Below are 144,179 nucleotides of genomic sequence, written 5' to 3'. Positions count from 1 at the left end.
AGATGGTGCCTTATTCAAGATGTACAGAAAGTTGCTCCCCAGGTTACACCAAGATTGTGAGAGTGGGAGCCCCAGTTTGCTGCTACGACTGTTCTCTGTGTATGGAAGGAACTTACTCTGGGCAAGAAGGTACAATAGATGGCTCCAAAAATATCAAAAATAAAATCAGGATTCAATCAAAATTCTCTATTGCTTTTTGGGAGTATTTGATCAAGAATCCAGATAAACATTACATTTCTTGAAGGAATCCACAAACTTTTCAAACATTGGGCACTATCAGCAAATTTGAATGATGATGTCAGCATTAAAATAAATAATGAAAGATTGCTGGTATCTTTTGACTTGCTTGCTTGGTTTTAGGAAAAAAGTTTGGAGAGCTGATAATAACATTCATCTTCAGCCTTTCAAAAGAGTGATGATTCTTTTAGCTAATGTTATATCATATGAATATCCCTGGGTTGAATATTATGTTATTTCTTGAAAATGAAGTAATTAATTTCTGATGTAGTTTTCATGCTCCTACAGTTGCAGAAACAGATACATGCTAACCAATTTTTTCCAGATGCAGCCCATTGTGAAAAGTGTCCAAATGACCAGTATTCCAATAAGAAGAGAGATCAGTGTGTCCCCAAAACTATAAGCTTCTTATCCTACAACGAATTGTTGGGATTCATCCTGGCTTTCTTTGCTATTGCTTTGTCCCTAACCACCGCCTTTATTCTGGGAATCTTCATTAAATACCGAGAAACTCCCATAGTCAAAGCTAATAACCGGGAACTCACCTACATTCTTCTGATCTACCTCTTGCTTGCTTTCTTGACCCCCCTTCTGTTTATTGGTCATCCCAAGAAAGTGACTTGCCTTCTTCGGCAAGTCACATTCAGTTTCGTTTTCTCAGTTGCCGTCTCTTCCTTGCTGGCAAAGACAATTATGGTGGTAGTTGCATTTTTGGCCACGAAGCCAGGCAGTGTCATGAGGAAATGGCTGGGGAAGAGTCTGGCCAACTCTATTGTTTTATCCTGCTCTGGTATTCAAGTATGCATCTGTATCATGTGGCTGGCAATCTTTGCCCCATTCCCAGATTCTGACTTTCATTCCCAACAAGGACAGATCCTGCTGCAATGCAATGAAGGCTCTGTCACCATGTTCTACTCTGCTCTTGGCTACATGGGTTTCCTGGCTGCCATTTGCTTCTTTGTGGCATTTCTGGCTCGAAAACTGCCTGGTTCCTTCAATGAAGCCAAACTGATCACCTTCAGCATGTTGGTTTTTTGCAGTGTTTGGATCTCCTTTGTCCCCACCTACCTGAGCACCAAGGGGAAATATATGGTGGCTGTGCAGATCTTCTCCATCCTGGCCTCCAGCTTGGGTTTACTAGGCTGCACCTTTATCCCCAAATGCTACATTATTATCCTGAGACCTGACCTGAACACCAAAGAACATCTGATGATGAAAACTCACTAAGGCTCCTTATATTGGGCTTTATTTTTGTTCAGTTTACATTCAGGATTTAATCACATAGTTTGAAGTAATGTTTTATGTGTTGTTGCTTATCTTTCTTCATTCCATATGAATTTTGAATTATAATAATTGAGTAAAAAGTTGTTAAAACAACTCAAACTATTTGAAATAACCATATCCTTCAATTGTCATAATCTGAAAAACATGACAATCATCAATGACATTAATAAAAATTTCTGAAACCAGGCCAGATAAACAGTTACCAAAGATGTTATGATAAGGTTTTATATTAAATCAAAGACTATGGCTAATGATTGTCTGTGTTTTTGTTACTATATTGATTGGTGTGCTGGTATTATATATTATTTTCTGGGTGATGTTCTGACTTTGTTTTTAAAAAGAGTTAATGTCAAATGCTGTATGTATTTGATTGGTCTCTTCTGGCTGGATAATGTAAGATCACTCATAATTAGATAAATGAGAGAGACCAAGAAAGAGAAAAGCAGACAAATAGATAACATTCCATATACTAAGAATAGAAATAAAATATGAAACATGAACATTAGAGCAGCTTTATTTCTGGAGGAGATAGCGAAGGTAGAGGGGATGCCCCAAACACTGCATGGATTAAGATAATCTGCTAGAACATCGGGAAGCCCCTTGGAGCCAACTGGAGAGAAGATGGTCATCATGGCTGATCAGAAGCTGTGACAGCTTGGTAAGAGACAGGAAGATAAAAATCAAAGAGCAACATGGCTGCACTAAGTGAGAACTTTCTAATCTTCTGCAAATGAATTTACCCTGATATAGCACTAGAAAACTGTGAAAGTGCGACTCAAAAAAGGGGTGGAGCAGGATTTTCACTCAACGAGAGTAGCGGCAACTAAGCTTTCAGAGCTACTGACATATCCAAAAAATTTAACACAGCGACTGGAAAAAAAAACAGAGACTGAACTAGAAGAAAGCCTAGACTAATTATTTTCAAAGAACTTTTAAAAAAATCAAAGACTACTAGGAATATGCTTACTATTAATATTTATTAATATTGCTTACTGATGCAATATTTATAAATAATCCATAAAGACTCTTGTGATATTCAGAGAGGACATAAACCAATTTGAATGTGGAAACGTGAAAAAAGAAGAGAAATATTCTTGGTGAACTTAAAACTATACATCCATCTAGATATTATTTTGGGGGAAAGCTTGGACAGTTGATGGGTTTTGTGGCTTCGATGGATTATGAACTTTAATTTGCAAAAAAACTCCCAAAGGACTACAATAGTAACAGTGTGGATAAATTTAATGTGGACTATAAATTTGACTGCTGAAGTAAGAAGAAATGGAGGAAGCTCTAACTACCAGTCCGGTAGTAATGGTGGTTTGGCCACGCCCCCGAACCTCTGTCAGAAGCTTTTTTAAGCCCTTTTTCCCTGCCCAGTTCAGGCAAGGGAAAAGAGCTTTTAAAATTAAAGAGGAGGGGAAAGGGAGGAAGGAAGGGAAGGGAGAAATAAAAAGAAATAAAAAGAAAGAGGGAATCTCACTTTTTAACCGGGATTCAGCAAGGTAGAAAAAAATGCTGTTGCTTTAAATTAGAACCGAGCATGCCTGGCTGTAGAATTCTGAGAGTTGAAGTCCACAAGTATTAAAGTTGCCAAGGTTGCTTTGCTGGCTGTGGAATTCTGGGAGTTGAAATCCAAAAGTCTTAATGCTGCAAACTTTAAATTGAAACCTGCTTTAAATTGAAAAGCTCAAAAGGAAGTTTGCAAAGTGAAATTCAGCACTTTGTTTCTGGGTCAACTGAACAACAAACTGGATAAAAACTAGGATTCTTATATGGTTCTATGTTTTTGAAGTTTAGGGGTTTGTGCAATATGCGCTTTGCATTACTAAAAGGGTTTGGATGATTTCCGGCTTGTGAATCGAACCAAACTTTATATAGACTCATTATCTATCTGGCAGGCATGTGGAATGAGCCTTTCTGAGAGTAATATTTTATGGGGGGGGGGGGGTTGTTGGTTCCTTCCCACAGAGGGAAGGGTAAAAAAAGAAAAGAAAAACAGCACAGAAATTTAAGTCTAGAAGTCTACTCAGAGGTCATCTAGTCCAACCCCCTGCTGCAGCAAGAAACCTTACATTGTCTGCATTATTTTGGTGCCTCTAACAGACAGGAAAATTGCCAGAAAGAAAAAGGAGTTTACTAGCACAAGGCTGCCATGCAGAGGAAGACGGAGATAGTCCTTGACTTATGACTACAATTGAGCCCAAAATTTTGGTTGCTAAGCAAGAGCGTTGTTAAGTGGGCTTCACCAATTTTACCCAATCCATGGCATCTCCTGGTGAATAACATCAAGTTGGCCATGCCCACCCAGTCACATGACCCCTGAGCCATGGCCACAAAATAGGCCACGCCCACAGAACAGGTGGTAAAAAAAATTGAAATCCACCCCTGCATCGAACATATGAAAGATAGGACAGAAAACCTCATCTACATCCTCATCAGCAACATCATCGGAGGCATCAATCCCATCTAATTAACAATTGAGGCCTGTTAGTTAGGCCTGAAGAAGTCAGGCTCCATTCAGAGTATAGAAACGATGTTACTATCGATCCAAGAAGCCATCACCAAAAGTCAGGAAGTTATGTCAAAATACCCTGATGAGATCAAAAATGAAATGGGGGACATGAAGAGGGATATACATAAGATGGATGAAAAGATAGGGAATTTCCAACAAATGATAATGAAGAATGAACAGAGGATACAGAAAATAGAAATAAGGGCTGAGCAAACAGGAGAAAAAATGGACGAAATGGACGAAAAGCTACCACAAACTAATAGAAAATTAGAAGAGACAGTTATCTTTGTTGAGATGGAAAAGGCGGCTTATTCTCTGATATTTCAGAATATTGTGGAAGAGAAAGAGGAAGCTCTGATTGAGGTGATGATAGAGCTGCTGGCTGGAGAAAAAAGAAGCATGATGTACGAGAACTAGACAGAATATTCAGAATCCATACAAACTATACAAGAAGGCAAATATTGCCAAAAGAGATGCATGTGAAAAAGCTTTAGATCAAGAAGAAAGAGTGAGGATGGGAAAAGGAGTGGGCAGAATGAGAAGGTGCAAGAACAAAAGGAAAGAAAGGATAGAAAGGACAGAAAGAGACAAGAACGACTAGAAGCGTAAGACACATTCTAAAAGATATAAGACATTTAACAGGTGCCTCCAATAGATTGTTCAATATATCATGATCTGGAGTATCAAACCCACAGGTGGGATTCACATACATTTACCACCGGTTCGCCCCGTGTGTGCATGCTCACTTTGTGGGCATGTGCACCTTCCACAGATGTGCCTGACGTTCCATGCATGTGCTTTGCTCACGCACGTGGTTTAAAAAATGTGGCTAAATAAAGGGTTGGAGGAGCCAATGTCACGACGACACATCGCACGGACCCGACAGTCCGGGTCCGTCGATGAAACTTTTGTCTTTGGACGGTCCGGTAGGATCTAAACCGTCCCGAAGAGACAGTGACAGGGAAGCCAAAGCCTTGCTGGTCACAGGGACATCGCAAAGTCTCTGTTTGACCCAAGGGTAGTGCTTCCAACTGAGGACAAAGAGGCAGCCCGCAGGCTGGCATAGTCGGAGATGGCTCCTGAAGGAAGAGACGAAGCGAAAGCGTTCCATCTGGTGAGGTTTTTTTTTCTTTTTTTACTTTCAGAAGATCCGTGTTAAAAAACATTTTTTCTTAAAAAAAAAAAAAAAACAACTAGTCCCCAAAGTAAGAATAAAGCAGCAATTTTGACACTTATTGGACTGCTACTAGAAGATTTCCTGCTCTAGTTAGTAACGATGTTTTGTGGATTGAAGTAATTGCAACATTTCCTGTCTCCCTGCTTGTAGTCTATGGACTGATCTTTTTTTCTATTTTTTCCTTTTTACTACCCTAATTTTTTTTTGTTGTTGGCTAAACTAAATTTCTTCTCTTATTTCAACAAAATTTTCCTTCTATTGGTTAAAACTATATGAAAGATATTTAAGGGAAACCAAAAAATAACAATTGACTAATTATTGAATCTGCCACCTGGAAGCCAAAGTCTGAACTTTGCTTCTGTTTTGGATACAATGTATCCTTTGTTCTGCTTCACTTGGTTTCACTGACCTTGCAATGGAAGGGTTTGGAATTTGCTTATAATTCCTGATAAGACTCAAAGCATGAAACCTGTTTTTGTTAGTGCTTCTGGTAAATATTTTGGCAAGAGAAGGAAAAGACAAGTAAGAATAAAAACCTTCCTATTTTAAAAACTTTGAAAGAACTGGTGTTTAAGATTCAAAATAAATACAGACACATTTCCTAAAATTTTGACAGGCTAGAGTTGCAGATTCCTTTTCCCATTTTTTTTCCTTTATACATCTTTGCATTTTGAAAAATGGATCAATATTCAGAGGAAGAAATCTAATAATTCAAAACACCCTGGCTGGACTTCAAAATATTGCAGAAGGACTTGAGAGATTTGACAAGAAATGGGACAGTTTATGGGGTGCTACAGTTAAAGAGGAGGGGGTTGGAGCCCCAGAGATCAAATAAGAGAATGGAAACATAGAAAATAAAGATAAGATGTCAAATGAATCCATCAATGGACTAAATACAAGCGAAAGTGAAAAGAAGGGAAGCTGTAAAAGTGTTTTTGACAACTTGGAGCCTTTCTTTCAACTTCAAGATGCAGGAGGGAAAAAAAGAGTGAAAAAGATGGAACTAAGAAGACAAATATATCTAGAAACAAGTTTGATAACCAAAGCTAAGCCTACGTTAATAACAATTAAAGAGCAACGAAACTACATGAGAGATCCTTTAAGCTACAGAGAGAAATGTTAAACTCTGAAAAGATTCTAATAAGAGAGAGAAAGGATTATTTTGCTACTGGAAAGACACTGGCTGATAATGCCAATTGATGATAAAAATTAGCTAATTTTTGATGGTTAATAAGTAGGGATTTTAGTATTTTGTAGACTCTTATAGATTATCATTGAATGTTTAGTTGCTAACATATAATATATCATGATATTAACAATGAAAGGATAACCTTAATTAGGATAAATAACCAGGCCACAAATTGCAACTGAGTATTGGTGGTATAATAAAGCTTATTAATTTGTGTTTCAGACCTTGTTATGAAGCTATAAATAATTTGGATTAGAATAAGAGGTGATGTGACGTAAATACCAAACAATTGTGTTTTTTTATTTTCTTCTCTATCTTTCTCTAATTACAATAATAAAAGGGAATGTCAATGCATATCTTGGAGATTATCAAATAGACATTTTAATTTGGATTAGAAATGGCAAACAACTGTTTTTTTTCTGTCTTTCAACTATAAAAACAAAAGGGAAGGTTAACATATACTTTGGTGATTATCAACTAGAAATGTCAACATTTTTCCTTTTCCCTTTAGATTGTCTTAGACTTTAAATGGTCATTTTGTTAACACATATTAATAGATTGTTGTTTAGAGATTGTTGCTTTTTGCATTTGTGGAGAGAAGAGGAGAGAAAAATACCAGCAGGTGGCTGTGTCTTTGAATCTTAACTAAATGAAAATTGTGGTATGGTCATAGTAAAATATATAAATTTTTAACATATACAATTTAAATTTAATGGAATATATGTGATTGTGGACAGAATGCATGAAATGTACTTGTGACCAATGGATACGCTTTCTACAAGATGTAATGAAAGTTGATGCTTTTCTTTTTGTGTTATTTTTGTAATAAAATTAAAAAAGAAAATTAATTTAAAAAATGTGGCTAAATAAGACAGCATAGAGCTGGGTGTGTGGGCGGGGCGGGGTGAGGCCAGCCCACCCACAGGTCACCATTAAAGGTTTGCCTAAACCGGTCTGAACCAGCTGAATGCCACCTCTGATCTAACCATTGAGAAAGATGGCCTCATCCACATCAGACAGAACAAGAAGGAAATATAATGGCCCATTGTCTAGTTCAAGAATATTGACCTGTTTTTCCACATTTGAAGCTTTAGAATGTCAAGAATAAGTTTTCTGACAAAGAAAACAATCAAACTTCCCCGAATTGTTCCTTTCTTGATTCTCAAATTAGGATTATTCTCCTGAGTCAAACAAAACTCTTTTCTTCAACTGCACACTTTTGTGGCAATGCTCATTCCCAATTCCCCTTCTAATTTTTATAAGCATGTATTATTTATTCTCCTTTGGAATTTCCACCACCACAATTAGTTGCCAATAAATGTGATGACAAATCGCATAGACAGCACCTGATACTCTGATTTGTAACAGCCTCCTTCTGTGATGAGAGCAGAGGTTGGGGTAAAACTGAGCAAATATTGTAGCAATCTGAAATTGCAAATAAAACTTCCAAATCTGGGGCAAACTGGACCGTCTTCCCTGTAATTGTAGACTCTGAGATTTAACTCTGTGCTGAAGAAAGATCTATAGGAAGGATCTCTTGCAGTGTATGTCCAATGTTGTTGCTGATGCATATACAGCTTTTTCTGCTTCAGCTTCTGTCTCAAATACCCTGTGCCAGTATGGTGGTGAAATGCCCATTTAAGGTGATAATAGAAGAAAAGGAATGGTTCCATTACTACAATCCAGGAGACTACTGGATTACTGGAATAATGTCTGGAATCGTAGCTCGATTGTATGAATTTTCATTCTCCATGTCTCCAACCCACCAATTGAAAAGGTAATTGTCAGCACGTCCAGGATTCTGGCCATTGCGTTTACCGGCTCCAATGTCTCTTCTAGGAATGATTTCCATTCCCCGATTCCTCACCTTGAGAAAGGCAAATTCATTATTGCTTCTCCCAATTTCCTTTAGAGGAAAGACTCCTGGGGAACATGATGATTTTGTAAAAGTTCCTTTTAAGTTCTTCCCCAAGTGTCAACCTCAACACTGGGCACTCTCAACACTGTCCCACGATGACTCTGACCTGGATGGGGTTCTACCTGCTTTCAAAATGATTACCTTGGTACTGTGGAGAGTCAGCAACCTGTTTATTCATATTTATTTTATTTATTTATTAACAATAGTTAAACATTAACTCCTAATAAAGTGATTGAATGAATACCTTAGAATAGAGGGAGATCTCGTGTATTTTCTCTCCATTGTTTCTTCCCCTTCCTTACATTTACTCCAGAATTGCTACCACCATCTCCGCTCTTTCTTTCCACCCTTTAACACTTTTGCCACTTTTGTGGCTTTCCTGTTCCTTTTGGTTTAAATAAAAGGAATATCTTAGAATAGCAGAATTGGATGGGACCTTGGTGGTCTTCTTCGTTTTCCAGAACTGAATCCAATGCTTTCTTATATTCTATCCAAGCCATGAACATGTTGGTTCGTCTTTTCTTTGAATTCTTTAGGATTAGCTTGTCAATCAGCAGTTGATCCCCTTCCTCTTGAATTTTTGCAGCATCCTTTCTGTTCTATAGGAAGCAAGTCATTTCTTTTCTTTATCAGCCTTTTCATTTGTGATTTACTCCATCACCACTTTCCAGGCTCTTATAAAACTGGGGCTGTTTTGCTTGAACTGTGAGTTTTCCTTGAACTGAATTACTAGATTTTCATATTGTTTAATCTTTTCCACAATGGCAACAACCCTCTGCTTCAGCTCTTCAATTACTACCGCAATCTCCTTGTTCTCTTGCTTCCTGGCTGCTTTTGACCTGTTTGTTCTTTAGCTGACCTTGCTTAGGTTTTTCAAGTTGCTCAAGTCTCCCCCCCAAAAATGATCTTCAATTCCAACTGAATTTTCCACTTAGGCTTCCCCTTCTTTCCTCTTTGGTTCTTTTGTATTTTAAACCCAATTCTTTGGTGGTTGTGAAGGCAGTTGCATACATCAGGTGTTTAGTTTTGGCTAATGTAGTGGTTTGGATGGTTGGCACAGCCTCATTGACCATTTTTAATACATTTCCCAATTCTTTCCGGTTCACTTGGTTCAGCTTAGGCAAATATGCTCTTTCAGCATCTTCCATTTGATTTATTATTATACAATTGTATCACAGCGGCCAGTTGTTTCGCCGGATTTGGCATTGGTTACTAGTCGGGCCCCACCCAGGGGCCTAGGACGTTGTAACGTATTTTCGTAATATGTGTGCAGATCCAAGCAGTGCAGCTTTTGCATTTGACGGATGGTGATTTTGTCAATTTTTAACTGTTTTAAATGTAATTCCAGTGCTTTTGGTATAGCACCCAGTGTGCCAATTACCACTGGAATTACGACTGCTGGTTTGTGCCATAGTCGTTGAATTTTGATTTTTAAGTCCTGGTATTTTGTGATTTTTTCATGTTCCTTCTCGGCAACCCTGCTATCACCTGGTATTGCAATGTCTATGATTGTGACCTTATTTTTCTCAACCAGTGTGATGTCTGGTGTATTATGCGCCAGTATTTTGTCTGTTTGTATGCGAAAATCCCACAAGATCTTGACCATGTGATTTTTGGTGACTTTTTCAGGCTGATGTTCCCACCAGTTTGTTGCTGTTTTAATATTATATTTTTTGCACAAATTCCAATGGATCAAGACCCCCAACAGCAATTTGGCTTCTGGCTTTGCCTATTTATTTATTTATTGGAATTGGTCAAACAAAAACAAGAACAAGAATAAGAGAATAAAAAATACAATAACAGGGACATTAGGCCTGTTGGTGCACTTATGCACACTCCTTCTACTGACCATTTAAGTATAAAGTAAGGTCCACAGAAGCCAATTTATGACTGAAAACTGTGAAAATTTGTAGCTGAAAAAACTGAATCAGGTAGGGCATGCCAGACTTCGACAACTCTATTACAGAAATTATATTTTTTACATTCAAGTTAGGACAATTTACATGGAGTTTAAAGCGGTTGTTTGCACTCATATTATTGCGATTAAAACAGAAAAAGTCATTTACAGGTAAAACATTACTACGTATAATTTGGTATGCAATACCTGCATATGACTGCAAGCAATGCAGTTCTAAGTTATCCAAGCTGAGAATTTTGAGCCTAGTAGCATAAGGAATTCTATTGTGTACAGAAGAGTGCATGAAGAGTGCAAGAAGCCTTTTCTCGCAAAGTACTTCTGAACCCGCTTGATTGTACTGATTTCCGATATATGGTGGGGTTTCCAAACAGTTGAAGAATAATCTAAAATTGGTCTAGCATAAATTTTATAAGCTCTAATAACAATACAATGTTTCCAGAAAAAAGCTTTGCAAAATTAAGTTTACAACTCTTAATGCTTTTTTTTAGCAATGCTGTTATAGTGAGCATAAATCACCAGTGATAAATACACCTGGGTCCTTGACTAAGAGAGTCTCATCTGCTAGATCAATGCCACCTAGCTTATACTTGACATTATGATTACATTTACCAATATATAAGACAGAGCCTTTATTTATCGAAATTTGAAGTTGCCAAACAGATGACCATTCAGACACAGAGTCAGAGATCACTTTGCAAAACAACGGAATTATCTGTAGAATTGAATAATTTCATGTCATTGGCAAAAAGAATGCAATTGCTTTTAAGTTGATCACATAAATCGTTGATATAGAGAAAAAAAAGATGATGAAATTTCTTACGTTGCAGTGAGAACACTTTCTTCCATATTCTTCCCTTCTTGTTGGCTGTTCATGAAGTCAACCGGAATCCTTGGCTCTTACCCAACATCACCCTGGGTTACAACATCTATCAGAACTTTTTCAGTGCAAGAATGACATATGAGGCCATGCTGGATGTGCTGTCTACAGGACAGGAGAACGTCCCAAACTACAGTTGTGGAAGACAAAAGAACCTGCTGGCAGTTCTTGAAGAGATGGATTCTGAACTCTTTGATCATATATCTAATGTCATGAGCATCTATAAAATTCCACAGGTATAAAGGCAAATGGAATTAATTCCAAGTTGTAAATTGTTCAGATTTGCCTAGAAGGCAACACTTGTCCACATTTCTCCAAATAATTTTCTCCAAATAATTTGAAAGTCAAAGAATAAATATTCACAAAGTATGTGAAATGTGTGTGTATGTCTGTGTGTGTGCATAAATATGTAATTATGTAGTTCCTGTGATAGTTGCCCCCCCCCACATGCCTCCACCCTATCATGTCCTACATTTCTGTATTTTTCAGCTCAGCTGATTCACACAGCACAGTGGATTTCAGCTGTTCAGTTACAGCTCAGCTGTTTTAGTTACCGGCACTGCCCAAACGGTAAGCTGTAGAGCTTGAAATTGGTGCATTTTGTACTAGTACTTCAGACTCAGCAGAGGGCTAGTACTAGTAACACCAGAAAAAGTGAAGCAGCTGGATCAAAGGCAAAAGGATGGTCAGCTGTGGATGTATCTGGTGGTGAAAGGAAAGTCCAATGCTGTAAAGATCTCCACTCCATAGGAAGTTGGAATGTAAGGTCCATGAATCAAGGCAAGCTGGATGTGGTCAGAGATGAGATGACAAGCAAGAGATAACAAGACTAAACATTGACATCTTAGGAATCAGCGAACTAAAATGGACATGAATGTCTGAATTTAATTCAGATGACCATCAGGTATACTACTGTGGGCAAGAAGCCCTCTGACGAAATGGACTAACTCATAGTCAATAAAAGATTAGGAAAAGCAGTTAAGTGGTACAATCCCCAAAATGACAGAATGTTCTCAGTTCGAATCCAAGGCAAACCATTCAACACCACAGTTGTCCATGCCCCAACTACTGGTGCTGAAGAGGATGAAGTTGACAAGTTCTATGAAGCACTACAGTACCTTATAAAATTAACACCAAAATGGCCTCCTTATCATCATGGCAGTTGGAATGCTAAAGTAGGAAGTCAAAAGATAACTGGAATAAAAAGATAAGTTTGGCCTTGGAGTACAAAATGAAGCAGGGCACAGGCTACCAACACTATTTTCCAACAACCCAAGAGATGACTCTACACATAGATGGTCAACACAGAAATCAGATTGATTATGTGCTCTGCAGCCAAAGATAGAGAAGGGCTATACAGTCAGTAAACATAAGACCAGGAACTGACTGTGGCTCAGATCATGATCTTCTCGTTGCAAAAGTTAGGCTTAAAATGAAGAAGATAGGGGAAAACACTAAGCCACTCAGGTATGAAGTAAATCATATCCCTGATGAACATACAGTAGAAATGACAAAAAAGATTTAAGGAATTAGATCTGATTCCTTAGATCTATGGATGGAGGTTCACAATATTGTACAAGAGGTAGCAACTAAAACCTTCCCAAAGAAAAAGAAATTCAAGAAAGCAAAATGGCTGTCTGAGGAAGCTTTACAAATAGCTGAAGAAAGAAGGGAAGTGAAAGACAAGGGAGAAAGACACCCAACTGAATGCAGAATTCTAGAAAATAGCTAGAAGAGATAAGAATACCTTAAATGAACAGTGGAAAGAAATAGAAGAAAACAATAGAATATTGAGGACCAGAAAACCTTTTGAGAAAATTGGAGATATGAAGGGGATGTTTCATGCAAAGATGGGCATGATAAAGACCAAAATGGCAGGGGCTTAACATAGGCAGAAGATGTTAGGAAGAGGTGGCAAAATTACACAGCAGAACTATAAAAGAAGGAGCTTAACATCCCTGATAACCACGATGGGGTGATCACTGTCCTGAAGCCGGACATTCTGGATTGTGAAGTCAAATGGGTCTTAGGAAGTCTGAGAAACAACAAAGCTAGTGGAGGTAATAGTATTCCACCTGAGATATTCAAAATCCTAAAAGATGATGCAATAAAAGTGCTACACTCAATTTGCCAGCAAATTTGGAAAACTCAACAGTGGCCAAAAAATTGGAAAACGTAAGTTTACATTCCAATTCCAAAGAACGGCAAGGGCAGATAATGTTCAAACTACTGCATCATTGCACTTATTTCACAGGCTAGCAAAGTTATGCTCACAATCCTACAAGCTAGGCTCCAGCAGTATGTGGACCGAGATCTACCAGAAGTATAGGAAAGATTTCAAAGAGGCAGAGGAACTCGAGATCAAATTGCCAATATACGCTGGATCATAGAGAAAGCTAATGAGTTCCAGAAAGAAATCTTCTTCTGCTTCATTGATTATGCTAAAGTCTTTGAGTGTGTGGGTCACACCAAATTGTGGCAAGTTCTTAAAGAGATGGGAGTACCAGACCATATTACTGATCTCTTGAGAAACCTATATGTGCGTCAAGAAGCAACAGTGAGAACTGGACTCGGAATCACTGATTGGTTCAAAATTAAGAAAGGAATTAGGCAAGGCTGTATACTGTTGCCCTGCCAATTTAACTTATATGCAGAACACAGCAGAGGTGAATTTTTGCCAGTTCGGGTGAACTGGTAGTGGCAGGGGCAGGAATGCTCAGCAGGCTCACATGTGAGCAAATGTGCGCATGTACAAGCAAACTGGTAGTAAAATAAATGGAAACCCACCACTGGAACAGATCAAGGGAAAGATGGGACTAGATGAATCAAAAGTTGGAATTAAGATTGCTGGGAGAAATATCAACACCCTCAAATATGCAGATGATACCACTCTAATGGCAAAAAGTGAGGAGGAACTAAAGAGCCTCTTGATGCTGGTGAAGGAAGAGAGTGCAAAAGTTGGCTTGAAACCTAACATTAAGAAAACTAAGATCATGGCGTCCAGCCCTCTCAATTCCTGGCAAATAGATGGGGAAGAAATGGAGGTAGTGACAGAGGACAATTTATTTTCCAAAGCCCCAGATGGTGGAACAAGAAACAATGGATGGAAACTAATCAAGAGGGTAAGAAACCTGGAAATAAGGCTTTGAGGGCAATTAACCATTGTTACAGCTTCCCTCCAGAAGTTGTGGTTGCTTCATCACTGGGGTATTTTAAAGAAGAGACTGGACAGTCACTTGTCTGAAATGGTATTGGGTCTCCTGCTTGAGCAGGGGGTTGGAAACGGCAGGGGTGTCACTTGATTATATTGAGGGCTGCATCAGAGTTGTGTTTGAAATTGGGGGGGAGGTGAGGCCAAGGTGGGTGTGGCCATAATGTCATCACTTGTGTCAGGGGGCACCTGTGGTAGCCCAAATGCTCTGCCTGCAAAACCAGGCTCTGGAGCTCCGTTTTCAGCTGAGATGGCCTCCTGCAACCCTTTGCCAGCCAAAACGGAGGTTGAGGGGGCATGCTCTAGCTCCCTTTTTACTGGCAGAGGCACCGCGGGCCAGTCCTTTGCTATTTCCATATCTAAGCACCCTGCAGTCTGGATCCGGACCTTGAGTTTGATACCCCTGGACTAGGTATCCTGCTTGCCTAGAAGACTTCCCACCTCTATACGGATTGATCAATGGACTGAGTGGATGGGTGAATTATAATGTGACTAGGAGGATGTTCTCTATGAGGACAACCCATGAATATTACCCACAGATAATTCAAAGCTCCCTGGTTTCAAAGGGAGCATACAAGACTACAGGACAGAACATCAAGGGAACTACCAATATTCATGCAGTTATTGTTTGAAACTTCTCTCGGCAGTGGAGAAAGGCCTATAGATTTACCATCTGACTTTTATTATTAAAACTGGCACAAACTACCAATACCTTCTCTTTTATCTTTAGATCAACTACAGTGTCATCAACCAGATGGCTGAGCAAAATCATCATTTGCCTTTTTCATATCGGTTGACCCCAAACCAAGAACCTCCTTACTCAGCCATTGTCCAGCTCCTCCTGCATTTCCGATGGACGTGGATTGGCCTCCTTTCTAAGGACAATGAAAGAGGAGAAAAATTCAAAAGACACTTGGAAGTTCTCGCTCTTAAAAATGGGATTTGCGTTGTCCTCTCAGGAACTGTCTTAGAAGCAAATATGCAGACAAGTATTGGAGAAACTGTCATGCAAGAAAAAAGGAAAATGTTCTTTTCTCTTATCAAGAGTCAAATAAAAATTATAATATGCCAATTGGATTTTCAGGCCTTTGGAATGTTAGCACTAATAATACAAGCAATTGATATGACTAATACATCCCTTGTGGGAAGGGTGTGGATTGCAACAACTTTGACAGCTTTAAGTATAAATATTTTTGACCGCTCGATTGATCTCCAAAATAAATATGCTTTGTTTTCCTTCCTCATCCAGACAAAGAGAAGGGCTCAGTATTATGACTTTAATTCCTATGCATCTATGGTCACATTGTATGGAAAGGAAGCGTTCCAATGTTCCTATTCAAGTCCTCTGTTAGGTAAGAAAGTTTGGAAAAATTGCAGAGAAAAAGACAACTGGGAATTCCCACCCCATGATGTGATTGCAAGAATCCTGTCTCAGGATTCCTCCAGTATTTCCCAAATAATTCAAGATGTGGCCTGGGTCCTCAATGCTGCCTCTTCCTCCCAATGGAGTAAGAGGACAATGCAGAATGGATACCACCAATCACCCCAGATTGTGCATCCATGGCAGGTAAGTCTTCTCCTTTGAGGTTCAATTGATGCTGAATCATTCTGTTTCAGATGATAATAGTAATTTAAAGAGCTTGAATTATTCAGAGAACCTCCAATCCAGAATAATAGCAAGAAAAACATTAAATAAAGTCTCAAATTTTCATGTTGTTTTCTATGTTTCTGCAGCTTCATAAGTTCCTGAGAAACTTCCAACATCACAATATTTCTAGAGATGGAATTTCTTTTGAAGAAAATGGAGTTCCTGTTGGTGGCTTTGATATCATGCAGTGGACATCACTTTTGAACAAATCAGATGCGGGGGTGAAAATTGGATATGTAGAAAGACAAGCCTCCTTGGAAGTGAAGATTTCTGTCAATCAAAGTGCCATCCAATGGCCAACATTATTTAACAAAGTAGTTGAGGCTGCTTGGATTTTGCTCTTCTACTTTTCTCCATATGTGGAATTTTTTCTCCTCAGAAATAATTCTTATTGAGGCCAACTGAGATAATTTTCAAAAAAGAGAACAAAGCCTTATTAATTTATTAGCTCTTGTCAGTTTGTTGCATAAATTCAAATCCAGAAAGCACACACAGATAACTGGATTCAGCTGGATTCATTAACTTCTTTATATACATAAGACTAGATGAATAAATGTACAATACCAACAGGAGGTTCTTCCAAGAAAACATAAGGCAGGAGAGTTACAGACAAACAAAAGCAGTTAGTTTCATATCAGCAGACAGGCCCAGACAGACTGCTAATTTACTTCATAGAGCATCAGACTGCTTAATACTGCTAAGCCATTCCCAGACTTCTTACATAAATTTCTGTTTCCAATTCTTTGCACAGACTCAGATCTGTTTAAGCTCCCATTGGCTGACTTAGTTGCTATGCCTTTTCATTGGCTGACCTTGTTCCCATGTCTCTCCCAGTCATGAATATTCTAACAGATATCATTTTACTTTAAAAGTTTTAATCTATCACACACTGGAACCTGCTGCATTGTATTGCCGGATTTGCAATGTACATTATTAAACTGGAATATGTTGCTATTATTTATTGTACATCAAATCATCTTGTTTTCAGTAAGAGAAAATCCAGAATGTCTATGCAGATTCTCAGTCATCCACGTCATGGTTGTGCCCAATGTGCTTTTTGAAAAGGCACATGGACTTTGTTTTCCCTTGAAGATGTTTCAATTCTCATCCAAGAAGCTTCTTCAGTTCTGACTGAATGGTGGAAGATGGAAAGATTTGGATCTTCTGAAAAAACTGTGTTGTAAATGGTATATAGATTCAGTAATTGCTGAAAATTCCACAACTATTTGCACTATTCAGGTGACCCTGAGGGCACAGATAAATTCCAAGTGGCCTCAACAACTTTCAGAAACCACCAGATGACTGCAAGGATTATAAATCCTTCCATACTCCACCATTCAATCAGAACTGAAGAAGCTTCTGGAATGAGAAGTGAAACGTCTTCAAGGGAAAAGAAAGATAAGTTGTCTGGGAGACAATCCGGAATATGAAAGGTTTAGCCCACTGAATTGCATGAGAGAAAGTTATCATTAAGAATGTGGTGAGGGAAATGAGGGCAGTTTAAAAAGTCTTAAACATCAGTGGTGGCTTTCACATTTCGTTACCACCAATTTGCTCTTTGTGTGTCCATTTGCGTTGTGGGCGCCCCTTCCACACATTCATCTGACCTTGCGCCTTAGCACTTTGCATGCACGCATGCACCTGGCCACAAAAATGTGCTTAAATAGGATGGCATAGAGCCAGGACAGGTGGGCGGGGGTGGTGATTCCCCCCCCCCCCATGATTTCCACTGCCGGTATGGGCAAACCAGTAAAAACCGGCTGAATACGACCTTTGATTAACATATGATGATACAATGGTCAGTTGTTCGAGAGAAAGATAGGGACTCTAGAGAAAGTTAGATGTTGGAGGTTTCCTGAGAAAGCAAAGATGGAGAAAAATATCTGTATCTATATCTATATATGGTATAGGATTTTCATACATGCCATAAGGAGAAACACCTTTTGCAATGGAACTACTTTCCTTTGGAAGAAAGAATAACGCAATGAGTCTGTTTTGGGATTTACAATGAAGATTGATAGAGAAAGAGAATGGCCTTTCATTTGCCCCTTGCAAGTAGAGTAATTAAAGTTCATGCCATTACTTCTTGACTGGTTTTGTTCAATGTGCTCCTGAGCTTCTTGAAGCCCGTTGATTTCAGTAAATCCTTCTAAGTCATACATTGCTCTGAAATAATCTTTCTATTTATGTTTAGTTGGTGCCTTATTCAAGATGTACAGAAAGTTGCTCCCCAGGTTACACCAAGCTTGTGAGAGAGGGAGCCCCAGTTTGCTGCTACGACTGTTCTCTGTGTATGGAAGGAACATATTCTGTGCAAGAAGGTACAGTAAGTGGCTCCAAAAATAGCAAAAAAATCAGGATTCAATCAAAATTCTCTATTACTTTTTGTGCGTATTTGATTACATTTCTTGAAGGCATCTGCAAACTTTTCAAATATTGGGAATCTATCAGGAAATTTGTATGTTGATGTGAGCATTAAAATAAATAATGAAAGATTGCTGATATCTATTGAATTGCTTGCTTGGTTTTAGGAAAGACGTTTTGAGAGCTGATAATCACATTCATCTTCAGCCTTTAAAAAGAGTGTTGATTATTTTAACCAATGTTGTGTCATATGAATATCCATGGGCAGAAATCTTATTTTATTCCTTCAAAATGAAGGAATTGATTTCTGATATTGTTTTCATGCTCCTACAGTTACAGAAACAGATGCATGCTAGCCATTTTTTTTCCAGATGCAGCCCATTGTGAAAAGTGTCCAGATGACCAGTATTCCAATAAGAAGCGAGATCAGTGTGTCCCCAAAACTATAAGCTTCTTATCCTACAATGAATTGTTGGGATTCATCCTGGCTTTCTTTGCCATTGCTCTGTCCCTAACCACCGCCTTTATTCTGGGGATCTTCATTAAATACCGAGAAACTCCCATAGTCAAAGCTAACAACCGGGACCTCACCTACATTCTTCTGATCTCCCTCTTGCTTGCTTTCTTGACCCCCCTTCTGTTTACTGGTCATCCCAAGAAAGTTACTTGCCTTCTTCGGCAAGTCACATTCAGTTTTGTTTTCTCAGTTGCCGTTTCTTCCTTGTTGGCAAAGACGATTATGGTGGTAGTTGCATTTTTGGCCACGAAGCCAGGCAGTGTCATGAGGAAATGGCTGGGGAAGAGTCTGGCCAACTCTATTGTTTTATCCTGCTCTGGTATTCAAGTATGCATCTGTATCATGTGGCTGGCAATCTTTCCCCCATTCCCAGATTCTGACTTTCATTCCCAACCAGGACAGATCTTGCTGCAATGCAATGAAGGCTCTGTCACCATGTTCTACTCTGCTCTTGGCTACATGGGTTTCCTGGCTGCCATTTGCTTCTTTGTAGCATTTCTGGCTCGAAAGCTGCCAGGGACCTTCAATGAAGCCAAACTGATCACCTTCAGCATGTTGGTTTTTTGCAGTGTTTGGATCTCCTTTGTCCCCACCTACCTGAGCACCAAGGGGAAATATATGGTGGCTGTGCAGATCTTCTCCATCCTGGCATCCAGCTTGGGTTTACTGGGCTGTATCTTTATCCCCAAATGCTACATTATAATCCTGAGACCTGCCCTGAACACCAAAGAACATCTGATGATGAAAACTCACTAAGGCTCCTTATATTGGGTTTTATTTTTGTTCAGTTTACATCCAGCATTAAATAACATAGTTTGAAGTAATGCTTTATGTGTTGTTGCTTACCTGTCTTCATTCCATATGAATTTTAATTATAATGATTCAGTAAAAAGTTGCTTTAAAAAATCAAAATATTTGAAAAACACACACACACACACACACACACACACACACACACACACACACACACACACACACACACACACACACACACACACACACACACACACACACACACACACACACACATATATATATATATATATATATATATATATATATATATATATATATATATATATATATATATATAATTGTGGACTTAAAGTTGCCAAGGTTGCTTTCCTGGCTATGGAATTCTGGGAGTTGAAATACAAAAGTCTTAATTCTGCAAACTTTAAATTGAAACCTGCTTTAAATTGAAAAACTCAAAATGATTTTTGCAAAGTGACATTCAGCAGTTTGTTTCTGGGTCAACTGAACAACAAACTGGATAAAAGGTAGGATTTTTATATGGTTCTATGTTTTTGAAGTTTGTGCAATAGGGACTTTGCATTTTTAAAAGACTCATTATCTCATTATCTGTCTGGCAGGTATGTGGAATGAGCCTTTCAAGGAGTAATATTTTATTGGGGGAGGGGTACTGATTGCTTCCCACAGAGGGAAGGGAAAAAGAAAGAAAGAAAAACAGCACAGCAATTTAGGGCTTGAAGGCTACTCAGAGGTCATCTAGTCCAACCCCAGGAAAATTGCCAGAAAGGAGAAGGAGTTGACTAGCACAAAGCTGCCATGCGGAAGAAGGCAGAGATAGTCCTTGACATATGACTACAATTGAGCCCAAAATGTTGGTTCCTAAGCAAGAGCATTGTTAAGTGGGCTTCACCACATTTTACCCAATCCATTACACCTCCTGGTGAGTGACATCAAGTTGGCCATGCCAACCCAGTCACATGTCCACTAAGCCATGACCACAAAATAGGCAATGCCCACAGAATAGGTTGTAAAAAAATTTGAAACCCACCCCTGCATCGAACATATCAAAGATAGGAAAGAAAACCTCATCTACATCCTCATCAGCAACATCATCGGAGGCATCAAGCCCATCTAATTAACAATTGAGTCCTGTTAGTTAGGCCTGAAGAAGTCAAGCTCCACGCAGAGTATGCAAGCAATGCTATTATCGATCCAAGAAGCCATGAACAAAAGTCAGGAAGTTATGTCAAAATACTCTGATGACGTCAAAAATGAGATGGGGGAGATGAAGAGGGATATACGTAAGACGGATGAAAAGATAGGGAATTCCAGCAAATGATAGAACAGAATAAACAGAGGATACAGAAAATAGAAATAAGGGCTGAGCAAACAGGGGGAAATGGTTGAAATGGACAAAAAGCTACCACAGGCTAATAGAAAATTAGAAGAGACAGTTATCTTTGTCGAGATGGAAAAGGCAGCTTATTCTCTGATATTTCAGAATATTGTGGAAGAGAAAGAGGAAGCTCTGGTTGAGGTGATGATAGAGCTGCTGGCTGGAGTATTACAAAAAAAGAAGCATGATGTACAAGAACTAGACAAAATATTCAGAATCCATACAAACTATACAAGAAGGCAGACATTGCCAAAGGAGATGCATGTGAGATTTACCAAGAAATGCTGAGGGATGAAATATACAAAAGAACTAGAGATGAGCCTATGAAGTACAGGGCGGGGCATAACCTTTTCCTAGGGGGTCACAGCAAAATCGACAGCAGTTTACAACTTCCGCGACACCTCATTTTAAAGCCCATAAAAAACTGAATTGAATGAGCTATTAAATGTTAAATTTGCTTTAAGAATGGCTGGAAAATTCGATTCGGAAGAACAAAGGATCATTGACAGAATAAAATGCATTGCCTTTCGAGAGGCTCGCGATGCTGGAGCGACGTTTATCAATCGAAAATGGATTGCAAACAAATTGAAACGTCATCCGGATTGGGTTACTGATAATTGGAACAAAACAGCCCAAGAATGTTTCACAAAATTTGGAGAAGGGCGTCCTCTGCAACTGTCCCAAGAAAGCAAAGCCATCATTGCAACTGGCAGTCGCAAACAACGAAAAGGAAACCGAAAAGTGGCCCAAGAAATCCTTCAAATTCGTGGAAAACGAGTTGATCAAAGGACAATCGGCCGATATTGAGAACGAGAAGGTTTGAAGCCATTCCACGTCATTTGCAAACCATTGAAAACTCAAACACACGTTCAAGATCGGCTTTGGTTGTGCGATTGGTTGTCTGAATGGACCGAGGAAGATTTTCTTCATTTGGCGCCATCTGACGAATTCTTCGTTTATGCCATTCGAAAACCGAATTTCCAGAACGATCGAATTTGGGCTAAAGACGTCGACGACATCGCCAAACATGAACGATATCGACAAATCGTTCGCAATCCGACTTGCATCGGGATTTTCGTCATTTTCACAGCCAAGAAACTGCATTGGGTTTTGAAGGATAAAGGGGAATCCTGGGATGGCAGTTATTTCCATGAGAAAATTTTATTGGAGAATGTCATTCCATTTCTCAGTGATCCAGACAATGTCTTGGTGGTTGGTGAGGCTGTCTTTCTTCATGACAAAGCTCCTTGCATGCGTGCAAATGCGACTCAGCAATTGTTAAAGAAAAACAATGTCGAATTTTGGGGCAATGACGTCTGGCCGGGAAATTCGCCAGATCTCAATCCGGCAGAGAACATTGGGGCCATAATTAAGGATGAAGTGGAAGCTCTGATGATTCAGGAGCAAGGTCAAAATCGATATTCGGTTGAAACTTTGAGAATGAATTTGGAAACTGTGTTGAAAAATCTGGAAAATCGAACGGAACTGTTTGAAGATTTGTTGTGTTCTTATCCACCTCGTTTGAATGCTGTTCGAAGGGCTAATGGTGGTCATACTGACTATTAAATCGTGTCAATAAACTCAGTTTTTGATGGGCTTTCGAATGGTGTATGAATTATTTGTGTTGTTATTACAAGTGTTGCTGTGACCCCCTAGGAAAAGGTTATGCCCCGCCCTGTACAAAGGGAGATAAATTTTGATCTTAAAACAAATACCTAGGAGAGTTAGAGAGGAGAGAAGAGCAGAGGAGACAGTATCAATTCTTGACAGCACAACTTATTAAATATAATGTGACATTCAATTGGCTGATACCAGAAGGAATTCTCGTTATCTGGCAAGACAAAAGAATTAAGGTCGATACCTTGGATAAATTGCATGAATTTCAAGTAGAAGAAAAGCTTTAGATCAAGAAGAAAGAGTGAGAAAGGTTGGAAAAGGAGTGGGCAGAACGAGAAGGTGCAAGAACAAAAGGACAGAAAGGACAGACAGAGATAAGAACAACTAGAAGCGTAAAACCTATATATAAGTGAAAAGAAGCCTGAAAAGAAAAGGCCTGAGAAAAACAGATCAATGGTCAATCCAGAATTCTGTTCCCAAACTTCTATTTTGCACGTTTGGTGGTTTTTCTCCCTCCAGAGGCTTCAAGAGACTTCCCTGAAGCCTCAAGTGGGCAAAATACAGTAAGGTGACCAGACGTCCCGATTTTCACGGGACAATCACGCTTTCGCACAATTTGCCCCGTGTCCCGGAGTGTTCTTAAAAAGTCCCGATTTTTGTGACCGGACCCGGAAGTAAGCCTGCCCCGCCCCCAGCCCTATATACCCATCCCATCCGGCCGGTATTTTGTCCCTTCTGTCTCCCCGTTGCTCAGAAAAGCAACTCTGGGAAGGTCCTTTGCTAGCAGGCAGGTTCTAGGACGCCTGCCACCACCAAAGGACCTTCCCGGAGTTGCTTTTCTGAGCAACGGGGAGACAGAAGGGACGCAATCTCCTTTCATTCTCCCTCTGCCTCATTCACTCATTCGGGCAGCAGAGAACGAAAGAAAATTGCATAGCCAAGGACAAAGGAGCCTGCATCCTTCATTCAAACGTTCAGGCAGTAGGGATGGATGGGGCTTTCTCGCACGCCTTCTTTCTCTGAAACCGCACCGGATTCAGCAAACCGGGCAGCGCGTGCCCTTGGGATTGTGCAGCAGCCGAAGATCGCCTGATTAAAAAGGAGGGAGGCTCCGCTAGTCCATCCACGTGGGCAGGGATCCACACACACACATACAGGGAGGGAGGAGAGACAGAGAGAGAGAGACCAAGAGAGACAGACACACACAGAGAATGACAGAGAGAGAGGCAGAGGGAGGGAGGGAGATAGAAGCAAAGAGCCACACAGAGAGTAAGAGACAAACAGATACAGAGAGAGAGAGAGAGGGAGGGAGAGAGAGAGGGAGAGGGAGGGAGTGTTTATGCACAGAAGGGGGATTTAAAACTGGAGTGAATCCAGGAAGTGGGAAGAGATGGAGGACTGGCTTTTCACTCTGATTTCTGAGCCCCCAGCTGTTAGTGACGGAAGAGGAGGAGGACGAAGGAAGGGGTTGCATTTTTGTCAGGCTGAAAGCTCATTCTGTGCCATCTTAAAGAAGTCCCGTTCTTTTCTTTAAGCACGAAAGGAAAAATCTCAAAAAGTCATGGGAGCCCGGGGAATGTTCCTTGCAAAGCATCATGGTCGCAGAGAATGCAAATGAACGTGCTTATCTCCCTGCCCAGCTCCATGTCCTTGTATTCAAATCGGAGTCACGCTGAGTCACATTCAGAGGGCGGAGGGACGCTGTGCTTTTTTTTTTTTTACCTATGTTCTGACAACCATGCAAAGGTGGGTTTTGTGCTACAAGGATCTTTTTTTCTTTTTTTCCCTGTCTGTGGTTCCGATTGCAGTTGCTTCGGATTAAAGCACCGTTTCTCATTCCTTGTAAAACTGGGGAAAGGGCAGGGCTGGCTCTCCTTGCAGCACCCTCGGTTGCAAAATGTTCCCCTGATTTGGTTTATAAGTTCACAGCGATCCAACAAATAGGAAAGTTTTAATAAGATTTTCTGACTTTATTTGGTCTCTGCTGCCCCCCACGCCCCACCCCCCAAGGAGAGAGTGGGAAGGAGAGGAAGGAAGGAGGGAAGGGGAAAGGAAAAGAAGAAGGGAGGGAGGGAGAATATGGAAGGAGAAAAAATGGAAGGAAGGAGAAAGAATAGAAGGAGGAAGGAGAAGGAGGAAGATGGAAGAAGAAAGGAAGAAAAAGAAGAAGGGAGGGAGAAAAGAGGGAATGAGGTAGGAAGAGAAGGGGAAGAGAGGGAAAGAGCAGAAAGACAAAGAGGATGAAGTTGATAGGCAAGAGGAAAGAGGAAGGAAGGAAGGAAGAAAAAGGGAGGGGGAGAGGAAAGAAGAAAAGATGGAACTAGAAAGAAAAGAAGGGAGGGAGGGAGGAAAGGGGGAGACAGGGAAAGAGCAGAAAGACAGAGAAGGTGAAGGTAGATAGGCAGAAGGAAAGAAGAAGGAAGAAATAGGAAGGAGGGAAGGTGAAAGGATGGAAGGAGGAAGGAACAGAAGCGAAGAGGAAGAGAGAAATGGAAAAAGCAGAAAGACAGAGAAGGTAGATAGGCAAAAGAAAGGAAGCTGAAAGAATGGAAGGAGGAAGGAAGAGAAAAGGAGGAAGGGAGTGAGTGAGGAAAAAAGAGAGGATGGAAGGAGAAAGGAAGGAAGAGAGGGAAAGAGCAGAAGACGGATAAGGTGAAGATAAATAAGCAAGAGGAATGAAGGAAGAAGTGAGGTGTCTCAAGGAGGGGGAAAACATTTAGTGACCAAAGTTACAATGGCACTGAAAAAAGTGACTGATGACCATTTTTCACACTTAATGACTGCTGCGACCATTTTTCACAATTAGCGACCATTGCAGCATCCTCATGGTCACGTGATCAAAATTTTGTTTGGCAACAGATTCGTATTTATGCTGGTTTCAGTGTCCTGGGGTGACCTTTTGACAAAATATAAAAATTTTAATCAAGCCCCCCCTCCCCCGTCAATGGTGTCCCTCTTTACCAATCTGAAAATCTGGTCACCTTAAAATACAGCCAAATGCACAACCCGGACGTCCAATCCGAAACTTCCGATTAGCGCATTGGGCAGTTTTTCTCCCTCTGGGGGCATCAGAAAGCTTCCCTAAAGCCTCCAGAGGGTGAAAATCAAGACAAAAATCAGCTGGCCAGGGCAATGTCTTGCGTGCCCTCATAAATGGCTTGCGTGCCACCTATGGCACGCATACCATAGATTTACCATCACGGAAATAGAGTGATAAGTGTATAGAGTGTTATGGTATAACTATGAGATTAATGGTTATAACTATAACGTTGAATATTGTGTATATTTAAAAGAGACTACATTGTATGACTATGAGAATAATGGTTATAATTATAGTGCATAATACTATATATATATATATAGTTAAAAGAGATTTGATACAGACCATAGCCTGTCATTGCAGAAATGGAAACGTGATGTATACTAAAGAAAAATGCATAATACCAAATATATTTTAAAAAATAAAGAAAAGACCAGGCAGTAGGACAATGAGACAACCTTTAAAATAAATCTTTAAGGTTACATCTATACCACATTACAAAATTGTGGGGTTTGTGGGTTGCTTGTGTTTTTCAGATGCAGCCCATTGTGGAAAGTGTCCAGATGTTCAGTATTCCCAATAAGAAGAAAAATAATCATGTCTCTAAAATTATAATTTTCTTGTCTTATAAAGAAATTCTGGGGATCATCCTGACTCTCTTTATCATTGCTTTATCCATAACCATAACTACTGCCTTTATTCTGGGAATCTTCATTAAATATCAAGAAACTCCCATAGAAAAAGCCAACAATCAGAAACTCACCTACATCCTCCTGATTTCACTCCTGCTTTCTTTCTTGATCTCCCTTCTCTTTATTGGTCGCCCCATGAAAATGGCCTGTCTCCTTCAACAAACCATTTTCAGTGTTGTTTTTTTCAGTTGCTGTGTCTTCCTTGCTGACCAAGACTGTAATGGTGGTGGTGGTGGTGGCCTTCCAAGTACAGAGTCCATTGTAGTAATAATTGTGGGTATGATTTTGTCATGGCACACATTGTTTTCTATCAGTTTTGGGTGATACCTGTCTTCAAACCTGGCGGAAGTCTCACAGCTGGCCTGTATCTTTGGAGTCCATACTTTGGAGTCTACACCTTTGGAATCAGAGCTTCAGATTAATGTTCATCCTTGAAGCAACTGATTGTCCAGGCAATATATGTAACTAATTAACTTATACTCCATTAAATAGTTTCAGAGGGTGCAATGGAGAAAGGTCACAGATGCAAACTTAGCAAAAGAACTCATACCTGCACATCACATAGCAATGGCCCTGGGCTCAGCTCCTCAGATTTTGTTTAGCCCTTCACCTTCAGCCATTGTGGTATTGTACTTCTATAGCATCATCTCTTGGCTCCCTATTAGATCACCTATGTAAGAGAAAGCAAATATCACCACTTCATAAGTCAGTAACAAGCTAATTTACAGATTAGTGTCCCAGGGAATTTTGACCAGATCCTCTTTGTAACCATGAATACCAGTAATCTTCCACATTCTGAAAGATATGACATTTAACAAAGGCCTCCAATAGATTATTCAATATTTCTTATCTGGCGTATCGAATCCACAAGTGGGTTTCACAGAAATTTACAACCGGTTCCCCTGCGTGTGCATGCTCACTTTTTGACCATGTGTGCCTTCCACACATTGCACAACGTTCCATGCATGTGCTTTCCTCACGCACATGGCTTAAAAATTGTGGCTAAATAAGACAGCATAGAGCCGGTTTGTGGCAGGGAGGGGGCGTGGTGGGGGTGTGGCAGGGGTGTGGCGGGGCCACCCACAGGTCACCATTAACCATTTGCCTAAACCGGTCTAAACCAGCTGAATACCACCTCTGATCTTAACCATTGAGAAACATGGCCTCATCCACACCAGACAGAATAAGAAGGAAATATGGTGGCTCATTGCCTGGTTTAAGAATATTGAACTGTTTTTCCATATTTGAAGCTTTAGAATGTCAAGAATAAGTTTTATGACAAAGAAAACAATCAAACTTCCCCGAATTGTTCCTTTCTTGATTCTCAAATTAGGATTATTCTCCTGAGTCAAACAAAACTCTTTTCTCCAACTGCACACTTTTGTGGTAATGCTCATTCCCAATTCCCCTTCTAATTTTTATAACCATGTATTATTTATTCTCCTTTGGAATTTCCACTACCACAATTAGTTGCCAATCAATGTGACGACAAATGGGATAGACAGCACCTGATACTCTGATTTGTAACAGCCTCCTTCTGTGATGAGAGCAGAGGTTGGGGTAAAGCTAGGCAAATACTGTAGCAATCTGACATTGTAGACTCTGAGATTTAACTCTGTGCTGAAGAAAGAACTATAGGAAGGATCTCTTGCAGTGTATGTCAAATATTATTGCTAATGCTTATACAGCTTTTTCTGCTTCAGCTTCTGTCTCAAATACCCTGTGCCAGTATGCTGGTGAAATGCCCATTTAAGGTGATAATAGAAGAAAAGGAATGGTTCCATTACTACAAGCCAGGAGACTACTGGATTACTGGAATAATGTCTGGGATCGTAGCTCGATTGTATGAATTTTCATTCTCAACATCTCCAACCCACCAACTGAAAAGGTAATTGTCAGCATTTCCAGGATTCTGGTGATTGAGTTTACCTGCTCCAATGTCTTTTATAGGAATGATTTCCATTCCCCGATTCCTCACCTTGAAAAGGAAAATTCATTATTGCTTCTCCCTATTTCCTTTAGAGGAAAGGCTCCTGGGGAACATGATGATTTTGTAAAAGTTCCTTTTAAGTTCTTCCACAAGTGTCAGCCTCAACACTGGGCACTGTCAAAATTGTCCAACGATGACTCTTACCTGGATGGGATTCTGCCTCCTTTCAAAATGATTGCCTTGGTACTGTGGAGAATCAGCAACCTGTTTATTCATATTTATTATATTTATTTATTTATTAACAATATTTAAACATTAACTCCTAATAAAGTGATTGAATGAATACCTTAGAATAGAGGGAGTTGTCATGTATTTTCTCTCCATTGTTTCTTCCCCTTCATTACATTTACTCCAGAATTGCTACCACCCTCTCCGCTCTTTCTTTCCACCCTTTAACACTTTTGCCACTTTTGTGGCTTTCCTGTTCCTTTTGGTTTAAATAAAAGGAATATCTTAGAATAGCAGAATTGGACGAGACCTTGGAGGTCTTCTTCGTTTTCCAGAATGTCATTGAAGTTTCCATAAATTTTTGTGTGTTGCTGCTGATGCCAAAGATTTTCAGGCATTCTTGATCCAGCTGTGGGGAACTGAACCCAGGCCATGAACATGTTGGTTTGTCTTTTCTTTGAATTCTTTAGGATTAGCTTGTAAATCAGAAGTTGATCCTTTGTTCCTCCTGAATTTTTGCAGCACCCTTTCTGTTCTATAGGAAGCTAGTCATTTCTTTTCAAGTATCCCTAAATTTGATTTGCAGTGATGTGAGTAAGGAGCTTGTCTGTTGTTGGCAAGCAGGTGTTTGGCCTATGGTTTCCAGGGTCCTTTCCTCTTTCTTTATCTTTTTGGATCAAAAATGTCCTTCTAGTTTTCATCCATTTATCATTTTCATTTTTTTTAAAGATCTGGTTCATTTGGACTGCCAATCTTTCATGCACACTTGTAAGTGCCTTTAGCCAGAAGCCCTGTAACTCAACTGGTCCATGTGCACTCCAATTCTTCACTTTTCTTGACTGCCTTTGCACCATTTCTTTTGTTAGTTTCACATCTTCCATTTTATGCACTTTCATAGAATCCTCAACCTGTTTGATCCATTTTGCATTTTTGTTGTACTTCTTGTTGTTTTCCCACAAGTTCTTCCAGAATTTAAGAGCTTTCTCTTTATCCGGCTTTGCATTTGTTGTTATTCCATCTCCACTTTCTAAGCTCTTATAAAACTGGTACTAATTTGCTCTGAACTGTGAGCTTTCCTTGAACTGAGTTACTTGATTTTCATATCTTTTAATCTTTTCAGCAACTGCAACAACCCTCTGCTTCAGCTCTTCAATTACTACCGCAATCGCCGTGTTTTCCAAATTGTATCTTGCTTCCAGGCTGCTTTTGACCTGTTTGTTCTTTAGCTGACCTTGCTTAGGTTTTTCAAGTTGCTCAAGTCTCCCCCCCCAAAAATGATCTTCAATTCCAACTGAATTTTCCACTTAGGCTTCCCCTTCTTGCCTCTTTGGTTTTTTTGTATTTTCAACCCTAATTCTTTGGTGGTTTTGAAGGCTGCTGCATACATCAGCTGGTTTGTTTCAACTAATGTAGTGGTTTGAATGGTTTGCACAGCCTCATTGACCTTCTTTATTACATTTCTCAATTCTTTCCGGTTCACTTGGTTCAGCTTTGGCAAACATGTTCTTTCAGCATCTTCCATTTGATGCTTTATTTTCTCAGCTAATTGAGCAATATCTGTTGATGCTTTTTGGTGCTATAATTACAGGGACTATAAACCTGTTGGTGCACTTATGCACACTCCTTCTACTGACCATTTAAGTATAAAGTAAGGTCCACAGAAGTCAATTTGTGACTTAAATTGTGAAAATTTGTAGCTGAGAAAACTGAATCAGGTAGGGCATGCCAGACTTCGACAATTCTATTACAGAAATCGTATTTTTTACATTCAAGTTTAAAATGATTTACATGGAGTTTAAAGCGGTTGTTTGCACGCATATCATTGCGATTAAAACAGAAGAGTGCAAGACTTTTCTCGCAAAGTACTTCTGAACCAGCTTGATTGCACTGATGTCAGATATATGATGGGGTTTCCAAACAGTTGAACAATACTCTAAAATTGGTCTAACTTAAATTTTATAAGCTCTAATAACAATACAATGTTTCCAGAAAAAAAGCTTGGCAAAATTAAGTTTACAACTCTTAACTCTTTTTTTAGCAATGCTGTTATAGTGAGCTTTGGAGCATAAATTTTCAGTGATAAATACACCTAGGTCTTTGATATAGTGAATATATTCTGATAGATCAATGCCACCTGGGTTATACTTGACATTCTGATTACATTTACCAATATGTAAGACAGAGCATTTATTAATCGCAATTTAAAGTTGCCAAATAGATGACCATTCAGACACATAGTCGAAATCACTTTGCAAAACAACAGAATTATCTGTAGAATTGAATAATTTTATGTCATTGGCAAAAAAGAACACAATTGCTTTTAAGTTGGTAACATACATTGTTGATATAAAGCAAAAAAAAAAAAGATGATGAAATTTCTTACGTTGCAGTGACAACCACAACTTCAACTACAATCTGCCCTTCTTCTTGGCTGTTCATGAAATCAACCGGAATCCCTGGCTCTTACCCAACATCACCCTGGGATACAACATCTATCAGACCTTTTTCAGTGCAAGAATGACATATGAGGCCATGCTGGATGTGCTCTCTACAGGGCAGGAGAACGTCCCAAACTACAGATGTGGAAGACAAAAGAATCTTCTGGCAGTTCTTGAAGAGATGGATTCCGAACTCTTTGATCATATATCTAATGTCATGAGCATCTACAAAATTCCACAGGTATAAAGGCAAATGGAATTAATTCCAAGTTGTAAATTGTTCAGATTTGCCTTGAAGGCATCACTTGTACATATTTCTCCAAAATAAATTTCTCGAAATAATTTGGAAGTCAGACAGTAAATATTAGGAGAGCTGAAAGATTTTAAATTCACAAAATATGTGAAGAGTGTGTGTGTGTGTGTGTGTGTGTGTGTGTGTGTGTGTGTATACATACATATGTAGTTATGTAGTTCCTGTGATTAGTTGTCCACACCACCTGCCCCCATCCTATTTTGTCCTAAATTTTGCATTTTTCAGCTCAGCTGATTCACACAGCACATTGGATTTCTGTGCCTCAGCTGTTTTAGTTACCGGCACTGCCGAAACGGTATGCTGTAGAGCTTGAAATTGGTGCATTTTGTACTATGGGATCAATGGAGATCCCAGCCACCCTCATGCAGTCATTCTCTAATGGGCCTTCCAGACCAATTCCTATGACTAAACGTGAGTGAAATAAACCCCCTCCTGTCTTCAGGACAACCTAAGTGGAATCTGGCACCACCTACATTCTCCTTTCCTAGCAGAGAATTTGCTACACAGTGGAGTGGAGATCTTGGCTCCTTTCACACAACTAATGAATCAACCCACACCCTTGCTGCTGGGGTAATGCCAAGATCAGTCATATCAGCACCTATCCCTCCTTCTGGAGGGCAACCAGACCCCCCTCCAAATAGGGGAGGTCAATCCAGCCAGCAGAAAGGAGCCTGGAACACATTCACCAACCCCCAGCTAAAAAGGGGTGGCTCCAAACCCATGAATCAAGCAAATCAAGGGTCTTCCCGGGTCATGGAAGGGCTCAATGTCAATGGATGCCTGCCCTCTCCCAGCAGATGGTGCCTTTCCAGATAACTGCCCCTGGGCAAACCCAGGGAATGGGACCGCCACTGGGTCCAGCCTCCCTAGCAATGCCTCCACAGGCTTTTGCCCAACCGATGGGTGTGGCCCAGCAGAGGGTTTACCACCCCCAGCAGCAGACCAACAGGCTGCCCCTGTTCAACCACCAGTGCCCCCTCCTCCCACACCCCCACGGTTTTGAGCAACATTCGACGGGACCCCAGATAAGCTGGCTTATTTCCTGAATCGGGTATGGGCGAACATCGATCAAGTGGGCCCACAATACCCATCTGATTGAGAGTTGATCCAAGAAATGGCAGAGGGAATGAATGAAAAGGAGGCTGCACAATGGATAGCAGAGCTCCACGAGGAAGTGGCTCCTGAGCTACATGATATAACTGGGTTCATCCAACTGATGCACACCAGATTTAGCGATGTGGCCCAAAATGTGGATGCTGAAGACCAGATCCAGGAATTGCAACAGGCTGGTCATCCCATGAAGGAATTAGTCTGGGAGTTCCGGAGAATAGCTCGGAGACTACGCTACTGGCCAGAAAGACTCTTGGTCTACACATTCAAAAAAGCCTTAGATCCCAAACTGAAAGAAGCTTGTGCCGTAAGTGGGATCCCAGAACGTCTCCAAGATTAGTACACCACTGCAATCATACTAGACCACGAGATTAACACCTATTGAAAGCCGAGTACCGGGACCCCTGCCGAAAAACCTTTGGCCCACCATACTCAGAGACAGTGAGCTGAAAGGCCTCCACCAACCCCTTGTGGGGCCTTTATAAAGTGTTACTGATGCAGTCAGATGGGCCACAAAGCAACAGAATGCATGACTCTGGCTTCTGTTCCACAACAGCACCAACCACATAGCAGTAGACTTATATACCGCTTCATAGGCCTTTCAGGCCTCTCTAAGCGGTTTACAGAGAGTCAGCATATTGCCCCCAACAATCTGGGTCCTCATTTTACCCACCTCGGAAGGATGGAAGGCTGAGTCAACCCTGAGCCGGTGAGATTTGAACCGCTGACCTGCTGATCTAGCAGTAGCCTGCAGTGCTGCATTTAACCACTGCGCCACCTCGGCTCTTATGCCAGCGCAATGAAGAAAAAACCCAGAAAGCCATCAGAAAAGAGCCATTTACTACAGCAATCAATGGAGGCAGAGAGCCCTTCTATTGGAGAAGCTCCTGGCACCTCAGAGGAGGAGGAGGAGGCTGAAAATGCCGAAGACGACCCAATGGTGAGTGCATCTATTCTCTCCTTTATGATAAAATCCAAACTCCAAGTGCCAAGAACGGGGGTGGAAGGGGAAGTTGGGGCGATCATAGACACTGGCTGCACTAGATTCTTAATCAGCATGTCAATAGTGGAGTAGCTAGGTATACGCACAAGACACCTAACCCACACTATCCGGTTTGTGCAAGTAGATGGAACCCTAATTGGGGGCGCTCCGGCCACAAAGATCACCGAATTAGTAAAGGTGATGATAGACTGCCACTATGAGTTTCTCAGATTCATCGTGGCTCCTAGAATGCAGGAGTCAATTATCTTGGGACTTGCATGGCTGGACAAGTGGACACCTACTATAAAGTGGGAGGACAGTGTTAGAAAATTGATCATTGATTTTGGGCCGTTATCCCCCTTGGAGCCTAAAGGCCACCCAGGAACGATTAGAACCAACAGCCCAAACCATCCGGAACCTGCAGCCCCCGCAGCAGACACCAAACCTCTGGGGATCCAACGAGTCCCAAAGACCTACTGGGACTTGGTGGAGGTGTTCAGTGAGGAAGACAGAAACTACCTCCCACCTCACCATCCCACAGATTGTGCAATAGACTTCAAACCTGGGGTAGCCTTACCAAAGCCAAAAATGTACTCTATGACTCCCAAGGAGATGACTGAATTGAGGAAGTACATCGACACCAATTTAAAAAGGGGGTTTATTGAACCAGCAAAGTCGAAAGTAGAGGCCCCAGTGCTCTTCAGAGAAAAGAAAGATGGCGGAGTTCGCCTCTGTGTAGATCTGCGAGCCTTGAATGCAGTATGTAAAAAAAAACACCTATCCCCTCCCCCTCATGAAGGATATGTTGAACCATGTGGCTAAACCGCAATATGACAGTAAGAAGGAAGAAGTTGTCCACCCCATCATATCTCCCTCTCACCAAAAAGCAACTCGTCACCACTCGAAGCCAAGATAAGCTGATGACCGAGCTGAAAGCAGATCTCTAAAGGGACCCATGGTTCAACAACAACAAGGACATCCTAATGGTGAACAATGGCTTAGCCTGGAAGGGGTCCAAGCTGTACGTTCCTGCAGGGATGAGGGTGCAAGTGCTACAGCGGAGTCATGATGCAAAACTAGGAGGCCACTTCGGATTCCTAAAAACGCTCCACCTTACCAGGCGTCAATTTTTGTGGCCAAAGATGAAATCGGAGGTGGAAGAATATGTCAAAAGCTGTGCTACTTGTGCCACGATGAAGACCTGGCCGGGAAAGCCCCCTGGACTACTACAATGAGTGGCCAACCCCAGCCGACCATGGGAAGAGATTGCCATGGATTTCATCATCCAGCTTCCAGACAGGAGCTGTAATAGAGTAATCTGGACAGTTATTGATTTGTTTTCCAAGCAAGCACATTTCATCGCTTGCTCAGGGCTGCCATCTGCAAAGAAATTATTGAAAATGTTTGTGAAACACATTTAACGCCTGCACGAGGTGCCAAAAAAGAATCATTTCAGATCGCGGAGTTCAGTTCACTGCCAAGTTCTGGAGAGAGTTCCTCAGATCCATTGGGTCCACACAGGGACTCAGCTCAGCATTTCATACCAGCACAAATGGGGCAGCGGAGAGGGTCAATGCGATGGTGGAACAATACCTCCAGTGTTATGTGGACTATCAGCAAGACAACTGGTCAGACTTGCTACCCTTCGCCGAAGTGGCATACAACAATGCGGTCCACAGCAATACCGGATTAACTCCTTTCCAGATTACCAGTGGCATGGAATTCGTTCCCATGCCTGAGCTGCCTAAAGAACCTCCCTCCTCCATGTCTCTGAATGAATGGATGGACACACTGAAGAAAGGGATGGGAAAATACGAAGAAGGCTCTAACAGATGCGGCAGAAGCCTACAAGAAGCAAGCTGATAAACATTGCTCCCTCCAAACCCCCTTTTGGGTGGGGGACAATGGTTTTTTTATCTACAAAATACATAAAATTGAGGATGCCTAGCAAGAATTTGGGTCCAAAATTTCTAGGTCCTTTCCCAATAGAAAAGATAATTAACCCAGTTACAGTTCGACTCAGCCCTACCCAGAATTCTAGGGAAAATTTACCAAGTATTCCATTGTAGCTTGTTAAAACCTGTAATGGGATCTAGCATAAGGCCATCCACCCAAGCTCCCACTCCTCCTGTAGTGGTAGATGGGGAAACACATTATGAAGTGAAAAAAATCTTATATTCCAGGAAGTATAGAGGTCGCCTACAACATTTCGTGCATTGGAAGGGGTACCCTTTGTCTGAAGCTACATGGGTGAAGAGTTGGGATTTAAAAGTAGATAAATTAGTGAAACAATTCCATGAGAAGTTCCCTGATAAGCCAAAGGGTCCCCCTGGGGGAAGCAGGGGTGGTTAGTTATATAGAGTAATCTTTATTTTAATTTCTTTTTCAGATACTGGTTCTTTTTTGAAGAGAGGCCGCCTGTCAGGCCTGCAGCAGTTCCTTTAACAATCCTTGGCCTGCTACACTCTCATTAAGGGGGGTGGGGGAATAGCAAGGGGTAGAATGTGTTGTTTTTAAAATAAAAAAATCCTTTCTAGAAGCTCAAGGTCATATTTTGTCTCTGCACTTTTGCACCTGACCAGAAGCAGCTGGGTGTGGGTGTTAGTGTGGAAGAAGATTGGACCATGTGATGGATTATGGGTGTGGGAAAAGTTCATGAACTTTTAACTGGGTGGGATTCTGATGTAATTTCCAGAATTGGGATTTCATAGCATAATGCCAAGATGTCTGATTTATTAAATTGGAACTTTAAGGAGTTTTGCCTTGGACTCTTATTTAATTCTACATGATACTTGGAACGCTGACAAATAACACCAAAATGATTTCCTTATCATCATGTGGAGTTGGAATGCTAAAGATAACTGGAATAACAGGTAAGTTTGGCCTTGGAGTACAAAATGAAGCAGGGCACAGGCTACCAACACCTATTTTCCAACAACCCAAGAGATGACTCTACACATGGTCATCACAGGATGGTCAACACAGAAATCAGTTTGATTATGTGCTCTGCAGCCAAAGATGGAGAAACGCTATACAGTCAGTAAACATAAGACCGGGAGCTTACTGTGGCTCAGATCATGAGCTTCTAGTTACAAAATTTAGGCTTAAAATGAAGAAGACAGGGAAAAACACTAAGCCATGTAGGTATGAACTAAATCATATACCTGATGAACATACAGTAGAAGTGACAAATAGATTTAAGGAATTATATCTGATTCCTTCACAACATTGTACAAGAGATAGCAACTAAAACCTTCCCAAAGAAAAAGAAATGCAAGAAAGCAAAATGGCTGTCTGAGGAAGCTTTACAAATAGCTGAAGAAAGAAGGGAAGTGAAAGACAAGGGAGAAAGAGGAAGATACACCCAACTGAATGCAGAATTCCAGAAAATAGCTAGAAGAGATAAGAATGCCTTCTTAAATGAACATAGGAAAGAAATAGAAGAAAACAATAGAATATTTAGGACCAGAGAACTTTTTAAGAAAATTGGAGATATGAAGGGGATGTTTCATGCAAAGATGGGTATGATAAAGGACCAAAATGGCAGAGACTTAACAGAGGCAGAAGAGGTTAAGAAGAGGTGGCAAAATTACACAGCAGAACTATAAAAGAATGAACTTAACATCCCTGATAACCACGATGGGGTGATCACTAACCTCAAGCCGGACATTCTGGATTGTGAAGTCAAATGGGTCTTAGGAATTGTGAGAAACAACAAAGCTAGTGGAGGTGATAGTATTCCACCTGAGCTATTCAAAATCCTAAAGGATGATGCAATAGAAGTGCTACACACAATTTGCCAGCAAATTTGGAAAACTCAACGGTGGCCAAAGAATTGGAAAAAGTCAGTTTACATTCCAATTCCAAAGAACCGCAATGGCAGATAATGTTCAATGTGCATGCTAGCAAAGTTATGCTCAAAATCCTACAAGCTACGCTCCAGCAGTGTGTGGACCGAGAACTACCAGAAGTGTCGGCAGGATTTCAAAGAGGCAGAGGAACTAGAGATCAAATTGCCAATATACGCTGGATCATAGAGAAAGCCTGGGAGTTCCAGAAAAGCATCTACTTCTGCTTCATTGATTATGCTAAAGTCTTTGAGTGTGTGGATCACACCAAATTGTGGTAAGTTCTTAAAGAGATGGGAGTACCAGACCATCTTATTGGTCTCTTGAGAAACCAATATGTGAGTCAAGAAGCAACAGTGAGACCTGGACTCGGAACCACTGATTGGTTCAAAATTAAGAAAGGAATTAGGCAAGGCTGTATACTGTTGTCCTGCCAATTTAACTTATATGCAGAACACAGCAGAGGTGAATTTTTGTCAGTTCACCTCAAATGGGGTGAATTGGTGGTGGCACTTGCAGGAAGCTCTGCCTACCTGCCCAGACACTTCTTCGCATGCTCAGAAGCCTCATGTGCGAGCACATATGTGCATGTACAAGTGAACCAGTAATAAAATAAATTGAAACCCACCACTGGAACACATCATGAGAAAGGTGGGGCTAGATGAATCACAAGTTGGAATTAAGATTGCCCAGAGAAATATCAACATCCTCAGATATGCAGATGATACCACTCTAGTGACAAAAAGTGAGCAGTCGGGGGCGCATATGGTAGCCCAAAAGCTCTGCCAGCAGAATGGGCTCCCAAGCTCCATTTTCAGCTGAGACAGCCTCCTGCAACCCTCTACCAGTGAAAACAGAGCTCGGGGGGAGCATACAACAGGATAGAACGTCAAGGGAACTAGCAAAATTCATGCAGTTATTGTTTGAAACTTCTCTCAGCCGTGGGGAAAGGCACTTAGATTTACCATCTGACTTTTATCATTAAAACTGGCACAAACTACCAATGCCTTCTCTTTTATCTTTAGATCAACTACAGTGTCATCAACCAGATGGCTGAGCAAAATCATCATTTTCCTTTTTCATATCGGTTGACCCCAAACCAAGAACCTCCTTACACAGCCATTGTCCAGCTACTCCTGCATTTCCAATGGACATGGATCGGCCTCCTTTCTCAGGACAATGAAAAAGGAGAAAAATTCAAGAGACGTTTGGAAGTTCTCTCTCTAAAAAATGGGATTTGCATTGTCCTCTCAGGAACCGTCCCAGAAGCAAATATGCAGACAAGTGCTGGAGAAACTGTCATGCAAGAAAAAAGGAAAATGTTCTATTCTCTTATCAAGAGTCAAATAAAAATTATAGTATGCCAACTGGATTTTCAGGCCTCAGGAATGTTAGCAGTAATAATACAAGCAATTGATATGACTAATACATCCCTTGTGGGAAGGGTGTGGATTGCAACAACTTTGACAGGTTTAAGTGTAGGTTTTTTTGTCCACTTGGTTGATCTCCAAAATAAGTATGCTTTGTTTTCCTTCCTCATTCAGACAAAGAGAAGGGCTCAGTATTATGACTTAAATTCTTATTCCTCTATGGGCACATTGTATGGAAAGGAAGCATTCCAATGTTCCTATTCGAGAACTCTTTTCTCTAAGAAAGTTTGGAAAAAATGCAGAGAAAAAGAGAACTGGGAATTCCCACCCCATGATGTGATTGCAAGAATCCTGTCTCAGGATTCCTCCAGTATTTCCCAAATAATTCAAGTTGTGGCCTGGGTCCTCAGTGCTGCCTCTTCCTCCCAATGGAGTAAGAAGAGAATGCGGGATGGATACCATCAATTACCCCAGATTGTACAGCCATGGCAGGTAAGTCTTCTCCTTTGAGGTTCCATTGATTCTCCATTTCCAATTGCTGAATATTAAATTACATATAGAAAGAGGTGAGATATTCCAAAGAGCAGTTGCTCAATTTGTGGTATTTGAGAGGGAGTGTCAACCCTGAAGCTGGCCTGACTGAGGCCATTTTGAAGGTTCAGTGTTGCCACACTTGAGTCGAGGGATAAGGAGGGAGGGGTGGATATGGGTGGGGGTTTGTAGCCAAAACAATGTATTTTCTCATTGGAACCAAGGACATTCCCACCGATGGCTGGAGGGAAGATGGGTCTAGTTACCAGGCAACCAGATGACACCTTGATTGGACCATGTGACTGATTGTTTGGAAAGGAGAGGAAAACTTTTACTTTTGATTAGGTGAAAACTGCAGGAGCTTTTAGAGTTCAGTTTTCACCAGCCTGTATGCTTATATAATATGTCCAATAAAACTGATTTGAGGAACCTGCTTGCCTCAGAGTCCTGTAATATGGGATATTGGAATATTACTTGGAACACTGACATTAAACTGACTCTAATTCCCCCCCCCCCATGTTTTTTATGTTTTAATTTATTACAAACATATCAATGTGTGAACAGTGTGGCACCTGAGTGTCTTACGTTTTGGTACAAATAAAATAATATTCATCATAGTTGCTACAGTTGGCAATCTTATATAGTTCTAGTAATAATACACATATTTTGTTGAACTATAATCTTTCATTATTTAGTTATTCGATATTTCAATACGTTATTTTTATGCCAATAATCATGTTCTGGGTATCGTTTCTTTTACTACCAATAGAATATTGATTATCATATTTGTTATAATTTCAAAAACTTATATAGTTCTAATAATAATACACATATTTATGTTAAGTTATAAACTTCCATTATTTAATTATTCAATATTCCAATATGTTATTTTTATATTATTATTTTTGGAACTTGAGCTTGTCTTCTGGGATGTTGTCTATTCCTGCCAGTTTAGTATTGTATGCAAATTTGATGAGTTCCCCTTCAATTCCCTCGCCTAGATCTTTTTTGAAGATATTGAAGAGTGCTGGGCCTAAATTGGAAGTTTGGGGTACCCCATTGCTTACTTCCCTCCAAGTGGAAGAGGTTCCCCAGAGGACTACATGTTGAATGTAATTTGTCAGCCAGTTACAAAGCCACTTGATAGTGGCATTATCTATTCCATATTTTCAAGAGTGTTTAATTTATTATTCATTTTTTATTTATTCATTCATTCTTTTTTATTGTCAAACCTGTACAAGATAGCACATATAGATCTTAACATGGATATGAATGAAAGAAATGAATACAAATAAATGGGGACAGTAGGACAGGGATGGTAGGCACGCTGGTGTGCTTATGCACCCAAACTTTATGGACAATTTTTGGAATGAGGTGAGGTCCACATTAGACAGTTTAAGGTGGAAGCTGTGAAGGTTTGAGGATATAACAACGAAGACCACTCTGTTGCTGAAGTCGTAGTTTCTGCAATTTAGTTTGGAGCTGTTTTCCTTGAGTTTGTATAGATTGCTTCTCTGTGTATTATTGAGGTTCAAGCTGAGGAAGTCGTTGACAGATAAGATGTTGTTGCTGACAATTTTGTGTAATATGCTTAGTTCAGAGGTTGAATTATTCAGAGAACCTCCATTCCAGAATAATAGCAAGAAAAACATTAAATAAAGTCTCAAATTGTCAAATTGTCATGTTGTTTTCTATGTTTCTGCAGCTTCATAGGTTCCTGAGAAACTTCCAACATCACAATATTTCCAGAGATGGGATTTCTTTGGAAGAAAATGGAGTTCCTGTTGGTGACTTTGATATCATGCAGTGGACATCACTTTTGAACAAATCAGATATAGGGGTGAAAATTGGGAATGTAGAAAGACAAGCCTCCTTGGAAGTGAAGATTTCTGTCAATCAAAGCACCATCCAATGGCCAACATTATTTAACAATGTAGTTGAGGCTGCTTGGATTTTGCTCTTCCATTCATCTTGCACACTATCTATTTATCTAAAGCCCACACAGACAACTGGATTCAGCTGGATTCATTAACTTCTTTATAGACATAAGAATAGACGAATAAATGTACAAGACCAACAGGTGGTTCTTCCAAGTAAACACAAGGCAGGAGAATTACAGGCAAACACAAGCAGTTAGTTTCATATCAGCAGAGAAGCCCAGACAGACTGATAGTTTACTCCACAGAGCACCAGACTGCTTAACACTGCTAAGCCATTCCCTGACTTCTTACTTAAGTTTCTATTTCCAATTGTTTGCACAGACTCAGATCTATTTAAGCTCCCATTGGCTGAGTTAGTTGCTATGCCTAAGTTTTACAATAATCTATCACACACTGGAACTTGCTGCATTGTATTGAGGGATTTGCAATGTACATTATTAAACTGGAATATATTTCTATTATTTATAGCACATCAACTCATCTTGTTTTCAGTAAAAGAAAATCCAGAATGTCTATTCAGATTCTGAGTCATCCAGGTCATGGTTGTGCCAAATGTGCTTTTTCAAAAGGCACATGGACTTTGCTTTCCCTTGAAGATGTTTCACTTCTCTTCCAATAAGCTTCTTCAGTTCGGACTGAAAAAGACTGCTAACGACCAGATGACTTCAAGGAATATAAATCCTTCCATACTCCACCATTCAGTCAGAACTGAAGAAGCTTCTGAAACTGAGAAGCTAAATGTCTTCAAGGGAAAACAAAGATAAGTTGTCTGGGAGACAATCCAGAATATGAAAGCTTTAGTCCACTAAATTGCCCGAGAGAAAGATATCATTAAGAATGTGATGAGGGAAATAAGGGCAGCTAAAAAAGTCATTTACATCAGTGATAGGTTTCACATTTTGTTACTACCAATTTGCCATACACGTGTCTGCTTGCTTCTTGGGTGCCCCCTTCCATGCATGCTCCTGGCCTTGTATGCTAGCACTTCGTGTGAACACCAGTGGTGGGATGCGACCAGTATGCTCCAGTACGGGTGTACCGGTGCTTGCTGGGAGCACCAGGTACCGTTCCAGATACCGGTCTGAACCAGCTGAATACCACCTCTCATTTACATATAATGATAAAATGGTCAGTTGTACGAGAAAAAGATAGGGACTATAGAGAAAGTTAGATGCTGGAGGTTTCCCGAAAAAGCAAAGATGGAGAATGAATATATATATTTGGTTATTCGGGTTTTCTCCCACATAAAATTGAAAGTGTCTTGGCGATGTTTCAACGAAGTCTCATTCGTCATCTTCAGGCTTGTTTGCTCAGCTTCGTGCTTCCAGGAGCAATGTCAGATCTCAGCTGTTTCTTCCTTTTAACTGCCAGTGGGGGTTTGAGCTGATTGGGTGGGAGCTTGGCTGTGTTCTGATTGGGTGGAGGTGTGTTCTGATTGGTTGGGGGTTTGTGCTTCATGTAAGGATTGGAGGGGTTTAAAGTGGCTAATGGTGCAGTTGCGGTCTGGCCTCTTGTGGCTCTTGTGAGTGTGGGTCTGGTGTCATTCCTCGTGTAAGGGACTTGTTTGTCAATAAGGCGGGTTTCCAAATGGCTGGTAGGTGGGAGGTATTGTCTCGTTTGTTCATGCTGTGTGGGCGTTTTTCTATCTCGATGGCTTCTCTGATTATACTGTTGTTAAAATGTTCAGCTTTGGCAATAGTTCTGATCATTTTAAAGTCAATATTATGTCCTGTGGCTTTAAGGTGTTGAACCAGGGAAGAAGTTGGTTCCTCTTTTCTGATAGCGTTCTTGTGTTCTTCAATGCGTGCACTTATTCTTCTGTTGGTTTGTCCGATGTATGTCGTAGGGCAGGTGGTGCATGGGATTTCATATACTCCTTGATTTTCTAACTCAATGAACAACACCTAAAAACCGAACTACACACTCTCACTAACGTACTGACATCCAATGGATTCCAAAGAAATAGGATTACCAACCTAATCCAAAAAGAAACCCCCACTAAAATCCAGGACTGAGAACAAGAAAATGGAAAAGCCTTCCTCCCATACATAAAAGCCACCACAGACAGAATCAGCAAAATCCTCCACAAACATAACATCATGACAGCATTCTGCACAAACCGAAAAATATCCACCATCCTAAGAAACCCCAAAGACCAAATTGAGTTAGAAAATACACACACACACACACACACACACACACACACACACACACACACACACACACACATACACATACACATACATATACATATACATATACATATATATAAATCATTGATGAATTCTCATACATGCCCTAAGAAGAAACATTTTTTTCAATGGAGCTACATTCCTTTGGAAGAAAGAATAAGGCAGAAAGTCTCTTTTGGAATCTACAATGGAGATTGATAGAGAAAAACAATGGCCTTTCATTTGCCTCTTGCAAGTAGAGTAATTAAAGTTCATGCCACTACTTCTTGACTGATTTTGCTAAATGTGCTCCTGGGCTTCTGGAAGCAGTGGATTTCAGTAAACCCTTCTAATTCATACATTGCCCTGAAATAATCTTTCTATTTATGTTTAGATGGTGCCTTATTCAAGATGTACAGAAAGTTGCTCCCCAGGTTATGCCAAGTTTGTGAGGGAAGGTGCACCAGTTTGCTGCTACGACTGTTTTCTGTGTATGGAAGGAACATACTCTGGGCAAGAAGGTACAGTAGGTGGCTCCAAAAATAACAAAAAAAAATCAGGATTTAACCAAAATTCTCTATTGCTTTTTGGGCGTATTTGATCAAGATGAAAGATAAACATTACATTTCTTGAAGAAATTCACAAACTTTTCAAACATTGGGCAGTATCAGCAAATTTGGATGATGATGTGAGCATTAAAATAAATAATGAAAGATTGCTGATATCTATTGATTGCTTGGTTTTAGGAAAAAAAGTTTGGAGAGCTGATAATAACATTCATCTTCAGCCTTTCAAAAGAGTGTTGATTCTATTAGCTAATGTTGTTTCATATGAATATCCCTGGGCAGAACTATTATTTTATTCCTTGAAAATGAAGTAATTTATTTCTGTTGTGATTTTCACACTGCTACAGTTGCAGAAACAGATACATGATAACTAATTTTTTCCAGATGCAGCACATTGTGAAAAGTGTCGAGATGACCAGTATTCCAATAAGAAGCGAGATCAGTGTGTCCCCAAAACTATAAGCTTCTTATCCTTTGAAGAATTGTTGGGACTCATTCTGGCTTTCTTTGCTATTGCTTTGACCCTAACCACTGCCTTTATTCTGGGAATCTTCATTAAATACCGAGAAACTCCCATAGTCAAAGCTAACAACCGGGACCTCACCTACATTCTTCTGATCTCCCTCTTGCTTGCTTTCTTGACCCCACTTCTGTTTATTGGTAATCCCAAGAAAGTGACTTGCCTTCTTCGGCAAGTCACCTTCAGTTTCGTTTTCTCAGTTGCCGTCTCTTCCTTGCTGGCAAAGACGATTATGGTGGTAGTTGCATTTTTGGCCACGAAGCCAGGCAGTGTCATGAGGAAATGGCTGGGGAAGAGTCTGGCCAACTCTATTGTTTTATCCTGCTCTGGTATTCAAGTATGCATCTGTATCATATGGCTGGCAATCTTTGCCCCATTCCCAGATTCTGACTTTCATTCCCAACCAGGACAGATCTTGCTGCAATGCAATGAAGGGTCTGTCACTATGTTCTACTCTGCTCTTGGCTACATGGGTTTCCTGGCTGCAATTTGCTTCTTTGTGGCATTTCTGGCTCGAAAGCTGCCAGGGACCTTCAATGAAGCCAAACTGATCACCTTCAGCATGTTGGTTTTTTGCAGTGTTTGGATCTCCTTTGTCCCCACCTACCTGAGCACCAAGGGGAAATATATGGTGGCTGTGCAGATCTTCTCCATCCTGGCCTCCAGCTTGGGTTTACTGGGCTGTATCTTTATCCCCAAATGCTACATTATAATCCTGAGACCTGCCCTGAACACCAAAGAACATCTGATGATGAAAACTCACTAAGGCTCCTTATATTGGGTTTTATTTTTGTTCAGTTTACATCCAGCATTAAATCACATAGTTTGAAGTAATGTTGTACATGTTGTTTCTTATCTTTCTTCATTCCATATGAATTTTGAATTATAATAATTGAGTAAAAAGTTGTTAAAACAACTCAAACTATTTGAAATAACCATATCCTTCAATTGTCATAATCTGAAAAACATAACAATCATCAATAACATTAATAAAAATTTCTGAAACCAGGCCAGATAAACTGTTACCAGAGATGTTCTGATAAGGTTTTATATTAAATCAAAGACTATAGCTAATGATGGTGTGTGTTTTTGTTACTACATAGATTGGTCTGCTTGTGTTATATATTATTTTCTGGGTGATGTTCTGACTTTGTTTTAAAATGCTGTATGTAATGTCAAATGCTGTATGTATTAGATTGGTCTTTTCTGGCTGGATAATGGAAGATCACTCATAGTTAGATAAATGAGAGAGATCAAGAAAGAGAAAAACAGAGAAATAGATAACATTCCATATACTAAGAATAGATAAAATATGAAACATGAACATTAGAGCAGCTTTAATTCGTGAGGAGATAGCGAAGGTAGAGGGGAATCCCCAAAGACTGCATGGATTAAGATATTCTCCTGCTAGAACATAGGGAAGCCCCTTGGAGTCAACTGGAGAGAAGATGGTCATCATGGCTGTGACAGCTTCATGAGAGATAGGAACATAAAAATCAAAGAGCAACATGGCTGCACTAAGTGAGAACTTTCTAATCTTCTGCAAATGAATTTACCCTGATATAGCATTAGAAAACTCTGAAAGTGGGACTCAAAAAAGGGGTGGAGCAGGATTTTCACTCAATGAGAGTAGCGGCAACTAAGCTTTCAGAGTTATTGACATATAAAGAAAAAATTAACAGAGCGACTCTTAAAAAAATGGAGACTGAGCTAGAAGAAAGCCTAGACTAACTATTTTTAAGAACTTTTTTTAAAAAACCAAAGACTACTAGGAATATGCTTACTATTAATATTTATTAATATTGCTTACTGATGCAATATTTATAAATACCCCATAAAGACTCTTGTGATATTCAGAGAGGACATTAACCAATTTGAATGTGGAAAAGTGAAAAAAAGAAGAGAAATGTTCTTGGTGAACTTGGAAACTATACATCTATCTAGATATTATTTTGGGAGAAGCTTAGTGACTTGATGGGTTTTGGGGCCTTGGTGGATTTTGAACTTTAATTTGCAAAAACACTTCCAAAGTACTAAAATAGTAACAGTGTGGATAAATTTAATGTAGTCTATAAATTTGACTGTTGAAGGAAAAAAAACGGATGAAGCAATTACTCTAAATATTTATGAATAATTAATTATTAATACTTTTTAATCTAATTATTAATCTAATTATTAAGTATTAATTATTAACTTTGTAAATATATATACATCCTCATCAGCAACATCATCGGCGGCATCAAGACAGTCTAATCAACAAATGAGAGAAAACATGTTAGGCCTGAAGAAGTCAAGCTCCATGCAGACTATGCAAGTGATGCTGCGATCGATCCAAGAAGCCATGACCAAAAGTGAGGAAGTTATGTCAAAAAACCATGATGAAATCAGAATGAAATGGGGAAGATGAAGGGGGATATATGTAAGATGGATGAAAAGATAGGGAACTTCTAGCAAATGATAGTGAAAAATGAACAGAGGTACAGAAAATAGAAATAAGGGCTCAGCCAACAGAGAACGAAATGGACCAAAAACTACCACAGGCTAATAGAAAATTAGAAGAGACAGTTATCTGTCTTGAGATGGTTGAGGTGATGATAGAGCTGCAGGCTGGAGTATTGCAGAAAAAGAACCATGAAGTACAATGAGAAATAGACAAAATATTCAGAATCCATACGAACTATGCAAGAAGGCAAACATTACCAAAAGAGGTGCACGTGAGGTTTACCAAGAAGATGCTGAGAGATGAAATATAAAAAAGAACTGGAGATGAGCTTATGGAGTACAAAGGGAGAGAAATTCTGACTTTAAAACAAAGGAGAGTTAGAGAGGCGAGGAGAGCTGTGGAGACAGTATCAATTCTTGACAGCACAACTGATTAAATATAATGTGACGTTCAATTGGCTGATACCAGAAGGAATTCAGGTTACCTGATGAGACCAAAAAAGTATGGTAGGTACCTTGGAAAAAACACATGAACAAAGGGGGGGAAATGGACAAAATGGACCAAAAGTTACAACAGGGTAATAGAAAATTAGAAGAGAGTGACCTTTCTCAGGATTGAAAAGTTGGTATTGTACTGCTATAGCATCATATCTTAGTTCCCTGTTAGATCACTTATGAAAGAGACAGCAAATATCACCACATCATGAAGAAGTCAGTAACAAGCTATTTTTTAGTTTAAATCCCCAGGGAATTTTGACTAGATTTTCTTTGTAGCCATGAAGACTGATAGTCTTCTGCATTTTGAAAGATACAAGACGTTTAACAGGAATCTCCAATAGGTTGTTCAATATATCATTTAATTTAATTTAATTTAATTTAATTTAATTTAATTTAATTTAATTTAATTTAATTTAATTTAATTTAATTTAATTTAATTTAATTTAATTTAATTTAATTTAATTTAATTTAATTTAATTTAATTTAATTTAATTTAATTTAATTTAATTTAATTTAATTTAATTTAATTTAATTCAATTTAATTAATTTAATTTAATTTAATTAATTTAATTTAATTTAATTTAATTTAATTTAATTTAATTTAATTTAATTTAATTTAATTTAATTTAATTTAATTTATTTATTTAATTTAATTTAATTTAATTTAATTTAATTTAATAATTTAATTTAATTTAATTTAATTTAATTATTTAATTTAATTTAATTTAATTTAATTTAATTTAATTTAATTTATTAGATTTATAGGCCGCCCAATCCCGAAGGACTCATGATCCGGAGTTAACCATTCTGGAGTATCTAACCCAGAGATGGGCGTCACATAGGTTTACCACTGGTTTGCCCCGTCTATGCATGCCCTCTTTGTGAGCATGTGTGCCTTCCACACATGTGTGCGAAGTTTCACGCCTGCGCTTTGCTCATGCACATGGCTTAAAAAGGTGGCTTAATAGGATGGTATAGAACGGGGGGTGGGGGTGGGCAAGTTATCACTAATGGTTTGCCTGAACCAGTCTGAACCGGCTGAATACCACCTCTGATCTAACCATTGAGAGCAATAACCTCATCCACATCAGACAGAATAAGAAGGAAATATAACAGCTCATTGCCTAGTTCACGAATATTGAATTGTTTTTCCACATTTGAAGCTTTAGAATCTCAAGAATAAGTTTTCAGACTATTAAAAACAATCAAACTTCCCTGAATTGTTCCTTTCTCGATTCTCAAATTAGTATTGTTCTTCTGAGTCAAACAAAACTGTTTTCTCCAACTTCACACTTTTGTGACAATGCTCATTCCCAATTCCCCTTCTAATTTTTATAAGCATGATTATATATTCCCCTTTGGAATTTCCACCAACATAATTAGTTGCCAATCAATGTGGGATAGACAGCACCCGATACTCTGATTTGTAACAGCCTCCTTCTGTCATGAGGAGCAGAGGTTGGAGTAAAGCTGGGTGAATACTGTAGCAATCTGGAATTGCAGATAAAACTTTCAAATCTGCAGGCAAACTGCACTGTCTTCCCTGTAACTGTAGACTCTGAGATTTAACTCTGTGCTGAAGAAAGAACTAGGAAGGATCTCTTACTGTTTATGTCAAATGTTGTTGCTGATGCATATACAGCTTTTTCTGCTTCAGTTTCTGTCTCAAATACCCTGTGCCAGTATGCTGGTGAAATGCCCATTTAAGGTGATAATAGAAGAAAAGGAATGGTTCCATTACTACCATCCAGGAGACTACTGGATTACTGGAATAATGTCTGGAATCGTAGCTCGATTGTACCAATTTTCATTCTCCAAGCCTCCAACCCACCAACTGAAAAGGTAATCCAGGATTCTAGTGATTGAGTTTACATCCTCCAATTTCTTCTCTAGGAAGGATTTCATTTGTCCTATTCCTCACTTTGAGAAAGGCAAATTCATTATTGCGCATTCCAATTTGCTTTAGAGTAAAGGTTCCTGGGGATCATGATGATTTTGTAAAAGTTCCTTTATATACCAACACCTAGCCCTGACCACAAGTGACACAGTTCTAAGTTATGAAAGGTGAGAATTTCAAGCTTAGTAGCATAAGGAATTCTATTGTGTACAGAATCGTGCAAGACTTTTCTCATGAAGTACTTCTGAACACACTTGATTGTACTGATGTGAGACATATGGTGGGGATTCCAAACAGTTGAACAAAACTCTATAATTGATCTAGCGTAAGTTTTATAAGCTCTAATTAAAAATACAAGGTTTCCAGAAAAAAAGCTTCGCAAAATGAAGTTTACAACTCTTAATGCTTTTTTAGCAACGCTGATACAGTGAGCTTTGAAGCATAAATCATGAGTGATAAGAACACCTAAGTCCTTGACAAAGTGAGCGTAATCTTCTAGATTAATGCCACCTAGCTTATACTTGATATTCTGATTATATTTACCAATAAACACAGAGCATTTATTAATCAAAATTTGAAGTTGTCAAAGAGATGACCATTCGGACACATAGTCGAGATCACCTTGCAAAAAGCAACAGAATTATCTGTAGAATTGAATAATTTTATATCATCGGCAAAAAGAACACAATTGCTTTTAAGTTGATCACATAAATCATTGATATAGAGCAAAAAAAAAAAGAATGATGTTGGCATTTCTTACGTTGCAGTGAGAACACTTTCTACCATATTCTGCCCTTTTTGTTGGCTGTTCGTGAAGTCAACCAGAATCCTTGGCTCTTACCCAACATCACCCTGGGCTACAACATCTATCAGAACTTTTTCAGTGCAAGAATGACATATGAGGCCATGCTGGACGTGCTGTCTACAGGACAAGAGAGCATCCCAAACTACAGGTGTGGAAGTCAAAAATATCTGCTGGCAGTTCTTGAAGAGATGGATTCTGAACTCTTTGATCATATATCTAATGTCATGAGCATCTATAAAATTCCACAGGTATAAAGGCAAATGGAATTAATTCCAAGTTGTAAATTGTTCAGATTTGCCTAGAAGGCAGCACTTGTACATATTTCTCCAAATAAATTGAAAGTCAGAGAGTAAATATTAGAAGAACTGAAAGAATTTTTAAATCACAAAGTATGTGAAGTGTGTGTGTGTGTGTGTGTGTGTTTGTGCATACATATGTAGTTATGTAGTTCCTGTGATGAGTTCTCCTCACCCACCAGCACCTGCCTTATCCTGTCCTAAATTTCTGCATTTTTCAGCTCAGCTGATTCACGCGGCACAGAGGATTTTTGTGACTCAGGTGTTTTACCTACTGGGGTTTCCCTAGAAGGTGAGCTGCAGAGCTTGAAATTGGTGTATTTTGAACACTGCACATGCACGCAAAGCACATGCTCACAGAACTGTTTGTTAAACTGGTTGCAGCTCCCCACTGTATGTTCACACATAGACACATATTATATCTATATATTCCCTTCATGGATTACTGCCTTGACGTGATGAAGGGGCTTGAACAGCTCAATGAAACTCTGAGCTATGCCGTGAATGGCCACCCAAGACAGACAGGACATACCAGAGAGATCTAACAAAATGTGATCCACTGGAGAAGGAAATGGCAACACACTCCAGTATCTTTGCCATGAAAACCCCATGGACCCTACCAAAAGGCAAAAAGATATGACTCTGGAAGATGAGCCCTTCACTTCAGAAGGTGTCCAATATGCTACTGGGGACGAGCAGAGGACTAATTCTAGTAGTGCCAGAAAGAGTGAAGCGGTTGGGTCAAAGCTGAAGGGATGTTCAGCTGTGGATGTATCTGGTGGTGAAAGGAAAGTCCAATGCTGTAAAGATCAACACTCCATAGGAACCTGGAATGTAAGATCCATGGATCAAGGCAAGCTGGCTGTGGTCAAATAAGAAATGACAAAACTAAACATCAACATCTTAGGAATCAGAGACCTAAAATGGACATAAATGGGTAAATTTAATTGAGATGATCAACAGGTATACTACTGTGGGCAAGAATCCCTCAGTAGAAATGGAGTAGCCATCATAGTCAATAAAAGGGTAGAAAAAGCAATATTGGGATACAATCCACAAAATGACAGAATTATCTCAATTTGAATCCAAGGGAAACCATTAAAGGTCACAGGAGTCCAAGTCTATGTCCAAACCATTGGTGCTGAAGAGGATGAAGTTGACCAGTTCTATGAAGCACTACGACACCTTATAGCACCAAAAAATGACATCATGGAGGATTAGAATGCTAAAATAGAAAGGCAAAACATAACTGGATTAACAGGAAAGTTTGGCTTTGGAGTAGAAAATGATGCAGGGCAAAGGGTCGTAGAATTTTGTCAAGAATATATGATGGTCATAGCAAACACTCTTTTCCAACAACCCAAGAGATGATTCTACACTTGGACATCACCAGATGGTCAACACAGAAATCAGATTGATTATGTGCTTTGCAGCCAAAGATGGAGAAGCGCTATACAGACATTAAACATAAGACCAGTAGCTGACTGTGGCTCAGATCATGAGCTTCTTGTTGCAAAATGTAGGCTTGAAATGAAGAAGCTAGGGAAAAACACAAAGCTGCTCAGGTATGAACCAAAACATATCCCTTATAAATAAACAATAGAGGTGACAAATAGATTTAAAAAATTAGATCTGATATCTTAGATCTATGGATGGAGGTTCACAACATTGTACAAGAGGCAGCAATGAAAACTATCCAATAGAAAAAGAAATGCAGGAAAGCAATATGGCTGTCTGAGGAAGCTTTACAAATAGCTGAGGAAAGAAAGGAAGCGAAAGGCAAGGGAGAAATGGGAAGATACACCCAACTGAAAGCAGAATTCCAGAGAATAGCTAGAAGTGACAAGAAAGCCTTCTTAAATGAACAGTGCAAAGAAATAGGGGAAAAAACAATAAAATAGGGAGGACCAGAGATCTCTTCAAGAAAGTTGGAAATATGAAGGGAACATTTCATACAAAGATGTGCATGATAAAGGACCAAAATGGCAGGGACTGAACAGAGGCAGAAGAGGTTAAGAAGAGGTGGCAAAATTACACAGCAGAATTATACGAGAATGAGCTGAACATCCCTAATAACCACAATAGGATGATCATGGACCTCGAGCCAGACATTTTAGGGTGTGAAGTCAAAAGGATCTTAGGAAGTCTGAACAACAACAAAGCTAGTGGAGGTAACAGTATTGCAGCTGAGATATTCAAAATCTTAAAGGATGATGCAGTAAAAGTGCTATACTCATTCTGCCAGAAAATTTGGAAAACTCAACAGTGGCCATAGGATTGGAAACGGTCAGTTTACATAGCAATAGCAATAGCAGTAGACTTATATACCACTTAATAGGGCTTTCAGCCCTCTCAAAGCGGTTTACAGAGAGTCAGCATATTGCCCCCAACAATCTGGGTCCTCATTTTACCCACCTCGGAAGGATGGAAGGCTGAGTCAACCCTGAGCCGGTGAGATTTGAACCGCTGAACTGCTGATCTAGCAGTAGCCTGCAGTGCTGCATTTAACCACTGTGCCACCTCGGCTCTAGAAAGCCTGGGAGAGAAGCAGCAGAGAAAGGTAAACCAGCATTTTATATTTTATTTGCTTTATTTGCTTTCGGCCTGAGCGGGGCGGGGAAGACACCTTGCCTGAGGCTGCTGGAGAACTCTTTCCGAAGAGAGGGTTTGGGAACTGGGCGGGTAAGATTGGAGCGGACAGGCGGGGAGCGCACTTGCTCCCCTTTCCCATGACCCGCCTTTCCCCACAGAGCCTGTGGACACAGCTGCTGGCTGTGCAGGTGGCCTGGAGGGAAGCCCCGAACCTCCTGGCGTGGACCTGGCATTGGAGATCCACGTTTCCAAAGCGTAGCCATCAGTGGGAAGCCTTTACCGGCCCAATGCCAGCTCTGAAGTTGCTTTCCTTTCTATTAAAGCCCCCACTCAGCAAAGCAAGTCCATGGAAGTCCTTTGTGCCTGCTAGAAAAGGTCTGCTGCGAACTGGGAAGCTGACGCACCCCTCTCCTCTCTTCCCCCCCTCCGCAACCCCGGATACCCTCTGCCGCTGCGCCTGAAGCATGGGAGCACTCACCAGCCGGCAGAACGCCGGAGTGGAAGAGGTGGTTGTCCCATCCAATTCCCTCTACAGATACCTCCCGAAATCTGGTAAGACGGAGCGAGTGGGGGGTGGGGAGAATATGCGAGAGGTTTGCGGGGAGTCCCGCATGGCAGGTCTTTGCGCGCGCTCCATACTCCGAGTTGAGGGAATGGCGAGCAGCGGCTGCAACTCCAGAGCTTGGCTAGGCGAGAGCTTTAAGGTGAGCAGCAGGACGGACCCTTGCTGTCAATCCCCCCCCTTGTGCCTTTTCGCAGCCGTCCTGTCGTTCTCCCACCGTGGGGCTGCTCCTGTGACGGGGTCCCCCCCCCAGTAGCTGCAAAGGAGTTTCCTGAGAGTTTTAGAGGGTCAGGAGTACGACCCTCATTGCAACGTCGCCCTTTGCAAGCTCCGGCTGCTTGGGAGGGTGGTTATTTATTTATTTTTTTCTTCCCGCTACCTCTTTCTCGCCAGCGTGCAAGGATTGCGGTGGCAGCTCGGATGGAAATAGTGACATTTGTGGCATCGCACTTGGGGTTAAAAGCTGCTTTTTGTTCGTGGCAGCAACTGCTCTTTGAGAATTCTTCCTTGAAAAAACAGGACTCCCTCGCGGGGTCCTGAATTGAGGTCCATCTCCCTCCACCCCTAATTAAAAAGCCCCTGGTAAATTCTTGCCTGTCCTGTGCCACTTGGCATGCCTGCCTGTTTAGTTGTTACTGCGCTGATTGCATTCTAAAATACCCCATCAATCTTCCAATGTAACATTTAACCATCACCGCTGCTAATGAGAGTTCGCCCCTTCGCCCGCCAAGCTGGAGTCGGCGATTGGACGCACGGGGTCGGTCAGTGGTTCGCTCGCTCCTCCCACCATGGTGCCAGCAGCAACGGGACATGATCGGGGAAGGGAGAGCCAGAGCCACCTACCCGGATTTGTGCTCCAGCCAACGCCACCACTTCTGCTGCTGCTGCAGCCATCAGAGTCTCCTTCCCCTCCGCCGTCCGCATGGGGTGGGGAGTGAACACACAAAAGGAGGAAAAGGAAATGGCGACGGCTCCAGGACCCAGCGACCCACTGGAGCACCGAAGGAACTGGCCAGAGGTTGGGATGGAAAGGATTTCTTCACCTCCATCCCACCCTCCGGCGGCTTAAAGGGGCAGGACCCGGTTACCAGGCAGCCGGGGCTGCAGTGGCAACCACTTTACATGGGCTTTGTTACAGACACAACTGGGCTCTGCTCGAGAAGCGACGCCTCCAAAGGGCTGTCACCTGAGGCCACCTCGCCTCATTTCCTCTGCCCCGCCAGGTTGCAGAAAAATGAGCAGCTCGATTCTCCGCTCTCATTTTCCTCAGCCTCCGCGCTATTGGTGTGTGTGTGGGGGGGGGGGTTAAACCATCACCTTGCGCCAGAATTGATAGGAAATAAAAGGCTGAATTGTTTTTAGCTTACTTACCTCCCCAATATGCAAAAGATCACTTGGAGTTAAGTAAGACTTTTAAATGATATTTCCTTCAAAAAGCTTAAGAAACTTGGTTTCCCTACCTTTCAGGGAAGGCTTGGTGTTTAACTAGTTCTAATCCATCTCAGTAACAGATGATATTTCTTCAGGCAACCAGCAAACTATGATTTAGGTTTAAGGATTGGATTCTGAAACGTTTTGCTAAGATGGCATATCTGCTAAATCAAGGAACAAAATCATGCCCCCTAATCCCAAGAGGTTATCTTTTAGACTCAAGGTACTTTTCTCCTCTTGAAAATGCTTGTTTAATTGCTTTTTGCGCTTATCTATAGATAGGTGTGATAAGTTAATGAGTATTATTTATTTATTTATTAAATTTATTTGCCACTCATCTTACTATCCAAAGTGATACTGAGAAGTTTACAATACAATAAAACAGCAATATAAAACCATTAAAATTAACAGGAACTTAGATAAAATTAGGAACCCAGTATATGAGTGACAATAGGTGGAAATTTCACTTTTACAATGCTATATGTATATGATATACTGTGTACACACACACACACACACACACACACACACACACACACGATTGTAAGTCAATTTGAATTCAATATGGAATTGTATCCACCTAATTGCTTTATATTAACATGAAGTAGGGTTGTGGGGAGTCAGAATAGTCAAGATGCTGGTTCCAGCCTATAATTGAAAACTATCTTTTTTGATCTCCTATTGCAGATGTCCCCATCTTGAAGGCTGGGATATATGTTACAAGGCTGATCAGACTAATGGTTATGGGGATATATGGTTACAGGTTTTTTGTTTAGAACAGTACAGGTAGTCCTTGACTTACAACAGTTCATTTAATGACTAATCAATTTACAATAGCACTAAAAAAAGTGACTTAGGACCAGTGGTGAATCTTACAGGTTGACAAATGTGAGCATGCACACATGAACAATTTGTCCAGCATCCTGATTTTTTTAAATTTTTAAATCAAGAACGCCCCCCTCCCGTCAATGGTGTCCCTCTTTACCAATGTTAAAATCTGGTCACCTTACTCTATGAGAAACACCCATGAACCTTACCCACAGATAATTCAGAGCTCCCTGGTTTCAAAAGGAGCACACAAGGCAAAAATACAGGACATCAAGCGAACTAGCAAAGTTCATGAAGTTATTGTTTGAAACATCTCTCAGCCGTGGGAAAAGGCCCTTAGATTTACCATCTGACTTTTATCATTAAAACTGGCACAAACTACCAATACCTTCTCTTTTATCTTTAGATCAACTACAGTGTCATCAACCAAATGGCTGAGCAAAATCATCGTTTTCCTTTTTCATATCGGTTGACCCCAAACCAAGAACCTCCTTACTCAGCCATTGTCCAGATTCTTCTGCATTTCCGATGGACATGGATCGGCCTCCTTTCTCAGGACAATGAAAAAGGAGAAAAATTCAAAAGATGTTTGGAAGTTTTATCTCTAAAACATGGGATTTGCATTGTCCTCTCAGGAACCGTCCCAGAAGCAAATATGCAGACAAGTGCTGGGGATCCTGTCCTCCAAGAGAAAAGGAAAATGTTCATTTCTCTTATGAAGAGTCAAATAAAAATTATAGTATGCCAACTGGACTCTCAAGCCTCAGGAACATTAGCAGCAATAATACAAACATTTGATATGACTAATACATCCACTGTGGGAAGGGTGTGGATTGCAACAACTTTGACAGCTTTAAGTGTAGATATTTTTGACCTCTGGGTTGATCTCCAAAATAAACATGCTTTGTTTTCCTTCCTCATCCAGAGAAAGAGATGGACTCAGCATTATGACTATAAATCTTATGAATCTATGGTCATATCATATGGAAAGGAAGCATTCGAATGTTCCTATTCAAGTCCTCTGTTAGCTAAGAAAGTTTGGAAAAAATGCAGAGAAAAAGACAACTGGGAATTCCCACCCCATGATGTGATTGCAAGAATCCTGTCTCAGGATTCCTCCAGTATTTCCCAAATAATTCAAGTTGTGGCCTGGGTCCTCAATGCTGCCTCTTCCTCCCAGTGGAGTAAGAGGAGAATGCAGGCTGGATTCCACCAATCAGCCGAGATTGTGCAACCATGGCAGGTAAGTCTTCTCTTTTGAGGTTCCTTTGATTCTCCCCTTCCAATTCTGCAATATTAAATTAGATGTAGAAAGGGGTGAGATATTCCAAAGAGCAGTCGCTCAATTTGTGGTATTTGAGAGTGAGTGTCATCCCTGAAGCTGACCAGGCTGAGGCCATTTTGAAGGTTCAGTGTTGCCACAGTGGAGTGAAGGGATAAGGAGGAGGGGAATAGAGATAGATGGGGGTTTGTAGCCAAAACAAAATATTCTCTCCTGGGAACCAAGGACATTCCCACTGATGGCTGGAAGGAGGATGGGTCTAGTTACCAGGCAACCAGATGACACCTTGATTGGATCCTGTGACTGATTGTTTGGAAAGGAGAGGAAAACTTTTAATTTTAATTAGGTGAAAACTGTGGAAACATTTGGAGTCAGTTTTCACTAGCCTATATGCTTATATGATATGTCCAATAAAACTGATATTTGATGAACCTGCTTGCCTCAGAGTCCTGTAATATGGGCATATTACTTGGAACCCTGACATTAAATGACTCTAATTTTTCCCCATGTTTTTTTATGTTTTAATTTATTACAAACATATCAATGTGTGAAGAGTGTGGCACCTGAGTGTCTTACGTTTTGGTACAAATAAAATAATATTCATCATAGTTAGTACAGTTGACAAGCTTATATAGTTCTGGTAATTATACACATATTTTGTTGAATTATAATGTTTCATTATTTAGTTATTCAATTACTTATTTTTTTAATTAGTTTGTCAAACATGTACATGATATCAATATAAATATGAACCTGGACATCAATGAAGGAAATGAATACAAATAAACGGGGACAGTAGGACAGGGATGGTAGATTTGCTGGTGCGCTTATGCATGCCCCCTTTACGGACCTCTCAGAATGGGGTGAGTTCCATGGTAGACAGTTTATGTCAGCCTCTGCTTTGCTGCTGCTTCGGCTGCCATTGAAACAGGGAGGGAGGGGCATGGTATTTGGGAGGGGAATCATTGATGTGCTGGAGGAAGTTTCTAGACGCTGAACTGACCACTTTACTGCGCATGTGGAGGAAGGGAGTTTCCCGCCAAGGCCAATGGTCCAGCATTCCATCCTGGTGATGCCTTTTGAAGTTATCTCACACCTGACATTTGGGGGCAATATGATTGGACTGTGCACAGGGATGCCAAGGGGAGGGGAATGAATTATACATTATATTATTAGCTTTCGCGCCTAATTAACCAGACTCAGCTTTGCTTTGCAACTGTTCATTTATAATTAGTAAAAGTACACTTGATTTCAATTCAAATGGAGTTGAGTGGTTTCTTTCCTGATTACTGAATGAAGTCAATGCTGACAATTTAAGGTTGAAGCTGTGAAGGTTTGAGGTTGTAACAAAGCAGTCAGGTAGAGCATTCCAGGTGGTGACCACTCTGTTGCTGAAGTTGTATTTCATGCAATTGAGTTTGGAGCAGTTTACCTTAAGTTTGTATCGATTACTTACCTGTGTATTATTGAGGTTCAAGCTGAAGAAGTTGTTCACAGGTAAGACATTGTAGCTGACAATTTTGTCTACTATGCTTAGTTCAGACTGCTGCTGGACAAGTTCCAGATTGTTCAAGCCCAAAATTTCAAACCTATTCTAGGGATTCAATTGTGAGTAGAGGAGTGGAGTACTCTTCTCGTGAAATACCTCTGGACCTGCTCAATCGAATAAATGTCTGATTTAGAGTGTGGATTCCAGGCAGATGAGCTGTATTTGAGAATTACTCTGGCAAAGGTTTTGTATTCCCTAGTTTGCAGTACAATGTTACCGGAGAAGAAGCTTTGCAAAATTAGATTAACAACTATTAATGCTTTTGGGCAATGTTGTTAAAGTGAGCTCTGGGGCCTAGATCATTTGAGATGAGTTGTCCTTGGTCCTTGATGGAGTGAGAGTCGTGTACGAGGTCCTTTTCGCCCAACATGTCACTTTATAGGGCGAGCTTGACCATGTGACATAGTTTTTTGAGAAAGATCTGTAAATTCCTGGGGAATAATTGAAAAAAACTTTCCATGAAATACTGAATCAATGTTTCAGATGGCAGTGGTGGTTTGAAGAGGTTGAATTATTCAGAGTATCTCCAAACCAGAATAATAGCAAGAATCACATCGAATAATGGCTCAAATTGTCATGTTTTTTTCTATGTTTCTACAGCTTCATAGGTTCCTGAGAAACTTCCAACATCACAATATTTCCAGAGATGGGATTTCTTTTGAAGAAAATGGAATTCCTGTTGGTAGCTTTGATATCATGCAGTGGACATCACTTTTGAACAAATCAGATGCAGGGGTGAAAATTGGGACTGTAGAAAGACAAGCCTCCTTGGAAGTGAAGATTTCTGTCAATCAAAGTGCCATCCAATGGCCAACATTATTTCACAAAGTAATTGAGGCTGCTGGGATTTTGCTCTTCTGTTTATCTCCACATGTGGAATGTTTTCTGCTCAATAGGAAAAATACTTATTGAGGACAATTGAGATAACTTTCAAATAAGAGAATTTAAAGCTTCAATAATTTAGTAGATATTGTCAGAGTTTGTTGCACAAATTCATATCGAGAAACCACACACAGATAACCGATTCAGCTGGATTCATTAATTTCTTTATATACGTAAGAATAGATGAATAAATGTTAGGACGGGAGAGTTACAGCCAAACACAATTAGTTAGTTTCATATCAACAGACAAGCCCAGACAGACTGATAGTTTACTTCACAAAGCAGCAGACTGCTTAATACTGCTAAGCCATGCCCAGATTTCTTACTTAAGTTTACTTGCTTTCTATAAGGATACAAATTCAGCAATTGCAGGAAGGTTCCACACCCATTTGCACTATTCAAGTGACCCTGATGGCGGAGATAAATTCCTAGTGCCCTCAACAAATTTTAGAAACCACCTGATGACTGCAAGGAATATAAATCCTTCCATACTCCACCATTCAGTCAGAACAGAAAAAGCACCTGGAACTGAGAAGCAAGGGAAAACAAAGATTAGTTTTATGTTTGTGTGTGTGTATGTCTCTGTGTGTGTGTGTTTTGGGATCTACAATGAAGATTGATACAGAAAGAGAATGGCCTTTCCTTTGCCCCTTGCATGTAGAGTAATTAAAGTTAATGCCACTACTTCTTGACTGGTTTTGCTCAATGTGCTCCTGGGCTTCTGGAAGCAGTTGATTTCAGTAAACCCTTCTAATTCATACATTGCCCTGAAATAATCTTTCTATTTATGCTTAGATGGTGCCTTATTCAAGATGTACAGAAAGTTGCTCCCCGGGTTACACCAAACTTGTGAGAGAGGGAGCACCAGTTTGCTGTTACGACTGTTCTCTGTGTATGGAAGGAACATACTCTGTGCAAGAAGGTACAGTTGGTGGCTCCAAAAATAATTTAAACAATCAGGATATAATAAATATTCTCTATTGTTTTGGGGGAATATTGGACAAAGAAGCAAGAAAAACATCAACTTTCTTAAAGCATTCACAAACCTTTCAAAGACACCAAATTTTGTGTGATAATGTGAGCATTTGACTTGTTACTTTCTTGTTTGGTTTTAGGAAAGAGGATAAGATTTGAGAGCTGATAATCACATTCATCTTCAGCCTTTAAAAATAGTGTTGATAATTTTAACTAATGTTGTATATTGTGGATATCCCTGAGCAGAAATATTATGTTATTCCTTGAAAATGAAGTAATTTATTTCTGATGTAGTCTTCATGCTGCTACAGTCGCAGAAACAGATACATGGTAACAAATTTTTTTCCAGATGCAGCCCATTGTGAAAAGTGTCCACATGACCAGTATTCCAATAAGAAGCGAGATCAGTGTGTCCCCAAAACTATAAGCTTCTTATCCTTTGAAGAATTGTTGGGACTTATCCTGGCTTTCTTTGCCATTGCTTTGTCCCTAACTACCGCCTTAATTCTGGGAATCTTCATTAAATACCGAGAAACTCCCATAGTCAAAGCTAACAACCGGGACCTCACCTACACTCTTCTGATCTCCCTCTTGCTTGCTTTCTTGACCCCCCTTCTGTTTATTGGTCACCCCAAGAAAGTGACTTGCCTTCTTCGGCAAGTCACCTTCAGTTTCGTTTTCTCAGTTGCCGTCTCTTCCTTGCTGGCAAAGACAATTATGGTGATAGTTGCATTTTTGGCCACGAAGCCAGGCAGTGTCATGAGGAAATGGCTGGGGAAGAGTCTGGCTAACTTTATTGTTTTATCTTGCTCTGGTATTCAAGTATGCATCTGTATCATGTGGCTGGCAATCTTCACCCCATTCCCAGATTCTGACTTTCATTCCCAACCAGAACACATCCTGCTGCAATGCAATGAAGGCTCTGTCACCATGTTCTACTCTGCTCTTGGCTACATGGGCTTTCTGTCTGCAATTTGCTTCTGTGTGGCATTTCTGGCTCGAAAGCTGCCAGGGACCTTCAATGAAGCCAAACTGATCACCTTCAGCATGTTGGTTTTTTGCAGTGTTTGGATCTCCTTTGTCCCCACTTACCTGAGCACCAAGGGGAAATACATGGTGGCTGTGCAGATCTTCTCCATCTTGGCCTCCAGCTTGGGTTTACTGGGCTGCATCTTTATCCCCAAATGCTACATTATAATCCTAAGACCTGCCCTGAACACCAAAGAATATCTGATGATGAAAACTCACTAAGGCTCCTTATACTGGGTTTTATTTTTGTTCAGCATTAAATCACATAGTTGGAAGCAATGTTTTATGTGTTGTTGCTTAACTTTCTTCATTCCATATGAATTTTGAATTATAATAATTGAATAAAAAGTTGTTTAAACAACTCAAACTATTTGAAATAACCATATCCTTCAATTGTCATAATCTGAATTCATATTAAATTATAACAATCATCAATGACCTTAATAGATTTTCTAAAACCAGGCCAGATAAACTGTTACCAGAGAGGTTCTGATAAGGCTTTATATTAAGTCAAAGACTATGGCTAATAATGGTGTGGTTTTTGTTACTATGTATTGGTGTGCTGGTGTTGTATATTATTTTCTTTGATGATGTTCTGTCTTTGTTTCAAAAATAGTTAATTTCAAATACTGTATATATTTGATTGATTTCTTCTTGCTGGATAATATTAGATCACTCATAGTTAGATAAATGAGATAGATAGGTACATGGGAGATATCAGGAAAGAGAAACTGTAAAAGTGGGACTCAAAAAAAGGGGTGGAGCAGAATTTTTCCTTCATGAGAATAGCGGCAACTAAGCTTTCAGAGCTATTGACATATCTGGAAAAGATTAACACAGCAACTGTAAAAACAAAATGGAGACTGGGCTAGAAAAAAGTCTAGACTATGTTTTTTGAAGAACTTTAAAAAAACCAAAGACTGCAAGGAATATGCTTCCTATTATTGTTGTTGGACTGATGTCGGATTTAATACACTTAAGGAGAAGCCTTCCAGAATTTAAAAAAGAACAAAGACTCTTGTGATATTCAGAGAGGACATTAACCAATTTAAATGAGGAAAAGTGAAAAAAGAAGAAAAATATTCTTGGTGAACTTAGAAACTATACAGCTATCTAGATATTATTTTGGGGGAAAGCTTAGGGAGCTGAAGGGTTTTGGGGCCATGATCGATTATGAACTCTAATTTGCAAAAAGACGCCCAAGGACTACAATAGTAACAGTGTGGATAAATTTAATGTGGAGTATGAATTTGACTGCTGAAGGAAGAAGAAATGGAGAAAGCGCTTACTCTTAAGATATATGAGTAATTGATTATTAATGATTAATACTTAATTATTAACTTTGAAATCGTATGTATGTATGTATGTATGTATGTATGTATGTATGTATGTATGTGAGATTGTGGGCTTAAAGTTGCCAAGGTTGCTTTGCTGGCTATGGAATTCTGGGAGTTGAAATACAAAAGTCTTAATTCTGCAACCTTTAAATTGAAACCTGCTTTAAATTAAAAAACTCAAAAGGAAGTTTGCAAAGTGACATTCAGCACTTTGTTTCTGAGTCAACTGATCAGCAAACTGGATAAAAGGTAGGATTCTTATATGGTTCTATGTTTTTGAAGTTTAGGGGTTTGTGCAATATGGGCTTTGCATTTTTAAAAGACTCATTATCTCATTATCTATCTGGTTGGCATGTGGAACGAGCCTTTCTAGGAGTAATATTTTATTGGGGGGGAGGAGTACTGATTGCTTCCCACAGAGGGAAGGGAAAAAGAAAGAAAGAAAAACAGCACAGCAATTTAGGGCTAGAAGTCTACTCAGAGGTCATCTAGTCCAATCGCCTGCTGCAGCAGGAAACCTTACATTGTCAGGATTATTTTGGTGCCTCTAACAGACAGGAAAATTGCCAGAAAGGAGAAGGAGTTGACTAGCACAAGGTTGCCATGCGGAAGAAGGCAGTGATAGTCCTTGACATATGACTACAATTGAAACCAAAATATACAAACTATACAAGAAGGCAAACATTGCCAAAAGAGATGCATGTGAGATTTATCAAGAAATGCTGAGGGAGGAAATATACAAAAGAACTAGAGATGAGCCTATGAAGTACAAAGGGAAAGAAATTCTGATCTTAAAACAAATACCTAGGAGAGTTAGAGAGGAGAGAAGAGCAGAAGAGACAGTATCAATTATTGACAGCACAAAGGATTAAATATAATGTGATGTTCAATTGGCTGATACCAGAAGGAATTCTGGTTACCTGGCAAGACAAAAAAATTAATTAATCAATACCTTGTATAAATTGCATGAATTTCAAGTAGAAGAAAAGCTTTAGACCAAGAAGAAAGAGTGAGGGTGGGAAAAGGAGAAGGCAGAATGAGAAGGTGCAAGAACAAAAGGACAGAAAGGATAGAAAGAGATAAGACCAAAGAGAAGTGTAAGACCTATATATAAGTGAAAAGAAGCCTGAAAAGAAAAAGGCTGAGAAAAACGGATCAATGGGCAACCCAGAAATCTGTCCCCAAACTTCCATTTTACACATGGGGTGGTTTTTCTCCCTCCGGAGGCTTCAAGAGGCTTCCCTGAAGCCTTGTGGGTGAAAAACAGACAAATGGACAACCCGGAAGTCCATTCCCAAACTTCCGATTCGTGCAGTTTTTCTCCCTCTGGGTGCATCAGAAAGCTTTCCTAAAGCCTCCGGAGGGTGAAAATCAAGACCAAAATCAGGTGGCCAGCACACAGGTGTGCTGCAGCTGCCAGGGCAATGCTTTGTGTGCCCTCATAAATGGCTCTGCGTGCCACCTATGTCACGCACGCCATAGATTTACCATCTCAGATATAGAGTGATAAGTGTATAGAGTGTTATGGTATAACTATGAGATTAATCTTTATAACTATAATGTTGAATATTCTGTATATTTAAAAGAGACTACATTGTATGACTATGAGAATAATGGTTATAATTATAGTGTATAATACTATATATAGTTAAAAGAGACTTGATACAGACCATAGCCTGTCATTGCAGAAATGGAAACGTGATGTATAATAAAGAAAAATGCATAATACAAATTATATTTTAAAAAAGAAAGAAAAGACTAGGCAGCATGACAATGAGACAACCTTCAAAATAAATCTTTAAGGTTACATCTATACCACATTACAAAATTGTGGGGTTTGTGGGTTGCTTGTGTTTTTCAGATGCAGCCCAATGTGAAAAGTGTCCAGATGTTCCATATTCCCAATAAAAAGCAAAATAAACATGTTCCTAGAATTATAATTTTCTTGTCTTATAAAGAAATTCTGGGTATCATCCTGACTCTCTTTGTCATTCCTTTATCCATAACCATAACTACGGCCTTTTTTCTGGGAATCTTCATTAAATATTGAGAAACTCCCATAGAAAAAGCCAACAATCGGAAACTCACCAACATCCTCCTGGTTTCATTCCTGCTTTCTTTCTTGACCTCCCTTCTCTTTATTGGTCACCCCATGAAAATGGCCTTTCTCCTTCAACAAACCATTTTCAGTGTTGCTTTTTCAGTTGTCGTGTCTTCCTTGCTGACCAAGACTGTAATGGTGGTGGTGGTGGCCTTCCAAGTACAGAGTCCATTGTAGTAATAATTGTGGGTATGATTTTGTCATGGCATGCATGGTTTTCCATCAGTTTTGGGTGATACCTGTCTTCAAACCTGGCGGAAGTCTCATAGCACAGGGATCACCAATGGATTCTGTCAGGACCCACAGCTGGCGTGTATCTTTGGAGTCCATACTTTGGAGTCTACACCTTTGGAATCAGAGCTTCAGATTAATGTTCATCCTTGAAGCAACTGATTGTCCAGCCAATATATGTAACTAATTAACTTATACTCCATTAAATAGTTTTAGAGGGTGCAATGGAGAAAGGTCTCAGATGCAAACTTAGCAGAAGAACTCATACCTGCGCATCACGTAGCAATGGCCCTGGGCTCAGCTCCTCAGATTTTGTTTAGCCCTTCACCTTCAGCCATTGTGGTATTGTAATTCTATAGCATCATCTCTTGGCTCCCTATTAGATCACCTATGTAAGAGAAAGCAAATATCACCACTTCATAAGTCAGTAACAAGCTAATTTACAGATTAGTGTCCCAGGGAATTTTGACCAGATCCTCTTTGTAACCATGAATACCGGTAATCTTCCACATTCTGAAAGATATGACATTTAACAAAGGCCTCCAATACATTATTCAATATTTCTTATCTGGAGTATCGAATCCACAAGTGGGTTTCACAGAAATTTACCATGGTTCGCCAGGTGTGTGCATACTTGCTTTGTGAGCATGTGCACCTTCCACACATTGCACAACGTTCCATGCATGTGCTTTCCTCACACACAAATTGTGGCTAAATAAGACAGCATAGAGCCGGTTTGTGGGCAGGGAGGGGGCGTGGTGGGGGCGTAGCATGGGTGTGGCGGGGCCACCCACAGGTCACCATTAACCATTTGCCTAAACCGGTCTAAACCAGCTGAATACCACCTCTGATCTTAACCATTGAGAAACATGGCCTCATCCACACCAGACAGAATAAGAAGGAAATATAGTGGCTCATTGCCTAGTTTAAGAATATTGAACTGTTTCTCCATATTTGAAGCTTTAGAATGTCAAGAATAGGTTTTCAGACTAAGAAAACAATCAAACTTCCCAAAATTGTTCCTTTCTTGATTCTCAAATTAGGATTATTCTCCTGAGTCAAACAAAACTCTTTTCTCCAACTGCACACTTTTGTGGCAATGCTCATTCCCAATTCCCCTTCTAATTTGTATAAGCATGTATTATTTATTTTCCTTTGGAATTTCCACCACCACAATTAGTTGCCAATCAATGTGACGACGACTGGGATAGACAGCACCTGATACTCTGATTTGCAACAGCCTCCTTCTGTTATGAGATCAGAGGTTGGGGTAAAGCTGGGCAAATGCTGTAGCAACCTGAAATTGCAAATAAAACTTCCAAATCTGGGGGCAAACTGGACCATCTTCCCTGTAATTGTAGACTCTGAGATTTAACACTGTGCTGAAGAAAGAACTATAGGAAAGATCTCTTGCAGTCTATGTCCAATGTGGTTGCTGATGCATATACAGCTTTTTCTGCTTCAGTTTCTGTCTCAAATACCCTGTGCCAGTATGCTGGTGAAATGCCCATTTAAGGTGTTAATAGAAGAAAAGGAATGGTTCCATTACTACAAGCCAGGAGACTACTGGATTACTGGAATAATGTCTGGGATCGTAGCTCGATTGTATGAATTTTCATTCTCAACATCTCCAACCCATCAACTGAAAAGGTAATTGTCAGCATTTCCAGGATTCTGGTGATTGAGTTTACCTACTCCAATGTCTCTTATAGGAATGATTTCCATTCCCTGATTCCTCACCTTGAAAAGGAAAATTCATTATTGCTTCTCCCAATTTCCTTTAGAGGAACGGCTCCTGGGGAACATGATGATTTTGTAAAAAAATCCTTTTAAGTTCTTCCACAAGTGTCAGCCTCAACACTGGGCACTGTCAATATTGTCCCACGATGACTCTTACCTGGATGGGGTTCTGCCTCCTTTCAAAATGATTATCTTGGTACTGTGGAGAGTCAGCAACCTGTTTATTCATATTTATTTTATTTATTTATTAACAATATTTAAACATTAACTCCTAATAAAGTGATTGAATGAATACCTTAGAATAGAGGGAGTTCTCATGTATTTTCTCTCCACTGTTTCTTCCCCTTCCTTACATTTACTCCAGAATTGCTACCACCCTCTCCGCTCCTTCTTTCCACCCTTTAACACTTTTGCCACTTTTGTGGCTTTCCTGTTCCTTTTGGTTTAAATAAAAGGAATATCTTAGAATAGCAGAGTTGCACGGGACCTTGGAGGTCTTCTTCGTTTTCCAGAATGTCACTGAAGTTTCCATAAATTTTTGTGTGTTGCTGCTGATGCCAAAGATTTTCAGGCATTCTTGATCCAGCTGTGGGGAACTGAACCCAGGCCATGAACATGTTGGTTTGTCTTTTCTTTGAATTCTTTAGGATTAGCTTGTAAATCAGAAGTTGATCCTTTGTGCCTCCTGAATTTTTGCAGCATCCTTTCTGTTTTATAGGAAGCAAGTCATTTCTTTTCAAGTATCCCTAAATTTGATTTGCAGTGATGTGAGTAAGGAGCTTGTCTGTTGTTGGCAAGCAGGTGATTGGCCCATGGTTTCCAGGGTCCTTTCCTCTTTCTTTATCTTTTTGGATCAAAAATGTCCTTCTAGTTTTCATCCATTTATCATTTTCATTTTTTTTAAAGATCTGGTTCATTTGGACTGCCAATCTTTCATTCACACTTGTAAGTGCCTTTAGCCAGAAGCCATGTAACTCAACTGGTCCATGTGCACTCCAATTCTTCACTTTTCTTGGCTGCCTTTGCACCATTTCTTTTGTTAGTTTCACATCTTCCATTTTATGCACTTTCATAGAATCCTCAACCTGTTTGATCCATTTTGAATTTTTGTTGTACTTCTTGTTGTTTTCCCACAAGTTCTTCCAGAATTTAAGAGCTTTCTCTTTATCCGGCTTTGCATTTGTTGTTATTCCATCTCCACTTTCTAAGCTCTTATAAAACTGGTACTAATTTGCTCTGAACTGTGAGTTTTCCTTGAACTGAGTTACTTGATTTTCATATCTTTTAATCTTTTCAGCAACTGCAACAACCCTCTGCTTCAGCTCTTCAATTACTACCGCAATCTCCTTGTTTTCCAAATCGTATCTTGCTTCCAGGCTGCTTTTGACCTGTTTGTTCTTTAGCTGACCTTGCCTTAGGTTTTTCAAGTTGCTCAAGTCTCCCCCCCAAAAATGATCTTCAATTCCAACTGAATTTTCCACTTAGGCTTCCCCTTCTTGCCTCTTTGGTTCCTTTGTATTTTCAAACCCAATTCTTTGGTGGTTTTGAAGGCTGCTGCATACATCAGCTGGTTTGTTTCAACTAATGTAGTGGTTTGAATGGTTTGCACAGCCTCATTGACCTTCTTTATTCCATTTCTCAATTCTTTCCGGTTCACTTGGTTCAGCTTTGGCAAACATGTTCTTTCAGCATCTTCCATTTGATGCTTTATTTTCTCAGCTAATTGAGCAATATCTGTTGATGCTTTTTGGTGCTATAATTACAGGGACGATAAACCTGTTGGTGCGCTTATGCACACTCCTTCTACTGACCATTTAAGTATAAAGTAAGGTCCACAGAAGTCAATTTGTGACTGAAATTGTGAAAATTTGTAACTGAAAAAACTGAATCAGGTAGGGCATGCCAGACTTCGACAATTCTATTACAGAAATCGTATTTTTTACATTCAAGTTTAGAATGATTTACATGGAGTTTAAAGCGGTTGTTTGCACGCATATCATTGCGATTAAAACAGAAGTGTGCAAGACTTTTCTCGCAAAGTACTTCTGAACCCGCTTGATTGCACTGATGTCAGATATATGGTGGGGTTTCCAAACAGTTGCACAATACTCTAAAATTGGTCTAACTTAAATTTTATAAGCTCTAATAACAATACAATGTTTCCAGAAAAAAAGCTTGGCAAAATTAAGTTTACAACTCTTAACTCTTTTTTTAGCAATGCTGTTATAGTGAGCTTTGGAGCATAAGTCATCAGTGATAAATACACCTAGGTCTTTGATATAGTGAATATATTGTGATAGATCAATGCCACCTAGCTTATACTTGACATTCTGATTACATTTACCAATATGTAAGACAGAGCATTTATTAATCGCAATTTAAAGTTGCCAAATAGATGACCATTCAGACACATAGTCGAAATCACTTTGCAAAACAACAGAATTATCTGTAGAATTGAATAATTTTATGTCATTGGCAAAAAAGAACACAATTGCTTTTAAGTTGGTAACATACATTGTTGATATAAAGCAAAAAAAAAAAAAAAGATGATGAAATTTCTTACGTTGCAGTGACAACCACAACTTCAACTACAATCTGCCCTTCTTCTTGGCTGTTCATGAAATCAACCGGAATCCCTGGCTCTTACCCAACATCACCCTGGGATACAACATCTATCAGACCTTTTTCAGTGCAAGAATGACATATGAGGCCATGCTGGATGTGCTGTCTACAGGACAGGAGAACGTCCCAAACTATAGTTGTGGAAGACAAAAGAATCTTCTGGCAGTTCTTGAAGAGATGGATTCCGAACTCTTTGATCATATATCTAATGTCATGAGCATCTACAAAATTCCACAGGTATAAAGGCAAATGGAATTAATTCCAAGTTGTAAATTGTTCAGATTTGTCTTGAAGGCATCACTTGTACATATTTCTCCAAAATAAATTTCTCCAAATAATTTGAAAGTCAGAGAGTAAATATTAGAAGAGCTGAAAGATTTTAAACTCACAAAGTATGTGAAGTGTGTGTGTGTGTGTGTGTGTACATACATATGTAGTTATGTAGTTCCTGTGATCAGTTGTCCACACCACCTGCCCCCATCCTATTTTGTCCTAAATTTTGCATTTTTCAGCTCAGCTGATTCACACAGCACATTGGATTTCTGTGCCTCAGCTGTTTTAGTTACCGGCACTGCCGAAACGGTATGCTGTAGAGCTTGAAATTGGTGCATTTTGTACTATGGGATCAATGGAGATCCGAGCCACCCTCATGCAGTCATTCTCTAATGGGCCTTCCAGACCAATTCCTATGACTAAACGTGAGTGAAATAAACCCCCTCCTGTCTTCAGGACAACCTAAGTGGAATCTGGCACCACCTACATTCTCCTTTCCTAGCAGAGAATTTGCTACGCAGTGGAGTGGAGATCTTGGCTCCTTTCACACAACTAATGAATCAACCCACACCCTTGCTGCTGGGGTAATGCCAAGATCAGTCATATCAGCACCTATCCCTCCTTCTGGAGGGCAACCAGACCCCCCTCCAAATAGGGGAGGTCAATCCAGCCAGCAGAAAGGAGCCTGGAACACATTCACCAACCCCCAGCTAAAAAGGGGTGGCTCCAAACCCATGAATCAAGCAAATCAAGGGTCTTCCCGGGTCATGGAAGGGCTCAATGTCAATGGATGCCTGCCCTCTCCCAGCAGATGGTGCCTTTCCAGATAACTGCCCCTGGGCAAACCCAGGGAATGGGACCGCCACTGGGTCCAGCCTCCCTAGCAATGCCTCCACAGGCTTTTGCCCAACCGATGGGTGTGGCCCAGCAGAGGGTTTACCACCCCCAGCAGCAGACCAACAGGCTGCCCCTGTTCAACCACCAGTGCCCCCTCCTCCCACACCCCCACGGTTTTGAGCAGCATTCGACGGGACCCCAGATAAGCTGGCTTATTTCCTGAATCGGGTATGGGCGAACATCGATCAAGTGGGCCCACAATACCCATCTGATTGAGAGTTGATCCAAGAAATGGCAGAGGGAATGAATGAAAAGGAGGCTGCACAATGGATAGCAGAGCTCCACGAGGAAGTGGCTCCTGAGCTACATGATATAACTGGGTTCATCCAACTGATGCACACCAGATTTAGCGATGTGGCCCAAAATGTGGATGCTGAAGACCAGATCCAGGAATTGCAACAGGCTGGTCATCCCATGAAGGAATTAGTCTGGGAGTTCCGGAGAATAGCTGGGAGACTACGCTACTGGCCAGAAAGACTCTTGGTCTACATATTCAAAAAAGCCTTAGATCCCAAACTGAAAGAAGCTTGTGCCGTAAGTGGGATCCCAGAACGTCTCCAAGATTAGTACACCACTGCAATCATACTAGACCATGAGATTAACACCTATTGAAAGCCGAGTACCGGGACCCCTGCCGAAAAACCTCTGGCCCACCATACTCAGAGGCAGTGAGCTGAAAGGCCTCCACCAACCCCTTGTGGGGCCTTTATAAAGTGTTACTGATGCAGTCAGATCGGCCACAAAGCAACAGAATGCATGACTCTGGCTTCTGTTCCACAACAGCACCAACCACATGCCAGCGCAATGAAGAAAAAACCCAGAAAGCCATCAGAAAAGAGCCATTTACTACAGCAATCAATGGAGGCAGAGAGCCCTGCTATTGGAGAAGCTCCTGGCACCTCAGAGGAGGAGGAGGAGGAGGCTGAAAATGCCGAAGACGACCCAATGGTGAGTGCATCTATTCTCTCCTTTATGATAAAATCCAAACTCCAAGTGCCAAGAACGGGGGTGGAAGGGGAAGTTGGGGCGATCATAGACACTGGCTGCACTAGATTCTTAATCAGCATGTCAATAGTGGAGTAGCTAGGTATACGCACAAGACACCTAACCCACACTATCCGGTTTGTGCAAGTAGATGGAACCCTAATTGGGGGCGCTCCGGCCACAAAGATCACCGAATTAGTAAAGGTGATGATAGACTGCCACTATGAGTTTCTCAGATTCATCGTGGCTCCTAGAATGCAGGAGTCAATTATCTTGGGACTTGCATGGCTGGACAAGTGGACACCTACTATAAAGTGGGAGGACGGTGTTGAAAATTGATCATTGATTTTGGGCCGTTATCCCCCTTGGAGCCTAAAGGCCACCCAGGAACGATTAGAACCAACAGCCCAAACCATCCGGAACCTGCAGCCCCCGCAGCAGACACCAAACCTCTGGGGATCCAACGAGTCCCAAAGACCTACTGGGACTTGGTGGAGGTGTTCAGTGAGGAAGACGGAAACTACCTTCCACCTCACCATCCCACAGATTGTGCAATAGACTTCAAACCTGGGGTAGCCTTACCAAAGCCAAAAATGTACTCTATGACTCCCAAGGAGATGACTGAATTGAGGAAGTACATCGACACCAATTTAAAAAGGGGGTTTATTGAACCAGCAAAGTCGAAAGTAGAGGCCCCAGTGCTCTTCAGAGAAAAGAAAGATGGCGGAGTTCGCCTCTGTGTAGATCTGCGAGCCTTGAATGCAGTATGTAAAAAAAAACACCTATCCCCTCCCCCTCATGAAGGATATGTTGAACCATGTGGCTAAACCGCAATATGACAGTAAGAAGGAAGAAGTTGTCCACCCCATCATATCTCCCTCTCACCAAAAAGCAACTCGTCACCACTCGAAGCCAAGATAAGCTGATGACCGAGCTGAAAGCAGATCTCTAAAGGGACCCATGGTTCAACAACAACAAGGACATCCTAATGGTGAACAATGGCTTAGCCTGGAAGGGGTCCAAGCTGTACGTTCCTGCAGGGATGAGGGTGCAAGTGCTACAGCGGAGTCATGATGCAAAACTAGGAGGCCACTTCGGATTCCTAAAAACGCTCCACCTTACCAGGCGTCAATTTTTGTGGCCAAAGATGAAATCGGAGGTGGAGGAATATGTCAAAAGCTGTGCTACTTGTGCCACGATGAAGACCTGGCCGGGAAAGCCCCCTGGACTACTACAATGAGTGGCCAACCCCAGCCGACCATGGGAAGAGATTGCCATGGATTTCATCATCCAGCTTCCAGACAGGAGCTGTAATAGAGTAATCTGGACAGTTATTGATTTGTTTTCCAAGCAAGCGCATTTCATCGCTTGCTCAGGGCTGCCATCTGCAAAGAAATTATTGAAAATGTTTGTGAAACACATTTAACGCCTGCACGAGGTGCCAAAAAAGAATCATTTCAGATCGCGGAGTTCAGTTCACTGCCAAGTTCTGGAGAGAGTTCCTTAGATCCATTGGGTCCACACAGGGACTCAGCTCAGCATTTCATACCAGCACAAATGGGGCAGCGGAGAGGGTCAATGCGATGGTGGAACAATACCTCCAGTGTTATGTGGACTATCAGCAAGACAACTGGTCAGACTTGCTACCCTTCGCCGAAGTGGCATACAACAATGCGGTCCACAGCAGTACTGGATTAACTCCTTTCCAGATTACCAGTGGCATGGAATTCGTTCCCATGCCTGAGCTGCCTAAAGAACCTCCCTCCTCCATGTCTCTGAATGAATGGATGGACACACTGAAGAAGGGATGGGAAAATACGAAGAAGGCTCTAACAGATGCGGCAGAAGCCTACAAGAAGCAAGCTGATAAACATTGCTCCCTCCAAACCCCCTTTCGGGTGGGAGACAAAGGTTTTTTTATCTACAAAATACATAAAATTGAGGATGCCTAGCAAGAATTTGGGTCCAAAATTTCTAGGTCCTTTCCCAATAGAAAAGATAATTAACCCAGTTACAGTTCGACTCAGCCCTACCCAGAATTCTAGGGAAAATTTACCAAGTATTCCATTGTAGCTTGTTAAAACCTGTAATGGGATCTAGCATAAGGCCATCCACCCAAGCTCCCCCTCCTCCTGTAATGGTAGATGGGGAAACACATTATGAAGTGAAAAAAATCTTAGATTCCAGGAAGTATAGAGGTCGCCTACAACATTTCGTGCATTGGAAGGGGTACCCTTTGTCTGAAGCTACATGGGTGAAGAGTTGGGATTTAAAAGTGGATAAATTAGTGAAACAATTCCATGAGAAGTTCCCTGATAAGCCAAAGGGTCCCCCTGGGGGAAGCAGGGGTGGTTAGTTATATAGAGTAATCTTTATTTTAATTTCTTTTTCAGATACTGGTTCTTTTTTGAAGAGAGGCCGCCTGTCAGGCCTGCAGCAGTTCCTTTAAGAATCCTTGGCCTGCTACACTCTCATTAAGGGGGGTGGGGGAATAGCAAGGGGTAGAATGTGTTGTTTTTAAAATAAAAAATTCCTTTCTAGAAGCTCAAGGTCATATTTTGTCTCTGCACTTTTGCACCTGACCGGAAGCAGCTGGGAGTGGGTGTTAGTGTGGAAGAAGAAGATTGGACCATGTGATGGATTATGGGTGTGGGAAAAGTTCATGAACTTTTAACTGGGTGGGATTCTGATGTAATTTCCAGAATTGGGATTTCATAGCATAATGCCAAGATGTCTGATTTATTAAATTGGAACTTTAAGGAGTTTTGCCTTGGACTCTGATTTAATTCTACATGATACTTGGAACGCTGACAAATAACACCAAAATGATTTCCTTATCATCATGTGGAGTTGGAATGCTAAAGTAGGAAGTCAAAAGATAACTGGAATAACAGGTAAGTTTGGCCTTGGAGTACAAAATGAAGCAGGGCACAGGCTACCAACACTATTTTCCAACAACCCAAGAGATGACTCTACACATGGTCATCACGAGATGGTCAACACAGAAATCAGTTTGATTATGTGCTCTGCAGCCAAAGATGGAGAAGCGCTATACAGTCATTAAACATAAGACTGGGAGCTTACTGTGGCTCAGATCATGAGCTTCTAGTTACAAAATTTAGGCTTAAAATGAAGAAGACAGGGAAAAACACTAAGCCATGTAGGTATGAACTAAATCATATACCTGATGAACATACAGTAGAAGTGACAAATAGATTTAAGGAATTATATCTGATTCCTTCACAACATTGTACAAGAGATAGCAACTAAAACCTTCCCAAAGAAAAAGAAATGCAAGAAAGCAAAATGGCTGTCTGAGGAAGCTTTACAAATAGCTGAAGAAAGAAGGGAAGTGAAAGACAAGGGAGAAAGAGGAAGATACACCCAACTGAATGCAGAATTCCAGAAAATAGCTAGAAGAGATAAGAATGCCTTCTTAAATGAAGAGAGGAAAGAAATAGAAGAAAACAATAGAATATTTAGGACCAGAGAACTTTTTAAGAAAATTGGAGATATGAAGGGGATGTTTCATGCAAAGATGGGTATGATAAAGGACCAAAATGGCAGAGACTTAACAGAGGCAGAAGAGGTTAAGAAGAGGTGGCAAAATTACACAGCAGAACTATAAAAGAATGAACTTAACATCCCTGATAACCACGATGGGGTGATCACTAACCTCAAGCCGGACATTCTGGATTGTGAAGTCAAATGGGTCTTAGGAATTGTGAGAAACAACAAAGCTAGTGGAGGTGATAGTATTCCACCTGAGCTATTCAAAATCCTAAAGGATGATGCAATAGAAGTGCTACACACAATTTGCCAGCAAATTTGGAAAACTCAACGGTGGCCAAAGAATTGGAAAAAGTCAGTTTACATTCCAATTCCAAAGAACCGCAATGGCAGATGATGTTCAATGTTCATGCTAGCAAAGTTATGATCAAAATCCTACAAGCTAGGCTCCAGCAGTGTGTGGACCGAGAACTACCAGAAGTGTCGGCAGGATTTCAAAGAGGCAGAGGAACTCGAGATCAAATTGCCAATATAAGCTGGATCATAGAGAAAGCCTGGGAGTTCCAGAAAAGCATCTACTTCTGCTTCATTGATTATGCTAAAGTCTTTGAGTGTGTGGATCACGCCAAATTGTGGCAAGTTCTTAAAGAGATGGGAGTACCAGACCATCTTATTGGTCTCTTGAGAAACCAATATGTGAGTCAAGAAGCAACAGTGAGAACTGGACTCGGAACCACTGATTGGTTCAAAATTAAGAAAGGAATTAGGCAAGGCTGTATACTGTTGCCCTGCCAATTTAACTTATATGCAGAACACAGCAGAGGTGAATTTTTGTCAGTTCGCCTCAAATGGGGTGAATTGGTGGTGGCACTTGCAGGAAGCTCTGCCTACCTGCCCAGACACTTCTTCGCATGCTCAGAAGCCTCATGTGCGAGCACATATGTGCATGTACAAGTGAACCAGTAATAAAATAAATTGAAACCCAACACTGGAACACATCATGAGAAAGGTGGGGCTAGATGAATCACAAGTTGGAATTAAGATTGTTGGGAGAAATATCAACACCCTCAGATATGCAGATGATACCACTCTAGTGACAAAAAGTGAGCAATCAGGGGGCGTATATGGTAGCCCAAAAGCTCTGCCAGCAGAATGGGCTCCCAAGCTCCATTTTCAGCTGAGACAGCCTCCTGCAACCCTCTACCAGTGAAAACAGAGATCGGGGGGAGGATGCTCCAGCTCCCATTTTACTGGCAGAGGCACTGTGGGATATTTTCAGGGCAGCCCCACGGGACAGATCTAAGTACCCTACAGGCCTGATCCAGGTCTTGAGCATGATGTCCCTGGTCTAAGGTCTCCTGCTTGCCTAGAAGACTCCCTAGCTCTATTCTGATTGACTAATGGGCTGAGTAGATGGGTGCATTATAATGTGACCAGGAGGGTGTTCTCTATGAGGAGCACCCATGAACCTTCCCCACAGATAATTCAGAGCTCCCTGGTTTCAAAGGGAGCATACAAAGCAACAGGATAGGACATCAAGGGAACTAGCAAAATTCATCCAGTTATTGTTTGAAACTTCTCTCAGCCATGGGGAAAGGCACTTAGATTTACCATCTGACTTTTATCATTAAAACTGGCACAAACTACCAATGCCTTCTCTTTTATCTTTAGATCAACTACAGTGTCATCAACCAGATGGCTGAGCAAAATCATCATTTGCCTTTTTCATATCGGTTGACCCCAAACCAAGAACCTCCTTACTCAGCCATTGTCCAGCTCCTCCTGCATTTCCAATGGACATGGATCGGCCTCCTTTCTCAGGACAATGAAAAAGGAGAAAAATTCAAGAGACGTTTGGAAGTTCTCTCTCTTAAAAATGGGATTTGCATTGTCCTCTCAGGAACCGTCCCAGAAGCAAATATGCAGACAAGTGCTGGAGAAACTGTCATGCAAGAAAAAAGGAAAATGTTCTATTCTCTTATCAAGAGTCAAATAAAAATTATAGTATGCCAACTGGATTTTCAGGCCTCAGGAATGTTAGCAGTAATAATACAAGCAATTGATATGACCAATACATCCCTTGTGGGAAGGGTGTGGATTGCAACAACTTTGACAGGTTTAAGTGTAGGTTTTTTTGTCCACTTGGTTGATCTCCAAAATAAGTATGCTTTGTTTTCCTTCCTCATCCAGACAAAGAGAAGGGCTCAGTATTATGACTTAAATTCTTATTCCTCTATGGGCACATTGTATGGAAAGGAAGCATTCCAATGTTCCTATTCGAGTCCTCTTTTCTCTAAGAAAGTTTGGAAAAAATGCAGAGAAAAAGACAACTGGGAATTCCCACCCCATGATGTGATTGCAAGAATCCTGTCTCAGGATTCCTCCAGTATTTCCCAAATAATTCAAGTTGTGGCCTGGGTCCTGGGTCCTGCCTCTTCCTCCCAATGGAGTAAGAAGAGAATGCGGGATGGATACCATCAATCACCCCAGATTGTACAGCCATGGCAGGTAAGTCTTCTCCTTTGAGGTTCTATTGACTCTCCACTTCCAATTCTGCAGTATTAAGTTACATGTAGAAAGAGGTGAGATATTCCAAAGAGCAGTTGCTCAATTTGTGGTATTTGAGAGGGAGTGTCAACCCTGAAGCTGGCCTGACTGAGGCCATTTTGAAGGTTCAGTGTTGCCACACTGTGCGAGAACGGAAGATGGCGCCCAGGCGTTTTGCTCCAGACGATAAGGAAAGCAAACGCTGAAAAAAAACATCTGAAATCCCGAAACTTATGCGCCCGAAGAAGGCTCCGGGGATGTCCGGAATCCAGGGGACTCGAGGAGCCCAAACCTTTGCGGGGGTCGCCATTTTTGAGCGACCCTGGATAGCTCGATCTCGAAGGTCTGTGAACTGCGAGCCGCCCGCGTTATCCGACAGTGGGGGGGGCGGCGTCGAGTCAGCGTTTTCCGCTCCAGGCAACTTATTTTGGACTATTGAGCCACAGTACTGGGGTTTTATAGGACTATTGCCGCCTTGGAAGGAGAGAGAATTTTCAGGATCAGCCCAGCCCCGTGCAGGGGTCGCCGTTTCTGGATGCCCCCGGGCTCTACAACTTTGGGGTTTTGGGCTCCGTGAGCTGTTTGTATTATTTGGCGGTGGGAGGAATAACATCACGCCGGCTGCAACGGTGGTGGCCTTTGGCCTCCCTGCCTGGCTTTTCTACCTGGCTTATCGAACTTTTTCTACCAGGCTTACTGAACTGCCTCATTGGGGCTGTGTGAGATCATCATCATCTAGGAGGGAGAGAGAACGTATCGGAGCAGTGGGGGGACTGAGCATAGTGGATGGGTGGTTTCCCCCAACGCTGCACCAGCCCCTCCGGATGGCCCCTTTCTCCATCCAGCCTTACTTCCCTCCCAGTATTGCCTCCTCCCTTCTTTATCCCTGCCCAGGCAGGTGGCTCCCTGGACGCATTTCACTTCCTGCCTCCCTTTGCTTCGGTGGGGCTCTGCCTTGTGTCTTCCACGTACCATCTGGCGCCCCCCTATGGTGGGTTTTTAACCTCCAGCCACATCTGATTGTGGTGGTTGGTTACCCAGGCTTGCTAGCTAAGTTCCATCTGCCTTTGGTCCTGCTATCTCAGTTTCATCTGGTTCCAGACCTGCTAGCTCAGCCTTATTTGACTTTGAGTACCATCAGCAACATCACCCACCACTATTATCCTGGGAACTCTATTCGGAGCAGCACAGGTGGAAGACGACCTCCTATCCCCTCTATTTATTCCGAACTCTTTGGACTTATCCAGGCCAATAGAAGAGGGGAATACGATCTACCCCCCCGCATACCTTCTCCGGACTATAACTGGACGCTAAACACAACACCTATTTTAATTACTTTAATTATGGAAGGCCATTTGGCTCTATCTGGACTCGCTTTTTAACAACATAATCAATGCGCAATTCTATTTCTTTTTCTTCCTTTTTCTTTTTATTTTTTTCCTTCTTACTGTGTTTGGGATATGTTAGGAGTATGTATGAGATTGAATGAATGATCCCACTTTTTATTATTATTACTGTTGTATTTTTTGTGTTCTTAATTATTACGTGGGGATTGTTTGAGTGAGTGAATGAGTATGTATGATTCGGAGGACCTGGTGGGATTTGCGGGGGCCACCGGGGTGGTTGGGGGGACTACATCCACGGGAGAGGGTCGGAGCATTGCGGTCATAACAGGGAGAGGCAGATATGGCGGGGACTTTAGGGCTGGCCATCATCGGGGAAGGAGGGTTCGCTACATCACAGAGATCCCTCCTTCCGGCCCTACAAATCCCACTCCAAGGTCAGATGGCGCGAGTAGTCAGGACCCTGATCTCAGGCTGCTGTCGCTAAATGCCAGGTCTGTTGTTCACAAGGCTCCCCTCGTCCGGGACTTGATAACAGACGAGGGCGCAGACCTGGCATGTATTACTGAGACCTGGCTGGGCACAGAAGGAGGAGTCCCCCTCGTAGAGATGTGCCCAGACGGGTTTCAGGTGCTTCATCAGCCGAGAGCTCAGGGAAGGGGTGGCGGTGTGGCTATTGTAATCCGGGAGTCTTTAGTACCTCGTAGGATCCCTGCTCCGGAGCTTGTCGGGTGTGAGTCCCTACTGGTGACGCTGGACCTCAAGGGTCAAGTGGGTTTGCTGCTTACGTACCTGCCTCCCAACTGCGTTGCAGCAGCCCTCCCCTCGCTCCTCGAGTCAGTAGCCGAGCTGGCAGTTGAGTTCCCTAGGCTTATGGTTCTGGGGGACTTCAATTTGCCTTCGCTCGGTGAACACTCTGATGGAGCGCAGGAGTTCATGGCTTCCATGACAGCCATGGGCTTGACCCAAGTAATTCGAGGCCCAACTCACTCAGCGGGTCACACGCTCGACCTCGTATTTCTTTCGGAGCAGTGGAGTTATGATCTTGGTCTGAGGGGAAATGAGATCATTCCCCTGTCGTGGTCAGACCACTGCCTACTGAGGCTAGACTTCCGGAGGCCAAACCCCCACCGTAGGGAGGAGGAACCGACCAGGTGGTTCCGCCCCAGGCGACTTATGGACCCAGTAAGGTTCCAGACGGAGCTTGGGGTTATTCCAGATACTCTCGCCCACAGTTCGGTGGAGACTCTTGCTGCTGCCTGGCACTCGGCAGCATCGAAGTCTCTGAACCGGATTGCGCCACTACGGCCCCTCCGGGTCAGCGGCCCACGGAGGTCTCCTTGGTTCACCGAGGAGCTCCGTGAGATAAAGCGCCGGAGGAGACGCCTAGAGCACCTGTGGAGGTCTGATAGGTCCGAGTCGAGCCGGGCACTGTTGACAGCTTGCACCAAGGAGTATATTCGGGCTCTAAGAACAGCCAAAAGATCATACATTGCCTCCTTGGTAGCGTCCGCCGAGTCCCGCCCAGCCGCCCTGTTCAGGATAACCCGCTCCCTCCTAAATAGGAGGGAGACGGAGAACCCCTTGCAGGGTAAGGCTGAGGAGTATGTACAGTTCTTGGCGGACAAAGTTGCTCGGCTTCGATCGGACCTGGACTCCACTCTTGCAGATCCAGCCGAGACACAGGGGAATGATCTGGCAGACCATCTCTGGGTTGAGTTTCAGGATGTTGCCTCCGGGGATGTGGACAAGGCTATGCGAGCTGTGAGTGCCTCCACCTGTATACTGGACCCGTGTCCCTCCTGGCTGGTTGCCAACAGCAGTGAGGTGACACGAGGCTGGATCCAGGCGGTTGTTACCACCTCTCTTCGGGAGGGGCATCTCCCCACCGCGCTGAAGGCGGCGGTGGTGAGACCCCTCCTGAAGAAACCGTCTTTGGATCCAGCAATTCTTAACAACTATCGTCCAGTCTCCAACCTCCCCTTTGTGGGGAAGGTTGTTGAGAAGGTGGTGGCCTTCCAGCTTCAGCGTACCTTGGAGGAAGCTAACTATCTTGACCCCTTCCAGTCTGGCTTCAGGCCCGGCTACAGCACAGAAACCGCTTTGGTCGCATTGACCGATGATCTCTGGAGAGCCAGAGATGGAGGCTATGCCTCCATCCTGGTTCTCCTTGACCTCTCAGCGGCTTTCGATACCATCGACCATGGTATCCTTCTGCGACGACTGCGGGAGGTGGGGGTGGGCGGCACTGTTTTGCAGTGGTTCTCCTCCTACCTCTCGGACAGGTCGCAGTCGGTGTTGGTGGGGGGGCAGAGATCGTCCCCAAGGCCCCTTACTTGTGGTGTGCCGCAGGGTTCGGTCTTATCCCCCCTACTATTTAACATATACATGAAACCGCTGGGCGAGATCATTCGAAGGCACGGGATAAAATACCACCAATATGCGGACGATACACAGTTGTATCTGTCCGCCCCGTGCCAACTCAATGAAGCGGTGGAAGTGATGAACCGGGGCCTTGAGGCTGTTAAAGACTGGATGAGAGCTAACAAACTGGTACTCAACCCGGAAAAGACCGAGTGGCTGTTGTGTTTTCCTCCCAAAAATTTGGCTAATGTTCCATCAATCAGGCTGGGGGGACAAAATTTACACCCCTCAGACAGGGTCCGCAACTTGGGAGTCCTCCTGGACCCACAGCTGAGTTTCGACCATCATTTGTCAGCTGTGACCAGGGGGGCATTTGCTCAGGTTCGCCTGATGCGCCAGTTGCGGCCCTACCTGAACCGGGAGGCCCTCACAACAGTCACTCGAGCCCTTGTGATCTCTAGGCTGGAATACTGCAACGTGCTCTACATGGGGCTGCCCTTGAAGAGCATCCGGCGACTTCAGCTAGTCCAGAATGCGGCCGCGCGAGTGATCGTGGGCGCACCACGGTTCGCCCACATAACACCGATCCTCCGCGAGCTGCGCTGGCTACCTGTTGGTCTCCGGGTGCACTTCAAGGTCCTACTTACCACTTACAAAGCGCTCCATGGTAGTGGATCTGGCTATTTGAGAGACCGCCTTCTGCCAATTACCTCCCTGCGTCCCATCAGATCGCACAGGGTAGGCCTCCTCCGAATTCCATCCGCCAGTCAGTGCCGACTGGCGACTACGCGGAGGAGAGCCTTCTCAGTTGCAGCTCCGACGCTATGGAACAATCTCCCCGTGGAGATTCGCACCCTCACCACAGCCCAGGCCTTCCGCACGGCCCTCAAGATCTGGCTATCCCGTCAGGCCTGGGGATAAAAAATCTAGTTTGTCCCCTCCCGAATGATGAATGAATGTTGTGCTCCATTTTTAAAATTATGTATTGTCTTATGTTTTTTGTCTTGTACCCCCTTTCCCGCGTTTTGTAAGCCGCCCTGAGTCCCCTCAGGGAAAAGGGCGGCCTATAAATTATAATAAATACGAATACGAAATACACTTGAGTCGAGGGATATCAGGGAGGGCTGGATATAGGTGGGGGTTTGTAGCCAAAACAAGATATTTTCTCATTGGAACCAAGGACATTCCCACCAATGGCTGGAGGGAGGATGAGTCTAGTTACCAGGCAACCAGATGACACCTTGATTGGACCATGTGACTGATTGTTTGGAAAGGAGATGAAAACTTTTACTTTTAATTAGGTGAAAACTGCATGAGCATTTAGAGTCAGTTTTCACCAGTCTATATGCTGATATGATATGTCCAATAAAACTGATTTGAGGAACCTGCTTGCCTCAGAGTCTTGTAATATGGACATATTACTTGGAACCCTGACATTAAACTGACTCTAATTTTCCCCCCATGTTTTTTATGTTTTAATTTATTACAAACATATCAATGTTTGAACAGTGTGGCACCTGAGTGTCTTACGTTTTGGTACAAATAAAATAATATTCATCATAGTTACTACAGTTGGCAATCTTATATAGTTTTGGTAATAATACACATATTTTGTAATCTTTCATTATTTAGTTATTCGATATTTCAATACGTTATTTTTATGCCAATAATCATGTTCTGGGTATCGTTTCTTTTACTACCAATAGAATATTGATTATCATATTTGTTATAATTTCAAAAACCTATATAGTTCTAATAATAATACACATATTTATGTTAAGTTATAATCTTCCATTATTTAATTATTCAATATTTCAATATGTTATTTTTATATTATTCTTTTTGGATCTTGAGCTTGTCTTCTGGGGTGTTGTCTATTCCTGCCAGTTTAGTATTGTATGCATATTTGATGAGTTCCCCTTCAATTCCCTCGCCTAGATCTTTTTTGAAGATATTGAAGAGTGCTGGGCCTAAAATGGAAGTTTGGGGTACCCCATTGCTTACTTCCCTCCAAGTGGAAGAGGTTCCCCAGAGGACTACATGTTGAATGTAATTTGTCAGCCAGTTACAAAGCCACTTGATGGTGGCATTATCTATTCCATGTTTTCAAGAGTGTTTAATTTATTATTCATTTTTATTTATTCATTCATTCTTTTTTATTGTCAAACCTGTACAAGATAGCAGATATAGATCTCAACATGGATATGAATGAAAGAAATGAATACAAGTAAATGGGGACAGTAGGACAGGGATGGTAGGCAGGCTGGTGTGCTTATGCACCCAAACTTTATGGACAATTTTTGGAATGAGGTGAGGTCCACATTAGACAGTTTAAGGTGGAAGCTGTGAAGGTTTGAGGATATAACAACGAAGACCACTCTGTTGCTGAAGTCGTAGTTTCTGCAATTTAGTTTGGAGCTGTTTTCCTTGAGTTTGTATCGATTGCTTCTCTGTGTATTATTGAGGTTCAAGCTGAGGAAGTCATTGACAGGTGAGATGTTATAGCCGACAATTTTGTGTAATATGCTTAACTCAGAGGTTGAATTATTCAGAGAACCTCCATTCCAGAATAATAGCAAGAAAAACATTAAATAAAGTCTCAAATTGTCAAATTGTCATGTTGTTTTCTATGTTTCTGCAGCTTCATAGGTTCCTGAGAAACTTCCAACATCACAATATTTCCAGAGATGGGATTTCTTTGGAAGAAAATGGAGTTCCTGTTGGTGACTTTGATATCATGCAGTGGACATCACTTTTGAACAAATCAGATATAGGGGTGAAAATTGGGAATGTAGAAAGACAAGCCTCCTTGGAAGTGAAGATTTCTGTCAATCAAAGCACCATCCAATGGCCAACATTATTTAACAATGTAGTTGAGGCTGCTTGGATTTTGCTCTTCCATTCATCTTGCACACTATCTATTTATCTAAAGCCCACACAGACAACTGGATTCAGCTGGATTCATTAACTTCTTTATAGACATAAGAATAGACGAATAAATGTACAAGACCAACAGGTGGTTCTTCCAAGTAAACACAAGGCAGGAGAATTACAGGCAAACACAAGCAGTTAGTTTCATATCAGCAGAGAAGCCCAGACAGACTGATAGTTTACTTCACAGAGCACCAGACTGCTTAACAGTGCTAAGCCATTCCCTGACTTCTTACTTAAGTTTCTGTTTCCAATTGTTTGCACAGACTCAGATCTATTTAAGCTCCCATTGGCTGACTTAGTTGCTATGCCTAAGTTTTACAATAATCTATCACACACTGGAACTTGCTGCATTGTATTGAGGGATTTGCAATGTACATTATTAAACTGGAATATATTTCTATTATTTATAGGACATCAACTCATCTTGTTTTCAGTAAAAGAAAATCCAGAATGTCTATTCAGATTCTGAGTCATCCAGGTCATGGTTGTGCCAAATGTGCTTTTTCAAAAGGCACATGGACTTTACTTTCCCTTGAAGATGTTTCACTTCTCTTCCAATAAGCTTCTTCAGTTCTGACTGGAAAAGACTGCTAACGACCAGATGACTGCAAAGAATATAAATCTTTCCATACTCCACCATTCAGTCAGAACTGAAGAAGCTTCTGAAACTGAGAAACGAAATGTCTTCAAGGGAAAACAAAGATAATTTGTCTGGGAGACAATCCAGAATATGAAAGCTTTAGTCCACTAAATTGCCCGAGAGAAAATATCATTAAGAATGTGATGAGGGAAATAAGGGCAGCTAAAAAAGTCATTTACATCAGTGATAGGTTTCACATTTTGTTACTACCAATTTGCCATACACGTGTCCACTTGCTTCTTGGGCGCCCCCTTCCATGCATGCGCCTGGCCTTGCATGCTAGCACTTTGCGTGAACACCAGTGGTGGGATGCGACCAGTATGCTCCAGTACGGGTATACTGGTGCTTGCTGAGAGCACCAGGTACCGTTCCAGGTACCGGTCTGAACCAGCTGAATACCACCTCTCATTTACATATAATGATAAAATGGTCAGTTGTACGAGAAAAAGATAGGGACTATAGAGAAAGTTAGATGTTGGAGGTTTCCTGAGAAAGCAAAGATGAAGAATGAATATATATATTTGGTTATTCGGGTTTTCTACCACATAAAATTGAAAGTGTCTTGGCGATGTTTCGACGAAGTCTCATTCGTCAACTTCAGGCTTGTTTGCTCAGCTTCGTGCTTCCAGGAGTAATGTCAGATCTCAGCTGTTTCTTCCTTTTAACTGCCAGTGGGGGTTTGAGCTGATTGGGTGGGAGCTTGGCTGTGTTCTGATTGGGTGGAGGTGTGTTCTGATTGGTTGGGGGTTTGTGCTCCATGTAAGGATTGGAGGGGTTTAAAGTGGCTAATGGTGTAGTTGCGGTCTGGCCTCTTGTGGCTATTGTGAGTGTGGGTCTGGTGTCATTCCTCGTGTAAGGGACTCATTTGTCAATAAGGGCGGGTTTCCAAATGGCTGGTAGGTGGGAGGTATTGTCTCGTTTGTTCATGCTGTGTGGGCGTTTTTCTATCTCGATGGCTTCTCTGATTATTCTGTTGTTAAAATGTTCAGCTTTGGCAATAGTTCTGATCTTTTTAAAGTCAATATTATGTCCTGTGGCTTTAAGGTGTTGGACCAGGGAAGAAGTTGGTTCCTCTTTTCTGATTGCGTTCTTGTGTTCTTCAATGCGTGCACTTATTCTTCTGTTGGTTTGTCCGATGTATGTGGTGGTGCAGGTGGTGCATGGGATTTCATATACTCCTTGATTTTCTAACTCAATGAACAACACCTAAAAACCGAACTACACACTCTCACTAACGTACTGACATCCAATGGATTCCAAAGAAATAGGATTACCAACCTAATCCAAAAAGAAACCCTCACTAAAATCCAGGACTGAGAACAAGAAAATGGAAAAGCCCTCCTCCCATACATAAAAGCCACCACAGACAGAATCAGCAAAATCCTCCACAAACATAACATCATGACAGCATTCTGCACAAACCGAAAAATATCCACCATCCTAAGAAACCCCAAAGACCAAATTGAGTTAGAAAATACATACACACACACACACACACACACACGTATACGTACACACACACACACACACATATATATATATAAATATACATATACATATATATAAATCATTGATGAATTCTCATACATGCCCTAAGAAGAAACATTTTTTTCAATGGAGCTACATTCCTTTGGAAGAAAGAATAAGGCAGAAAATCTCTTTTGGGATCTACAATGGAGATTGATAGAGAAAGAGAATGGCCTTTCATTTGCCTCTTGCAAGTAGAGTAATTAAAGTTCACGCCACTACTTCTTGACTGATTTTGCTAAATGTGCTCCTGGGCTTCTGGAAGCAGTTGATTTCAGTAAACCCTTCTAATTCATACATAGCCCTGAAATAATCTTTCTATTTATTTTTAGATGGTGCCTTATTCAAGATGTACAGAAAGTTGCTCCCCAGGTTATGCCAAGTTTGTGAGGGAAGGTGCACCAGTTTGCTGCTACGACTGTTTTCTGTGTATGGAAGGAACATACTCTGGGCAAGAAGGTACAGTAGGTAGTTCCAAAAATAACAAAAAAAATCAGGATTTAACCAAAATTCTCTATTGCTTTTTGGGCGTATTTGATCAAGATGAAAGATAAACATTACATTTCTTGAAGGAATCCACAAACTTTTCAAACATTGGGCACTATCAGCAAATTTGGATGATGATGTGAGCATTAAAATAAATAATGAAAGATTGCTGATATCTATTGATTGCTTGGTTTTAGGAAAAAAGTTTGGAGAGCTGATAATAACATTCATCTTCAGCCTTTCAAAAGAGTGTTGATTCTATTAGCTAATGTTGTTTCATATGAATATCCCTGGGCAGAAATATTATTTTATTCCTTGAAAATGAAGTAATTTATTTCTGTTGTGATTTTCACGCTGCTACAGTTGCAGAAACAGATACATGATAACTAATTTTTTCCAGATGCAGCATATTGTGAAAAGTGTCAAGATAACCAGTATTCCAATAAGAAGCGAGATCAGTGTGTCCCCAAAACTATAAGCTTCTTATCCTTTGAAGAATTGTTGGGACTCATTCTGGCTTTCTTTGCTATTGCTTTGACCCTAACCACTGCCTTTATTCTGGGAATCTTCATTAAATACCGAGAAACTCCCATAGTCAAAGCTAACAACTGGGACCTCACCTACATTCTTCTGATCTCCCTCTTGCTTGCTTTCTTGACCCCACTTCTTTTTATTGGTAATCCCAAGAAAGTGACTTGCCTTCTTCGGCAAGTCACCTTCAGTTTCGTTTTCTCAGTTGCCGTCTCTTCCTTGTTGGCAAAGACGATTATGGTGGTAGTTGCATTTTTGGCCACGAAGCCAGGCAGTGTCATGAGGAAATGGCTGGGGAAGAGTCTGGCCAACTCTATTGTTTTATCCTGCTCTGGTATTCAAGTATGCATCTGTATCATATGGCTGGCAATCTTTGCCCCATTCCCAGATTCTGACTTTCATTTCCAACCAGGACAGATCCTGCTGCAATGCAATGAAGGGTCTGTCACCATGTTCTACTCTGCTCTTGGCTACATGGGTTTCCTGGCTGCCATTTGCTTCTTTGTGGCATTTCTGGCTCGAAAGTTGCCAGGGACCTTCAATGAAGCCAAACTGATCACCTTCAGCATGTTGGTTTTTTGCAGTGTTTGGATCTCCTTTGTCCCCACCTACCTGAGCACCAAGGGGAAATATATGGTGGCTGTGCAGATCTTCTCCATCCTGGCCTCCAGCTTGGGTTTACTGGGCTGTATCTTTATCCCCAAATGCTACATTATAATCCTGAGACCTGCCCTGAACACCAAAGAACATCTGATGATGAAAACTCACTAAGGCTCCTTATATTGGGTTTTATTTTTGTTCAGTTTACATCCAGCATTAAATCACATAGTTTGAAGTAATGTTGTACGTGTTGTTTCTTATCTTTCTTCATTCCATATGAATTTTGAATTATAATAATTGAGTAAAAAGTTGTTAAAACAACTCAAACTATTTGAAATAACCATATCCTTCAATTGTCATAATCTGAAAAACATAACAATCATCAATGACATTAATAAAAATTTCTGAAACCAGGCCAGATAAACTGTTACCAGAGATGTTCTGATAAGGTTTTATATTAAATCAAAGACTATAGCTAATGATGGTGTGTGTTTTTGTTACTACATAGATTGGTCTGCTTGTGTTATATATTATTTTCTGGGTGATGTTCTGACTTTGTTTTAAAATGCTGTATGTAATGTCAAATGCTGTATGTATTAGATTGGTCTTTTCTGGCTGGATAATGGAAGATCACTCATAGTTAGATAAATGAGAGAGATCAAGAAAGAGAAAAACAGAGAAATAGATAACATTCCATATACTAAGAATAGATAAAATATGAAACATGAACATTAGAGCAGCTTTAATTCGTGAGGAGATAGCGAAGGTAGAGGGGAAGCCCCAAAGACTGCATTGATTAAGATATTCTCCTGTTAGAACATAGGGAAGCCCCTTGGAGCCAACTGGAGAGAAGATGGTCATCATGGCTGTGACAGCTTCATGAGAGACAGGAACATAAAAATCAAAGAGCAACATGGCTGCACTAAGTGAGAACTTTCTCATCTTCTGCAAATGAATTTTCCCTGATATAGCATTAGAAAACTCTGAAAGTGGGACTCCAAAAAGGGGTGGAGCAGGATTTTCACTCAATGAGAGTAGCGGCAACTAAGCTTTCAGAGTTATTGACATATCCAGAAAAAATTAACAGAACAACTCTTAAAAAAATGGAGACTGAGCTAGAAGACTAACTATTTTTAAGAACTTTTAAAAAAAAACCAAAGACTACTAGGAATATGCTTACTATTAATATTTATTAATATTGCTTACTGATGCAATATTTATAAATACCCCATAAAGACTCTTGTGATATTCAGAGAGGACATTAACCAATTTGAATGTGGAAAAGTGAAAAAAGAAGAGAAATGTTCTTGGTGAACTTGGAAACTATACATCTATCTAGATATTATTTTGGGAGAAGCTTAGTGACTTGATGGATTTTGAGGCCTTGGTGGATTATGAACTTTAATTTGCAAAAACACTTCCAAAGTACTAAAATAGTAACAGTGTGGATAAATTTAATGTAGTCTATAAATTTGACTGTTGAAGGAAAACAGAGAAACGAAATGGACCAAAAACTACCACAGGCTAATAGAAAATTAGAAGAGACAGTTATCTGTCTTGAGATGGTTGAGGTGATGATAGAGCTGCTGGCTGGAGTATTGCAGAAAAAGAACCATGAAGTACAATGAGAAATAGACAAAATATTTAGAATCCATACGAACTATGCAAGAAAGCAAACATTACCAAAAGAGAGGCACATGAGGTTTACCAAGAAGATGCTGAGAGATGAAATATAAAAAAGAACTGGAGATGAGCTTATGGAGTACAAAGGGAGAGAAATTCTGACTTTAAAACAAATACCTAGGAGAGTTAGAGAGGTGAGGAGAGCTGTGGAGACACTATCAATTCTTGACAGCACAACTGATTAAATATAATGTGACATTCAATTGGCTGATACCAGAAGAAATTCTGTTTACCTGACGAGAAAGAAATGTATGGTGGGTACCTTGGAAAAAACACATGAACAAAGGGGGGGAAATGGACAAAATGGACCAAAAGTTACAACAGGGTAATAGAAAATTAGAAGAGAGTGACCTTTCTCAGGATTGAAAAGTTGGTATTGTACTGCTATAGCATCATATCTTAGTTCCCTATTAGATCACTTATGAAAGAGACAGCAAATATCACCACATCATGAAGAAGTCAGTAACAAGCTATTTTTTAGTTTAAATCCCCAGGGAATTTTGACTAGATTTTCTTTGTAGCCATGAAGACTGATAGTCTTCTGCATTTTGAACAATACAAGACGTTTAACAGGAATCTCCAATAGGTTGTTCAATATATAATTTAATTTAATTTAATTTAATAATTTAATTTAATTTAATTTAATTTAATTTAATTTAATTTAATTTAATTTAATTTAATTTAATTTAATTTAATTTAATTTAATTTAATTTAATTTAATTTAATTTAATTTAATTTAATTTAATTTAATTTAATTTAATTTAATTTAATAATTTAATTTAATTATTTAATTTAATTTAATTTAATTTAATTTAATTTAATTTAATTTAATTTAATTTAATTTAATTTAATTTAATTTAATTTAATTTAATTTAATTTAATTTAATTTAATTTAATTTAATTTAATTTAATTTAATTTAATTTAATTTAATTTAATTTAATTTAATTTATTTTAATTTAATTTAATAATTTATTTTATTTTAATTTAATTTAATTAATTTATTAGATTTATAGGCCGCCCAATCCCGAAGGACTCATGATCCGGAGTTAACCATTCTGGAGTATCTAACCCAGAGATGGGCGTCACATAGGTTTACCACTGGTTTGCCCCGTCTATGCGTGCCCTCTTTGTGAGCATGTGTGCCTTCCACACATGTGTGCGAAGTTTCATGCCTGCGCTTTGCTCATGCACATGGCTTAAAAAGGTGGCTTAATAGGATGGTATAGAGCGGGGGGTGGGGGTGGGCAGGTTACCACTAATGGTTTGCCTGAACCAGTCTGAACCGGCTGAATACCACCTCTGATCTAACCATTGAGAGCAATAGCCTCATCCACATCAGACAGAATAAGAAGGAAATATAACAGCTCATTGCCTAGTTCACGAATATTGAACTGTTTTTCCACATTTGAAGCTTTAGAATCTCAAGAATAAGTTTTCAGACTATTAAAAACAATCAAACTTCCCTGAATTGTTCCTTTCTCGATTCTCAAATTAGTATTGTTCTTCTGAGTCAAACAAAACTGTTTTCTCCAACTTCACACTTTTGTGACAATGCTCATTCCCAATTCCCCTTCTAATTTTTACAAGCATGATTATATATTCCCCTTTGGAATTTCCACCACCATAATTAGTTGCCAATCAATGTGGGATAGACAGCACCCGATACTCTGATTTGTAACAGCCTCCTTCTGTCATGAGGAACAGAGATTGGAGTAAAGCTGGGTGAATACTGTAGCAATCTGGAATTGCAGATAAAACTTTCAAATCTGCGGGCAAACTGCACTGTCTTCCCTGTAACTGTAGACTCTGAGATTTAACTCTGTGCTGAAGAAAGAACTAGGAAGGATCTCTTACAGTTTATGTCAAATGTTGTTGCTGATGCATATACAGCTTTTTCTGCTTCAGTTTCTGTCTCAAATACCCTGTGCCAGTATGCTGGTGAAATGCCCATTTAAGGTGATAATAGAAGAAAAGGAATGGTTCCATTACTACCATCCAGGAGACTACTGGATTACTGGAATAATGTCAGGAATCGGAGCTCGATTGTACCAATTTTCATTCTCCAAGCCTCCAACCCACCAACTGAAAAGGTAATCCAGGATTCTAGTGATTGACTTTACATCCTCCAATTTCTTCTCTAGGAAGGATTTCATTTGTCCTATTCCTCACTTTGAGAAAGGCAAATTCATTATTGCGCATTCCAATTTGCTTTAGAGTAAAGGTTCCTGGGGAACATGATGATTTTGTAAAAGTTCCTTTATATACCAATACCTAGGCCTGACCGCAAGTGACACAGTTCTAAATTATCCAAGGCGAGAATTTCAAGCTTAGTAGTGTAAGGAATTCTATTGTGTACAGAATTGTGCAAGACTTTTCTCATGAAGTACTTCTGAACACACTTGGTTGTACTGATGTAAGACATATGGTGGGGATTCCAAACAGTTGAACAAAACTCTATAATTGATCTAGCTTAAGTTTTATAAGCTCTAATTAGAAATACAAGGTTTCCAGAAAAAAAGCTTCGCAAAATTAAGTTTACAACTCTTAATGCTTTTTTAGCAACGCTGATACAGTGAGCTTTGAAGCATAAATCATGAGTGATAAGAACACCTAAGTCCTTGACAAAGTGAGCGTAATCTTCTAGATTAATGCCATCTAGCTTATACTTGATATTCTGATTATATTTACCAATAAACACAGAGCATTTATTAATCAAAATTTGAAGTTGTCAAAGAGATGACCATTCGGACACATAGTCGAGATCGCCTTGCAAAAAGCAACATAATTATCTGTAGAATTGAATAATTTTATATCATCGGCAAAAAGAACACATTTGCTTTTAAGTTGATCACATAAATCGTTGATATACAGCAAAAAAAAAGAATGATGTTGGCATTTCTTACGTTGCAGTGAGAACACTTTCTACCATATTCTGCCCTTCTTGTTGGCTGTTCATGAAGTCAACCGGAATCCTTGGCTCTTACCCAACATCACCCTGGGATACAACATCTATCAGAACTTTTTCAGTGCAAGAATGACATATGAGGCCATGCTGGACATGCTGTCTACAGGACAAGAGAGCATCCCAAACTACAGGTGTGGAAGTCAAAAATATCTGCTGGCAGTTCTTGAAGAGATGGATTCTGAACTCTTTGATCATATATCTAATGTCATGAGCATCTATAAAATTCCACAGGTATAAAGGCAAATGGAATTAATTCCAAGTTGTAAATTGTTCAGATGTCCCTATAAGGCAGCACTTGTACATATTTCTCCAAATAATTTGAAAGTCAGAGAGTAAATATTAGAAGAGCTGAAAGAATTTTTAAATCACAAAGTATGTGAAGTATGTCTTTGTGTGTGTGTTTGTGCATACATATGTAGTTATGTAGTTCCTGTGATCAGTTCGCCTCACCCACCAGCACCTGCCTTATCCTGTCCTAAATTTCTGCATTTTTCAGCTCAGCTAATTAACGCGGCACAGAGGATTTTTGTGACTCAGGTGTTTTACCTACTGGGGTTTCCCTAGAAGGTGAGCTGCAGAGCTTGAAATTGGTGTATTTTGAACACTGCACATGCATGCAAAGCACATGCTCACAGAACGGTTTGTTAAACTGGTTGCAGCTCCCCACTGTATGTATAGACACGTATTATATCTATATATTTCCTTCATGGATTACTTCCTTGATGTGATGAAGGGGTTTCAACAGCTCAATGAAGCTCTGAGCTGTGCCGTGAATGGCCACCCAAGACAGACAGGTCATAGCAGAGAGAGCAGACAAAATGTGATCCTCTAGAGAAGGAAATTGCAACACACTCCAGTATCTTTGCCATGAAAACCTCATGGACCATAACAAAAGGCAAAAAGATATGACTCTGGAAGATGAGCCCTTCATGGCAGAAGGTGTCCAATATGCTACTGGGGAAGAGCAGAGGACTAATTCTAGTAGTGCCAGAAAGAGGGAAGCGGTTGGGTCAAAGCTGAAGGGATGTTCAGCTGTGGATGTATCTGGTGGTGAAAAGAAAGTCCAATGCTGTAAAGATCTATACTCCATAGGAACCTGGAATGTAAGATCCATGGATCAAGGCAAGCTGGATGTGGTCAAATAAGAAATGACAAAACTAAACATCAACATCTTAGGAATCAGCGAACTAAAATGGACATGAATGGGTAAATTTAATTCAGATGATCAACAGGTATACTACTGTGTGCAAGAATCCCTCAGTAGAAATGCAGTAGCCATTATAGTCAATAAAAGGGTAGAAAAAGCAATATTGGGATACAATCCACAAAATGACAGAATTATCTCAATTTGAATCCAAGGCAAACCATTAAAGGTCACAGCAGTCCAAGTCTATGTCCAAACCACTGGTGCTGAAGAGGATGAAGTTGACCAGTTCTATGAAGCACTACGACACCTTATAGCACCAAAAAATGACATCATGGGGGATTACAATGCTAAACTGGAAAGGCAAAACATAACTGGATTAACAGGCAAGTTTGGCTTTGGAGTAGAAAATGATGCAGGGCAAAGGGTCGAAGAATTTTGTCAAGAATATATGATGGTCATAGCAAACACTCTTCTCCAACAACCCAAGAGATGATTCTACACTTGGACATCACTAGATGGTCAAAACAGAAATCAGATTGATTATGTGCTTTGCAGCCAAAAATGGAGAAGCGCTATACAGACATTAAACATAAGACCAGTAGCTGACTGTGGCTCAGATCATGAGCATCTTGTTGCAAAATGTAGGCTTGAAATGAAGAAGATAGGGAAAAACACAAAGCTGCTCAGGTATGAACCAAAACATATCCCTTATAAATATACAGTAGAGGTGACAAATAGATTTAAAAAAATAGATCTGATTTCTTAGATCTATGGATGGAGGTTCCCAACATTGTACAAGAGGCAGCAATTAAAACCATCCAATAGAAAAAGAAATGCAGGAAAGAAAAATGATTGTCTGAGGAAGCTTTACAAATAGCTGAGGAAAGAAAGGAAGCGAAAGGCAAGGGAGAAATGAGAAGATACACCCAACTGAAAGCAGAATTCCAGAGAATAGCTAGAAGTGACAAGAAAGCCTTCTTAAATGAACATTGCAAAGAAATAGGAAAAAACCCAATAAAATAGGGAGGACCAGAGATCTCATCAAGAAAGTTGGAAATATGAAGGGAACATTTCATACAAAGATGTGCATGATAAAGGACCAAAATGGCAGGGACCCAACAGAGGCAGAAGAGGTTAAGAAGAGGTTGCAAAATCACACAGCAGAATTATACAAGAATGAGCTTAACATCCCTGATAACCACAATAGGATGATCACTGACCTCGAGCCAGACATTTTAGGGTGTGAAGTCAAAAGGATCTTAGGAAGTCTGAGCAACAACAAAGCTAGTGGAGGTGATAGTATTGCAGCTGAGATATTCAAAATCTTAAAAGATGATGCAGTAAAAGTGCTACACTCATTCTGCCAGCAAATTTGGAAAACTCAACAGTGGCCATAGGATTGGAAATGGTCAGTTTACATTCCAATCACAAAGAAGGGCAACGCCAAGGAATGTTCAAACTACTGCACCATTGCACTCATTTCACATGCTTGCATAGTATAGGGAGGATTTCAAAGAGGCAGAGGAACTAGAGATCAAATTGCCAACATAAGCTGGATCATGGAGAAAGCTTGGGAGTTCCAGAAAAAATGTCTACTTCTGTTTCCTTCACTATGCTAAAGTCTTTGATTGTGTGGATCACAACAAACTGTGGCAAGTTCTTAAAGAAATGGGAGTACCAGACCATCTTATTTGTCTCTTGAGAAGCAACAGTGAGAACCGGACACGGAACCACTGATTGGTTCAAAATTAAGAAAAGAGTTCAGCAAGGCTGCATACAGTCGCCCTGCCTATTTAACTTATATGCAGGAAACAGCAGAGGTGGGTTTCTGCCAGTTCACCCCAGATCAGGTGAACTGGTAGTGGTGGTGGCTGGGGGCTCCGCCCATCTGCCTATATTCTTCCCCACTCCCAAACACACATCCTGCCCTGGGTCTCCACAGGAACAATATTAAACAATTTCATCACTGGGTTTTTTTTAAAAGAGACTGAACAGTCATTTGTCTGAAATGGTATTGGGTCTCCTGCTTGAGGACTAAATCAGGGGTGTCACTCCGATTTCATTGAGGGCTGCATCAGGATAGTGTTTGACCTTAGAGGGAGGTATGGACAAGGTGAATGTGGCCAGCATGATGTCAGGGGGCGCCTATGGTAGCCCAAAGGCTCTGCCAGCAAAAAAGGGCTTCCAAGCTCCATTTTCAGCTGAGACAGCTTCCGGCAATCCTCTACCAGTAAAAACAGAGCTCAATGGGGGGGGGCATGCTCTAGCTCCCTTTTTGCTAGCAGAGGCACCATGAGCTATTTTCAGGGCAGACCCATGGGCCATGTCTAAGCACCCTGCTGGCCGGATCTGGGCCTTGAGTTTGATACCCCTGGTCTAAGGTCTCCTGCTTGCCTAGAAGACTCCCCAGCTCTATTCTGATTGACTAATGGACTGAGTGAATGGGTGAGTTATAATGTGAGCTGAGGGGTATTCTATGATAAGGTGACCAGACGTCCCGATTTTACGCGGGACAGTCACGATTTCGCACAATTTGTCCCATGTCCCGGGGCGTTCTTAAAAAGTCCCGATTTTTGTGACTGGACCCGGAAGTAAGCCTGCCCGCCCCCAGCCCTGTATACCCGTCCTGGCCGGATGCCTGCCGCCACCAAAGGACCTTCCCGGAGTTGCTTTTCTGAGCAACGGGGGAACAGAAGGGACAAAGTACCGTCCGTTTTCCCCGTGCCACGAGGGCAGCAGGAAGACTAGGACAGGGATCTCCTTTCGGCTCCAGCCTGGGAGAGAAGCAGCAGAGAAAGGTAAACCAGCATTTTATATTTTATTTGCTTTATTTGCTTTCGGCCTGAGCAGGGCGGGGAAGACACCTTGCCAGAGGCTGCTGGAGAACTCTTTCTGAAGAGAGGGTTTGGGAACTGGGTGGGCAAAATTGGAGTGGACAGGTGGGGAGCGCACTTGCTCCCATTTCCCATGGCCCACCTTTCCCCACGGAGCCTGTGGACGCGGCTGCTGGCTGTGCAGGTAGCCTGGAGGGAAGCCCCGAACCTCCTGGCGTGGACCTGGCATTGGAGATCCACATTTCCAAAGTGTAGCCATCAGTGGGAAGCCTTTACTGGCCTGATGCCAGCTCTGAAGTTGCTTTCCTTTGTATTAAAGCCCCCACTCAGCAAAGCAAGTCCAGGGAAGTCCTTTGCGCCTGCTAGAAAAGGTCTGCCACGAACTGGGAAGCTGACGCACCCCCCTCCTCTCTTCCCCCCATCCGCAACTCTGGATACCGTCTGCCGCTGCGCCTGAAGCATGGGAGTACTCACCAGCCGGCAGAACGCTGGAGTGGAAGAGGTGGATGTCCCGTCCAATTCCCTCTACAGATACCCCCCCAAAATTTGGTAAGACAGAGCGAGCGGGGGGTGGGGGGAATATGCGAGAGGTTTGCGGGGAGTCCCGCATGGCAGGGTTTTGCACGCGCTCGGTACTCTGAGTTGAGAGAATGGCGAGCAGCGGCTGCAACTCCAGAGCTTGGCTAGGCGAGAGCTTTAAGGTGAGCGGCGGGACGGACTCTTGCTGTCAATCCCCCCCCTTGTGCCTTTTGGCAGCCGTCCTGTCGTTCTCCCGCCATGGGGCTGCTCCTGTGACAGGGTCCCCCCCCCAGTGGCTGCAAAGGAGTTTCCCGAGAGTTTTAGAGGGTCAGGAGTACGACCCTCATTGCAACGTTGCCCTTTGCAAGCTCCGGCTGCTTGGGAGGGTGGTTATTTTTTTCTTCTTCTTGCTTCCTCTTTCTCGCCAGCGTGCAAGGATTGCGGTGGCAGATCGGATGGAAATAGTGACATTTGTGGCATCGCACTTGGGGTTAAAAGCTGCTTTTTGTTCGTGGCAGCAACTGCTCTTTGAGAATTCTTGCTTGAAAAAACAGGACTCCTTCGCGCGGTCCTGAATTGACGTCCATCTCCCTCCACCCTCCAATTAAAAAGCCCCTGGTAAATTCTTGCCTGTCCTGTGCCATTTGGCATGCCTGCCTGTTTAGTTGTTACTGTGTTGATTGCATTCTAAAATACCCCATCAATCTTCCGATGTAACATTTAACCATCCCCGCTGCTAATGAGAGTTCGCCCCTTCGCCCGCCAAGCTGGAGTCGGCGATGGGACACATGGGGTCGGTCGGTGGCTCGCTCACTCTTCCCACCACAGCGCCAGCAGCAATGGGACATGCTCGGGGAAGGGAGAACCAGAGCTACCTACCCAGATTTGCGCTCCAGCCGCCGCCACCGCTTCTGCTGCTGCTGCAGCCACCAGAGTCTCCTTCCCCTCCACCGCCTGCATGGGGTGGGGAGTGAGCATACAAAAGGAGGAAAAGGAAATGGCGACAGCTCCAGGACCCAGTGACCCGGGGGAGCGCTGGAGGAACTGGCCAGAGGTTGGGATGGAAAGGATTTCTTCACCTCCCTCCCACCCTCCGGTGGCTTAAAGGGGCAGGACTCGGTTACCAGGCAGCCGGCGCTGCAGTGGCAACCACTTTACATGGGTTTTGTTACAGACTCACCTGGGCTCCGCCCGAGAAGCGATGCTCCAAAGGGCTGCCACCTGAGGCCACCTCACCTCATTTCCTCTGCCCCGCCAGGTTGCAGAAAAATGAGCAGCTCGATTCTCCGCTCTCATTTTCCTCAGCCTCCACGCTATTGGTGTGAGGGGGGGGGGGGTGTTAAACCATCACCTTGCACCAGAATTGATAGGAAATAAAAGGCTGAATTGTTTTTAGCCTACTTACCTCCCCAATATGCAAAAGATCACTTGGAGTTAAGTAAGACCTTTAAATGATATTTGCTTCAAAACGCTTAAGAAACTTGGTTTCCCTACCTTTCAGGGAAGGCTTTGTGTTTAACTAGTTCTAATCCATCTCAGTAACAGATGATATTTCTTCAGGCAACCGGCAAACTATGATTTAGGTTTAAGGATTGGATTCTGAAACGTTTTGCTAAGATGGCATATCTGCCAAATCAAGGAACAAAATCATGCCCCCTAATCCCAAGAGGTTATCTTTTAGACTCAAGGTACTTTTCTCCTCTTGAAAATGCTTGTTTAATTGCTTTCTGTGCTTATCTATACATAGGTGTGATAAGTTAATGAGTATTATTTATTTATTTATTAAATTTATTTGCCACTCATCTTACTATCCAAAGTGATACTGAGAAGTTTACAATACAATAAAACAGCAATATAAAACCATTAAAATTAACAGGAACTTAGATAAAATTAGGAACCCAGTATATGAGTGACAATAGGTAGAAATTTCACTTTTACAATGCTATATGTATATGATATACTGTGTACACACACACACACACACACACACACAATTGTAAGTCAATTTGAATTCAATATGGAATTGTATCCACCTAATTGCTTTATATTAACATGAAGTAGGGTTGTGGGGAGTCAGAATAGTCAAGATTCTGGTTCCAGCCTAAAATTGAAAACTATCTTTTTTGATCTCCTATTGCAGATGTCCCCATCTTGAAGGCTGGGATATATGTTACAAGGCTGATCAGACTAATGGTTATGGGGATATATGGTTACAGGTTTTTTGTTTAGAACAGTACAGGTAGTCCTTGACTTACAACAGTTCATTTAATGACTAATCAATTTACAATAGCACTAAAAAAAGTGACTTAGGACCAGTGGTGAATCTTACAGGTTCACAAATGTGAGCATGCACACATGAACAATTTGTCCCGCGTCCCGATTTTTTAATTTTTTTAAATCAAGAACGCCCCCCCTCCCGTCAATGGTGTCCCTCTTTACCAATGTTAAAATCTGGTCACCTTACTCTATGAGGAACACCCATGAACCTTACCCACAGATAATTCAGAGCTCCCTGGTTTCAAAAGGAGCACACAAGGCAAAAATACAGGACATCAAGCGAACTAGCAAAGTTCATGAAGTTATTGTTTGAAACTTCTCTCAGCCGTGGGGAAAGGCCTTTAGATTTACCATCTGACTTTTATCATTAAAACTAGCACAAACTACCAATACCTTCTCTTTTATCTTTAGATCAACTACAGTGTCATCAACCAGATGGCTGAGCAAAATCATCATTTTCCTTTTTCATATCGGTTGACCCCAAACCAAGAACCTCCTTACTCAGCCATTGTCCAGCTTCTTCTGCATTTCCAATGGACGTGGATCGGCCTCCTTTCTCAGGACAATGAAAAAGGAGAAAAATTCAAAAGATGTTTGGAAGTTTTATCTTTAAAAAATGGGATTTGCATTGTGCTCTCAGGAACCGTCCCAGAAGCAAATATGCAGACAAGTGCTCGGGATCCTGTCCTCCAAGAGAAAAGGAAAATGTTCATTTCTCTTATGAAGAGTCAAATAAAAATTATAGTATGCCAACTGGACTTTCAAGCCTCAGGAACATTAGCAGCAACAATACAAACATTTGATATGACTAATACATTGACTGTGGGAAGGGTGTGGATTGCAACAACTTTGACAGCTTTAAGTGTAGATGTTTTTGACCTCTGGGTTGATCTCCAAAATAAACATGCTTTGTTTTCCTTCCTCATCCAGAGAAAGAGATGGCATTATGACTATAAATCTTTTGCATCTATGGTCACATTGTATGGAAAGGAAGCATTCGAATGTTCCTATTCAAGTCCTCTGTTAGCTAAGAAAGTTTGGAAAAAATGCAGAGAAAAAGAGAACTGGGAATTCCCACCCCATGATGTGATTGCAAGAATCCTGTCTCAGGATTCCGCCAGTATTTCCCAAATAATTCAAGTTGTGGCCTGGGTCCTCAATGCTGCCTCTTCCTCCCAACAGAGTAAGAGGAGAATGCGGGCTGGATATCATCAATCATCCCATATTGTACAGCCATGGCAGGTAAGTCTTCTCCTTTGAGATCCCATTGATTCTCTATTTCCAATTCTGCAATATGGGCATTGTCAGCGTTCCAAGTATCATGTAGAATTAAATCAGAGTCCAAGGTAAAACTATCCTTAAAGTTCCATTTTAATAAAGGAGACATCTTAGCACATCTGTGTTAATCCCAATTCTGGAAATGACATCAGAATTCAACCCAGTTAAAAGTTCATGATCTTGTCCCCACACCCACAATCCATCACATGGTCCAATCTTCGTCTTCCACACTGGCATCCCCACCCAGCTGCTTCCGGTCTGGTGTAAAAGTGCGGAGACAAAAGATGACCTTGGCTTCTAGAAAAGAATGAAAACAATACATTACACAATTCTACCCCTGTCTATTCCCCCTCCCATCAACTATACTAATGAAACAGCATAATGAAATAAGAGAAAGTGTGGCAGGCCAAAATTCTAAAAGGAATATAATTGTAGACCTGACAGGCATATTACTTGGAACCCTGACATTAAACTGACTCTAATTCCCCCCCCCCATGTTTTTTATGTTTTAATGTATCACAAACATATCAATGTGTGAACAGTGTGGCACCTGAGTGCCTTAAATTTTGGTACAAATAAAATAATATTCATCATAGTTATTACAGTGGGCAATCTTATATAGTTCTGGTAATAATACACATATTTTGTTGAATTATAATCTTTCATTATTTAGTTATTCTATATTTCAATACATTATTTTTATGCCAATAATCGTGTTCAGGGTATCATTCCTTTTACTACCAATAGAATATTGATAATCATATTTGTTACATTTCAAAAACCTATATTGTTCCCATAATAATGCACATATTTATGTTAGGTTATAATCTTCCATTATTTAATTATTCAATATTTCAATATGTTATTTTTATATTATTCTTTTTGGATCGTGAGTTTGTCTTCTGGGGTGTTGTCTATTCCTGCCAATTTAGTGTTGTATGCAAATTTGATGAGTTCCCCTTCAATTCCCTCGCCTAGATCTTTTTTGAAGATATTGAAGAGTGCTGGGCCTAAACTGGAAACTTGGGGTACCCCATTGCTTACTTCCCTCCAAGTGTATGAGGTTCCCCAGAGGACTACATGTTGAATGTAATTGTCAGCCAGTTACAAAGCTACTTGATGGTGGTGTTACCTATTCCATGTTTTCAAGAATGTTTATTTATTTATTTATTTGCTTGCTGAGCCGAGGTGGCGCAGTGGTTAAATGCAGCACTGCAGTTCAGCAGTTCGGCTGTTCAAATCTCACCGGCTCAAGGTTGACTCAGCCTTCCATCCTCCCGAGGTGGGTAAAATGAGGACCCGGATTGTTGTTGGGGGCAATATGCTGACTCTGTAAACCGCTTAGAGAGGGCTGAAAGCCCTATGAAGCGGTATATAAGTCTAACTATTGCTATTGCTATTGCTATTGCTATTGCTATTGCTATTGCTATTGCTATTGCTATTGCTATTGCTATTGCTATTGCTATTGCTATTGCTATTGCTATTGCTATTGCTTGCTTGCTTACTTACTTACTTACTTATTAGTTTGTCAAACATGTAAAGGATAGCAATATAACTATGAACTATGAACTATGAACTTGCACATGAACGAAGGAAATTGATAGAATCAAGATCACGTGAAGTGTTAATACCACTTTATGGTGCTTTGGTAAGGCCACACTTGGAATACTGCATTCAGTTTTGGTCACCACCATGTAGAAAAGATGTGAAAACTCTAGAAAGAGTGCAGAAAAGAGCAACAAAGATATTTAGGAGACTGGAGACTAAAACATATGAAGAACGGTTGCAGTATGTCTAGTTTAAGAGAAAGAAAGACTAGGGGAGACATGATAGCAGTGTTCCAATATCTCAGGGGTTGCCACAAAGAAGAGGGAGTCAAACTATTCTCCAAGGCACCTGAGGGCAGGACAAGAAGCAATGGGTGGAAACTAATCAAGGAGAGAAGCAACTTAGAATTGAGGAGAAATGTCCTGATAGTTAGAACAATTAATCAGTGGAACAGCTTGCCTCCAGAAGTTGTGAATGCCCCAACACTGCAAGTCTTTAAGATGATATTGGATAGCCATCTGTCTGAAATGGTGTAGGGTTTCCTGCCTAGGCAGGGGGTTAGACTAGAAGACCTCCAAGGTCCCTTCCAACTCTGCTATCATATCGTATCATATCATATCTTATCGTAATACAAATAAATGGGGACAGTAGGACAGGGATGGTAGGTATGCTTGTGCGCTTATGTATGCCCCCTTTATGGACCTCTTAGGAATGGGGTGAGTTCCATGGTAGACAGTTTAAGGTTGAAGCTGTGAAGGTTTGAGGATGTAACAACGGATTCAGGTAGAGCATTCCAGGTGGTGACAACTCTGTTGCTGAAGTTGTATTTTCTGCAATTGAGTTTGGAGAGGTTTACCTTGAGTTTGTATTGATTGCTTGCCTGTGTGTTGTTGAGGTTCAAGCTGAAGATGTTGTTGACAGGTAAGATGTTGTAGCCAACAATTTTGTCTACTATGCTTATTTCTGGCTGCTGCTGGTGCAGTTCCAGATTATCCAAGGTCAAAATTTCAAGGCTATTCTAGGGATTCTATTTTGAGTAGAGGAGTAGAGTTGTCTTCTCATGAAATACCTCTGGACCTGCTCAATCGTATTAATGTCTGATTTAGAGTGTGGACTCCAGGCAGACGAGCTGTATTTCAGAATTAGTCTGGCAAACGTTTTGTATTCCCCATGGCACGTCAAAACCGCGCTAGACAAAAGAGCGCCGACAAATACGCATCGACAAGTACGCGTCGTCATTAGTGCACCCACATTACCGTGTCGATATCAGCGCGACGACGGCAGCGTGAAAAGTGAATGCTTTGAATTAACGTTTGTGTAATGCTTTTGAGTTTGTTTTAAGCGCGCGAAAAGTGCGCAAAAAAGTGTGAAATAACATTTCTTTAATGCTTTGAGTTTGTTTTAAGCGCGCGAAAAGGTGAATGCTTTGAATTAACTTTTGTTTTAACCGCAGTATTTTTTAAATGTTTTAAATGTAAAATGCAGCAGCGCGAAAAGTGAATGCTTTGAATTAACATTTGTTTTAACCGCAATATTTTTTAAATGTTTTAAATGTAAAATGCAGCTTTTGAATGTTTTGAAACAGTGAAATGTAAATAAAAGTTTATTTTGTTGCATCAAATCGATTAGTTTTGTTGACTAGTTTTATTATTTATTTATTATTTATTCATTTATTTATTATTAAGTTTATTATGTCACTAAATAAGTGAGGTTTAGGGGTTTTGTTTAGGGTTTAGGACTAGTTTTATTATTATTTATTATTTATTTATTTATTATTATTTATTATTAAGTTTATTATGTCACTAAATAAGTTAGGTTTAGGGGTTTAGGGTTAGGTTTAGGATTAGGTTTAGGATTAGGTTTAGGGTTAGGTTTAGGGGTTTAGGGTTAGGGTTAGGGTTAGGGGTTTAGGATTAGGGTTAGGGTTAGGGTTAGGTTTAGGGGTTTAGGATTAGGTTTAGGGTTAGGGTTAGGGTTAGGTTTAGGATTAGGATTAGGTTTAGGATTAGGATTAGGATTAGGTTTAGGAGTTTAAGGGTTTAGGGGTTTAGGGTTAGGTTTAGGATTAGGTTTAGGTTTAGGATTAGGTTTAGGATTAGGGTTAGGGTTAGGGTTAGGGTTAGGGTTAGGATTAGGGTTAGGTTTAGGGGTTTAGGGTTAGGATTAGGATTAGGATTAGGATTAGGTTTAGGGAGTTAGGGTTAGGGATTTAGGATTAGGTTTAGGATTAGGTTTAGGGTTAGGTTTAGGGTTAGGTTTAGGGGTTTAGGGTTAGGGTTAGGGTTAGGGGCTTAGGATTAGGTTTAGGGTTAGGGTTAGGGGTTTAGGATTAGGTGTAGGATTAGGTTTAGGGTTAGGATTAGGTTTAGGATTAGGTGTAGGATAAGGTTTAGGTTTAGGGTTAGGGTTAGGGTTAGGGGTTTAGGATTAGGATTAGGATTAGGATTAGGTTTAGGGGTTTAGGATTAGGTTTAGGATTAGGGTTAGGTGTAGGATTAGGGTTAGGGGTTTAGGGTTAGGATTAGGTTTAGGATTAGGTTTAGGATTAGGTTTAGGATTAGGTTTAGGATTAGGTTTAGGGGTTTAGGGTTAGGTTTAGGTTTAGGATTAGGTTTAGGATTAGGTTTAGGATTAGGTTTAGGATTAGGTTTAGGATTAGGTTTAGGATTAGGTTTAGGATTAGGTGTAGGTTAGGGAATAAAGATATCAATTACAGACAGTAAAATGTAGTACTAAAAGTTTATTTTGTTGCATCAAATGGAATAAAGATATCGATTACAGAATCAATAAATCAGTTTATTATGTCAGTAAATAAGATAAATAGTCAGCAAGTCAGCAGTAGAAGCATATTATGTCAGTAAATATACAGAATCAATAAATCAGTTTATTATGTCAGTAAATAAGATAAACAGTCAGCAAGTCAGCAGTAGAAGCATATTATGTCAGTAAAAAATACAGAATCAATAAATCAGTTTATTATGTCAGTAAATAAGATAAACAGTCAGAACTATAAGCTTATTATGTCACTAAGACAAAAAGTCAACAGTAGAAGCATATTATGTCAGTAAATAAGATAAAATACATTAAGTTTTAAATTACTCAAAATTATTATGTCAACAAATCAATTAATTTAGAAGTCAATATTATGAGATATTGCATGTAGATAATCTGTAAGTTCACGCCCTGCATATGTGGGCAGAATTGCAGCAAGACGTCTTGAAAGTTGTATATATTTAGATTTGCTGCCTGGTTGACTGTTGGTGATTCCGCTTTGAATTCATGCGATGTTTTGCTCTGTCATGTCTTGCTCCTGCCGGAAATGGTGAAGCAAAGTGTAGATGGTTGGATGGTGGCATGATACAGATGTTTGGAAAGCGTGATGCCAACCCTCGATAGAATTATTGGTTCGTGGCAAGCCATGAGCAACACGTTCTCTCATGTTCCACATCATGATGGGAAATAATGGATTTGCTCTTCGATTGCGTCTCCAACGGCCGATGTAATTATCTTTCCAGTAATCGTAAATGTTTTGTAGAATGTCAGGTTTAGTGTCATTAAGTTCATCAAAGGCAGAGCCAACATCTTCCGGTGGCACGAAACTTAGTCCAATCAGCATCTTTGAGTACATTTTAAATTGGTTAACCTTTCGTGTTGTATACGCCGCCATAAGGACTGCCCAAGGTGAAATAGGCAGCCCAGTATGGTAGCATTTGGAAATACACTAGTGAGTGCATTCATAGTTGCTATTTCAAAATCTATTAGAATGCTGACAGGTGTGACAGAAGGTTGCAGTTCAATTAGTTTGCGGAACACCCTCTCATAGTCAGCCCGTGATTTTGTTTTCAATAGAACATATATTAGTGGTATTGAGCGATTGTCAATTAAGGAATGAATGGTAAATACCTGGAGATAAATGTCAGATGCTACTTTAAATGTTCCATCCATGAACCAGTGAGGATATTCCTCCAGCAATTTCAAATTTGTACCAGTCCCGAACATAAATATTCTATTAGTGTCTTGCTCACCTGAATCCCAGAGAAGAAAATTGGACTCTGGAATAATAATTTCGTGCACACATTGTGGTCTTGGATGGGTGACATCAGGCCTCTTCCGTTTTCTCTGTATAGTACGCTGGCTTGCTGAAAAGGTTGGCAAAAGATGGGCTGCTTCTAGTGAGACTCCAGCTGTGCTACTGAGAATAATTTGGCGTGGTTTTTCGACACTGTTTTCCACTTTTTCGCGTATAGTAGCTTTTACTTTCTCAATTTCGTTTTTGGCATTGTCTGGAGCGTGCATGTGTTCAGTAGATGTTTCTAATGTGCCATCTGTCTTCATTTTAAGTCTGCCTGCACACTCTTTTTTAATACACCTCCATGAAGAAGACTTATCTAAATTTAATTTGTCCTGTCTGTATCTATAGCCTTCATAGAGTAAATGAGGTTTGCCTTTTTGTGACTTTATCATCTCCATGCCACTTTAAATTTAAATTAAAGTAATATTGAGAATTACTTTTAGTGGCGCAGTGCAGTTAATTATACAGGTTTTGCACAGCTTGAGATTGTATCAGCGTTTTAAAGTTTTAAGCAGTTGACACTTGACAGCTTCAGAACAGCAACCTGACAGCTTTCAGAGCATTTAGAACTGCAAACTGTACCTGTGAGGGTAGCTGCTCTTTAATGTTTTCAGCATTTGACAGTTGACAGCTTTGACAGTTGACAGCCGTTTGAATTGCGCTCAAAGGTTTGACAGTTGAAAGGTTTGACAGCTGCAAAGAGCACACGATGATTTGCCATTTGACAGCTTTGACAGTTGACAGCCGTTTGAATTGCAGCATGTGCACGCGATGGTTTGACATTTGACAGCTTTGACATTTGCAACGTGCACGCAAAGGTTTGACAGCGCCCAATGGTTTGAATCCTTTGACAGCTTTGCAACGCGCGTGCGATTATTTGACAGTTGACAGCTTTGACAGCTGCAACATTTGCGCCTGCATGATGAAGCGGTGCTAGCAACGCACGTGTGATTATTTGACAGTTGACAGCTTTGATAGCTGCAACATTTGCGCCTGCGTGATGAAGCGGCACTAGCGTCCCATTTTGCTAAAAAATACTATGGAAAGGCGCGGATTTGCCCTAAGCTCTTATGTCTCCGCACTAACGTCGATTTCGCTTCAGCGATTCCGACGGCGCGGATTAGACCTTCGCGCTTATGTCTCCGCGCCGAAGGTCTTCGCGATATTGTGGTGGAACCGTATTCCCTAGTTTGCAGTACAATGTTACCAGAGAAGAAGCTTCACAAAATTAGATTAACAACTCTTAATACCTTTTGGCAATAATGTTACAGTGAGCTCTGGGGCTTAGATCATTTGAGATGAGTTGTCCTTGGTCCTTGATGTAGTGAGAGTCGTCTATGAGGTCCTTTTCGCCCAACATGTAACTTTATAGAGCGAGCTTGACCATGTGACATAGGGTTTTTTTGAAAAAGATTTGTAAATTCCTGGGGAATAACTGAAAAAAACTTTCCATGAAATACTGAATCAATGCTTCAGATGGCAGTGGGGTTTGAAGAGGTTGAATTATTCAGAGTATCACCAAACCAGAATAATAGCAAGAATCACAGTGAATAAAGGCTCAAATTGTCATGCTTTTTTCTGTTTCTGCAGCTTCATAGGTTCCTGAGAAACTTCCAACATCATAATATTTCCAGAGATTGGATTTCTTTGGAAGAAAATGGAATTCCTGTTGGTGGCTTTGATATCATGCAGTGGACATCACTTTTGAACAAATCAGATCCAGGGGTGAAAATTGGGACTGTAGAAAGACAAGCCTCCTCGGAAGTCAAGATTTCTGTCAATCAAAGTGCCATCCAATGGCCAACATTATTTAACAAAGTATTTGAGGCTGCTGGGATTTTGCTCTTCTGTTTATCTCCATATGTGGAATTGTTTCTGCTCAATAAGAAATAATACTTATTGAGGACAAATGAGATAAATAAGAGAACTTAAAGACTCAATAATTTATTAGATATTGTCAGAGTTTGTTGCACAAATTCATATCTAGAAACCACAAACAGATAACCGATTCAGCTGGATTCATTAATTTCTTTATATATGTGAGAATTGATGAATAAATGTACAATACCAACAGGTGGTTCTTCCAAGTAAACACAAGGCAGGAGAGTTACAGCCAAACACAATTAGTTAGTTTCATATCAGCAGACAAGCCCAGACAGACTGATAGTTTACTTCACAGAGCAGCTAGCTGCTTAATATTGCTAAACCATGCCCAGATTTCTTACTTAGGTTTACTTGCTTACTATAAGGATACAAATTCAGCAATTGCAGGAAGGTTCCACATCCATTTGCACTATTCAAGTGACCCTGATGGCAGAGATAAATTCCAAGTGCCCATAACAACTTTTAGAAACCACCAGATGACTGCAAGGAATATAAATCCTTCAATACTCCACCATTCAGTCAGAACAGAAAAAGCACCTGGAACTGAGAAGCAAGGGAAAACAAAGATTAGTTTTATGTTTGTGTGTGTGTATGTGTCTGTGTGTGTGTGTTTTGGGATCTACAATGAAGATTGATAGAGAAAGAGAATGGCCTTTCCTTTGCCTCTTGCATGTAGAGTAATTAAAGTTAATGCCACTACTTCTTGACTGGTTTTGCTCAATGTGCTCCTGGGCTTCTGGAAGCATTTGATTTCAGTAAACCCTTCTAAATCATACATTGCCCTGAAATAATCTTTCTATTCATGTTTAGATGGCGCCTTATTCAAGATGTACAGAAAGTTGCTCCCTGGGTTACACCAAGCTTGTGAGAGAGGGAGCACCAGTTTGCTGTTACGACTGTTCTCTGTGTATGGAAGGAACATACTCTGTGCAAGAAGGTACAGTCGGTGGCTCCAAAAATAATTTAAACAATCAGGATATAATAAATATACTCTATTGTTTTGGGGAAATATTGGATAAAGAAGCAAGAAAAACATCAACTTTCTTAAAGCATTCACAAACCTTTCAAAGATTTTGTGTGATAATGTGAGCATTTGACTTGTTACTTTCTTGTTTGGTTTTAAAAAAAAGGATAATATTTGAGAGCTGATAATCACATTCATCTTCAGCCTTTAAAAATAGTGTTGATAATTTTAACTAATGTTGTATATTGTGAATATCCCTGAGAAGAAATATTATGTTATTCCTTGAAAATGAAGTAATTTATTTCTAATGTGGTCTTCATGCTGCTACAGTCGCAGAAACAGATACATGGTAACCAATTTTTTCCAGATGCAGCCCATTGTGAAAAGTGTCCAGATGACCAGTATTCCAATAGGAAGCGAGATCAGTGTGTCCCCAAAACTATAAGCTTCTTATCCTTTGAAGAATTGTTGGGATTCATCCTGGCTTTCTTTGCTATTGCTTTGTCCCTAACTACCGCCTTAATTCTGGGAATCTTCATTAAATACCAAGAAACTCCCATAGTCAAAGCTAACAACCGGGACCTCACCTACACTCTTCTGATCTCCCTCTTGCTTGCTTTCTTGACCCCCCTTCTGTTTATTGGTCACCCCAAGAAAGTGACTTGCCTTCTTCGGCAAGTCACATTCAGTTTCATTTTCTCAGTTGCCGTCTCTTCCTTGCTGGCAAAGACGATTATGGTGATAGTTGCATTTTTGGCCACAAAGCCAGGCAGCGGGATGAGGAAATGGCTGGGCAAGGGTCTGCCCAACTCTGTTGTTTTATCCAGCTCCGGTATTCAATTATGCATCTGTATCATGTGGCTGGTAATCTTTCCCCCATTCCCAGATTCTGACTTTAATTCCCAACCAGGACAGATCCTGCTGAAATGCAATGAAGGCTCTGTCACCATGTTCTACTCTGCCCTTGGCTACATGGGTTTCCTGGCTGCCATTTGCTTCTTTGTGGCATTTCTGGCTCGAAAGCTGCCTGGTTCCTTCAATGAAGCTAAACTGATCACCTTCAGCATGTTGGTTTTTTGCAGTGTTTGGATCTCCTTTGTCCCCACCTACCTGAGCACCAAGGGGAAATATATGGTGGCTGTGCAGATCTTCTCCATCCTGGCCTCCAGCTTGGGTTTACTGGGCTGCATCTTTATCCCCAAATGCTACATTATTATCCTGAGACCTGCCCTGAACACCAAAGAACATCTGATGATGAAAACTCACTAAGGCTCCTTATGTTGGTGTTTATTTTTGTTCAGTTTACATCCAGCATTAAATCACATAGTTTGAAGTAATGTTTTATGTGTTGTTGCTTATCTTTCTTCATTCCATATGAATTTTGAATTATAATAATTGAGTAAAAAGCTGCTTAAACAACTCAAACTATTTGAAATAACCATATCCTTCAATTGTCATAATCTGAATTCATATTAAATTATAACAATCATCAATGACCTTAATAGATTTTCTAAAACCAGGCCAGATAAACTGTTACCAGAGAGGTTCTGATAAGGTTTTATATTAAGTCAAAAACTATGGCTAATAATGGTGTGTGGTTTTTGTTACTATGTATTGGTTTGCTGGTGTTGTATATTATTTTCTTTGACGATATTCTGACTTTGTTTCAAAAATAGTTAATTTCAAATACTGTATATATTTGATTGATCTCTTCTTGCTGGATAATGTTAGATCACTCATAGTTAGATAAATGAGATAGACAGGTACATGGGAGATATCAGGAAAGAGAAACTGTGAAAGTGGGACTCAAAAAAAAGGGGTGGAGCAGAATTTTTCCTTCATGACAATAGCGGCAACTAAGCTTTCAGAGCTATAGACATATCTGGAAAAGATTAACACAGCAACTGTAAAAACAAAATGGAGACTGAGCTAGAAAAAAGTCTAGACTATTTTTTTTGAAAGAACTTAAAAAAAAACAAAGACTGCTAGGAATATGCTTCCTATTATTGTTGTTGGACTGATGTCGGATTTAATACACTTAAAAAGAAGCCTTCCAGAATTTAAAAAAGAAGGTCACCATCTGTACTGAACAGAAAAGTGCATACAGAAGGGAAGTGACTGATGCAATATTTATAAGTACTCCATAAAGACTCTTGTGATATTCAGAGAGGACATTAACCAATTTGAATGAGGAAAAGTGAAAAAAGAAGAGAAATATTCTTGGTGAACTTAGAAACTATACATCTATCTAGATATTATTTTGGGGGAAAGCTTAGGGAGCTGGTGGGTTTTGGGGCCTCGATGGATTATGAACTTTAATTTGTAAAAAGACTCCCAAAGGACTACAATAGTAACAGTGTGGATAAATTTAATGTGGACTATAAATTTGATTGCTGAAGGAAGAAGAAATGGAGAAAGCGCTTACTCTTAAGATATATGAGTAATTGATTATTAATGATTAATACTTAATTATTAACTTTGAAATCTAATGTATGTATGTATGTATGTATGTATGTATGTATGTATGTATGTATGTATGTGAGATTGTGGGCTTAAAGTTGCCAAGGTTGCTTTGCTGGCTATGGAATTCTGGGAGTTGAAATACAAAAGTCTTAATTCTACAAACTTTAAACTGAAACCTGCTTTAAATTGAAAAACTCAAAAGGAAGTTTGCAAAGTGACATTCAGCAGTTTGTTTATGAGTCAACTGATCAGCAAACTGGATAAAAAGTAGGATTCTTATATGGTTCTATGTTTTTGAAGTTTAGGGGTTTGTGCAATATGGGCTTTGCATTTTTAAAAGACTCATTATCTCATTATCTGTCTGGCAGGCATGTGGAATGAGCCTTTCTAGGAGTAATATTTTATTGGGACGGTGGGAGTACTAATTGCTTCCCACAGAGGGAAGGGAAAAAGAAAGAAAGAAAAACAGCACAGCAATTTAGGGCTAGAATCTACTCAGAGGTCATCTAGTCCAATCACCTGCTGCAGCAGGAAACCTTACATTGTCAGGATTATTTTGGTGCCTCTAACAGACAGGAAAATTGACAGAAAGGAGAAGGAGTTGACTAGCACAAGGCTGCCATGCAGAGGAAGGCAGAGATAGTCTTTGACGTATGACTACAATTGAGCCCAAAATATACAAACTATACAAGAAGGCAAACATTGCCAAAAGAGATGCATGTGAGATTTATCAAGAAACGCTGAGGGATGAAATATACAAAAGAACTAGAGATGAGCCTATGAAGTACAAAGGGAGAGAAATTCTGATCTTAAAACAAATACCGAGGAGAGTTAGAGAGGAGAGAAGAGCAAAGGAGACAGTATCGATTATTGACTGCACAAAGGATTAAATATAATGTGACGTTCAATTGTCTGATACCAGAAGGAATTCTGGTTACCTGGCAAGACAAAAAAATTAGGGTGGATACCTTGGATAAATTGCATGAATTTCAAGTAGAAGAAAAGCTTTAGACCAAGAAGAAAGAGTGAGGGTGGGAAAAGGAGCGGTCAGAATGAGAAGGTGAAAGAACAAAAGGACAAAAAGGATAGAAAGAGATAAGACCAAAGAGAAGTGTAAGACCTATATATAAGTGAAAAGAAGCCTGAAAAGAAAAAGCCTGAGAAAAACGGATCAATGGGCAATCCGGAAGTCTGTTCCCAAACTTCCATTTTACACATTGTGTGGTTTTTCTCCCTCTGGAGGCTTCAAAAGGCTTCCCTGAAGCCTCATGGGCGAAAAACAGACAAATGGAGAACCCGGAAGTCCATCCCTAAACTTCCGATTTATACAGTTTTCCTCCCTCTGGGAGCATCCCTCTTTATTGGTCAGGAAAATGAAAATGGCCTGTCTCCTTCAATAAACCATTTTCAGTGTTGTTTTTTCAGTTGCCGTGTCTTCCTTGCTGACCAAGGCTGTAATGGTGGTGGTGGTGGCCTTCCAAAGTACCAAGTCCATTGTAGTAATAATTGTGGGTATGATTTTGTCATGGCACACATTGTTTTCTATCAGTTTCGGGTGATACCTGTCTTCAAACCTGGCGGAAGTCTCACAGCACAGGGATCACCAATGGGTTCCGTCAGGACCCACAGCTGGCCCATATCTTTGGAGTCCATACTTGGAGTCTACATCTTTGGAATCAGAACTTAATGTTCCTCCTTGAAGCAACTGATTCTCCAGGCAATATATGTAACTAATTAACTTATACTCCATTAAATAGTTTTAGAGGGTGCAATGGAGAAAGGTCTCAGATGCAAATTTAGCAGAAGAACTCATACCTGCACATACATAGCAATGGCCCTGGGCTCAGCTCCTCAGATTTTATTTAGCCCTTCACCCTCAGCCATTGTGGTATTGCACTGCTATAGCATCATCTCTTGGTTCCCTATTAGATCACCTATGTAAGAGACAGCAAATATCACCACTTCATAAAGAAGTCTGTAACAAGGTAATTTTCATATTAATGCCCCAGGAAACTTTGACCAGATCTTCTTTGTAACCATGAAGACCGATAAGCTTCCACATTCTGAAAGATATAAGACATTTAACAAGTAGCTCCAATAGATTATTCAATATATCATGATCTGGAGTATAGAACCCACAGGTGGGTTTCACATAAATTTAGCACCGGTTCACCCCATGTGTGCATGCTCGCTTTGTGAGCAGGTGCACGTTCCACACATGTGCACGATGTTCCATGCATGTGCTTTCCTCACGCACATGGCTTAAAAATTGTAGCTAAATAAGATAGCATAGAGACAGGTGTGTGAGCAGGGCGGGGGTGGGGCAACCCACAGGTCACCATTAAAGGTTTGCCTAAACCAGTCTGACCCAGCTGAATACCACCTCTGATCTAACCATTGAGAAAGATTGCTTCTTCCACACCAGACAGAATAAGAAGGAAATATAGTGGCTCATTGCCTAATTTAAGAATATTGAACTGTTTTTCCACATTTGAAGCTTTAGAATCACAAGAATAAGTTTTCAGACTAAGAAAACAATCAAACTTCCCTGAATTGTTTCTTTCTTGATTCTCAAATTAGGATTATTCTCCTGAGTCAAACAAAACTCTTTTCTTCAACTGCATACTTTTGTGGCAATGCTCATTCCCAATTCCCCTTCTAATTTTTATAAGCATGTATTATTTATTCTCCTTTGGAATTTCCACCACCACAATTAGTTGCCAATCAATGTGATGACAAATGGGATAGACAGCACCTGATTTGTAACAGCCTCCTTCTGTGATGAGAGCAGAGGTTGGGATGAAGCTGGGAAAATACTGTGGCAATCTGAAATTGCAGATAAAACTTCCAAATCTGGGAGCAAACTGGAACTTCTTCACTGTAATTGTAGACTCTGAGATTTAACTCTGTGCTGAAGAAAGAACAATAGGAAGGATCTCCATCAGTATACTATATGTCAAATGTTGTTGCTGATGCATATACAGTTCTTTCTGCTTCAATTTCTGTCTCAAATTCCCTGTGCCAGTATGCTGGTGAAATGCTCATTTAAGGTTATAATAGAAGAAAAGGAATGGTTCCATTACTACAAACCAGGAGACTACTGGATTACTGGGCTAATTTCTGGAATTGTAGCTCGATTGCACCAATTTTCGTTCTCAAAACCTCCAACCCACAAACTCGAAAGGTAATTTTCAGCATTCCAGGATTCTGGTGATTGAATTTACCGGCTCCAATGTCTTTTCTAGGAATGATTTCATTTTTCCTATTCTCACCTTGAGAAAGGCAAATTCATTATTGCTTCTCCCAATTTCCTTTAGAGGAAAGGCTCCGGGGGAACATGAAGATTTTGTAAAAGTTCCTTTTAAGTTCTTCAACAAGTGTCACGTGAAAACTGGGTACTGCCAACACTGTCCCAAAATGGCATTTGTGTGGATGGGGTTCTGTCTGTTTTCAAAATGATTACATTGGTACTGTTGAGAGTCAGCAACTTATTTATTCATATTTATTTTATTTATTTATGAACAATAGTTCAATGTTAACTCTCAATAAAATGATTGAATGAATACATTAGAACAGAGGGAGATCTCTTGTCTTTTCTCCCCACTGTTTCTTTCCCTTCCTTACATTTACTTTATTATTCCTGCCACCCTCTCCAGTCCTTCTTTCCACCCTTTAGCACGTTTGCCACTTTCATCTCATAGAAATTTCAAAAATGTCTCTCCATTGCAAAGTCCAAATAAATTGAATACGTTAACTGAATAATGAGTACCTGATTATCTTTTTGGCTTTGCACCATATAGATATAAAGCTATAGTCAATATAACATGCTTTCATTAAAATTCAAAATGAAGATTTATTTATTGGAATTTGTCAAACAAAAAGGAGAACAAGAACAAGAGAATAAAAATACCATGACAGGGACAATAGGCATCTTAGTGCACTTATGATGTAAGGTCCATGGAAGTCAATTTGTTACAGAAAGTGTGAACATTTGTAGCTGAGACAACTGAGTCAGGTAGGGCATTCCAGACATTGACAACTCTATTACAGAAATCATATTTTTTGCAGTCAAGTTTAGAGGGATTTACATGGAGTTTAAAGTGGTTGTTCGCAAGCACATTATTGCGATTAAAACAGATAAAGTCATTTACAGGTAAAACATTACCACATATAATTTTGTATGCAATTCCTAGGTCTGATCGTAAGCAACACAGTTCTAAGTTATCCAAGACGAGAATTTTGAGCCTAGTAGCATTAGGAGTTATATTGTATACAGAAGAGTGCAAGAATTTTCTCATGAAACACTTCTGAACCCACCTGATTGTACTGATGTCAGATATATGGAGGGGATTCCAAACAGTTGAACAATACTCTAAAATTGGTCTAGCATAAGTTTTATAAGCTCTAATTAGCAATACAATGTTTCCAGAACAAAAGCTTCACAAAATAAAGTTTACAACTCTTAACGCTTTTTTAGCAATGTTGTTACAGTAAGCTTTGGAGCATAAATTGTCAGCGATAACTACACTCAGGTCTTTGACAAAGTGAGTGTCATCTGCTAGATCAATTCCACCTACCTTATACTTGACATTCTGATTATATTTACCAATATGTAAGACAGAGCCTTTATTTATCGAAATTTGAAATTGTCAAATAGATCATCATTCAGACACATAGTCAAGATCACTTTGCAAAACAACAGAATTATCTGCTGAATTGAATTATCTTATGTCATCAACAAAAAAACTGCAATTGATTTTAAGTTGGTCACATAAATTGTGGGTATAGAGCAAAAAAAGATGTTGAAATTTCCTACATTGCAGTGAGAACACTTTCTACCATATTCTGCCCTTCTTGTTGGCTGTTCATGAAGTCAACCGGAATCCTTGGGTCTTACCCAACATCACCCTGGGCTACAACATCTATCAGAACTTTTTCAGTGCAAGAATGACATATGAGGCCATGCTGGATGTGCTGTCTACAGGACAGGAGAACGTCCCAAACTACAGGTGTGGAAGACGAAAGAACGTGCTGGCAGTTCTTGAAGAGATGGATTCTGAACTCTTTGATCATATATCTAATATGATGAGCATCTATAAAATTCCACAGGTATAAAGGCAAATGGAATCAATCCCAAGTTGTAAATTGTTCAGATTTGCCTAGAAGGCAGCACTTGTACGTATTTCTCCAAAAAATTTCTCTAAATAATTTGAAAGTCAGAAAGTAAATATTAGAAGAGGTGAAAGATTTTTTTATTTACAAAGTATGTGGTGTGTGTGTATACTTACATATGTAGTTAAGTAGTTCCTGTGATCATTTGGCTCACCCACCTGCCCCCACCCTATCCTGTTCTAAATTTCTGCATTTTTCAGCTCAGCTGATTCATGCATCATAGAGGATTTCTGTGACTCAACTGTTTTATTTACCGGGGTTGCCCTAGAAGGTAAGCTGTAGAGCTTGAAATTGGTGTATATTGAAATAGCAACCCACCCCACTCCACTATCTTTGCCATGAAAACCCCATGGACCCTACCAAAAAGCAAAAAAAGATATGACTCTGGAATATGAGCCCCTCAGGTTGGAAGGTGTCCAATATGCTACTGGAGAAGAGCAGAGGGCTAGCACTAGTAGTGCCAGAAAGAGTGAAGCGGCTGGGTCAAAGGCAAAAGGATGCTCAGCCGTGGATGTATCTGGTAGTGAAAGGAAAATCCGATGCTGTAAACATCAACACTCCATAGTATGGGAAGAGTGTTTGTGTGTGTGCATATGTTTGTAGATACATATGTAATTATATAGTTCCTGTGATCAGTTGCCCCCCCCACCAGACAACTGGACTAACAGGCAAGTTTGGCCTTGGAGTACAAAATGAAGCAGGTCACAGGCTGGTAGAATTCTGTCAAGAATATATGATGTTCATAGCAAAAACTCTTTTCCAACAACCCAAGAGATGACTCTACACTTGGACATCACCAGATGGTCAACACAGAAATCAGAATGTGCTCTGCAGATGGAAAAGCCTTATACAGTTAGTAAACTTAAAACCAGTAGCTGACTGTGGCTCAGATCAAGAGCTTCTTGTTGCAAAATTTAGGCTTAAATTGAAGAAGATGGGGAAAAACACTAAGCCGCTCAGGTATGAACTTAATCATATCCCTGATGAATATACAGTAGAGAAGACAAATAGATTTAAAGAATTAGATCTGATTTCTTAGATCTATGGATGGAGGTTCACAATATTGTACAAGGGGCAGCTACTAAAACCATCCCAAAGAAAAAGAAATGCAAGAGAGCAAAATGACTGCCTGAGGAAGCTTTACAAATAGCTGAAGAAAGAAGGGAAGCAAAAGGCAAGGGAAAAAGAGAAAGATACACCCAGTTGAATGCAGAATTCCAGAGAATAGCTAGAAGAAATAAGAATGCCTTCTTAAATGAACAGTGGGAAAAAATAGAAAACAATAGAAAAGGGAGGACCAGAGATCTCTTCAAGAAAATGGGAGATATGAAGGGAACATTTCATGCAAAGATGGGCATGATAAAGGACCAAAATGGCAGGGACGTAACAGAGGCAGAAGAGGTTAAGAAGAGGTGGCAAAATTACACAGAAGAACCAAAGAAGAATGAGCTTAACATCCCTGATAACCACAATGGGATGATCACTCACCTCGAGCCAGACATTTTAGACTATGAAGTCAAATGGGTCTTAGGAAGTCTGAGCAACAACAAAGATAGTGGAGCTGATAGTATTGCAGCTGAGCTATTCAAAATCTTAAAAGATGATACAGTAAAAGTGCACCACTCAATTTGCCAACAAATTTGGAAACTCAACAATGGCCACAGGATTGGAAAAGATCAGTTTACATTCCAATTCCGAAGAAGGGCAATGCCAAAGAATATTCAATCTACTCCACCATTGCACTCATTTCACATGCTATCAAAATTATGCTCAAAATTCTAAAAGCTAGGCTCCAGCAGTGTGTAGACCGAGAAGTACTGCTGCTGCCACTTGTCTGCCGTCACTGCCACCACACCCCCTCTGAGTGTCCGCCCTCCGTCCTGAGTGGTAGCCAGTGATTGCGGTGTGGGGCGTCTGGTGGTGGCAGCTACTGCTCCTGGGCTAGCTGTGGGTTACACTTCTTGGTGGGCAGCATCCCAACTCCCTCTCAATTCCTGGCAAATAGTTGGGGAAGAAATGGTGGTGGTGACAGATTTCATTTTCCTGGGCTCTATGTGTTCTTCGCTTCGGCAGCTGCTTCTCTCTACTTCTGCTTTTGCTGGGAGAGCATCTTGTGCAGTTTAACAGCTGTGAGCCAACTCTTTTCTCTAAGTCCCATCCGGAAAGCACTGTGGCACAGAGAAGAAGCAGCAGCCATGTTGAATGCTGTTTCTCTCAGTCGCAGTGATTTCTGGATGGGACTTAGAGAAAAGCAGCGGCTCACAGCTGCTAAATAGCACAAAATGCTCTCCCGACCGTGTGAAGAGAAGCCTCCGCTGCCCTGGAGAGCAGATATGTTGGGGAGTTTGCCCCGACAGGCTGCTCGGCCGAGCCTTGTCACATTTTGGTGAACCAGCGGTAGAATTATTTGAAACCCACCACTGCCGAAACCTCATGTTCATTTACAATCCATCGGGGTCCCCATAGTTCCTCCCTCCCACCTGCCCTGGGTCTCCACAGGCACTAGGTCTGCTTTAAAGTGAGGTTATAAAACCGGCATCTGCATTTCAAATGTCTGAAAGGCATTCAGCCAATTAAAGAGTTTGTATAGAAATATTTGAAATCAATTATATGAATGAAGACAATGAAATAATATACCAATATTAAACAATTGCTGGGTGGGATATAACAAACAATATTTCAAGCCCAACATATGAAAGAATCAAATAATCTATGAGAAATTAATGTGTTTGTCAATTTTAATAGATATTCCATGTGTGTATAGCCGTATTCCACTATTGGAGAGGCTGCCACAAAGAGGAGGAGGTCAATTTATTTTCTAAAGCATCAGATGATAGGACAAGAAACAATGGATGGAAACTAATCAAGGAGGGAAGCAACTTGGAATTAAGGCTTTGAGAACAATTAACCATTCTTCCGTCCACAAGTTATGGGTGCTTCATCACTGGGGTTTTTAAAGAAGAGTCTGGACCATCACTGAAATGGTATTGGGTCTCCTGCTTGAGCAGGGGGTTGAAATAGGGCTGGAGTGTCACTCAATTTCATTAAGGGCTGCATCAGGATTGTGTTTGACCTTGGGAGGAGGTGTAGCCAAGGTGGGTGTGGCCAGCATGATGTCACTTCTGTCAGGGGGCGCCTGTGGTAGCCCAAATGCTCTGCCAGCCAAAACAGAGCTCAGGGGAGAGGGCACGCTCTAGCTCCCTTTTTGCTGGCAGAGGCACCACGGGCCACTCTTTTGCTATTTCCAGGATGGCCCTGCGGGTCAGATCTAAGCATCCTGCAGGCCGGATCCAAGCCTTGAGTTTGATACCCCTGGTCTTCTGCTTGACTAGAAGACTTCCCAGTCTTCAAGCGAGAAGACCATCCATGAACCTTCCCCACAGATAATTCAGAGCTCCCTGGTTTCAAAGGGGGCATATAAGACAACAGGACAGAACGTCAAAGGAACTAGCAAAATTCATACAGTTATTGTTTGAAACTTCTCTCAGCCGTGGGGAAAGGCCCTTAGATTTACCATCTGACTTTTATCATTAAAACTGGCACAAACTACCAATACCTTCTCTTTTATCTTTAGATCAACTTCAGTGTCATCAACCAGATGGCTGAGCAAAATCGTCATTTTCCTTTTTCATATCGGTTGACCCCAAACCAAGAACCTCCTTACTCAGCCATTGTCCAGCTTCTCCTGCATTTCCGATGGACGTGGATTGGTCTCCTTTCTCAGGACAATGAAAAAGGAGAAAAATTCAAAAGACTCTTGGAAGTTCTCGCTCTTAAAAATGGGATTTGCATTGTCCTCTCAGGAACTGTCCCAGAAGCAAATATGCAGACAAGTACTGTAGAAACTACCATGCAAGAAAAAAGGAAAATGTTCTATTCTCTTATCAAGAGTCAAATAAAAATTATAATATGCCAACTGGATTTTCAGGCCTTTGGAATGTTAACAATAATAATACAAATAATTGATAAGACTAATACATCCCTTGTAGGAAGGGTGTGGATTGCAACAACTTTGACAGCTTTAAGTGTAAATATTTTTGACCGCTCGGTTGATCTCCAAAATAAATATACTTTGTTTTCCTTCCTCCTCCAGACAAAGAGAAGGGCTCAGTATTATGACTTTAAATCCTATGCATCTATGGTCCTGCTATATGGAAAGGAAGCATTCCAATGTTCCTATTCGAGTCCTCTGTTATCTAAGAAAGTTTGGAAAAAATGCAGAGAAAAAGAGAGCTGGGAATTGCCACCCCAGGATGTGATTGCAAGAATCCTGTCTCAGGATTCCTCCAGTATTTCCCAAATAATTCAAGTTGTGGCCTGGGTCCTCAGTGATGCCTCTTCCTCCCAATGGAGTAAGAGGAGAATGAGAGCTGGATACCATCGATCACTCCAGATTGTGCAGCCATGGCAGGTAAGTTTTCTCCTTTGAGGTTCCATTGATTCTTGATCCCATTGATCCTTCCAATTCCTCAAGATTAAATTAGATGTAGAAAGCGGTGAGAGATTCTAAAGAGCAATTGCTCTTTAAAATTTCAAAAACTTATATAGTTCTAATAATAATACACATATTTATGTTAGGTTATAATATTCCATTATTTAATTATTCAATATTTCAATATGTTATTTTTATATTATTCTTTTTGGATCTTGAGCTTGTCTTCTGGAGTGTTGTCTATTCCTGCCAGCTTAATGTCATCTGCAAATTTGATGACTTCCCCTTCAATTCTCTCGCCTAGATCTTTTTTGAAGATATTGAAGAGTGCTGGGCCTAAAATGGAAGCTTGGGGTACCCCATAGCTTACTTCCCTTCATGTGGATGAGGTTCCCCAGAAGTCTATATAATTTGAATATGTTAAGTTGAATAAGTTGAATATAATTTGTCAGCCAGTTATAAAGGCACCTGATGGTGGTGTTATCTATTCCATGTTTTCAAGAGTGTTTTATTTTATTTGAGAAGGAGGAGTAGGCAATGTCGCAATGTTACATTGTGCGGATTCGACTGTCCGAATCTGCCAATGATACTTTTGCCCCTGGACGGTCCGGCAGGACCTAAACTGTCCCAAAGAGATGGTGACTGGTAAGACAAGACCTTGCTGGTCGCAGGGACATCGCAAAGTCCCTGATCGACCCAAGGGAAGTGCTTCCAACCGGTGGCAAACAGGCAGATCCTGCATCTGAAATTGTTGGAGATGGCTCCAGGAAGAGAGAAATGAAAGTGTTTCCATCTGGTGAGGTTTTCTTTTCTTTTCTTTTAGAAGATTGCCCTAAGAAACTCTTTTCTTAAGCTAAATTAGTCCCTTAAGCAAGAACAAAGCGGTGTATTTAATCCCTATTGGACTGTCTTAGAAAGTTTTTTGCTCTTGCCTGTAATGATGTTTTGTGGATTGAGTGATTGCAATGTTTCCGTTTTTTTCGCATGAGGTGAAGGGATCTTTTTTTCTCTATTTCCCTTTACTACTTTAACCTTTTTGGCTTAAATTAAAACTTTTTTTACTTTAATAAATTTCCTTTTCTACTTGTTACAATATCATGTTAAAGATACTTAAGGGAAAAGGTTTTAAAATAGTCAAATCTGCCACTTGGAAGTCTGAAGCTTTTTTCCTTTGCTGTTGTAACAATGTTTCATTTGTTCACTCTTATCTGACTTCACTGACTGTGCAACAGAAGGATTTGGAACTTCTCTTTAAAACCTGATAAAGACCCAAGGTCACAAATAGTGTGTGGAAAATATTTTGGCAAGAATTGGAAAAGGAAAGAAAAACTTTAGAACCCTTCTTCTTTGAAAACCATAAAAGAACATTTGTTTAAGATTTAAAATAAAAATAGATATATTCTTCAAAATCTGTGACAGGCTAGAGTGGCAGATAGTACCAAATTCTTCTTCTTGCTTTTTCTTTATATTTTTCCTTACTCTAAAAAATGGAGCAATACTCAGATGAAGAAAACTTGATAATTCATAACATTTTGGCTGGACTTCAAAACTTGTCAGAAGGACTTGAGAGATTTGACAAAAAATGTGACAGACTATGGGGTATCACAAAAAAAAGATGATGGGGTTGCAGCCCCAGAAATTAAAGAAGTGAATAAAAATACAGAAAACAAAGATAAGAACTCAGATGGACTTATAAATGGAGTAAACGTGAGTGAAAGTGGAAAGAAGGGAAGCTGGAAAATTGACTTTGATAATTTGGTGCTCCACCCCAAACTCCAAGATGTAGGAGAAAAAGAAACAGCGAAAAAGATGGAGTTAATAAGACAAATCTATTCAGAAATAAACCTGACAACTAAAGTTAAGATTATACTAATAACAACTCAAGGGCAACAAAACTACATGAGAGATCATTTAAGCTTCAAAGTGTGGAGAGAAGTCTTAAACCCTAGATAGGTCCTGGACAGAGAATTGACATGACAGATGGCGAGAGAGGAAAGACCATTTTGTTAGTGGAAAGATACTGGTTAATAATGCTAGTTGATGGAAAAAAGCTAGTTAATTTTTGATGATTATTAAGTAGAGATTTTAGTACCTTATAGACTGTTTTAGATTACCATTGAATGTTTATCCATTAACATAAATTTACTATAATACTAATAGAGAAATAATAACTCTAGTTAGGATAAATAACCAGGCCATAGAAATGCTAATGTATATTTTGGGTGATTGTCAAGTAGAAATGTTAATATCTCTTAGATTGTCTTAGATGTCTAATGTTTATTTTCTTAGCACGTAATTAACTAATTTGGGATTGAGGGGAAAGTCCTATAAATCTTATTAATAAATCATTGTTTAAAGATGGCTATAAAGTTATAATATTGTGTGGGCCTGGAGAGGAGAGGTGAGATAAACAGTAAAAAACCTTTAGTTAACTACAATAATAACAATTAAATGTTAATGGACAATATTTAATGATACATACAGGTGTGTTACGGGGGAGGGGGATGCTTAGATATCTTACTTAACCGAATTTATTTTAGTATATGTTATAAAGGTGCAATGTTATTGGAGATCTATTGAAATTGCAAATGAATGCCAGTAGGTGGTTGTGTCTTGTAATATAAATAATTCTAGATAAAAACATGTTTAAACAATGGTAACTAAATGAGAATTATGGTACAGGGATAGTAAAACACATAACTTTTCTTTCTTGACTTAAATGTACAACCTGATTTGAATGAAGCATATGTAAGGATTGGGGAAGAAACGTACGGAATTTATTTGTAACAAATCGATACGCTTTCAACAAGATGTAACGAAAAATGATTTTTTGGTGGGGGGTGGGTGGGTTGTTTGTTTAACTAAAACCAAAAAAAATTCTCAAAAAAACCCTGATATTTGAGGAACCTGCTTGCCTCAGATTCTGTTTGCTACGGACATATTACTTCCTTATTTAATTATTAAATATTTCAGTACGTTATTTTTATGCCAAGCATCATGTTCTGGGTATCATTCCTTTTACTATCAATAGAATATTGATAATCGTAGTTGTTAAAATTTCAAAAACTTATATAGTTCTAATAATAATACACATATTTATGTTAGGTTATAATCTTCCATTATTTAATTATTCAATATTTCAATATGTTATTTTTATATTATTCTTTTTGGATCTTGAGCTTGTCTTCTGGAGTGTTGTCTATTCCTGCCAGCTTAATGTCATCTGCAAATTTGATGACTTCCCCTTCAATTCTCTCGCCTAGATCTTTTTTGAAGATATTGAAGAGTGCTGGGCCTAAAATGGAAGCTTGGGGTACCCCATAGCTTACTTCCCTCCATGTGGATGAGGTTCCCCAGAGGTCTATATAATTTGAATATGTTAAGTTGAATAAGTTGAATATAATTTGTCAGCCAGTTACAAAGGCACCTGATGGTGCTGTTATTTATTCCATGTTTTCAAGAGTGTTTTATTTTATTTATTTATTTATTTATTCATTCATTCATTCTTTTTTATTGTCAAACCTACACAAGATAGCAGATATAGATCTGAACATGGATATGTATGAAAGAAATGAATACAAATAAATGGGGACAGTAGGACAGGGATTGTAGGCACGCTGGTGCGCTTATGCACGGAAACTTTATGGACAATTTTTGGAATGGGGTGAGGTCCACATTAAACAGTTTAAGGTTGAAGCTGTGAAGAACTGAGAATATAACAATGAAGACCACTCTGTTGCTGAAGTCATAATTTCTGCAATTGAGTTTGGAGCTGTTTACCTTGAGTTTGTATAGATTGCTTCTCTGTGTATTATTGAGGTTCAAGCTGAGGAAGTCGTTGACAGGTAAGATGTTGTAACCAACAATTTTGTGTACTATGCTTAGCTCAGACCACAGGCGGCGCAGTTCCAGATTTGCCAAGGCCAAAATTTCAAGCTATTCTAGGGATTCTATTGTGGGTATAGGAGTGGAGTACTCGTCTCGTGAAATACCTCTGGACACACTCAATCGTATTAATATAGGATATGCAGAGTGGATTACTGGCAGATTAGCTGTATTTGAGAATTGGTCTAGCAAAGGTTTTGTATGCCCTAGTTTTCAGTACCAAGTAACTGGAGAAGAAGCTTCACAAAATTAGCTTAACAACACTTAATGCCTTGGGTGACCTTGACCTCATGAGATAATTTTTTGAAAAAGAGCTTTAAATTCCTGGGAATGACAGAAAGAAACTTCCCATGAAACGATGAAGCAATCTTTTTCAAACGGTATTGGTGATTTGAAGAGGTTGAATTATTCAGAGAACCTCCATTCCAGAATAATAGCAAGAAAAACATTAAATAAAGTCTCAAACTGTCATGTTGTTTTCTATGTTTCCGCAGCTTCATAGGTTCCTGAGAAACTTCCAACATCACAATATTTCCAGAGATGGGATTTCTTTGGAAGAAAATGGAGTTCCTATTGGTGACTTTGATATCATGCAGTGGACATCACTTTTGAACAAATCAGATGCAGGGATGAAAATTGGGAATGTAGAAAGACAAGCCTCCTTGGAAGTGAAGATTTCTGTCAATCAAAGCACCATCCAATGGCCAACATTATTTAACAATGTAGATGAGGCTGCTTGGATTTTGCTCTTCTATTTATCTCGCACACTATCTATTAATCTAAAGCACACACAGATAACTGGATTCAGCTGGATTCATTAACTTCTTTATATATATAAGAATAGATGAATAAACGTACAGGACCAACAGGAGGTTCTTCCAAGTAAACACAAGGCAGGAGAGTTACAGGCAAACACAAGCAGATAGTTTTTATATCAGCAAACAGGCCCAGACAGACTGATAGTTTACTTCACAGAGCACCAGACTGCTTTACAGTGCTAAGTCATTCCCAGACTTCTTGTTTAAATTTCTGTTTCCAATTCTTTGCACAGACTCAGATCTATTTAAGCGACCATTGGCTGACTTAGTTGCTATGCCTATTCATTGGCTGACCTTGTTTCCAAGTCTCTCCCCGTCATGAATATTTTAACAGATATCATTTTACTTTAGAAGTTTTGCAATAATCTATCACACACTGGAACCTGCTGCATTGTATTGAAGGATTTGCAATGTACATTATTAAACTGGAATATGTTTCTATTATTTATAGTACATCAACTAATCTTGTTTTCAGTAAGAGAAAATCCAGAATATCTATTCAGATTCTCAATCATCCACGTCATGGTTGTGCCCAATGTGCTTTTTCAAAAGGCACATGGACTTTGCTTTCCCTTGAAGATGTATCACTTCTCATCCAAGAAGCTTTTTCAGTTCTGACTGAATGGTGGAAGATGGAAAGATTTGGAACTGCTGAAAAGACAGTGTTGTAAATAGGATATAGTGGCCACAACAACTTTCAGAAAGACTGCTAACGACCAGATGACTGCAAGGAATATAAATCCTTCCATACTCTACCATTCAGTCAGAACTGAAGAAGCTTCTGAAACTGAGAAACGAAATGTCTTCAAGGGAAAACAAAGATCAGTTGTCTGGGAGACAATCCAGAATATGAAAGATTTAGTCCACTAAATTGCATGACAGAAAGATATCATTAAGAATGTGATGAGGGAAATGAGGGCAGCTAAAAAAGTCATTTACATCAGCAGTGGATTTCACATTTTGTTACTACCAATTTGCCCTACATGCGTCCATTCGCTTCACGGGTGCTCCTTCCACGCATGCACCTGGCCTTGCGTGCTAACATTTCACATGCACACCAGTCGTGGGATATGACCGTTATGCTCCAGTACGGGTGTACTGGGAGCACCAGGTAATGTTCCGAAATGGTGATCCAGAAGGCCCACCTACCCATTCATGGGAATGGGTGAGCCAGTCTGAATCAGCTGAATACTACCCCTCGTTTTCATGTAATGATAAAATGATCAGTTGTACGAGAATGATAGGGACACTAGAGAAAGTTTGATGTTGCAGGTTTCCTGAGAAAGCAAAGATGGAGAATATATATCTCTATATATCTATATATCTATATATCTATGTATCTATATATGTATATATGTATATGTATATGTATATGTGTATGTGTATGTGTATGTGTACGTGTACGTGTACGTGTACGTGTACGTGTACGTGTACGTGTACGTGTGTATGTGTGTATGTGTGTATGTGTGTATGTGTGTATGTCTGTATGTGTAGATGGATATGGATATGGATATGGATATGGATATGGATATGGATATGGATATGGATATGGATATGGATATGGATATGGATATGGATATAGATATAGATATAGATATAGATATAGATATAGATATAGATATAGATATAGATATAGATATAGATATAGATATAGATATAGATATAGATATAGATATAGATATAGATATAGATATAGATATAGATACAGATGTGTGTCTGTGTGTATATATATCCATATCCATTTCCATTTCCATTTCCATTTCCATTTCCATTTCCATTTCCATTTCCATATACATATACATATACATATACATATACATATACATATACATATACATATACATATACATATACATATACATATACATATACATATACATATACATATACATATACATATACATATACATATACATATACATATACATATACATATATATATATATATATACATATATACACACACACACACACACACACACACACACACACAATGGATGCGTTATCATACATTCCCAAAGAAGAAACAAATTTTGCAATGGCGCTACATTCCTTTGGAAGAAAGACTAAGGCAATAAGTCTCTTTTGGGATCTACAATGGAGATTGATAGAGAATGACAATGACCTTTCATTTGCCTCTTGCAAGTAGAGTAATTAAAGTTCATACCACTACTTCTTGACTGATTTGGCTAAATGTGCTCATGGGCTTCTGGAAGCAGTTGATTTCAGTAAACCCTTCAAATTCATACATTGCCCCGAAATAATCTTTCTATTTATGTTTAGATGGTGCCTTATTCAAGATGTACAGAAAGTTGTTCGCCAGGTTATGCCAAGCTTGTGAGAGAAGGTGCACCAGTTTGCTGCTATGACTGTTCTCTGTGTATGGAAGGAACATACTCTGGGCAAGAAGGTACAGTAGATTGCTCCAAAAATAACAAAAGAAATTAGGATTTAATCAAAATTCTCTATTGCTTTCTGGGCGTATTTGATCAAGAATCCAGATAAACATTACATTTCTTGAAGGAATCCACAAACTTTTCAAACATTGGGCACTATCAGCAAATTTGGATGATGATGTGAGCATTAAAATAAATAATGAAATATTGCTGATATCTATTGACTTGCTTGTTGGTTGTAGGGAAAAAGTTTGGAGAGCTGATAATAACATTCATCTTCAGCCTTTCAAAAGAGTGTTGATTCTTTTGCTAATGTTGTATCATATGGATATCCCTGGGCAGAAATATTATATTATTCCTTGAAAATGAAGTAATTTATTTCTGATGTAGTTTTCATGCTGCTACAGTTGCAGAAACAGATACATGCCAAACAATTTTTTCCAGATGCAGTCCATTGTGAAAAGTGTCCAGATGTCCAGTATTCCAATAAGAAGCGAGATCAGTGTGTCCCCAAAAATATAAGCTTCTTATCCTTTGAAGAATTGTTGGGACTCATTCTGGCTTTCTTTGCGATTGCTTTGTCCCTAACCACTGCCTTTATTCTGGGAATCTTCATTAAATACCGAGAAACTCCCATAGTCAAAGCTAACAACCGGGACCTCACCTACATTCTTCTTATCTCCCTCTTGCTTGCTTTCTTGACCCCCCTTCTATTTATTGGTCATCCCAAGAAAGTGACTTGCCTTCTTCGGCAAGTCACTTTCAGTTTTGTTTTCTCAGTTGCCGTCTCTTCCTTGCTGGCAAAGACGATTATGGTGATAGTTGCATTTTTGGCCACGAAGCCAGGCAGTGTCATGAGGAAATGGCTGGGAAAGAGTCTGGCCAACTCTATTGTTTTATCCTGTTCTGGTATTCAAGTATGCATCTGTATCATGTGGCTGGCAAACTTTGCCCCATTCCCACATTCTGACTTTCATTCCCAACCAGGACAGATCCTGCTGCAATGCAATGAAGGCTCTGTCACCATGTTCTACTCTGCTCTTGGCTACATGGGTTTCCTGGCTGCAATTTGCTTCTTTGTGGCATTTCTGGCTCGAAAGCTGCCAGGGACCTTCAATGAAGCCAAACTGATCACCTTCAGCATGTTGGGTTTTTGCAGTGTTTGGATCTCCTTTGTCCCCACCTACCTGAGCACCAAGGGGAAATATATGGTGGCTGTGCAGATCTTCTCCATCCTGGCCTCCAGCTTGGGTTTACTGGGCTGTATCTTTATCCCCAAATGCTACATTATAATCCTGAGACCTGCCCTGAACACCAAAGAACATCTGATGATGAAAACTCACTAAGGCTCCTTATATTGGGTTTTATTTTTGTTCAGTTTACATTCAGCATTAAATCACATAGTTTGAAGTAATGTTTTACGTGATGGTGCGCGTTTTTGTTACTATATAGATTGTTGTCCTGGTATTATATATTATTTTCTGGGTGATGTTCTAACTTTGTTTGAAAAAAGAGTTAATGTCAAATGTTGTATGTATTTCATTGGTCTCTTCTGGCTGGATAATATAAGATCACTCACAGTTAAATAAATGATAGCGATCAAAAAAGAGAAAAACAGAGAAATAGATAACATTCCATATAATAAGAATAGATAAAATATGAAACATGAACATTAGAGAAGTCTTAATTTTGGAGGAGATAGCGAAGGTAGAGAGGAAGCCCCAAAGACTGCATGGATTAAGATAATCTCCTGCTAGAACATAGGAGCCAACTGGAGAGAAGATGGTCATCCATGGCTGTGACAGCTTCGTGAGAGACAGGAACATAAAAATCAAAGAGCAATATGTCTGCACTAAGTGAGAACTTTCTAATCTTCTGCAAATGAATTTACCCTGATATAGCACTAGATAACTCTGAAAGTGGGACTCAAAAAAGGGGTGGAGCAGGATTTTCACTCAATGAGAGTAGCGGCAACTAAGCTTTCAGAGCTATTGACATATCCAGAAAAAATTAACAGAGTGACTCCAAAAAAGAATGGAGACTGAGCTAGAAGAAAGCCTAGACTAACTACTTTTAAGAACTTTTTTAAAAAACCAAAGACTACTAGGAATATGCTTCCTAATAATATTTATTAATATTGCTTACTGATGCAATATTTATAAATACTCCATAAAGACTCTTGTGATATTAGAGAGGACATTAACCAATTTGAATGTGGAAAAGTGAAAAAAGAAATGTTCTTGGTGAACTTGGAAACTCTACATCTATCAAGATATTATTTTGGGAAAAGCTTAGTGACTTCTTTGGGGGGCCTTGGTGGATTATGAACTTTAATTTGCAAAAAGACTTCGAAAGTGCTACAATAGTAACAGTATGGATAAATTTAACGTACACTATAAATTTGACTGCTGAAGGAAAAAGAAACGGAGGAAGCGCTTACTCTTAATTTTTATGAATAATTGATTATTAATTATTAGAAAATTATTAATAATTATTAATCTAATTATTAATCTAATTATTAAGTATTAATTATTAACTTTTGTAAATATATATACATCCTCATCAGCAACATCATCGGCGGCATCAAGCCAGTCTAACCAACAAATGAGAGAAAGCATGTTAGGTGGGAGAAGTCAAGCTCCATGCAGAGTATGCAAATGATGTACTATGGATCCAAGAAGCCATGACCAAAACTGAGGAAATTATGTCAAAAAACCATGATGAGATCAAAAATGAGTTGGAGAAGATGAAGGGGGAACTTCCAGCAAATGATAGCGAAGAATGAACAGAGGTACAGAAAATAGAAATAAGGGCTGAACAAACAGAGAACAAAATGGACGAAATGGACCAAAAGCTACAACAGGCTAATAGAAAATTAGAAGAGAGTGACCTTTCTCGAGATGGAAAAGTTGGTATTGTACTGCTATAGCATCAGCTCTTGGTTCCCTAATAGATTAGCTATGAAAGAGACAGCAAATATCACCACATCATGAAGAAGTCAGTTACAAGCTATTTTTCAGTTTAATTACCCAGGGAATTTTGACTAGATTTTCTTTATAGCCATGAAGACTGATAGTCTTCTGCATTTTGAAAGATACAAGACATTTAGCAGGGGTCTCCAATTGGTTGTTCAATATATCACGATCTGGAGTTAACCATTCTGGAGTATCTACCTCAGAGATGGGCGTCACGTAAGTTTACCAATGGTTCTCCCAGCATGCGCATGCCTGCTTTGTGAGCATCTACACTTTCCATGCATGTGTGCAACTTCCACACTTGCGCTTTGCTATTGCACATGGTTTGAAAAACGTGGCTTAATAGGATGGCATAGAGCGGGGGTGTTTGTGGGCAGGTTACCACTAATGGTTTGCCTGAACTGGTCTGAACCGTCTGAATACCACCTCTGATGTAACTATTGAGAAAGATGGCCTCATCCACATCAGATAGAATAAGAAGGAAATATAACAGCCCATTGCCTAGTTCAAGAATGGAACTGTTTTTCCACATTTGAAGCTTTAGAATCTCAAGAATAAGTTTTCAGACTAAGGGGGAAAAAGTCCCCAAATTGTTCCTTTCTTGATTCTCAAATTAGGATTATTCTTCTGAGTCAAACAAAACTGTTTTCTCCAACTGCACACTTTTGTGGCCATGTTCATTCCCAATTCCCCTTCTAATTTTTACAAGCATGATTATTTATTCTCCTTTGGAATTTCCACCACCATAATTAGTTGCCAATCAATGTGACAACAAATGGGATAGACAGCACCTGATACTCTGATTTGTAACAGCCTCCTTCTGTTATGAGATTAGAGGTTGGGGTAAAGCTGGGAAAATACTGTAACAATCTGAAATTGCAGATAAAACTTCCAAATCTGGGGGCAAACTGGACCGTCTTCCTTGTAATTGTAGACTCTGAGATTTAACTCTGTGCTGAAGAAAGAACTATAGGAAGGATCTCTTGCAGTGTATATCAAATGTTGTTGCAGATGCATATACAGCTTTTTCTGCTTCAGTTTCTGTCTCAAATACCCTGTGCCAGTATGCTGGTGGAATGCCCATTTAAGGTGATAATAGAAGAAAAGGAATGGTTCCATTACTACCATCCAGGAGACTACTGGATTACTGGAATAATGTCAGGAATCGGAGCTCAATTTTACCAATTTTCATTCTCCAAGCCTCCAATCCACCAACTGAAAAGGTAATTGTCAGCACATCCAGGATTCTAGTGATTGAGTTTACATCCTCCAATTTCTTCTCTAGGAAGGATTTCATTTGTCCTATTCCTCACTTTGAGAAAGGCAAATTCATTATTGCTCATTCCAATTTGCTTTAGAGTAAAGGTTCCTGGGGAACATGATGATTTTGTAAAAGTTCCTTTATATACCAATACCTAGGCCTGACCGCAAGTGACATAGTTCTAAGTTATGAAAAGTGAGAATTTCAAGCTTAGTAGTGTAAGGAATTCTATTGTGTACAGAAGAGTGCAAGACTTTTCTCGTGAAGTACTTCTGAACACACTTGATTGTACTGATGTGAGACATATGGTGGGGATTCCAAACAGTTGAACAAAACTCTATAATCGATCTAGTGTAAGTTTTATAAGCTCTAATTAGAAATACAAGGTTTCCAGAAAAAAAGCTTTGCAAAATTAAGTTTACAACTCTTAATGCTTCTTTAGCAATGCTAATACAGTGAGCTTTGAAGCCTAAATCATCAGTGATAAGTACACAAAATCCTTGGCAAAGTGAGCATAGTGTGCTAGATCAATGCCACCCAGCTTATACTTGACATTTTGATTATATTTATCAATAGGTAGGACAAAGCATTTATTAATCAAAATATGAAGTTGCCAAATAGATGACGATGCAGACACATAATTGAGATCGCCTTGCAAAAAGCAACAGAATTATCTGTAGAATTGAATAATTTTATATCATCAGCAAAAAGAACACAATTGCTTTTAAGTTGATCACACAAATCGTTGATATAGAGCAAAAAAAAAAGAAAGATGTTGACATTTCTTACATTGCAGTGAGAACACTTTCTACCATATCCTGCCCTTCTTGTTGGCTGTTCATGAAGTCAACCGGAATCCTTGGCTCTTACCCAACATCACCCTGGGCTACAACATCTATCAGAATTTTTTCAGTGCAAGAATGACATATGAGGCTATGCTGGATGTGCTGTCTACAGGACAGGAGAACATCCCAAACTACAGTTGTGGAAGACAAAAATATCTGCTGGCAGTTCTTGAAGAGCTGGATTCTGAACTCTTTGATCATATATCTAATGTCATGAGCATCTATAAAATTCCACAGGTATAAAGGCAAATGGAATTAATTCCAAGTTGTAAATTGTTCAGATTTGCCTAGAAGACATCACTTGTACATATTTCTCCAAATAAATTGAAAGTCAGAGAGTAAATATTAGAAGAGTTGAAAGAATTTTTAAATCACAAAATATGTGAAGTGTGTGTGTGCGTGTATGTGTGTTTGTGCATACATATGTAGTTACATCGTTCCTGTGATCAGTTTGCCTCGCCCACCCCCACTTGCCTTATTCTGTCCTAAATTTCTGAATTTTTCAGCTCAGCTGATTCACGCGGCACAGAGGATTTCTGTGACTCGGGTGTTTTACCTACTGGGGTTTCCCTAGAAGGTGAGCTGCAGAGCTTGAAATTTGTGTATTTTGAACACTGCACATGCACGCAAAGCGCATGCTCACAGAACTGTTTGTTAAACTGGTTGCAGCTCACCAATGTATGTTCACACAAACACACGTATTATATGTATATATTCCCTTCATGGATTACTGCCTTGACATGATGAAGGGGCTTGAACAGCTCAATGAAGCTATGAGCTAGGCCATGCATAGCCAACCAAGACAGTCAACTCATAGCAGAGAGATCTAACAATGTGATCCACTGGAGAAGGAAATGGTAACCCACTCCACTATCTTTGCCATGAAAACCCCATGGACAAAAGGCAAAAAGATACGACTCTGGAAGATGAGCCCTAGAAAAAGCAATACTGGGATACAATCCATAAAATGACAGAATGATCTCAATTTGAATCCAAGGCAAACCATTAAAGGTCACAGCAGTCCAGGTCTATGTCCAAACCATTGGTGCTGAAGAGGACGAAGTTGACCAGTTCTATGAAGCAATACAACACTTTATAGCATCGAAAAATGACATCATGGGGGATTTGAATGTTAAAGTAGAAAGGCAAAACATAACTGGAATAACAGGCAATTTTGGCTTTGGAGTACAAAATGAAGCAGGTCACAGGCTGGTAGAATTTTGTCAAGAAAATACGATGGTCATAGCAAACACTCTTTTCCAACAACCCAAGAGATGACTCTACACTTGGGCATCACCAGATGGTCAACACAGAAATCAGATTGATTAGGTGCTCTGCAGCCAAAGATGGAGAAGCGCTATACAGACATTAAAGATCAGGAGCTGACTGTGGCTCAGATCATGAGCTTCTTGTTGCAAAATTTGGGCTTAAAATGAAGAAGATAGGGAAAAACACTAATCCACTCAGGTATGAACCAAATCATATCCCTGATGAATATACAGTAGAGGTGACAAATAGATTTAAGAAATCAGATCTGATTTCTTAGATCTATGGACGGAGGTTCACAATATTGTACAAGAGGTATCAATTAAAACCGTCCAATACAAAAAGAAATGCAGGAAAGCAAAATGATTGTCTGAGGAAGCTTTACAAATAGCTGAGGAAAGAAAGGAAGCGAAAGGCAAGGGCGAAATGGGAAGATACACCCAACTGAATGCAGAATTCTAGAGAATAGCTAGAAGTGACAAGAATGCCTTCTTAAAGGAACAGTGCAAAGAAATAGAAAAGAACCCAATAAAATAGGGAGGACCAGAGATCTCTTCAAGAAAGTTGGAAATATGAAGGGAACATTTCATGCAAAGATGGGCATGATAAAGGACCAAAATGGCAGGGACCTAACAGAGGCAGAAGAGGTTAAGAAGAGGTGGCAAAATTACACAGAAGAACCAAAGAAGAATGAGCTTAACATCCCTGATAACCACAATAGGATGATCACTGACCTCGAGCCAGACATTTTAGAATGTGAAGTCAAAAGGATCTTAGGAAGTCTGAGCAACAACAAAGCTAGTGGAGGTGATAGTATTGCAGCTGAGCTATAAAAAATCTTAAAAGATGATGCAGTAAAAGTGCTATACTCATTCTGCCAGCAAATTTGGAAAACTCAATAGTGGCCATAGGATTGGAAATGGTCAGTTTACATTCCAATTGATGCAGGAGGGGGTACATAGGTAAACCCACCAGTGGCTGGCCAGGTTAGGTGGTCTTAATAGAATGGACCTTATACATTTATATTAGCGTGACCTTTCACTTTGGTGCACTGGAGTTCCAACTTTGACTTTTAGCTTCCAACTTTGACTTCTGACTTCCTCATAAGTATTACAAATAGTGCTGGAACAGTGTGGCAAGACCCTGTAAAGGAGGGGCACAGGAAGCCAGCCATGGGTGTCAGATAGAACAGAGGTAAAACAGCTGATAGCTCCAAAATTATAAGAACTTCTCTTTTTGTATTTTTCCTATGTACTTCTCTGTTTGTAATATTCCAAAGTGAGCTTCTCCTTTTTGAAATGTCATGTTTGTCTCGTGTATGGAAACGCCTTGAGAATGCACAGTGTGGAACATGGCATAAAAGTAGCATCCTGGGCAGAGCCCAGGCAGTTCAGATTTTGGTGCGTGAACACACTGAACTCGATGCATCAAATAAACCTGTTTCTCTCGCACCTTTGTGGTCTCGAGTCCTGGTCTTTCGTAAGTAGATTGCAAACCTCAATCTGCTGCAACACAATCACAAAGAAGCGCAACACCAAAGAATGTTCAAACTACTGCACCATTGCACTCATTTCACATGCTTGCAAAGTATAGGGAGGATTTCAAAGAGGCAGAGGAACTAGAGATCAAATTGCCAACATAGGCTTGATCATGGAGAAAGCTTGGGAGTTCCAGAAAAAACATCTATTTCTGTTTCATTCACTATGCTAAAGTCTTTCATTGTGTGGATCACAACAAACTGTGGCAAGTTCTTAAAGAAATGGGAGTACCAGACCATCTTATTTGTCTCTTGAGAAACTATATGCAGTCAAGAAGCAAAAGTGAGAACCAAAAATGGAACCACTGATTGGTTCAAAATTAACAAAAGAGTTCAGCAAGGCTGCATACAGTCGTCCTGCCTATTTAACTTATTTGCAGGAAACAGCAGAGGTGGGTTTCTGCCGGTTCACCCCAGATCGCATGAAATATATGAAATCAATTATATGAATGAAGACAATGAAACAATTTCATCACTGGGTTTTTAAAAAAAGAGACTGGACAGTCATTTGTCTGAAATGGTATTTGGTCTCCTGCTTGAGGACTAGAGCAGGGGTGTCATTCGATTTCATTGAGGGCTACATCAGGGTTGTGTTTGACCTTAGAAGGAGGTATAGCCAAAGTGGATGTAGCCAGCATGATGTCATTTGTGTCAGGGGGCACCTATGGTAGCCCAAATGCTCTGCCAGCAAAAATGGGCTTCTAAGCTCCGTTTTCAGCTGAGACAGCCTCCTGCAACCTTCTACTAGTGAAAACAGAGCTCGAGTGGGGGGGGGCATGCTCTAGCTCCCTTTTTGCTGGCAGAGGCACCATGGGCTATTTTCAGGGCAGACCCACAGGCCATGTCTAAGCACCCTGCAGGCCGGATCTGGGCCTTGAGTTTGATACCCCTGGTCTAAGGTCTCCTGCTTGCCTAGAAGACTTCCCAGCTCTATTCTGATTGACTAATGGACTGAGTGAATGGGTGCGTTATAATGTGACCAGGAGGGTGTGCTCTATGAGTAACAGCCATGAACCTTATCCACAGATAATTCATAGCTCTCTGGTTTCAAAGGGAGCATACAAGGCAAAAATACAGGACATCAAGCGAACTAGCAAAATTCATGCAGTTTTTGTTTGACACTTCTCTCAGCCGTGGGGAAAGGCCCTTAGATTTACCATCTGACTTTTATCATTAAAACTGGCACAAACTTCCAATACCTTCTCTTTTATCTTTAGATCAACTACAGTGTCCTCAACCAGATGGCTGAGCAAAATCATCGTTTTCCTTTTTCATATTGGTTTACCCCAAACCAAGAACCTCCTTACTCAGCCATTGTTCAGCTTCTCCTGCATTTCCGATGGACGTGGATTGGACTCCTTTCTCAGGACAATGAAAAAGGAGAAAAATTCAAAAGACATTTGGAAGTTCTCTCTCTAAAAAATGGGATTTGCATTGTCCTCTCAGGAACCGTCCCAGAAGCAAATATGCAGACAAGTGCTGGGGACCCTGTCCTCCAAGAGAAATGGAAAATGTTCATTTCTCTTATCAAGAGTCAAATAAAAATTATAGTATGCCAACTGGACTTTCAAGCCTCAGGAATGTTAGCAGCAATAATACAAACATTTGATATGACTAATACATCCCTTGTGGGAAGGGTGTGGATTGCAACAACTTTGACAGCTTTAAGTGTAAATATTTTTGACCTCTGGATTGATCTTCAAAATAAATATGCTTTGTTTTCCTTCCTCATCCAGAGAAAGAGATGGACTCAGCATTATGACTATAAATCTTACGAATCTATGGTCATATCATATGGAAAGGAAGCATTCCAATGTTCCTATTCAAGTCCTCTGTTATCTAAGAAAGTTTGGAAAAAATGCAGAGAAAAAGACAACTGGGAATTCCCACCCCATGATGTGATTGCAAGAATCCTGTCTCAGGATTCCTCCAGTATTTCCCAAATAATTCAAGTTGTGGCCTGGGTCCTCAATGCTGCCTCTTCCTCCCAACGGAGTAGGAGGAAAATGCGAGCTGGATACCATCAATCACCCCAGATTGTACAGCCATGGCAGGTAAGTCTTCTCCTTTGAGGTTTAATTGACTCTCCCCTTCCAATTCTGCAATATTAAATTAAATGTAGAAAGGGGTGAGAGATTCCAAAGAGCAGTTGTCCAATTTGTGTTATTTGAGAGTGAGAGTCAACCCTGAAGCTGACCTGCCTGAGGCCATTTTGAAGCTTCGGTGTTGCCACACTGGAGTCGAGGGATAAGGAGGGGGTAAGAGATATATCTGTGGGTTTGTAGCCAAAACAAAATATTCTCTCCTGGGAACCAAGGATATTCCCACCGATGGCTGGAGGAAGGATTGGTCTATCAGGCAACCAGATGACACCTTGATTGGACCATGTGACTGATTGTTTGGAAAGGGGAGGAAAACTTTTACTTTTAATTGGATGAAAACTGTGGAAACATTTGGAGTCAGTTTTCACCATCCTATATGCTTATTTGATATGTCCAATAAAACTGATATTTGAGGAACCTGCTTGCCTCAGAGTCCTGTAATATGGGGATATTACTTGGAACCCTGACATTAAACTGACTCTTCTTTTTTCCTCATGTTTTTTATGTTTTAATTTATTACAAACGTATCAATGTGTGAACAGCGTGGCACCTGAGTGTCTTACCTTTTGGTACAAATAAAATAATATTCATCATTCATTGCCACAGTTGGCAATCTTATATTGTTCTGGTAATAATACACATTTTGTTGAATTATAATCTTTCATTATTTAGTTAATCAATATTTCAACACATTATTTTTATGCCAATAATCATGTTCTGGGTATTGTTCCTTTTACTACCAATAGAATATTGATAATCATATTTGTTACATTTCACAAACTTATATTGTTCCCATAATAATACACATATTTATGTTAGGTTATAATCTTCCATTATTTAATTATTCAATATTTCAATATGCTATTTTTATATTATTCTTTTTGGATCTTGAGCTTGTCTTCTGGGGTGTTGTCTATTCCTGCCAGTTTAGTGTTGTATGCAAATTTGATGAGTTCCCCTTCAATTCCCTCGCCTAGATTTTTTTGAAGATATTTAAGAGTGCTGGGCCTAAAATGGAAGCTTGTGGTTACCCCATTGCTTACTTCCCTCCAAGTGGATGAGGTTCACCAGAGGACTACATGTTGAATGTAATTTGTCAGCCAGTTACAAAGCCACCTGATGGTGGTGTTACCTATTCCATGTTTTCAAGAATGTTTTATTTATATATTTATTTATTTATTTATTTATTTACTTACTTACTTACTTACTTACTCACTCACTCACGTACTTACTTACTTCTTTACTTATTTATTTACTTACTTATTTATTTATTAGTTTGTCAAACATGTACATGATAGCAATATAAATATGAACCTGCATATGAACGATGGAAATGGATAGAATCAAGATCACGTGAAGTGTTAATACCACTTTATAATACCTTGGTAAGGCCACACTTGGAATACTGCATTCAGTTCTGGTTTTGTAGAAAAGATGTGGAGACTCTGGAAAGAGTGCAGAGAAGAGCAACAAAGATGATTAGGGGCTGGAGACTAAAATATATGAAGAACAGTTGCAGGAACTGGGTATGTCTAGTTTAATGAAAAGGAGGACTAGGGGAGACATGATAGCAGTGTTCCAATTTCTCAGGGGTTGCCACAAAAAAGAGGGAGTCAAACACTTTTCCAAGGCACCTGAGGGTAGAACAAGAAGCAATGAGTGGAAACTAATCAAGGAGAGAAGCAACTTAGAAATGAAGAGAAATTTCCTGATAGTTAGAACAATTAATCAGTGGAACAGCTTGCCTCCAGAAGTTGTGAATGCCCCAACACTGTAAGTCTTTAAGATGATATTGGATAGCCATTTGTATGAAATGGTTTAGGGTTTCCTATCTAGGCAGAGGGTTGGACTAGAAGACCTCCAAGGTCCCTTCCAATTCTGCTATCGTATGGTATGGTATGGTATGGTATGGTATGGTATGGTATGGTATGGTATGGGATGGGATGGGATGGGATGGGATGGGATGGGATGGTATTGTATTGTATTGTATTGTATTGTATTGTATTGTATTGTATTGTAATACAAATAAATGGGGACAGTAGGACAGGGATGGTAGGCATGCTTGTGCGCTTATGCATACCCCCTTTACGGACCTCTTAGAAATGGGGTGAGTTCCATAGTAGACAGTTTAATGTGGAAGGTGTGAAGGTCTGAGGATGTAACAATGGAGTCAAGTAGAGCATTCCAGGTGGTGACCACTCTGTTGCTGAAGTTGTATTTTCTGCAATTGAGTTTGGAGCGGTTTACCTTGAGTTTGTATCGATTGCTTGCCTGTGTATTGTTGAGGTTCAAGCTGAAGACATAGTTGATAGGTAAGATGTTGTAGCCAACAATTTTATCTACTATGCTTAGTTCTGGTTGCTGCTGGTGTAGTTCCAAATTATCCAAGCCAAACATTTCAAGCCTATTCTAGGGATTCTATTTTGAGTAGAGGAGTGGAGTAGTCTTCTCATGAAATACCTCTGGACCTGCTCAATCGTATTAATGTCTGATTTAGAGTGTGGATTCCAGGCAGACGAGCTGTATTTGAGAATTAGTCTGGCAAAGGTTTTGTATTCCCTAGTTTGCAGTACAATGTTACCGGAGAAGAAGCTTTGCAAAATTAGATTAACAACTATTAATGCTTTTGGGCAATGTTGTTAAAGTGAGCTCTGGGGCCTAGATCATTTGAGATGAGTTGTCCTTGGTCCTTGATGGAGTGAGAGTCATGTACGAGGTCCTTTTCGCCCAACATGTCACTTTATAGGGCGAGCTTGACCATGTGACATAGTTTTTTGAGAAAGATCTGTAAATTTCTGGGGAATAACTGAAAAAAACTTTCCATGAAATACTCAATCAATGTTTCAGATGGCAGTGGTGGTTTGAAGAGGTTGAATTATTCAGAGTATCTCCAAACCAGAATAATAGCAAGAATCACAGTGAATAAAGGTTCAAATTGTCATGTTTTTTTCTATGTTTCTACAGCTTCATAGGTTCCTGAGAAACTTCCAACATCACAATATTTCCAGAGATGGGATTTCTTTTGAAGAAAATGGAATTCCTGTTGGTGGCTTTGATATCATGCAGTGGACATCACTTTTGAACAAATCAGATGCAGGGGTGAAAATTGGGACTGTAGAAAGACAAGCCTCCTTGGAAGTGAAGATTTCTGTCAATCAAAGTGCCATCCAATGGCCAACATTATTTAACAAAGTAGTTGAGGCTGCTGGGATTTTGCTCTTCTGTTTATCTCCACATGTGGAATGTTTTCTGCTCAATAGGAAATAATACTTATTGAGGGCAATTGAGATAACTTCCAAATAAGAGAATTTAAAGCCTCAATAATTTAGTAGATATTGTCAGAGTTTGTTGCACAAATTCATATTGAGAAACCACACACAGATATCCAATTCAGCTGGATTCATTAATTTCTTTATATACGTAAGAATAGATGAATAAATGTACAATACCAACAGATGGTTCTTCCAAGTAACCACAAGTCAGGAGAGTTACAGCCAAACACAATTAGTTAGTTTCATATCAGCAGACAAGCCCAGACAGACTGATAGTTTACTTCACAGAGCAGCAGACTGCTTAATACTGCTAAGCCACGCCCAGATTTCTTACTTAAGTTTACTTGCTTACTATTAGGATACAAATTTAGCAACTGCAGGAAGGTTCCACACCCATTTGTACTATTTAAGTGACCCTGATGGTGGAGATAAATTCCAAGTGCCCTCAACAACTTTTAGAAACCACCAGATGACTGCAAGGAATATAAATCCTTCAATACTCCACCATTCAGACAGAACAGAAGAAGCACCTGGAACTGAGAAGCAAAACGTCATCAAGAGAAAACAAAGATCAGTTGTGTGTGTGTGTGTGTGTGTGTGTGTGTGTGTGTGTGTGTGTGTTTTGGGATCTACAATGAAGATTGATAGAGAAAGAGAATGGCCTTTCATTTGCCCCTTACATGTAGAGTAATTAAAGTTCATGCCACTACTTCTTGACTGGTTTTGCTCAATGTGCTCTTGGACTTCTGGAAGCATTTGATTTCAGTAAACCATTCTAATTCATACATTGCCCTGAAATAATCTTTCTAATTATGTTTAGATGGTGCCTTATTCAAGATGTACAGAAAGTTGCTCCCCGGGTTACACCAAGCTTGTGAGAAAGGGAGCACCAGTTTGCTGTTACGACTGTTCTCTGTGTATGGAAGGAACATACTCTGTGCAAGAAGGTACAGTCGGTGGATCCAAAAATAATTTAAACAATCAGGATATAATAAATATTCTCTATTGTTTTGGGGGAATATTGGATAAAGAAGCAAGAAAAACATCAACTTTCTTAATGCATTCTCAAAGCTTTCAAAGAAAGAAAAGTTTGTGTGATAATGTGAGCATTTGACTTGTTACTTTCTTGTTTGGTTTTAGGAAAGAGGATAAGATAGGAGAGCTGATAATCACATTAATCTTCAGCTTTTAAAAATAGTGTTGATAATTTTAACTAATGTTGTATATTGTGGACAGAAATGGGCAGAAATATTATGTTATTCCTTGAAAATGAAGTAATTAATTTCTAATGTGGTTTTCATGCTCCTACAGTTGCAGAAACAGATACATGCTAACCAATTTTTTCCAGATGCAGCCCATTGTGAAAAGTGTCCAGATGATCAGTATTCCAATAGGAAGCGAGATCAGTGTGTCCCCAAAACTATAAGCTTCTTATCCTACAACGAATTGTTGGGATTCATCCTGGCTTTCTTTGCCATTGCTTTGTCCCTAACCACCACCTTTATTCTGGGGATCTTCATTAAATACCGAGAAACTCCCATAGTCAAAGCTAACAACCGGGACCTCACCTACATTCTTCTGATCTCCCTCTCGCTTGCTTTCTTGACCCCCCTTCTATTTATTGGTCATCCCAAGAAAGTGACTTGCCTTCTTCGGCAAGTCACCTTCAGTTTCGTTTTCTCAGTTGCCGTCTCTTCCTTGCTGGCAAAGACGATTATGGTGATAGTTGCATTTTTGGCCACGAAGCCAGGCAGTGTCATGAGGAAATGGCTGGGGAAGAGTCTGGCCAACTCTATTGTTTTATCCTGCTCTGGTATTCAAGTATGCATCTGTATCATGTGGCTGGCAATCTTTCCCCCATTCCCAGATTCTGACTTTCATTCCCAACCAGGACAGATCCTGCTGCAATGTAATGAAGGCTCTGTCACCATGTTCTACTCTGCTCTTGGCTACATGGGTTTCCTGGCTGCAATTTGCTTCTTTGTGGCATTTCTGGCTCGAAAGCTGCCAGGGACCTTCAATGAAGCCAAACTGATCACCTTCAGCATGTTGGGTTTTTGCAGTGTTTGGATCTCCTTTGTCCCCACCTACCTGAGCACCAAGGGGAAATATATGGTGGCTGTGCAGATCTTCTCCATCCTGGCATCCAGCTTGGGTTTACTGGGCTGTATCTTTATCCCCAAATGCTACATTATAATCCTGAGACCTGCCCTGAACACCAAAGAACATCTGATGATGAAAACTCACTAAGGCTCCTTATATTGGTTCTCATTTTTGTTCAGTTTACATTCAGCATTAAATCACATAGCTTGAAGTAATGTTTTACGTGTTGTTGCTTATCTTTCTTCATTCCATATGAATTTTGAATTATAATAATTGAGTAAAAAGTTGTTAAAACAACTCAAACTATTTGAAATAACCATATCCTTCAATTGTCATAATCTGAAAAACATAACAATCATCAATGACATTAATAAAAATTTCAGAAACCAGGCCAGATAAACAGTTACCAGAGATGTTCTGATAAGGTTTTATATTAAATCAAAGA

General features: G+C 40.2%; 7 protein-coding genes across 7 annotated transcripts; all 7 read left to right on the top strand.

The window, feature by feature from the left end:
- The first annotated feature begins 2 nt into the window (after window positions 1–2).
- LOC148047764 (vomeronasal type-2 receptor 26-like) lies at window positions 3–1,464 on the top strand. Its single transcript, XM_087708141.1, has 2 exons — window positions 3–129; window positions 563–1,464. Exons 1-2 carry the CDS (start codon window positions 3–5, stop codon window positions 1,462–1,464), a joined length of 1,029 nt encoding a protein of 342 aa, XP_087564267.1.
- Window positions 1,465–17,711: 16,247 nt separating this feature from the next.
- On the top strand, window positions 17,712–19,611 carry LOC148047763 (vomeronasal type-2 receptor 26-like). Its single transcript, XM_087708140.1, has 3 exons — window positions 17,712–17,723; window positions 18,169–18,295; window positions 18,710–19,611. Exons 1-3 carry the CDS (start codon window positions 17,712–17,714, stop codon window positions 19,609–19,611), a joined length of 1,041 nt encoding a protein of 346 aa, XP_087564266.1.
- A 24,025-nt stretch (window positions 19,612–43,636) lies between these two features.
- LOC148047762 (vomeronasal type-2 receptor 26-like) lies at window positions 43,637–45,135 on the top strand. The gene is made up of 2 exons (XM_087707772.1): window positions 43,637–43,735; window positions 44,165–45,135. Exons 1-2 carry the CDS (start codon window positions 43,708–43,710, stop codon window positions 45,064–45,066), a joined length of 930 nt encoding a protein of 309 aa, XP_087563898.1. The 5' UTR covers window positions 43,637–43,707; the 3' UTR covers window positions 45,067–45,135.
- A 1,684-nt stretch (window positions 45,136–46,819) lies between these two features.
- Window positions 46,820–61,590, top strand: LOC148047761 (vomeronasal type-2 receptor 26-like). Its single transcript, XM_087708139.1, has 7 exons — window positions 46,820–46,936; window positions 48,898–49,082; window positions 49,905–50,190; window positions 56,058–56,894; window positions 59,083–59,310; window positions 60,160–60,286; window positions 60,689–61,590. The coding sequence occupies exons 1-7, from the start codon at window positions 46,820–46,822 to the stop codon at window positions 61,588–61,590; spliced, it is 2,682 nt and encodes an 893-aa protein (XP_087564265.1).
- A 10,565-nt stretch (window positions 61,591–72,155) lies between these two features.
- LOC148047760 (vomeronasal type-2 receptor 26-like) lies at window positions 72,156–88,206 on the top strand. The gene is made up of 4 exons (XM_087708138.1): window positions 72,156–72,317; window positions 83,959–84,108; window positions 86,751–86,877; window positions 87,305–88,206. The coding sequence occupies exons 1-4, from the start codon at window positions 72,156–72,158 to the stop codon at window positions 88,204–88,206; spliced, it is 1,341 nt and encodes a 446-aa protein (XP_087564264.1).
- Window positions 88,207–91,651: 3,445 nt separating this feature from the next.
- Window positions 91,652–129,719, top strand: LOC148047759 (vomeronasal type-2 receptor 26-like). Its single transcript, XM_087708137.1, has 11 exons — window positions 91,652–91,809; window positions 92,630–92,915; window positions 107,950–108,145; window positions 110,094–110,274; window positions 114,696–114,854; window positions 114,988–115,065; window positions 116,494–116,779; window positions 120,417–120,675; window positions 127,039–127,142; window positions 128,261–128,387; window positions 128,818–129,719. The coding sequence occupies exons 1-11, from the start codon at window positions 91,652–91,654 to the stop codon at window positions 129,717–129,719; spliced, it is 2,736 nt and encodes a 911-aa protein (XP_087564263.1).
- A 1,834-nt stretch (window positions 129,720–131,553) lies between these two features.
- Window positions 131,554–143,881, top strand: LOC148047758 (vomeronasal type-2 receptor 26-like). The gene is made up of 6 exons (XM_087708136.1): window positions 131,554–131,564; window positions 132,413–132,571; window positions 133,406–133,691; window positions 141,324–141,473; window positions 142,452–142,578; window positions 142,980–143,881. The coding sequence occupies exons 1-6, from the start codon at window positions 131,554–131,556 to the stop codon at window positions 143,879–143,881; spliced, it is 1,635 nt and encodes a 544-aa protein (XP_087564262.1).
- The last annotated feature ends 298 nt before the right edge of the window (window positions 143,882–144,179 follow it).

Source organism: Thamnophis sirtalis, unplaced genomic scaffold (genome assembly GCF_051295495.1).
Source record: "Thamnophis sirtalis isolate CommonGarterSnake01/CBP01778 unplaced genomic scaffold, rThaSir2_p1.2 scaffold_3, whole genome shotgun sequence".
In the NCBI taxonomy this organism is placed as follows: Eukaryota; Metazoa; Chordata; class Lepidosauria; order Squamata; family Natricidae; genus Thamnophis; species Thamnophis sirtalis.
The sequence above is the reverse complement of the archived record's forward strand: the minus strand, read 5'-3'. Positions and strand labels throughout refer to the sequence as shown.

Coding starts and splice junctions, on each gene's coding strand:
- LOC148047764 (XM_087708141.1), top strand. CDS start 3: ATGGTGCCTTATTCAAGATGTACAGAAAGTTGCTCCCCAGGTTACACC. Junction 130..562: donor AACTTACTCTGGGCAAGAAG/GTACAATAGATG, acceptor AATTTTTTCCAG/ATGCAGCCCATTGTGAAAAG.
- LOC148047763 (XM_087708140.1), top strand. Junction 18,296..18,709: donor AACATATTCTGTGCAAGAAG/GTACAGTAAGTG, acceptor TTTTTTTTCCAG/ATGCAGCCCATTGTGAAAAG.
- LOC148047762 (XM_087707772.1), top strand. CDS start 43,708: ATGGAAGGAACATACTCTGGGCAAGAAG. Junction 43,736..44,164: donor AACATACTCTGGGCAAGAAG/GTACAGTAGGTG, acceptor AATTTTTTCCAG/ATGCAGCACATTGTGAAAAG.
- LOC148047761 (XM_087708139.1), top strand. CDS start 46,820: ATGGACCAAAAACTACCACAGGCTAATAGAAAATTAGAAGAGACAGTT. Junction 50,191..56,057: donor GCATCTATAAAATTCCACAG/GTATAAAGGCAA, acceptor TTTTATCTTTAG/ATCAACTACAGTGTCATCAA. Junction 60,287..60,688: donor AACATACTCTGTGCAAGAAG/GTACAGTTGGTG, acceptor ATTTTTTTCCAG/ATGCAGCCCATTGTGAAAAG.
- LOC148047760 (XM_087708138.1), top strand. CDS start 72,156: ATGACTCCCAAGGAGATGACTGAATTGAGGAAGTACATCGACACCAAT. Junction 72,318..83,958: donor ATCTGCGAGCCTTGAATGCA/GTATGTAAAAAA, acceptor ATGTTTCTGCAG/CTTCATAGGTTCCTGAGAAA. Junction 84,109..86,750: donor TAGGGGTGAAAATTGGGAAT/GTAGAAAGACAA, acceptor ATTTATTTTTAG/ATGGTGCCTTATTCAAGATG.
- LOC148047759 (XM_087708137.1), top strand. CDS start 91,652: ATGCTGGTGAAATGCCCATTTAAGGTGATAATAGAAGAAAAGGAATGG. Junction 91,810..92,629: donor CCAACCCACCAACTGAAAAG/GTAATCCAGGAT, acceptor CTTACGTTGCAG/TGAGAACACTTTCTACCATA. Junction 108,146..110,093: donor CAAGATTTCTGTCAATCAAA/GTGCCATCCAAT, acceptor CCCCATTCCCAG/ATTCTGACTTTAATTCCCAA.
- LOC148047758 (XM_087708136.1), top strand. Junction 132,572..133,405: donor CCAATCCACCAACTGAAAAG/GTAATTGTCAGC, acceptor CTTACATTGCAG/TGAGAACACTTTCTACCATA. Junction 133,692..141,323: donor GCATCTATAAAATTCCACAG/GTATAAAGGCAA, acceptor ATGTTTCTACAG/CTTCATAGGTTCCTGAGAAA.